We start from the raw sequence: 105,058 nt of genomic DNA, 5'->3' as shown, positions 1-105,058 counted from the left end.
TAGAAGCTGTCAGCATGCAACAGCGGCTGCACCCTGGGAATGACTTCAACTGGATGGTTAAGCCAGGTGAGGCTAGCCCATGGTTATCAAACCCTCAGAGAGGTAGGGACTTCTCCTGCATGCAAAGACAGGCTCTGGTGGACAGATTGAGTGGATGAGACCAATTGTGGGTCCAACAGGCAAGATGGCAATTTCTGCACATGCCAAAGTGAGGGGAAGATGGAGCTCATCAACCTGGGAAGGTAGCCCATCTAGGAGAAGTAAAACTCTGATCCTAAACCTCTGCTGCCTTGCAGGACATCTTCAGGAGAATAAAAGGCTAAGGAGTAAACCCTACACAAATCTGGAGTGGAGTCCCTATGATGGTTGGACGACACCTTATACACCTCCTTCCGGCAACTCCTGTAGCCAAGCTGGTTCAAAATGTATTGCTCTGCTTTCCTTTGGACCATATCAGTGAGGCTGAGGAAGAGAGTCTTGTCATCTGGGCAGCCCAGGACCTCCATGCACGCTGCCCAGGTTTGTGCCTCGAGGAGGTCACTTGGGTACTGCTAATGCAGTGGTTTGGTTTCACACCTGAAGGCGCACTCTGTTATCTCTCAAGACAAATGGATGACAACGACAAAAAGTAGGCACAGAAAGTTAAATGCCTTGGAGCACATAAACAACAATCAAATTGTAGGTGGGAGCCATTGTGATGTCCTCTGACATCTTACAGTATACATCTTTCATCCTTTGCATTGCTGAGCCGTGTAATATTTGAGGCTAAATTGGCCAGGGAATAATCCTACGTGTTGGGTGAAATTCACAACTTCAGTAACCAGTGCCTATTAAGCAAATGATATTTGAATCAATCCTAGCCACAAGTGCATTTGAATCACTTGGAGGATATGTATATTTTAAGTGTTAACCTGCCAAAAGGCGCCCAGAATTCCCCACAGACTTGAGTTTTGATTAGGACCAGAGTTCTCAGACTATGAAGCAGATATTGCTGGAAAGCAGAGGTGAAGAACAAGTGGCCCTCAAGATGTTGTTGGACTACAGTTTCCGTCACCCCTGCCCATTGGCCACACTGGCTGAGATTGACAGGAGTGGAAGCCAAACAGCATCTGGAGAGCCACAGGTTCCCCATCCTAGCGTCAACCTCCCTCCTTCCTATTCTGCCCCAATAAACTTTTAGTAAAGGGGTTGGGAAACTGGAAAATCTTGTGCTGAGGAACAAGGGGCTTAAGTGAGAGGGGGGAATTCAGTTGCGGCAGTTGGCATAACTGGGAGCATTGGACAAATGCCTGTTATCTGTGGACGGCAATTAACAACAAAAAGTAGCAATATGCCATCGGGCCCCTTACTAACTGAGGCCCATAAAGGCACAAACTGAACCAAGCGTTAACATTTAACAGCATGATACAAAACATGACTAATCCAATATGACACCTCCGCCCTGTGGATTTTCATAGTAAGGAGTTTTGGGCATTGTTTCGAGAGTCCTTACTAAGTCATTTAGTCAGGACGGAAATTGTGACAGAGCAGAACTCCACGGTTCTGTGCCCTTCCCAGTGATATGATGTGACTTCAAGCTGCAGTGGCACAATTCACCATTTTGCATTGCTGTGAGTCATCTCAGAGGCTTCTGAGGGGAAAACCAATGGTCTAGACGCAAGATTGCGTTTTGAAAATAAAATATGATAATAATAATAATGATGATGATACCCAAGGCTTCGTTGTTACAGTTTCCTACTTGCAGTGGTGAGGAATCTTGGCAGGAGAAACACATCACACCACAGAGCTCTTCTCCTTTCTTTCAAGTTGGTCAAGTTCACTCTGGGCAAAAGGAGCACACTTTTGCTTTCCCTTGTGCAGATATTTGAGTGTAACTCCTGTTTGCCTTCCCTGGCACGGCTTCCGCACAAGACATATGGAGGAAAGTGGATAGACTTTCACTCTTCTCTGCCAACACAAGCTTGTATTCTGTGGTCTGGAGGCTTTCTGAGGCTCTTTATTCTGGGTCACATTACTAGAGCGGAGAAGCGTATCTTTTGTTCTTGCTTATAAAGGGATATTTTACTCACAAGGATATATACAGCATACCATTTGCAAGTGAATGGATGGAGCAGAATGCAAAGCTGTCATATTTTGCATTTGTGATGCTTCTTTCATTTCGCTTTCATCTGAAAATTGAAAAAAAAAGGCTTCAAAACAAGGATAGCTCCGTGTTCAGAAATCCACTAGAGACATGAACTAGCTGCAGTGAGGTCACACATGGAGCAGCCCTGGTTAAAAGCAGAGTTAACACTTTGGTCTCCTAGCATGCTGAATATGCAGGCTGCCTTTGAATACTGAGATGTATCAAGAGTGATGTATATGGCAATAATAAGCGTTCAAGTCATTAAACTGGAAATGGGGAGAAAGAACATTTGCTTGCAAGCTACATTTCAAAATATTTCACATTGTGAGGTGACCTGGGCTTCGCTTTCATTTTGTAACTGCACGACAGGGTGCCCTGTCTACCACACAGAGATGTCTATAGCTCATTTGATTTCTTTAATGTTGTTTCTGTATCAGTCAGCCAGATGGTGGGGAGAAGTAATGCTCTGCACTAATCACTTAGAAACTCTCTGCAGTAGTGCTTTGAGATTTGAAGATACACACAGCACACACACACACACACACACACACACACACACACAGCCACAGACTGCAAATGCCACTGGAATATATTTCCATATGTACACATTAGCTCAAATTCTCTCCCCTTCCTTCCCAAACTAGACAACTCTTGAAAGGAAGAGGGGATTCCCCTTCTGTTTTGACCAGGAAGAAAGTCTAAATGTGCAGGAGTTCATTGCTATGATGCAATTGTTGTCCTGGATTCAATCAAACAAGTTGAACCTGAAGCGTGGCACACTGCTCCCAATTCAGGATTCAGCAGCTACTCCATTCCAGCTTCCACCCATCCACCCTCCGGGTCCTCTATCAGTCTGATTCTGTAACCACTGCGCATGCTGAATGTGTTGTTCAGCAGGTTGCTTTCCCCTTTTAGGTTATGCTTCTGAAACAACAACAACCCCTGCAAACCTCAGCATTCCTGTTATGTACTGATCTGAATCCTAGAATAATAGGATCCAGAATGCAGCAGTCCAATTGGTCCGCAGAAGCCACCCAATCCAGCTCCAGGTGGAAGTGAATCAGTGACCTGATTGGCCTGCAGGAGCAGCCAATCAGGCTTCTGAAGGAAGTGAATCTGCAACCTGATTGGCCTACAGGAGGAGCCCAAAAATAGCCAATCACACAGGGCCCATTGTGTAAATAAAGTATATATAGCTAGACATTTTGGGGAAAGTTTCTTTCATTGCTACTATGAGCTGAATAAAGAGCATGAAATTCACACTTGACTCTGAGTATATTTCAGTTTCCCTAACCCTCTTGTGTGTGGCTGGTGCTTGGCTACAAAAGCTACAGCACTCCCTACCTGAACAGCAGAGATAATGGGAATGAGTGAAACTGGCACCAACATGCTATCATGTGGCATGCTCCTGTTCAGGATACTCCATTCCTGAGCCCCCTTGCTCTTCCTGATTTGTTTTTAATGACACTTTGGATCCCCCCCCCCTTTTCTATTACCTTGTCAACATGGCTTACAGGACAGGTTGATTTAAACCACAAAGAAGAAGGCAGGGCGATAAGAGTCATTTTGTGATGATGGCGATGAGTTTCTCCATTTCCAAATGCAAGGACCCCCCCCCCCCCCACAAGTCAGCGTTCCATCTCCATCGGACGCCTTTATTAGATCACTTGGGGGTTTCCACCAGGCCCTTGATAAGGTTTCCCTTCTCTAACTTTATTTTGGCTACAGCAGGACTGGCACTCAGAGAGAACTGAGATTGCTATTAGTACAGAGAGAATTGTGATGATTTTTCGGTGTGACAGCAAAGTTGACAGATTTACAAAGAAAGTGCCTAGGGAGAGAGATGTGCATAATTAAACAGCAGTACAAAGAAGAGGACCTCTGGAGCAAAATTATCGTCTTGATGTTTTGTTGAGTGGTTGGTTTTTAATTCTCGGTGTCTTTTCAGCGCTTTCCCCACTTAATCAGATTAGTCAGATATGCTAATGGGTGTTTGTGACTTAGGAAAGCATATATACATGCTTGTTGACATGAAGGCTGCTGCACTGTAAATAGAGCCCGGTGGACTGCATGCATCCACCCCACTCCTGAATGCCATCTGTTTTCTTGCCTCGTGCATTTGTGTGTTGTCATCTTCATGCATTTCACTAGAAAAGCTGGTCCACGTATATATTCCTGCTGTATGAGTGATTTGCCTCTCTCCAGTGAAGTTAATTGGAAAGCAGTTCAGGACAAGAAAGTGCCGCCTTTATTTGTTCACATCCACCTCGTTGCATTGCATGGTGAATGGAAGGTAAAGGTAGTCTCCCACAGGGAACACGGTCCTCTTCTTGCTAAATCAACCTAGCCTGGGATATTTTATAGGGGTCAGGCCATACCAAGACCTTCTCTGGCACATTGCTATGAATTAACTTTACTGATTGATTGATTGATTGATTGATTGAGTTCTTTCCTTATGTTTCCTGGTTGGAGCTTGATAGTCCCTAGGATCTGAAATCAAGAGCCTGCTGTACCCTTAAGTCCTGACCCCATGTGCAGAAGACATCATTGGGTTGGCATTTAAGCTTGGCATTGTGAATTTCTCAATGACAGTTGTTCACTCTCCTCAGCAGATTTCATAAGAAGGCTAATGTCACAACAAAACAGCCAGGCCTGACTAGGGCTTAGTTCATGAACCTGTAAACCATGCCAGGGTTCAACATTTAATCTTTCTTTTTTTAAAAAAAAGATTATTTTTTCACTTTTCTGAGATACAAAGGTAAATGTAGTAATTCAACGGAACAAAAACAAGGGAACACAATTAAAACTAAACCATGATACCTGAGTTTGTAAATGCTACAGTTTCCTGCATACCTCACCAAACATATTTAGGAGGGAACGAGACTCTGAAAATGCAAGAGTGAATAACTGGATCGCTCTCCAAAATGACCTCTGAGCAATTGGGGCCACCCCCTATAAGGGTTAATAAATGTAATTACTTATTATTATTATTATTATTATTATTATTTCCTGCCCATCTGACTGGGTTGCCACAGCCACTCCGGGTGGCTTCCAACAGGTTAAGTACTTAATTCGTTCCGGAGGTCTGTACTTAACCTGAAACTGTTCTTAACCTGAAGCACCACTTTAGCTAATGGGGCCTCCTGCTGCCGCCGCACCGCCAGAGCCCGATTTCTGTTCTCATCCTGAAGCAAAGTTCTTAACCTGAAGCACTATTTCTGGGTTAGTGGAGTCTGTAACCTGAAGCGTATGCAACCTGAAGCGTATGTAACCCGAGGTACCACTGTAGTTGTTTCTTTCCTTGACATCTGATGGGAGGACATTCCACAGGGCAGGCACCACTACCGAGAAGGCCCTCTGCCTGGTTCCCTGTAACCTCACTTCTCACAGTGAGGGAACCGCCAAAAGGCCCTTGGGCTGTAGACGCTCCTTCAGGTATACTGGGCCTAAGCCGTGGTAACCGCTTCTAAAAAAGCATGTATGTGTGGAGTGTCATTCCTTCATTGTTTAGTGATCAGAAGTACCTGGTGATCAGAAGTACATGTCGGAGAAGGAGCAATATTTCCAGGGTGCAGCTTCTAGGCAGATTTGACCCCCACTGTCTCTCATTTTAACTACTTTACCTCATGCAGTCAGGGATATTTTTATGTCCAACCAAAACAATATTCAATATTCATGGAGAATATATTTAACCATACATCCACCCCCACCCCACCCCACCAATGCTGGAGGTCTGTAAAGAGTTCTTTTATTGCACACCAGCCCTGCCATGTAATTGAAGTGACAAATACAGCACTAATGGGTACTTAGATATGTTAAGCAGGCTAAACATGCTAATGAGTCCTATGAGTGTGGCCTTTGATTCAGCAATAATCTGTAATTAAACTATTGTGGACTGCTTTACATTTGAAACAGATGGGCAAACAATGCCTCTGCACATGCTTTCTTAGTGGCAGAGGGCTCGGTTAAATTATTTATATATTTTGTAAAAATATAAAAGGCTCAGCATCCATACATCAAAACTGACCCGTTTCAAATTATTTTATCCAATTATACAAATTGCAAGTAGGGACGCAGTTTATTTTCTGCAATCCTGTTGCTATAGTAACCAGCATTTCTAATTGTGAGATTCTAGCCCAGTCAATTAGGGACTTTTACACTTGTAACTGAACACTGCTCAACTGTGTCTGCTCTCTAGACTGACACTAAAGTCCAGGAAGAATCCTCATGATAAGTATTTAACTTCAAGTTGTGGCACAGCTTTGGGACAGGTTCTCAGAAAGATGGAGAAGGGCTTTCAGCCAGTATGTACTGCTCATGACCCAGAAATAATAATAATAATAATAATAATAATAATAATAATAATAATAATAATAATTGCTCATCTGGCTGGGTATTCTTCTTTACATTTCCAGGGGACTGCACAAAATCAGGAGCACAATTTGAAGTAATTAAAGTAATGAGAAGTGGAATCCATTGTGCAAGATTTTAATCCTTATACCACAGAAAATAAACAACATTTAATAGAAATCACAGCAATAGTAAAATAATACTGTAAATAGACCCAAACAATGTATGTAGCGTTATGGTCAAGCTTTGAGATATATTAGACTTCATCTTTTTTAAAAAAACAAAAAAGCAAGCAGATGAAATTATATAGGAGAGTCAGAACAGAGTATGGAAAATATCATTTCTCCCATTTTAATTTGTTAAACACACAGCAAGTTTCCCTGACTTAGCGAAACATATTTTACCGTTACACAATTTTGATCTCACATGAGTATAGTAGACCTCACATGATGCATACTTTGGGAACAATTAATATTAATCTACTTTCAAATAAGGAGTGAAATACAACTGATGTGTCATTAGTCTAAGTCCCTAATTTTAAGGAAGTTGTGAGAAGTAAGTTTGAAGAACACTCACGAGAAAACAGATTTCAGTGTGTTTCTGGGCTATTTGAATTAGTGTGCCATCCTAGTAAGGTCTACTTAGAATGAAGTTTCCATGAGTTCAGTGGGACTTACCCCCCAGGTAATTAGGTGTAGGATTGCAGCCTAAGAACACCCCCCCCCCCGCTCTGTTGAACCACTTACTACTCATACAATTCCCATAATTTTCTAAATGGATATGATGTTTGCTTTCCAGTATACTATATTCTTTTCATACTGAAGATGAAGAGCAACTGCTTCTTCTGAAATACGGAAATCAAGGGAGCACCCAGTGAAAGAATGGGACACACAGGTTAAATATGAGCAGACATAGGATCAAAGTGATTTGGTACAGATCAATGAGAACATCCTTTGTGCTCTTCCGTGCTGCTCACTTCAAAGTATGAGGTTAGTGGCAAAGTTAAATTAACAAGACTGGTGATAGTTGCGTATTAAATATTTTAAGGGGTTGCATTAGAGACATCAAAGGCAAATGGGCCAAGCTTTGCCAGTGGCATGAGCATACATAATAAAGATACCGGACAAAGACAGCTGTGCTTTCTTGAACAGAGCAATAAAAGAATCAATGAATCCAGGCAATTAGGACATGATTCCAACTAGTTCATTAGAGAGAAAGGGGAAAAACAAGAGAGCCAAACTTACGTGCTCATTTTACTTAATATACAGTGGTAATTGGTTCTCAAACACCTTGGTACTCAAACAACTTGAAACCCAAACACTGCAAACCCAGAAGTAAGTGTTCCGGTTTGCAAACCCTTTTTGGAAGCCAAACATGCTCCGTTTCAAGTGACACACTTCCGTTTTGAGTGTTACACTGAGGTCTGTCTGTTTTTGCTATTTGTTTTGCATTTTTGCTTCTTTTGTTTTTGTGACTGTATGGAACCCATTTCAGCTAATGACTGATTGTGTACATTGGTTATTGCTTTCATTTTATGGATCAATGGCCTTGTTAGATAACAAAATTCATGTTAAATTGCTGTTTTAGGAGTTGTTTTTAGAAGTCTGGAACGGATTAATCCGTTTTGCATTACTTTCTATGGGAAAGTGCACCTTGGTTTTGGAACGCTTTGGTTTGAGAACCAAGGTACCACTGTAGTCTCTCCTCTTATTTTATGTAGATAACTAGTTTTCATGTTTGCAGGTTTGATCAGAATACATTCAGGAAAATTAATTATTATAATTTATTAAATTTGTTAGTCACTTTATCTTGCTCAAGGCAATCCAAAACAACTGACAACCAAACCAAATTAATGACATCATACAAAGATCAGTTGGATCCTGAGCATGGCTCAAACCAAATTTCCGCCTAAGGAAATGTTTACTGGGGTCCACAACGCCCCCATTAAGTTTCCGTTTATTGTGCTAAAGGCAGCTATTGTCATAAAGTTTACAGCCAGAAACATTAAACATCTTTTTGTCAACAGTCCCCAGTTATCAAGCCTGACAGATTCGTAACACATGTATTGTAAAACTTTGCAGGCTAATCCATAGTAATGCAGGGAATCCCTTGTGAGGATTAAGTGACGTTTTGGGGATTAGGATGCAAGATCCTGGCTAGTGCAGGTGAGGTCAGGCATGACACTGCCTCAGCAGGGCTGCAACATCGCTTGCAATGTGTAAAGGATCTCAGACAAACAGCATTAAAAATACAACCAACCGAGGAGGTTTTTTACACCCTAGTCTCACCTATTTGCTCTGAGACTCCATAACGCTATTTATTATGACATCTTACTAACTTGCATAGCAAAGCGCCAAACCTGAAAACTTGAATAAAAACCACACTGGAGTCAGTGGAACTGTATTCAGGTAACCGTTTTATGGTGAATGCTAGAATTTTCCTCAGGCACCAAACTAGATGGAAGAGTGTGCAAAAGCATTGTGCAAAGCAAGACTACAATCCAAAATAGAGCAAGAATAATGGATCTCGTCAAATGATGTTTGCCCTTTCCCATCCCCCTCTAAGAGGATGCAGCCAGCAAACCTGTAAGGCTTGGTACAATATTCTTCTCTGCCCTGTCCCTGAAAACCTGAGACATATCTAGAGTCCAGTAATGCTGCTGCGACTGCCCAGAGCAGCTGCCAAGAAACAATTCCTAGAAAATCTGCAAATCCAAAGCGCCGGATAGGATGATTGTGAATGCCTTGGCCTAAGTAGCCAGCATGTCGGTTCGTAGTGGTTACATGGCCTTTGGGGTGGCATGCATCCTCTCTGTCTCTCTGGCTTGCCGCAGCTGGAACTGCAAGGCAGCCTTTTGTGAACTGCAAGCTCAACTTCCCTCTCTTGCTGAATGTTATGTTGAAGCCATCATCGCTTGGCTCACTCACCCGTTCTTAGGGCCAAGCTACATGTTACGTAATTCCTGCTTTCAAAAATGCATGCTTAAAGTGGCCTCTTTAACTCTGAAGAAAAAGCAGCTGTGAGCCCCCTGGTTTGACATATGCTCCCGGTTTTGCACTTCTCTTCTTAAAGCGAGGCGAGCTGCCTTACATATAAAATATCAGCCATCGTTCTTCACAGCAACTGACCCAGTCATTCCAGGCTGATTTAGTGAAGTTATTTAAATATGTAGCAGTGTAAGCAGACCCCTAAGCCAAGCTAATGTGCGCAACATCGATTGGGAAGCAGATAATGGTGTTAATGCAGGCACCGAAGGACAAGCAGCTTCTAAGCCTGTGCTGTACTTTCCGTCATACAAGCTGCTCAGAATAATATGTGCAGTTACAGAATCAGGAAACCTCTTTATGTGTTAGGTGTGCACACACACACACTTAGGAGGTAATCCTTTCTTTGCTTACCTGAGAGTAAGTCCCATTGAACTCAAATGGGTTCACATCTGAGTAGACATATATAGAATCATGATGTTAATGGTACTACTCTTAGCCTTCCTGACCTGTGTACATGCAGGGAAGAAATGAACATTCAAATGCTGCAAAGTATTTCCCCTAAAATAAAAGTCTGGATATGATGTGATGTGATGATGCTTCAGTGTTGGATTCCACCCCCTCCCCCATGTGTATGTGTAAATCCAAGAGTTCTTCATTTTCCCTCCACAGTTAGGGACAGAGACGGTTTTCAACAATAGCCTATACTTTGCTTCCATCCAATAATAATGGGGCTCAAAATGGAAGGGGAATTTTTTAAAAAAAGAAAATGAGAGGTTTTCCAAATAAACAACCCTTTTCAAAACAACCAGTGTTTGTGTGTGTTGTAGGACGGTGGAAAAAATGGCCGATCTGGATTCTGAACTATTACGGTAGTTGAAAAATGGCTGCAGTCCTTTACACACTTACCTGAGAGTAAATCATACTGATCTCATGACTTATTATGAAGTACATATGAAGTCATGCACAACCATTCACCATGCTTATAATGAGTAACTATTTACTCAGAGCACTTGAAGTGTCACATACCTTTGATTCTGCATTAGTTATGGTATACAGTGGTACCTCGGTTTTTGAACCGAATCCGTTCCTGAAGACGGTTTGAGTTCTGAAATGTTTGAAAACCGAGGCACAAAGGGTGGCCTGCATATTTAATTGAAAAAATTGAGAAACACTCAGTGGAAGCTGTTCTGCATAGCTGTCAACTTACAGATTTGAAAATAAGGGACCAGCAGCCTTGAAAATAAGGGACCAGAAGTCAAAATAAGGGACCTGCAGCCTCACCTGTTCCAGGCACTCCAGTCTTCCTGTCCTCCTGCAGTCTGGTCAAACTCATGCTGGTAGCTTTGAGAACACTGTCCAACCAACTTTGTAACCAGAGGTTCAACTGAATAGAATCTGAATCACATGCACCACAAGGCCTATGCAGCCTCAACTTAAGATGGCTCCCCGGCCTGGCTTTGCACTGCAAAGTTTGCAGCAGCACGTGCAACAAAATGGCGTCCAGCATTCAAAAAAAACCCTCAGCTTGCATTAAGTAGCCACACACAAGGCATCCCAGCTCCACCCCCCAGTCGTTCTTAGACTTCTTATTGGGTGAGCAACACAGCCAAGCAACACAGTTGGAGCCTCCCTCCTCCCTGGCCGGCAGGGAGGGAGGGAGAGGAGCTGCTTCATTTGAAATTTAAGGGACAACATTTAAGGGACATCCATCAATAAGGGACAGCAGTGGGACATGGCGCTGGAATAAGGGACTGTCCCTTCAAATAAGGGACACTTGACAGCTATGTGTTCTGAGGTACAAAAATGGAAGCATTTACTTCTGGATTTTCGACTTTTGAGTTCCGAAATGTTTGTCAATGGAGACGTTCAAAATCCCAGGTACCGCTGTATATAATTATATATTATATAGTCTTAGAATAATAAGAGTTAGAAGGGATCATAGTCATAGAATAATAGAGCTAGAAGGTCAACCCCTTACAAAGCAGGAATCCTTTGCCCAACATGGGGCTCGAACTCATGAACTTCAGTTTAAGAGTCTCATGCTCTACCAACTGAGCTATCTTGTTGAGTGTTATAAGTACATATAATAAGTACATACAGCTCTTATGTTAGGAAAAAAATACTTGCAGGACTGTGGTGTATTTCACACAACAATTTCAAATCATTTGCTGTAAAAAAGGTAAGAAAGCATGGTAAAAGGTATTTGTTTTTGTAAAGCAGCAACCCTAAAGCATTGGGTCTTCAAGTGGGACAACCACATATAAATATATGGTAAGAAATTAAGAAACGGGTCCCCAGATGCATGTTTGGGGTCAATTTGAGTCCTGGGTACGAAAATATTGAAACTTCAGACCTAAACCCCAACTTTCAGAATACACCCTTTCAATAAAAGCTTTGAACATTAACAGCTATCAAATTAGATAACAAAACCTTGCTGCCGTAAAGCAGCAATAAAGAACCAACAAGAATAAAAGGAGTAATAATAATAATAATAATAACAATAATAATAATTTTTATTTATACCCTGCCCTCCCCAGCCAAGGCTGGGCTCAGAGCGGCTTACAAGCAATAATAAAAACAAGTTAAATGATTACAACTTAAAAACAAAATTAAAAAATACAACATTAAAATACTGAAACATTAAAATATTAAAATGTAGCCTCATCGCAGAAGGAGAAGGAAAAGAAAAAAGAAAGAGAGGGAGGGAATCAAATTGGCTCCAAGTCAAAGGCCAGGTGGAACAACTCTGTCTTACAGGCCCTGTGGAAAGAAATCAGATCCTGCAGGGCCCTGGTCTCGTGAGGCAGAGCGTTCCACCAGACCGGAGCCAGAGTTAAAAAGGCCCTGGCTCTGGTTGAAGCCAATCTAACTTCCTTAGGGCCCGGGACCACAAGGGTGTTGCTATTTATGGACCTTGAGGCTCTCCGTGGGGCATACCGGGAGAGGCGGTCCAGTAGGTATGAGGGTCCTAGGCCGTGAAGGGCTTTCAAGGTCAAAAGCAGCACCTTAAATCTGACCCTGTACTCCACCGGGAGCCAGTGCAGCTTGAAAAGCACTGGGTGAATATGCTCCCATGGCAGGGACCCCATGAGGAGTCTCGCTGCAGCATTCTGCACCCGCTGGAGTTTCTGGGACAGCTTCAAGGGCAGCCCCGCGTAGAGCGAATTACAGTAGTCAAGCCTGGAGATGACCGTCGCATGGATCATTGTGGCCAGGTCGGGGCAGGAAAGGTAAGGGACCAACTGCTTGATGCGGTGAAGGTGGAAAAATGTCACCTTGGCTGTTGCTGTAACCTGCGCCTCCATGGAAAGGGAGGCGTCAAGGATTACACTCAAACTCTTAACGGAAGGCAATGAGTAATAGCAGTAATATCCATACAAACATTAACTAGCAATAACAATAACTCAGGAAAATAGGACTGGTTTTATGTGATGCCTAAAACTTAACAAAGCAGGCATCAAACAATTGACTTCTGGGAAACGACTCCAAAATGTGCAGGTTTTGGGGAAACCATCTTTGTTTCATCTAACCTTGCAGCAGATGGAGAGGGGGAGAGAAATCAACATCTATTGAAGATTTTAAAGAGTAGTTAAGCTAATATGGTAGCTGGAAGCTCTTCAAAATGTTCTTTGCAGGGAGCTACAGGGTTGGCAATGTGGTGCTGCAAATAGTGTAAAGTACTGTACTTTTCCGTCCATTAGACCACCCCCCCCCCCCGTTTTGGGGGACTCAATTTTAAGAAAATGAGAGGAGATGGCCCAAAGTTGTTGAGTCTCTCCCCCCATACCGCTGTGCACGGGTAATGATCCAGGGAGTGCTTCCTGCAGATCACTCCCTGCGCGCAACAGCATCTCCCCCCGCCCCATGCCACTATCCGTGTATTGGACGACTCCAGTTTTTTGACATGATTTTTGTTTCAAAAAACTTCATCCAATACAAGGAAAACTACAGTATTTCATTGTTAATTTTTATTTTGTGGTATTGTTTTATGAGCCTTGTTGACAGAACTGCTTTAAGTTGTGGTCCACCATTTTATTGCAATTTGATTTGGTGACTATTCTGGGTGTCTGTAAAAGAAAAAAAAGCAAACTCTTAAAACAGGACAAAAATGGAACTTTTCCCCCTTTTAAAATGCCTGTGATTTCCATACGCTCCCTCCAATCCTGTGGAATATTATGACGGTTAACAACTTGGACTTCAATACATGGGTAAGAATAGGATGGAATTTCTAACATCAAGATACCCTGCCATCTGTTTCTCTTTTAAGAAAAAACCCTCTCTCCACAAATCGGCTCTTTTAAGCTTTGCTGGGAGAAAGCACTGTATCATATGACCCGTTTTAAAAACCACTTACACAGGCTTTACAAGTCAAAACAGCACCTTGAACTTCTCGTGCACAATTTACTGGCATCCAACACTGCCATGAGCAACGCTTAATAGCTGCAAATGCTCATTTGTTGCTGTCATAATATAAGTACAGCTATTAATAATAATTAGCTGTGTGGAAACGGGAAGGAGTCCCATAAAGACAGTTACATTTGACCCAGGGTTGCCCAAAAGTTTTCCGAGGCCTGAGAGAAAAACGGAAGAGTAGGTTGCACGACTGAGGTAGAACTGTATATGACAACAGAGGCAAATTGTAGCTGGGAGCCATGGGAACGGCTGGGCTGGACTCCATATCAAGAAGTAATTCACCTTGCTCAGTTATAGTTGATGGGCTGTCAGCCCCAAGCTGGTGAAGCCCAGGGAGCAAGAGTACAGGTCACCATGGCCTAGCAAGAGATGTGGATGCTCAAAAGGAGACGGAGGGCCAAAATGTCTGTAATGCTAAACGTGTAGCATGCAACTGCAGCTGCATTTATTTATTTAAAAGTGGGTGTGGATTGCCAGCACACAGAGAGGGATTATGATCCAGATGAAAATCCCATCCCCCTCACCCAGCTATTGGGCTGAAAAAGAAATAAAACTCCCACTGGAACTGGAGGGAACTTCACCCCAATTCCTGATGAACCCCACAGAACAACTGGCGGACCTGGGAAAAGACACACTGAGGCTCTTGCATTCGTCTGGTAAAATAGTACTTGTCTGCTCACCCTTCATATCTCCAGCCTGTATGGTTGGTTAATGGAGGGCATCGGTTCTCTGATGCCAATGCCTATCTAAGCCCAGGCAGAGGTTGCTTGACCTAGTATAAGAAACAAAATAAGGAATCGGATCTTATGAAAGGAAAGCACACCTTTCGCTGTGTTAGCAGACAGCTTGCCCTACCAATTTTCGGAACCATTAAATAGGTTGTTGCTGGATGGAAGCTGACGGGAATTGGTAGTCCAAAACGTTGGGAGGGTACTAGGTTAGCGAAGGATAAAGCACAGATTTACAATCCAGCTGCTTAAGAACATTTAAAACAAAACCCAGAGGTATAAATATAGGGCTGTATTCAACAAAGTCTTACTCATAGTATACCTATTGAAATTAATGAATCTAAGTTAGTGATATTCATTAATTTCAGTGGGTCTATCCTCCATTTAGTTGAATATCACTGTTGGATTTTTTAAAAAATCAATTAAAAACCCAATAGTTTCAAAAAATAATAGAATTTCATAGCTCAAGGACATTTGGAATTATTATTCCCATTTTGTCCACCCTGAAAACTCAAGAACAAAGTCACACTGGATTCAAACAAAATGTGTCCAGATAACAATTTCATAGAGCTACAGCTTAAATGTTTTCTTGTGGTGTGAGTTGTGAGAAAAGAGCATTCACCAGAAACTCCCTTTACAGCTCATAAATTCCTCATTTTTGAAGCAGAAATGAGACCCGTGGAAGAGAATGGAGACAGCATTGTCATTTAAACCAACAACGCTGACAGCTAGACTGTTTACTTTTCTGCTGTGGTTCTTTTTTCCCTTTACATAAGCCAGGGGTCACAGTCGCAGCCTAGCCAAACAGCCTAAAAAACACAAGGAAAGGGAATAAAAATCGGCTATTAGATGTAGAAGGCACAGCTGAAGCCCAAGACTCTTTGCACACTGTTAAGGAGGACAGTTGGTTGAGGAAAGAGAGGGAAGAGAATTATAAAGATGCTTCCTTTTCTTTCTGGCCTTGCCTAATCCAGGAAAAACATTTTGCTTTTGTCACTATGCTTGGAAGATTTAATTGAAAGAAGGGTCCCCCAGCTCCAGTTGTTTATAACCCTACGCCAATTAAACTTGCTCAGGCTGATGCTGTTAAAAACATCAGCAGCTGCAGCAGCGCAGCGCAGCAAAGCAGCTATAAGAGGAAAAGATCAGGGTGGGACTTTTCTCCTTTCATACCTTCAAAAGTTCATGATCGCTGAAGGAGAAAGAGCTGCTTCTGCTGCTTCTGGAGACAATCAGGGCCAGAGCTGTAGAACATTCCTGCCATTTTTCCCGAGCTTCTTCAAGCTCTGGGGAAAACAGAAATGTGGAGACAAAACACATAGGCTGTGTTGACACAACCACAAGTGCAAACTGTGCCAAGTATTACTGTAGGCAGCCCATTCAGAAGCAATCACTTGACTCTTCTTCAATTCAAGACACAGTTGTGCTCAAAGTAGGATTAATGTGCAGAGCACAGCACTTGATTCAGTTTCAAGGCCAACTGTGAGAAATGACATGTAGCTTTGGAGGGTACACCATGATATCCCACCAGCCACAGGTAAGATGAAACAGAAGGTTGTTGCACTCAGGGCTCTGCTTGTGGGCTTCTCATGGCTGGTCACCACATGTGCATGTAGTCAGATCCACTAGGGCTCTTCTTATGTTCTTTTGGCACTTCTTGCGAGTAGAACTGCAGTCCTTTCTTCCCATTCTGGATCTGACATTTCCCTGGCAAACAGGGGCTGCTAATAGGTTTCTTCTGCTTTATCTCCCAGAAGACTGGAGCCCCTGTCTGGGTGATGCTCCAGAGTTTGTATCTATAGGCATCATTTGTTGATCTCCTTGGCCACTGGAGACCCTACACTCATTGGGCAATAATATGGGCTATTCCTTGGAATGCACCTGCCTCCAGCCATGAAGGCATAGCATATCCAGCATGGCTAGCAACCATTGATAGCCTAATCCTCCACTCATTTTTCCAATCCTCTTTTTTAAAGCCATCCAAGTTGGTGGTCATCACTGCCTCCTGTGGGAGCAGGTTTCATAGTTTAACTATGTGCTATGTGAATAAATACTTTATCTTCTGAATCTTCTGCATTTCCTTAAAAGGGACAGTGCTGCTCAAACAGTTCCTTTAGGCTACTGACAGTCCCCTTCAGGAACCAATAGCATGAGCATCCTATTAGCCCAGCTGTCTTTTTCCTAGGATCAGCCTGCCCATTAGTAAAATGACGACAGAACAAAATATTGCCTCAGGTGAAAAAGATAAGCTCAGTTTTCATGTTTTGCTGAGGTTATAATCTCAGAGAAGTAAATTGGCATTAAGCAGTGTGCCCTAATTTATAGTTACAGCTAAAACATTAACTCGGTTCAGCAAAGGTGTTTGCTGACAAAAAGTTTGAAAGCACATCAAAGTGCAAGTAGATAAATAGGTACTGTTCCGGCGGAAAGGTAAACGGCGTTTCCGTGCGCTGCTCTGGTTTCGCCAGAAGCGGCTTAGTCATGCTGGCCACATGACCCGGCAAAACTGTCTGCGGACAAGCGCTGGCTCCCACGGCCAGTAAAGTGAGATGAGCGCCACAACCCCAGTCGTCCGCGACTGGACTTAACGGTCAGGGTAAAGTATGGTTATATTTCATGGACTGGGTAAAGACAAAGTGAAATACAAGCAAGTTTCCATGAGGGTCAATTCTCTTGAAATTACACAGAAACATGGGGAAAGATAACCTGTTCCTGATTATCAGCCAGAGGATAAACTGTTCTTGGAGCTTCCACTGTCTGCAGTGTGAATTCTACAGCTATAAAGTGCTCTGTGACTGCAAAAGTGAAGGGAAAGCAACCTGGTGATAGTGAGTCCAGAGGACCAAGAATTGTTAAAAGCTGCATTCCTGCTTCCTAGATAGAACTTTTCTCAAGCTTTTCCTAGCTGATATCTGCTCTTTTGGACTCAGCATATCACATCCTGTTTTTAATCTCCTTTCCCTTTCCCATAACACTCATCTGATTTAGACTGTGAATTGGAAGGCTGGGGCTGTCTGAAATATCATCACCTTTGTATAGAATGTAGTGCTTAAAAACAGTTAATATTAAATTGTATTTCATTATTCCCTGACCTCCTGGTTCGGATTCTGGAGGTCACCAATGAAGCTATCCCTCCATCTTTTGGATTGATGTGAATACGTGATGACTTGCATGATGAATTTGTTTTAACCTGTGGCACCACTGAATGTTTGGGCTGCTAATGTTATATAAAACAACACTCTAATAAAGTAGAATCTTAAACATCCCCTGCTCAACCACAGCACCGCTGATTGTTTGTCCTCATCTAGGACTGGATTCCAGCCTGAAATCCTAGGCACTGCTGTTCACTCAGCAGCTCTACTAAATTTAAAGGTAAAGGTACCCCTGCCCGTACGGGCCATTCTTGACAGACTCTGGGGTTGTGCGCCCATCTCACTTAAGAGGCCAGGGGCCAGCGCTGTCCGGAGACACTTCCGGGTCACGTGGCCAGCGTGACAAAGCTGCATCTGGCGAGCCAGAGCCGCACACGGAAACGCCGTTTACCTTCCCGCTGGTAAGCGGTCCCTATTTATCTACTTGCACCCGGAGGTGCTTTCGAACTGCTAGGTTGGCAGACGCTGGGACCGAGCAGCGGGAGCACATGTATAAGATAGCAGGCTTACATAAAAGTAAGTCCAGCAAACAGACCTCAGAGAGATGTACAATAACCACAATAAAAGCAAAACACCAGAACCAAAAAGTGAACAGTAGCGATCATAAAACAATAAAAACTGCAGGTCAACAAACGGCAGCTCCTTCAAAATGCCAGGCAAGCAGGAAATCCTTAACCTGTAACATGATGGATCACATAAACGACACAAGAAGCCTTTTACTTCCATCCAAATCTCCGTCTGCGGCTTTTCTTTAATACGAAACATATTTCTAGCGCCGCTAAAAACACACTGATTTCACATGTACCAAACCAATCCCTGCCCATATCAGCGCGCACAGTTTTTCTTTTCATTTCATTTCTCTTCCTGGGCCAGCCTCGTCTATGCAACAGCGAAGGAGCGCGAAGGCGGGCCAGCTCGAAACTACAAGCCGCCTGAAGACCATTGTGGGCGTGGCTAGAAAGAGCGGGACGAAGGGAGGGTGGCTGAGCAAGAGAAACAGAGGCTGCCGATTGATGGGCAGAGCGCGAGAGGGGAGGAAAAACACAACACCCAAGAGGGAATAGGTGGGGCTGGCCGTCGTTCTGGAGCCTGCGATTGGCCGAGGGTCAAAACCGGGGGCGGGGCTGCTGGCGGAGGCCGGGACGCGGGGAGGGGGCTGGAGCCGCGCTGACGGCCTTGGCCAGGGAATTTCAATTTCGAATGAGGCTGAGGGAGGCGGTGGCGCAGCGGCCAGACGGGGAAGCGAGAGGCAGGAGGAGGAGGAAGCCCGCCGAGGAGGTAGGAAAGCCCTACAGGCGCCGCCGGCAAAGTTGGTGCGGGACGTAGCAGCGCTGGGTTGTTTTTGGCGGGCTTCGCTGTCGTAACCGAGAGTGAGTGAGGCGGCGCTGGGGAGCCGCCGCCGCTTCCCTTCCTCTCCACGGCTGCGAGCGAGCGAAAGGGACGCGGAGTGAGCCTGAGGGGGAAGTAGGCGAAGCGCAGCAGCCGCTCTCTTGACGGAGCCGGGTCCCCTTTCCCCCGTTTTCTCCTCATAGACACTCGGCCTGGCTTTTGCTCTGCCCCCCACCCCGAGCCGCCCTTCTCCCGGCCGCCGTTTGGCTTTCAGTTCCGGCGGAGTTACTCCCCGAGGGGCGGCCGGCAGGGAGGCGGCTACGACGGCCCGGGTTCCTGCTCTTCCCGCTCCGCCGCCTCCTCTCAGCCCCTGGTGATGTGGGGCTCCAGCTGGAGTCGCCTCGCGGTTGGAGTAGGTGGGGGGGATTTCTTTGGGGGGAGGGGGTTTCAAGCCTCCTCTGCCTGCAGCCCCGGTAGGGAGGAGAGGCGGCGGCGAAGACGACGACGATAGCGCGGGTGGGGGGAAGAGCAGCTCTGAGGCGAAGATGCACGTCCGCTGGGGCTGCAGCTGCCGCCTTCCTTCTCGGGAAATCCGCTGCCCTCCCTCAGCGCGAGGGGAAGGGACTGTGGCGCTGAGGAGGGAGGAGGATGCAAAAGCAAAGCAGGGAAACGGCGCTGCACCGCGTGTTCCTGCCCCTCTCCAAAGCTTGGGGTGTGTGCAGCGTGTGACATCCTGCCTAGCGGGGTTTGGGTGTGTGCGGGGCGGGAGAGGGAAGCCCTCTTTCCCTCCGCAGGTTTTTAATCCCAGCAGCGGCTTTCTCCTCCTTCCTGCCGAGGGTTCAGCTGAGCCGCCCCCCTCCCCCGGGAAGCCGTCAGTCTCCACCTTTTGTTCAAATTTCCCTCGTTTACATCCCCTCCCACGCGCGCCACGACGCGGGAATGTGATCCGCGTGGGGGCGGGAATGAGCGCCAGGCTCTGGGATGCCGATTCCTGGCCAAGAGTCCCGACGTATTCGCTGTCCTGGAAGCCCCCTGCAGGCCGCCGGGACTGTTGTGACCTGCGTCGTAACGCGATGTGTTTATGTGTAGCCTCGTCTCCCGTGTTTGCGGTGATTGGTGGGCGGGGAGCCCTGGCCCATTTAGTGGGAAGAACTAAAGCTCTTGCCGGTGGGTGATAGCTTTATCGGCACCAACTAAAAAGTCACAGCGTACTGATTTTGGTATACCGAGAAAGGTTATTCAGAGCAAATGGGATGCGAAGCGAAGTAGCGAGTGGGGTGGGGAAAGTGGACATAATGAAAAAGCTTAAAATGGACGCAGGAGGTATTATGCAGACTTGATTAGATTAGAATGTGGTAGGTTGCAAATGGGTTGCATTAAAGCAGTGGTGTCCAAACTTTTTTCAAAGAGGGCCAGATTTGATGGCCAACCAAGTGGTTGAGCTTTTATTAGGGTTGAAGTTGTTAAGTTTTTTACCCCAGGAAATAAACTGCCACAGGGGCTGGATTAAACTGACCTGCCGGCCAGATTAGGCCCCCCAAAATGATCTTTTGACATGCTTGCATTGAAGCCCGTTTACCCCTATTCCCTTTTGAAAACACCACAAACGTCATGGTTACTCAAAGCTGTTCTAAAGACAGCATGCTCTAATTTTAAGGTGTGCTGAGTATGTTCATTGATCACTTGAAGCAAAATAGGGTGGAGTTAGGGTGTATGCCCCCCTCAAGTATTATCTTTATATGGTAGAAACACTCCTCACACCTCCTTCAGTTTTAAGATTGCTGGATGGCTAAATTTGGTATTCCTCAATATACACATACACATATTGTGTTGGCCCACTATGACAAATCCAAAAGAATAGGGCTTTTACAATAGGGCTGTGACAATACTTGTTCATGTAAACAGTACCATTCCATTCAGCAATAGTAAGTTTCCATCTAATTCTAGAGGTGGAGTGGTAAAGTTTTCTCTGTTGTACATTTGAGGAAGAAGTCCACTTCATCTCCCACAAATTGGAAATGCTAAAAGGCTGTTTATAAAATACTATTAACTTCTGCTCACCATAACTCAAGTGCCCATGTGCTTTTTAGAATATGATTTGGCAACTATGGAAATAATTCATTTCCACTTGTCTTAAGTGTCTGCCTAGCATAGCATAGCCATATTCTCTTTTTAAAAAATATTGGTCATGATAAGCTAAAAAATATGGATGTGATTTTGACATTTTGTTTTGTTAGGTCTTTGAGGCTAGGATGCTCCAACATGTGAGGGGTAATTTTGGATAAAGAGTTTGAGATAAGAGTTGCATGTGGATTTGTTAAACTTGTAGCTTTGCTGGTGATCTGGATAGTATGATCTGTAAGTAAGAAGCTTTGTTTGGAGCTTGACAACGAAAGTGTGGCAGTTCTAAAGAGGCTAGTGCCACCTTCTAGAGAGGATGGTGGGAAAATGAATGTAACCTACTGGCAAGGAGTGCACTGTTACTTCTCTTTCTTGCCATCACTTGCTTATTACCTAGATCAGAAGCTGAGTGATTCCCACTGACTTATGAAGTCTACTGGGAGTAGGAGACTGCTAGTTAAAGTCTGCTGCTTGACATTTCTATTTGATCCCTCTCCTAGTTTCTCATGCAGTTTAGCCCAGTAGTGTAGCTCAAGTGGTTCAAGCAATGGTGTGTGTGTGTGTGTGTGTGTGTGTGTGTGTAACTAACAGCCTTTGGGTGTGTTTGGGAAGCAGTACAGAAATCAAATTGAGCAGTGTGTTTATTAAAAGCTGGAAGAGGAACCGTAAGTAGGTGAAATCAAAAGGAAAACACTAAATATTATTTTTGTATTTAATCCTATACTGTATTAGGAAAACCTAACATAGCAAAACTTATTCTTATGGTCAGCTTTGCCCTGGGTAACCTCTGAAGTTGGTAGGAAGGCAAGGAAGAAAGTATGTGGTCATAATATCACTTTTTATGCAATTTGATTGTGGTGATAATGATTAACAGCTAGACTAAGGAAGGAGGGACTTAGACAAGGATGCTGGAGGTGACTAACACTCATTTCCCTCTAGGAGGTGAGAAGTGGGATAGAGATGACTGCCAGAATCACAATGCTGGTGCTTTAGATATTTGACAGGCATATGAAGTCTGCTATTCCGGTCAACTCCATGGAAGGAGTTGGGCGGGCTGTGAGAGGGGACTGTAGAAAAGATGATCTTAAAGAATTTCTGTGGGCAAAGTGCACTGCAGTTAAGAGATGAAGCTTCTGCCCAGGAGGAGCGAATGGTATTTCATTTCAGAAGGTGGGCTTCTGAGAACCATGGACAGAACTAGTGTCCCACCCCTTTCCATCACAGTTTTCTACCCCACATTTATCTGCTGGTTCATGCTCTGTGGAATAGTCACTCTTGCTTATAAGTGCCTGAAGTTTCTGTTGTGGGTGCCTAGTAGAATGTTTTTTGGGTGAATATCTCTGCATATAGGCATTATGTGTTTAAAGGTGGATACCATAAATCAGGCTCTCCAAATAATTTTGTACTACAGCTTCCACCATTCCCAGCCAGCATTCCCATGCTCATGGATGAAGGGTGTTGTAAGGCACAAACCTGAAGATACAACATTGGCTTTCCCTGCCAGAAATTAAGCTACATTTTCTGATCTTGAAAAATTAAGTTCTCTTATAAATCAATATAGATAAGGTTTGATAGGAGATAGCCTGTTTCCCTAGCTTCCTAGTGTCAGCAATACCACACTTCAGTTACTGTGCCATATCATATTATTTTAGCTTTTTCATTTCATTTCATTTACACTTGTATACCACCTCCCTTCTGTCATGGAACACAAGGCACCTTACATGTTGTTCCCATCTGGTCATCCATCCAGGCATTGGCCTGGCCTAGATCTATTGATCATTAGTCACCATGCATTTCTGGGTAATAGTAGTTGTTTTGTGTCCATGTTCTTACTGCTCACACATTAAAAAAGTACAGAATAAACTATATTTGCCTTTGCTTGGTCTTGTTCATCTTTTTTTTAATAAATATTTATTAAAAATTTTAAATATAAGTGCAAAGATAATAAACAATATAACATATATCATAACATAGTTTCATAACTTCTTTGGACTCCCTCGCGTTTCCCGCTCCCACTTGCATCATTACAAACTTTTGCCAGCAATTTATCATCTTGTTTACAATCTTACTTCCCGTTCATTTGAATATAATCTAATGATTCTCCAAAAGGTTTATATTTTCCTCAGTCTCACTTATCGTCCTAATTCCATCTAATTTAGTGGTGCTCAGTTATTTATGATCTAGCATCCTTCTTAACATTCAACCAAATTACAGTATTTTTGTAGATAAATCTTGAATTTCTTCCAGTCTTCTTCAACCCTCTCTTCTCCCAGGTCTCGGATTCTGCCGGTCATCTCGGCCAGTTCCATATAGTCTATCAGTTGCATCTGCCATTCTTCCAGTGTGCGTAGATCTTGAGTTTTCCAATGCTTGGCGATGAGTATCCTTGCTGCTGTTGTTGCATACAGGAAAAAAGTTCTGTCCTTCTTTATCACCCTCTGGCCGACAATACCCAAGAGGAAGGCCTCTGGTTTCTTAGGGAAGGTATACTTAAATACCTTTTTCAACTCATTATATATCATTTCCCAGAAGGCCTTCACTCTAGGGCACGTCCACCAGAGGTGAAAGAATGTTCCTTCATTTCCTTTACATTTCCAGCATTTGTTATCAGACAAATGGTATATTTTGGCAAGTTTGACTGGGGTCATGTACCATCTATATATCATTTTCATTACATTTTCCTTCAAAGCATTACATGCAGTGAAGTTCAACCCAGTGGTCCACAACCTTTCCCAGTCCTCAAACATGATATTATACCCAATATCCTGTGCCCACTTTATCATAGCCGATTTAACCATTTCATCTTGTGTATTCCATTTTAACAGCAAGTTATACATTCTTGAAAGTACCTTAGTCTTAGGTTCTAACAGTTCTGTTTCCAATTTCGATTTCTCCACCTGGAACCCTAACTTTTTGTCATTTTTAAAGACTTCTTTAATCTGAGTGTAGTGTAACCAGTCTCGCACTTTATCCTTCATTTTCTCCAAACTCTGCAATTTCCAATTGTCTCCATCTTTTTCTAATATTTCCCAATATTTTGGCCATTTGGCCTCCATATTGGGTCTTTTTCGGGCCTTAGCTTCCAGAGGTGAAAGCCACCTTGGAGTTTTGTTTTCCAATAAGTCTTTAGATTTTGTCCAGACATTAAACACTGATTTTCTGACAATATGGTTCTTAAAGGCCTTATTGATCTTAACCTTGTCATACCATAAGTATGCATGCCAACCAAAAGCATTGTTAAAACCTTCCAGATCCAGTACATCAGTGTCGTCGAGAAGTAGCCAATCTTTTAGCCAGCAGAAAGCTGCGGCCTCATAGTACAACTTTAGGTCTGGCAGGGCAAAGCCTCCTCTTTCTTTCGCATCAGTTAATATCTTAAACTTAATTCTGGGCTTTTTGCCCTGCCAGACGAACTTAGAGATGTCTTTCTGCCACTTCCGGAAGCACTCTGTCTTGTCCACAATCTGTAGTGTTTGGAACAGAAACAACATTTTTGGCAATACATTCATCTTGATAGCAGCAATTCGGCCTAACAAAGAAAGTTTCAATTTTGTCCAACTGTCTAAGTCTCTCTTAATTTCTGACCAACATTTTTCATATGCTTGGTCTTGTTCATCTGTGTGTTTTCACTTTGCAGTTTTTGAGTTTGATCAGTGTAGGTAATATCTTCTGGAATGAATTGTTATGCACTGGAAAAAAGGTCGAAGTCTTAGCATAAACATTTCCAAAATTGCTTTGGGTGGGTCTGGAAAAGTTGTTAATTGTCAGGGGCATTATTCAGTGGGTGGTCATGACAGTCGTACCAAAATGTACACATGCATTGCAGCATTGCTGTTCACATTGCTAGGAGTTGTTTTCCCTTTTTTCAGGTATATCTTGGAGCACTGTAGAAACCTGCAAAACTAGTGTGACCAGAGAATATGTGGAATAGAAAAAGGGATGTGTAGTTCAGAGAATGACAGTTTTACAATTATGTCCCTAATTATTTTAAAAGTTATTGACTGCATTCATAAGAGTAGTACATGTGTGTGTGTGCGCCCATGTGCTAATGATAAATTGTGTGTTAATATATATCATAGAAGGGGACGCAGGTGGCGCTGTGGGTTAAAGCCTCAGCGCCTAGGACTTGCCGATCGAAAGGTCGGCGGTTCGAATCCCTGCGGCGGGGTGCGCTCCTGCTGCTCGGTCCCAGCGCCTGCCAACCTAGCAGTTTGAAAGCACCTCCGGGTGCAAGTAGATAAATAGGGACCGCTTACCAGCGGGAAGGTAAACGGCGTTTCCGTGTGCGGCTCTGGCTCGCCAGAGCAGCGATGTCACGCTGGCCACGTGACCCGGAAGTGTCTCCGGACAGCGCTGGCCCCTGGCCTCTTGAGTGAGATGGGCGCACAACCCCAGAGTCTGTCAAGACTGGCCCGTACGGGCAGGGGTACCTTTACCTTTACCTTTATATATCATAGAAAGGAAATTGAGTATCTGATTGTGACTTTGAACTAACTTCTATGGTATTAGAGTTCTATGGTAAACATCTTCAGATATGTTTAATGTAAAAATGTGGGCCAAGAAGTACGTAAATAAACAAATGGGACTGCTAGGTCACAAATGAACCACCATAAACGTTACTACTCCCCCTTTCCCCAAGTTCTGTGCTTTGTACATACCTCAAAGCATTGCTTTTTTTCTAGGGGTCCGCATACCCCTAAACATTTTGTGAATCTAAGTTTGGCCTCATTAAAGGGCAGCATTTCAATATGAGTAGGAAAATGAGAGTAGAATGGTACCTTGGGTAACATAGTCTTCAGGTAACATGCTCTTCAGGTAACAGACTCCGCTAACCCAGAAATAGTGCTTCAGGTTAAGAATTGTGCTTCAGAATGAGAACAGAAATCATGCTCTGGCAGCGCAGTGGCAGCAGGAGGCCCCATTAGCTAAAGTGGTGCTTCAGGTTAAGAACAGTTTCAGGTTAAGAACACACCTCTGGAACGAATTAAGTACTTAACCCGAGGTACCACTGTACCCCTAAACACTTTTTTTTTTTTTTAGCAAAAAAGACATTGCCTCAAAGTAGGGAGAGTGTGCATATTCACACGTGGATAACCTGGAAGAGGGGAGTCCAGAGTCACTCACTATACTTTGAGATTTAGCTTCTGTAAATTTCTGTGTCAGTCACTGAATTATTAAGATCGTTCTCTTGTTTAGCAAAACCATGAGCAAAAACAAATTTTAAAGCCAGCACATCCCAGGAAAAACTAGGAAGTTTTGTCATTTTTTTTCATAGCACAATTTTTGTTTCTCTTTTTTGAAGTTGTTCCGGTGCCCTTTTGCAAATTCAGAAACCCCCAACTACATTTACTAAAAGTGAAACAGTTTCAATGTGTTTAATGGATTATGGGTCATTGAGGGGTTTTTTTTTTTTAAAAAAGCCATTTATTAGTATGTCTAATTCTGACATACCCGTGGTTTCCATGCATAATAAAATAAATCTATTTACAGTCTTTATATTTAAGCACATTACCTAGGCAACAAGTGCCATGAAGCATCTAATTTACTATAAAATTATCCAGCTGCTGACTCTGTTTACCATAAGAGTTATTGAACATAAGACATGCTGCATACGTGGCAGTGTAGTGCTTCTGGAATGTGACCAATTGAATGTGACCTAGTGGCTCAGTTTCAGAGGCACTAAATTTCTAGCTGTAATTTAGGCTGTGATTTCTTTGAAGCCTAAAACATTAGCTTCTTGTGCATTACATGCTCAGGTGGTATTTGAACACAGAAATATCAGAACGACAATGATTTAGACTGCAGTGCGATGTAGTTCCCCCCACTCCTTAAAAAACAAAGAGACTTGAAATATCTTTCTACTTGAGGCCCACATTGTAATAAATATATTTTTTTCAGTTAAGTAGCTTTGTTGTACTTCAGTTTGTTTAAAGTGAATACTTAATCATATCTCCTGGGACAAACGTAAGGTTCTGCACTTAGGCAGGAATAATCAGATGCACAAATATAGGATAGGAGACACCTGGCTTAACACAGTACATGTGAAAAGGATCTAAGGCTCATCCTAAAGATCCCAGGCCACAGAGAGGTTAGGCTGGCCTCAACTAGAGCCAGGGCTTTCTCGGCCGCGGCTCCAATCTGGTGCAACGCTCTATCACAAGAGACTAGGGCTCTGTGGGACCTGTCATCTTTCTGCAGGGCCTGCAAGACAGAGCTGTTCCACCAGGCCTTTGGTCAGGGCGCAGCCTGACCCCCTCCTCTGGTAACCTACACAGAATTTTGCTTGATGGTTGCCATTAATTTGATTTTAATTAATTTTATAATGAATGTTTTTAGAATGTTGAACTATTTTGACTGTTGTTAGCCGCCCTGAGCCCAGCTTCGGCTGGGGAGGGCGGGATATAAATAAAATTTATTATTATAGTAGACCATAAGCCTAACATGAGGCTACAGTGTTATGCAGCAGCAAAAAAAAAAAAAAAAAAAAAAAAAAAAAAAGAAAAAAAGGAAAAAAGGAAAAAAGAAAAGAAAAGAAAAGAAAAGAGGCTAATTCAATTCTAGGATGCAGCAGCAAAAGCGCAGTGCCCATATCCAGGAAAGTAATAGTACCAATCTAATCTGCCTTGGTTGGACCCCACCTGGAGTACTGTGTCCAGCTCTGAGCACCACAGCTTAAAAAGGATATCAACAAGCTAGAATGTGTGCAGAAGAGGGCAACCAAGATGATTAAGGGTCTGGAAACCAAGTTTTATGAGGAACAGTTGAGGGAGCTGGGTGGGCTTAGCTTGGGGAAGAGAAGGTAGAGGTTATATGTTAAAGGTAAAGGACCCATGACAGTTAGGTCCAGTCGCGAACGACTCTGGGGTTGTGGTTTTCATCTCGCTTTACTGGCCGAGGGAGCCAGCGTTTGTCTGCAGACAGTTTTTCCAGGTCATGTGGCCAGCATGACTAAGCTGCTTCTGGCAAAACCAGAGCAACGCACGGAAACGCCGTTTACCTTCCCACCGGAGCGGTACCTATTTATCTACTTGCACTTTGACGTGCTTTCGAACTGCTAGGTTATCAGTCTTCAAATATCTGAAGTGCTTTCACATGTAAAATGGAGAAGGCTTGTTTTCTGCTGCTCCAGAGCGTAGCACCCAAACCAATGGATTCAAATTACAAGAAAGGAGTTTCTTACTAAACATTAGGAAACTTCTGACAGTAAGAGCTGTTTGATAGTGGAACATACTGCCTTGGAAGCGGGAAGTTTTTAAACAGCTGGATGGTCATCTCTTGGGGATTGTTTAGCTGTTATTCTTGCATTGCATTGGGTTCATTCCAACTCTGTGATTCGATGACTCTGTACCATTTGGATTACTGTTTCAAGTGAAAATGCTGCTTTGCTATTTAATTGGGAAAAACTCATGTTTCAGTGTTGAAAATACGTTATTTAATAGAAATGAGTTATTTTTTCTCTGCAGATATTTTGCGTTAGATACTGAGTAGAATGAAAGGATCCTTTGGCATTTTTTCTGTTTTGCTGCTTTGAGGAAAAAATAGTAAAACTGATTTAAATTGGTTAAAATGACTGATGAATATACAATCTGAGTCTACAGTATATAAGTTTGTTAGGAAGTCTCAAAGTGTGCATATGGAATATTAAAAAATGCTTCTCTTATAGTTAAAAAATGTGGCACACCCATTGTTTTCTGTTTTGGTACTGTGGAAATTTAGTCACAATAGGTTGTTTTACCCTTAAATAAATCCTTTTAATAAAAGCCACTTCATATTCTTGCATGACTTGGTGTTATTATTGTCTTTCTGGATATTTCTCATGAGCTTTGGGAAGAGAAAAAAGCTTCTGTGCTTGTGATTTTTTACCTTTATTGTTTTCATGTGCTCCAGGTAATGTTTAAAGTGGTTTATGTTTTGTAGACTTCAATACTGCTATCTTCCTATTTGAAAGCTTTATGCTTAGGGAGCAGTATTAAAATCACTTTGCTGTTTATGCGGGGGTAGCCTTTTTTCTTTGTGTTTTGGCTAATACAGCATTAGTAAAGTCATTACTTTTAGAGTGCCTCACACTAGCAGACTGATTTCAGTTTTTCAGGATCTACTTTGGGGGTAGATGCCCACCAATTGCAATCAATTTTAGTTAATCTGTACTAAATGGTCCTCACTTTAAGACTTCAAGTTGCTTAGCTGGATCAGACCTCCTAGTGGTGCAGGCATTAGTTGGTTTTGCTGGAAATTGGGGTATGTATAAAATTGTCCTGCAACTTACATACCATGTAAAGTTATATATGTAGCAGTTTTATATATAACTGTTTGGAATTGCTTTAATATTTTCTTTATAAATTAGTAGTGAATGAATGCTATAAGAGATTTGTGTGTACCTCCTGATATGTATAAGAAGCAGCTTGAAAGAAAAATCATTATTAAATGAATTCTCACCCAACCCTTACTTTCTCAGCACTCCTTGTCTTTTGCAGTTAAGTCAAGTGGCAGTTTAGAAGTTTTTGGTGGGGTTTTTTTTAGATTTCTAGAATAGCAAGTAGTAATGAATATTGGTATTCAGGTTCTGTGCTTTCTTGAAGTTGTTTGTAGCAGAGTAAATGTGATGTAAATGTAATAAAATAGGATTTTCCTACATAGTTTCAGTAGATTATGATAACATTTAAATCACCTTAGTACAGTAATTTTATTTAACATGTGTTCTCTTCAGAAAGGGGGGGGGGGTTCTGCTAAGAGTGTACTTGTTGTAACTTAGGCTGCAGCCCTATTCAGACTTATTCTGGAGCAAGTTCCACTGAACACTGTTTTAGGTAGCTTAAAAAAACAACCACCACCTGGTTGAGAGTGAGTAGACTAATGTCACCCAGTGTGTGTCATGTTTGTGTAGGGAACCTGAACTTTGGTCTCTCAACTCCAAATCTAGTAGGTATATATGCTATACTACAAGTTTTTGCATGATCCTTTCCCATTCTGTATGTACCATTGTGATAAATGGAGAGTGTAATTTTAATCCCTCCCCATGGCTGTGAAGCAGATAGACTCTGAATGCAAGGATAAAGCATGTTGCTTCAGGAAACAAAGCACTGGGTTTGCAATTCAACCTTTTGACTCTTCATGTGTTATCTAAACTGCAGCATCAGACAGTTGTCAGCATAGTGCTGTATGATCAGTATACTGTTCTCTTGTTTCCTGTCAATAATTTTTTCGTTTCCTTTTACTTGCGTAAGTAGTTTTTTCTCAAACACTTGAGAAATGTTGTTAATGCATCATGATTATTTTTTATTTATTTTTACTGTTCAGTAAGTGTTGGAAGTAACAATGCACGTTGGACAGTGTATGTGCAAGTCTGAGAGCATCTAAAGAAACAACTTACTGATCAGTTTGCATTTTGATATGCAAAAATAAGGATACATTGCAAGATTTTGAATTGCAGGAGTGATATATTTTCTCATAGGTTTGCAAGAGATTGTGTTCTAAATATTTGAGGAGAAAAATGCTTGATTCTTAGATGGAAACAGTTTTGGTTCATCTCATTTCAAAGGTGTAATATATTATAAAATACATGGAAAAGTCTTGAAAATGCCTAGATATTGTATTATATATGAGAGCTTTAGAGTAACTAACAATGTATGGTTTCATTTTGCGGGAGCCCAGTGTTGAAAATACTATGAATGTTAATCTGTATGGTGTGCTGAGCCTCTTCCGCCATAAAGGCAAAATGCTGGAGTTAAATCAGGAGTTAACTATTTTTACTTAAAACACCTTCACTCCTTTCAGAACTCATGGGGACATGTTCGTATTTTGTTGATGGAATTGCTAACACTATGGTCACTTTTGCTTCCCTTGGATCAAGGGTAGGAAATATGTGGCCCTCCACATGTAGCTGTGCTATGTCATTGATCAATGGCCATGCTAATAGGGGCTAATGAGAGTTGGAATCCAACAATATGATCTGAAAGGCCAAAGGCTGTTCAGTGCTGCTTTGGATAGATATCGGACAAAGAGCTATTAAAAAACAGCAGCTCAACACAGCAAAATCCAAGGACTGGAACTTTACTTGGGGAAGATGTATGAAAACATGGACATGTGGTCAAACGACCTCGTATCACCCCTTAATACTGCTTCTGAAAATACTGGAACATACTTAAGTTCATTTTAAGCTACAATTGAAACATAATTCAAACTTTTGACCTAGCCAGGGGTCGGCAAAATATGGTCCGGGGGCCGGATGTGGCCCACCTGGCTTGTAAATCCAGCCCACAGACCTTGCCGCCCACTCAGTCAGTCCCCGCGCTGAGCTAAACCAGCACAGCGGTTCCTTGAAAAGAATCTGTGGATGCCTCGCTGTGTGGAGACTGACTTTTGCGACGCTGGCACCACTTCGGATTGGCTGCAGGAAGCTCCTGCTGCCAATCCGAAGCCGCGGATGCCTCTGGGCATGTGGTGACGCTGGTGGGGCTTCAGATTGGCTGCAGGAAGTTCCTCGCCGCCCGTGCGCTGAGGTAAACCTGGCATGGCCACAGATGGAGAGGCAGGCAGGCGGCGGGTGTGGGCCGCGCCATGGGCATTGTGACAGGTGCGTTGCGGGGCTTCAGCCTGGCGCCCGGCTTGGCGCTGCTGCTGGTGGCGTGCTCGGCGGCCACCGGAGCAGTTGGAGGGCGAGCTGTGCGCCGCCTGCCCAGCGCTCTCTGTGTGCCTGCCTGCTGACCTGACCTCGAATGATGGGCCGCAGCGCATGGTGTGCGCCACCCAGGAGCTCTGCAGCGACGGGCCAATGGAGCGGCTGCTGCTCGTCAACAACGCTAGTGAGTGGGCGGTGCCGAGACGCGCTCCTGAGTGCATGCAGAGTGTGTTCCTCATCTAGGTCCGGAGGCAGCTGTTGGACCGGCTTGCATGATATTTAAATTTTTCAAAATATAGTCCGCCCCCCCACCCCAAGGTCTGAGGGACAGTGGACCGGACCCCTGATGAAAAAGTTTGCTGACCCCTGGACCACTAGCCATTGTGGCTAGTGGTCATTGATTAGTGCTATATTCTGCATCCACTGTTTGCGGTGTCATGTCTCAAATACCAGTTGCTGGGAATCGCCGGTGGAGCAGCTCCCAGTCTTTCTACAAGCATCTTGTTGGCCACTGTAAGACAGGATGCTGGACAGACCATTGGACTGATTCAGCAGGCTCATCTTAAACTCTTAGTTTTTGGTATGTTCTTATGTTCTTGATTTAAAATTTTGTAAGCGGTAGAAAGCTAGCCTTGTGTACAAAATATACTTAAAAAATCTCATGCTGTCTTCATAGAGCTCCCAAAGAAGCTTAAGAACTTAAAATGAAATCTGTCACACCATACTAGCCAAGCAGGTAATATGCTTTATATCAATAGTCTAATTGAAGAATTCTCATTTCCAGCCTGTTTCCCCATGTTTCCCTATGTTGGATTTTGTCTCCTAGCCTTTTGTTTGGATTTCACATTACTTTAGCACTGTTTTTGAGAAATATATTTGTTTGGCTCTAAAGTCTGACTCTTAGCCTTCATTTGAGGCTTTTCTGTTGATAGTGGTAACGTTAGGAAGATGCAGCCAAACTGCAAGTCAGTAAAACGGCCTTGTGGGTAGGTTTATAAAAATTACTGGCCTGCAGAATTTTTTACAATCTTTTGTCCTCCTGCTGCAGTCCTCCTGCAGCAGCCAGCTACGTTTTTCTTTTCTATCATCCTCGCACAACCAATCCACTTTAAAATTTTGACTTCTTGCAATTAGGAAAGTAACAGGGTAATGCACTGAAAAGTGTAGGGTAAACAAATGATTAGTGGAAAGATCCATCTATCTGTCATGGTTGCTTTAACTGAGATTCCTGCATTGCAGGGGGTTGGACTAGATGACCCTTGGGTCCTTTCTAACTCTATGATTATGTGATATACAAGCACCTTGTATACAAATTAGGATGAATGCTCATTGTCATATAACTGCCCCCAAACAAAACACAATGAATTTTCAGTAAAGACTGTCCATAGTTTAACCTTCATGTAAGCTTTGTGCAAGCAAGTATGGATAAGCAGGTAGTTTTGAGGATTCCCATGCTGTGTTTTTTGGGGGGAAATGGTGGGATATAATTTAATAATTGAAAAAAATATATATTAGCTCAATCTTCAGTACTTCATAGCTAAAATGCTATGCCTTCTTAAATTAACAGTTCCTATTGCAACTCTAGGTTGTCTGATTTAAAGAAATGTTACTGCTTTTGCTTGAATTCCTGTCCTGTCACACAAGCAAGGCATTACTGTTGATCAATGACTATCTAGATTCTGGATTTCATGGTATTGTGGAAGGAGAGGGACATTTTCTAAAGACTTACTCTCCTTTCTCAATATCTTGAAAGCAAAGCTTTACAATAAAGATAGTTAATAATCAGAATCTTAAGTGTAGTTTCTAACCATTCCTCATGTGATGGTTATGACTTGACATAATGTACCAAGATATCAGCAGTTTCTAAATTTAAAATTAAAGAGCAAGTCTGTAAATTGCTTGGATTCCTCATTAGTCACAAGGTCTTATTCTGAAATTCTCTGTAGGAAGAGAGCTGCTTTGTCATTGGATTCTAAGTTGTCTCGCTTATATGTACTGTAGAAAAGCAACTCCCTGACCTTTTTACAATCAAATCGTTCTTAGCTGTTCCTAGTGCCAGTAAGAGGGGAGAAGAAAGAAGGGGGAGAATTAGGAAGGGAAGCTTTACCTCCTCATCCTTGTGTACTGATGGGGGTATGGAGAGAGGAGGAAATGCGTCTGTTTGCTGTTCTTCGGGGTACAAATATTTTCCACTCCTTTTTACTGAATAATCAGAAAACTTTTCTGTAAAACTTTGACTATTTTCCTAATATTTTGGAATAACAAATGTCAAGTCCATGTACAATCATATGACGCTCTGTAGTTATTGTAAAGTTATTGTAAATGTATATAAATGTGAACTTCAGTGTATCACTCTAATGTAACAAATTATTAATTAAATAAAACTATTGATGGAGGGCAAATGGAAAAGGAGTTTTGTCAGGGCTTGAGGCTTATTTATGTAGCACTAAACTGGTTTAATGTGTCTGAATGCAACCTTTTGAATGATACCTGAAACACACCTGTATGCTCCTCTAGTTGTACCATCAGACGTCATGGCATTCCTCATCCTCATTTTTGCAGATATCTTTAAGTAGTAATAGCCAAACTGTTTCATCCTGTGTAATTTTTCCAGACGACATGCGTTAGCTTGCATCTCTTTGACTATGGAAAAGGGCAATCAATACAGTAGCAAAGTTTTGCAGGGTAGTAGCAACTTGTTTATTTTTACCTAGATCTATACATCTATTTATCTCTTTTTTTCTGAATGTTGCAATTAAATAGTTATTGCTTTGCTCCTGATCAGTTAGAGAAGAATAAACCGCTGCTCCAGTATTTTTGTAGTGTGGGTTTTTATTTGGTCTGTTCTTTCTGTTACTGTGTTTTCAGAATGGATTATCTGTTCAGATTCCATCAAGCTACAATGCTGATTATTCTTTTGAGTTCTGTAACCCTAGGATTTTAGAATGTGACTGTGATGGGTTAAGGGGCTGCTTGTGCGTAAATGGCTGAGTTCTTAACTCCTGCAATCAGTTTCTAAACTCTCCCCGTCCGCGGAGCCATGGGTGCATGGCTGCCTCAATCGCTGGCAGAATCCGTCAGTGGGCGCTTCCGGAATTTACGCCAACATAGGAGTTCCTTAACGGAAACCCTCCTTTTGGAATCTCTGCGTGACAGTTTCCTGCGCGGAGTGGGCGTCCCCAGCGGAGGTCCAGAAACCTCTCCGCTGTTCTCACTGGAAGTATCTTGGAGCCATCCCTCCGACTGAGTTTCTGTGGGAACTCTCTCTCTCCCCCTGCTGGTTCCTTCCTCAGCATCTGAGGGTCTCCTAACCTCCTTGAGCCCTTCCACCACCCGACTCTCCGATGGCAGTTCCCTGACAGTGACCATAGGTAACAGCTGTCCTGGAATTAATCTTCTGTTTAATAATATGACTTAATTCATGCTGCCTTTATATTGTGTATAATACAAGAGAACTGAGGATCTGGGTAGTAGTGTCATGCCCAAGATTAGCTTCAAATTCTTTCAACCTCAAAAACAAGAAGATGTAGTCTTCCTAAATGTGTCTCACTTCCAAGCAACCAAGGAAGTTACATGGTCACCACTCAAAGAAAGGAAGCCAGATTGCTTAATAGTTTGACTGCTTGGAGGAAATAATAATAATAATAATAATAATAATAATAATAATAATAATAATAATAATTTATACCCCGCCCATCTGGCGGGGTTTCTCCAGCCACTCTGGGCGGCTTTCAACAGAACATTAAAAACAGAGTGAAACTTCAAACATTAAAAACTTCCCTAAACAGGGCTACCTTCAGATGTCTTCTAAAAGTCGGATAGTTGTTTATTTCCTTGACATCTGATGGGAGGGCATTCCCCAGGGCGGGCACCACTACCGAGAAGGCCCTCTGCCTGTTTCCCTGTAACCTCACTTCTCACAGTGAGGGAACCACCAGAAGACCCTCGGAGCTGGACCTCAGTGTCTGGGCAGAACGATGGGGGTGGAGACACTCCTTCAGGTATACTGGGCCGAGGCAGATCCCATGCACATAAGCAATCCTTAGACTTCCTCTCATCCTTAGAGTTGGAGATCACAGGGCAGCTGTTGGTATGATTTTCATCCACCTCTGCCAATTTAAAGGTGTGAGGAAGTCTAGGTGCTGATTATACTTGCTGTGATGAATGAAAATGTAGAAGTCTGCTTTATATCCACAGATATTCCCTGAAAAGGAAATATGGGGCATTGTGGCACATTGGATCTGGAAGGATTCAAAAACTGAGTTTTTAGTTTGATGTTGGGAGCTGCAAAAGGCACTCCTGTGGCTTTTATGGGGAACTGATATAGAATCTTGCACGTTGTGATTAAAGTCCATATGAATTTAATTAGTGGGTCAGACTTGATCTTTCATTTAAGGGCAGACTTCCTAAGACTTGTTTGGCAGAAGAACTACAAGTAAATTCTTCTTTGCAATCTGTATGTGAGCAATATCTCCCCTCCCAGACCCAGTCTGCGTAAAGGAGCAGGGATTATCCTTGACTTTATACTGAGCTTTGGATCACAGGGACAGGACTCTAACTTAAGGGAATAGTGGGATCCAGGTGACCACAAACTTTTTTTTGGCTACCAAGACCAAACAAAACCTGTTGCCCCTCCACTTGTGTTATAACAGAACTTGTTTTCTATGGAGGCAGGAATTTATAGTTTACATAAGTTTGATTGAAACAGTTCTGATAGTTCTGACTATGATTGACACACTACTATTGTGGCAGTGATGGCTGTAACTTGTTTCATGCTACATGAATGAACCTAGAATGAGCTTTAGGTTTCTGCACTTGGTCCCTTCTTTCCAATTTTGTCATTGCAGTATACTCTAACTGGCAAAGTATCATTTGGGCTTGCCCTGCAAATTTTGAATTATTTGCTGCACTGATCTACAGGGCAAATGTAATTCATCATTTGCCAGTTCACGTAACAAAGCAGGGATGGAGAAAGAAGATTGCATTTCATAAGAGAAGGAGGAAATTCATGGATCTGAGATTTGTCCATGAAGCATGAAGCCGTGAGATAGTGGTGCATCTGAACAGAACAAATATGTGATGTGGGTTATTATTATTTATTATTTATAGAATTTATATACCACCCTATACCTGGGGGTCTCAGGGCAGTTCACAGGTTGTTACATCATTTAAGAAACTTAGATATGTGATTGAATGTAGTCCTTTTCAGGAATTCTGTAAACATGTAAGGGAGGCAGAAATGATGGACATACTAGATCTACCTCCATTGCTGTTCATATATGCCTATTAACATTTTTTATGCTTTAAGATAAGTGGAGAGCATACTAAATAAAAAGTCCAGTGCTGAACACATTGCAAAAAACCAGGGGTCAGCAAACATTTTCAGCAGGGGGCCGGTCCACTGTCCCTCAGACCATGTGGGGGGCCAGACTATATTTTTTGGGGGGGGGGAATGAATGAATTCCTATGCCCCACAAATAACTCAGGGATGCATTTTAAATAAAAGGACACATTCTACTCATGTAAAAACACGCTGATTCCCGGGCCGTCCGTGGGCCGGATTTAGAAGGTGATTGGTCAGAACCAGCCCCCGGGCCTTAGTTTGCCTACCCATGCATAAAAACATCTCGAACCCATTACAATATACAGAGAAGCTGTCTTTCAGCGTCACCATTCTAGTCAGTATACCCTCTTGTTTTGTATCATAAAACTCAATTTTCAATTGATGATGCAGCAGCTAAATACACAAAGCATACTTGTTGCTATAGTAAATTCAGCTGAGAAAGTAATACTCAGAATTTAACAATATTATGGAAGTCATCTGCATTTTTAACATGCAAATCCTTAAAAGAAAAGAAAAACACCATTAAACCTTGCTCACTTCATTCTTGCTTGCTTCTGTACCTTCTGTCATAGTGGATTATTTATTGTTTTTTCCATACCCTGTCCCCCACTTTACATAAAGCCCCCCCACAAGGATTAGAATCTACTACTTGTCTTGCCAACTGTGGCAAGAAAGAAATGCTTCCAGGCAACTAGGAAAAATTCACCTTGGTTAAAGGGATAAAACTGTGCATTGTGTACTCATAACCCTTTAAAAAATCCCGAGGAACTACAGTACTAAGTCATTATTGTAAAGAGCACTATGCGTTCCTTTCCAAAATGCAGAAAGCTTATTCTTTCTGCCTTTTAGACACACAGGCCAATCTGCAGTTGAAAAAAGGTACACTCACTGCTCCCAGTTTCATTGTGTTATTGAAGTTTAGCAAAGGCATACATATTTCCAATTTCAGCCCCATAGCTTCTTTCTGAAGGTACAAAGAAAAAGATGGCAGTATAGCAGGGAGGAACAGCAGAGATGGGCACCTGCTTCCAGCATTTTTGCAACAGAATGCTGTTGTCTCTTCAAACCATCTGCAAGTCTCTCTGGCCTCTGATCGCCCTTTCCAACGGCCTCTTCTCCACCCACTCTCATGAAGGCTGCTGGGATTACTGGCTGGTTTTTTCCTGCCCCCATTTCCCCTGGTTTTTTCCTGCCCCCATTTCCCCTGTGTTCACCGTTTTTGTGTCATTTTAAATTATTTTTTGGAGACGCATGTAAAGCTGCGAGTGTGTATGTTAAATAAGCATGAGATGCAAATTACCTCAAAGGGCAGTAAATTCTGGACACCATTACAACATTTACTGAGGAACATCTAAAAATTAAGTCTCATTTGTCTGTCATGACAAAACTGATTTGGAAATAACATATAGTACTTTGGAAGGTTAGCTTTGTCTCATGAAAAAACCTTGTGGAACTGAGTAGGAGGGAAATACCAAAACCAAATGGAGTCTGTTAGTCATTTCCCACTTTCTGACCTTGAACTCTCTTCAATTTGCTCTGTGTGTTCAGTTTTTCTGTCAGACACTACTTGTTGTAGTTTGGTTTAGATTTACTGCTGCATTTTCAGGGCTAAGCAGTGGATGCAGATGAATTTTAGAGTGGGGATGCAATACACATGTGCCCTTCTATTGGCATTCATAGGAAATATGCTGTTTCAGCCTACTTGTTCTGCTTTCTTGCAGTTGTGTATGATTTTGACATGACCAGGAAGAAACCATGGAGAAAGAGGGGGAAGTTATTGGACAAATCCCACATAAGAAAAATTTCACTAGGAAATAATGGAAATCATGGATTCATTATGTGAACACTTGCCTAACGAATGATTTCCAGGGAATGCATTTTGTTCATTAAATGGGACCTGGGTGTATCAACATTTTTTCTCAGTAGGAAGGAAACTACCTTGATTTCAAGGGAGTTACTTCTGGGTGTACCATACCAAAGCCAGTTAATGGTGCATTATTCTGTAAAGAAAGCGGACTTTGTTAGCAACAGTGATTAAGCTTTCTTAGCAATAGCATTGCACATTGAGTGCTGAAGCCTTAGTCTTCAAGATTTCTGTTATGACTTTCTTAAGAAATGTCCAATAGACTTTTTTTAAAAATGAAAACTAATAATGTGTGACTCTTGTTGGCACGAGGCCTGGCACATTTGTATCCCCTGTACCTCTTGTTGGTGGCCCTGTGTTAACCCATGAAGCTTTAAATGGCCAGGGTATGTGAAGGAGCACCTCATCCTACATGAATCTGGCCATTTGTGGAGGGAGTAAAATATGGCTTGGCTCCAGGTACCTCTGATGCCCACCTGTTGAAAATACTCTTCTGGCATGCTATTATGTAGGTACCAGATCTTTTTCCTTGTTTTCTGGAGGCTCTATCAGAAACTAGGGGTGCACTTCTCCATTTTGATAGATATTTATCACTGCAGTGTTAGGTGTTTATGACAGATTTTGTTCTTGTTTGTTTTGTTATTTTTGCCTTGTGTTTGAAATAATGTGAAAGCACTTAAGACCACTTTGGCAGGAAGGTGTGCCAGAAATTTTAAAGTAACATTTTTTTAGCCATGAGCATTGAGAGGCTGAGGAGATTAACAACATTTATTGTCTATAAAGGCAATTTCCCTTAAAAACTTTTTTACTCAAACCATGTTAAGATTCCTTTTCTATATAGTTTTTACCACCTCCCCCTTTGTATTTTTTTGTAGCTGTACTGATCTGTTTTGTTTGTTTTGGTGAAACTGTTCTGTTAGAGCAATCTCCCATAAAATGAACATTATCTTTTAATGGTGAAATATGGTCTCCCTGAACCCACAGCTAAGACTAACCAGCTATGTAAGTGGTATTAATACTCTGAGTTGCTCAGAACAAATTATACTACCTTCAACAATAAGTTCAAATAAAAGCCCTATCCTAAAGTGGCAGATGTCTCATGCTAACCTAGCAAAGCTTTTACAATGCATCTCTTTGTAGGAGCGATAACAGGAAAACAGAGCTGTCTCTTTGACTCATTTGCATTTTCTGGCTGCAAAAATGAAGTTAGTTGGAACCAAGTTCAACTTTTCCACTGGGCATGCCTTTCTCCAACAGAGTTGGGACTTGGGTGGGGCGAGACTTATTCATTAAGCTTCACAAAGAGCCTGTTAGATTTTTATAAGCTGGCTGCATAGCTTTGGTTTGATATGCATAACAAAAATTATATGCGTAACTTCTCTTTAGGGACGCAGGTGGCGCTGTGGGTAAAACCTCAGTGCCTAGGACTTGCCGATCGTATGGTCGGCGGTTCGAATCCCCACGGCGGGGTGAACTCCCGTCTTTCGGTCTCAGCTCCTGCCCACCTAGCAGTTTGAAAGCACCCCTAAGTGCAAGTAGATAAATAGGTACCGCTTTATAGCGGGAAGGTAAACGGCATTTCCGTGTGCTGTGCTGGCTCGCCAGAGCAGCTTCGTCACGCTGGCCACGTGACTCGGAAGTGTCTCCAGACAGCGCTGGCCCCCGGCCTCTTAAGTGAGATGGGCGCAGAACCCTAGAGTCGGACACGACTTGCCCGTACGGGCAGGGGTACCTTTACCTTTAACTTTAACTTTTTAATTGCTGTTGTAGACCTTAATTGCTCATCAATATGCAAAGTATGATATGCAAAAGCAAATGAGATTCAAGTTGCCTTAGACAAGCAAGTGAAAAGGGTGAGTTGATTTCGGTTTATTAGAAAATAAAAACAAGTACATGTGTGTGTAGAAAAATATGTGGATAGTTTGATAAACTGGTGTCAGTATATGAGTGGCACCAAGTACTAAATAACAATCACATTAGTTGGTCTGAGTGAATATTGAAGCAAGTAGTTCAGAAAATGCGACAATAAAAAGGACTTTTAACTCTGAAATGGGATGCTCTGTACTTTAATGCTGCAAGAATAACACTAGGCAATTTTGTGGGTGTATGTAGCTGCGAACATTCAAGTAGATGACATTGCTATTTTGTTGTATTGGTTGAAATGCTTTTAGGGGATTGTCTGGATCTTTTCACTGCAACACTTTTGTGGCTATATTTTTTTATCCCAATAATGGTATCTAATTTCCCTTTAAACAAGGAGTATTATTTTGTACCTGTTAGACAGTTTTTGTGGTGCTTTCATTCTGTAACTGTATTTAAACTTTTAGGAATTGTAAAGCAGTGTATGTTCTTTTGCACCTCTTCCGTAGGGTTACAAAATTTATACTACAGATATTAGTAGTGGAAAATATTTGATTTGTGTTTATAAAAATGGAAAATCTCCAGTTACAGGTGCTAATGGTGAGTGCATTTGACAAAACATTGTATCTAAAAATATGTAGATTGTTCATATAGCCATTTTATCTAATCCTGTATTAGTCTTGTACCTTTTGTAACAGTAGTTTGGTACATACTTATTTTTTTACTATACATTTCGTTGGTGTTGGTGTTGCTGCTGTGACTCTCCTTAGAGTGTTACTCACTAGTTGAATACTAATGCTCTGTAAAATACTGTCACCATCTGGATAGTGTGTTGCTACTTATTACTTTCCAAAACTAAGGCTGCAAGTCAGTGCTGAATTATTTATATCTTATCCGTTGATTTCAGTAGGCTTGAGTACATCTAATTCTGCATAAGACTGAGCTGTAAAAGTACTACACCTTAAAGAGTATTGGTTAATGTAGCATTTCTGCTTTTGAAGAATAATAGAGTTTTTGAAATGTTATTACTGATCAAAATCAGATAGCTAAATTACTAAGTAGCCTATGTACTTGTTCTGTATATTTTCTGTTGGCGGAAAGAAAAAAGTAGCATTGTTGTGGTTACAGATTTAAATGCTGAATTAAGCATAGTGTCCTTTGACATAATTTATCAGGAATTTGAAAATTTCGGGGCCCCGAATAAAGTTTAAAATATTAACTGATGCGAAAGAAAGAGGGGGATTTGCCCTGCCAGACTTGAGGTTATATTATGAATCTGCAGCCTTCTGCTGGTTGAAAGATTGGATTTTATTGGAGAACACTGACGTCCTAGATCTGGAAGGGTTTGACAATGCGTTTGGGTGGCATGCATATTTGTGGTATGACAAGGTTAAAGTGCACAAATTGTTTAAAAACCATATTGTCAGAAGAGCAATTTGGAGGGTCTGGATAAAATATAAAGACTTATTGGAGAGTAAAACTCCGAGGTGGCTCTCACCGGTGGAGGCCAAGGCACGTAAGAGATTTAACATGGAGGCCCATTGGCCTAAATATTGGGAAATAATTGAAAAAATTGGAGACAATTGGAGGTTGCTAAGCTTGGAGAAATTGAAAACTAAGGTACGAGACTGGCTGCACTATGCGCAAATTCAAGAGGTATTTAAAATAGATAAAAAAGTTGGATTCCAGGTGGAAAAATCGAAACTAGAGACTGAATTGTTAGAGCCAAAAAGTAAGCTACTTTCGAGAATGTATAACTTGCTGCTTAAGTGGAATACACAGGATGAGACAGTCAAATCCGCTATGATAAAATGGGCTCAGGATGTGGGGCATAACATTATGTTTGTAGACTGGGAAAGGTTATGGAACACCGGTTTGAAATTTACGGCATGCACTGCCTTGAAGGAAAATATTATGAAAATGGTATACCGGTGGTACATGACCCCAGTCAAGCTAGCTAAGATATATCATCTGTCTGACAACAAATGTTGGAAATGTGGAGAGGCGGAAGGGACATTCTTTCATCTCTGGTGGACCTGCCCGAAAGTGAAGGCCTTCTGGGAAATGATCCATAATGAACTAAAAAAGGTACTGAGATTTACCTTACCTAAGAAACCAGAGGCCTTCCTTCTGGGCATGGTGGACCAGAGAGTGCTTAAAAAGGACAGAACCTTTTTCATGTATGCTACCACAGCAGCAAGGATTCTGATCGCAAAATATTGGAAGACACAAGATTTACCCACGCTGGAGGAATGGCAATCGCAGTTGATGGACTATATGGAATTGGCTGAAATGACTGGCAGAATCCGAGACGTGGGGGAAGAAACAATTGAGGAGGACTGGGAAAAGTTTAAGGACTATTTGAAAAAACACTATAAGCTGTATGAATGTTAAAAAATGCACCTTTCAGGAAACTCTAGCTTCAGCAAATGTAAGTTAATGAAATGAAAATTAAGACACAAGAATTTAGAGGTAAAATAATGAAACAACTTTATTGTGTTTAATACAAAGCATATAAGAATTGGGTTACAGTAAAATTGAAATTAGGGAACATGATAAAATGGAAGTTACAATAAGTTTTGAAATAAGTTAACAAATTGCTGATGCTTTATAAGACAGGGAACGCAGGGTTCGGAGGATGTGGGGAAGTCCTATAGATTGGATGGAAAAAGAATATGGAAATTTGTTATTCTTCTACTCTATTTTCTTATAACCACTCTTTATTCTTTTTTCTGTATTTCTGTATTTCTAAAAAGCAATAAAAAATATTTTTTTAAAAAAGGAATTTGAAAATTTCGGGATGACATAACTATTCAGGTGTATTACTATTATAGCAGAATGCATCTTTAAAGAGTATTTTTTTCATGAGAGTAATCTGTATGGAAATACCCCTCTCAAAAACTTTACAACCTGACATTTAAGCATTGATTTTTTTGGGGAGTAGGGGTACTACAGTTACCACTCACACAACTAAATAGTTGTGCTAGTGGGAGCCAGTGCAACAGGCGTTTCTCTCCTCATCTCCCCCCCCCCCGCCCCATTTGCACTCTGAGCCCTCACCTGCAATTTGGCAAACTTCCAGAACACTGTATGGAGGGGCAGAGGGGAGGAGAGATTGTTCAGTCTGGCAAGCAAAACAAGCATTAATGCTTGTCATATTGACGCTACACTGTTGATTCCTATGCACTCAGTTCTAATTCTTTAGTTCATATAGACTGTTATACAAAGAAGTAATTTCCGTTACATGTAAGGTTATTGTGTGCATAGCTAGACTTTCTGTTAAAGCTGTCTTTGCAGCAGCCCCCATTCCTGAAGAGACAAACCTATACTTTGGGACTGATTGCCTCTTTGGGAGAGAAATTTTACTGAACAGTAAACATCAAAGAAAGTTATGTGCTTGAGCAATGACTACTCCAGGATTGCTATAATTTGAGAACAAACCTCTTCCACTAACACCACTTTTGAAAGAATCCCACAATGGCTGATTTAGTCTCCTTAAATTATTCTTTCCTGTTTCAAAAATAGGAATCATTAGTAAAATTTGACTTGACTTGTAGCAGCTTAAATGCTGACCTAACATAATTTAATAATTAAATATTTGCTTTAAACCATCCAATTATTTTAAGATTAAGCAAATATTTTTGTTAGTGTTTTATAGAACTTGATACATTATTGAAGCGTATCCTAATAAATTAGGATATTATTTTTATATGCTATTCCAAAATCTTATTCTGGACTCAAAACAGGGTGTTGAATTCACTATTCAATATTGAATATTGTATATCTTACAATATTATTGTAAGATATAAATTGCTATATAAATTTATTATACCTGTTCAGTAGAAACCAACCACTGAAGTCTAGTTTTATGCCACCCAAACTCTCAGACCTGAAAACAAGATGGTTAATGCAAATTGGTTTATAAGTGTCTGTCTTCCAGACTTCACTGCAGTACTGATGGAATTAGAAAGTCATTCTAGTATGTCCAATTGAAAGGATGAAGTTACTTCTTTTAATTACTCCTGAGAAAGTCTATGACCACATAGACTTAGAGAGATTTGATTAATTTGATATATTTTCTAGCTCTGTGCTGTGTTGGCTGCTTGGATTTGAAAATTTTGTTGGTCACTTTGAATAATATGTCTACAGTGTAAGTTTAGTAAGCCAAATAGTTTCAACTTCAGTTGTTGCTAAAGCATAAGACCTTGTGCTAGGAGTTAGGTAGGCCCACAAGCAGTCTAAAAAGTACATTCTAAAAGCAAATATATGTTTCTTATTTCTAGTGCATCCTGTGACCATGACGACTGAAGTTGGTTCAGACACGGAAGTAAAGGAATCGGAGAACCTGGGATCAAATACAGCAAAGGAAGATGCTGGGGATGCATCAGATAGTCAAAAAGAGCAGACATCTGAAATGAAAGAGAGTTCTCCCACTTCACAGGTGCTAGCTAGTCAAAGTAGCCCCAGTCGCTCCGGAGGAAAGGGAATTTCTCGCTTCATCCCCCCCTGGCTTAAGAAACAAAAATCATACAGCTTGGAAGAACCCAAAGATGAAACAAAGAAAAAACAGCCATCAGCAGCAGCAGAAGAAATGGGAGCAGGGGAAGGTGAATGCCATCTTCCAGAGGAGACAGCCCAGACTAAGGGAAAGCTGGAGGACATTGCTGAGATTCGGCAAGAAGCTAAAGCAGATGACAGAGAGGAAAAACATTCTGTTAGTAGTGCTGAGACACAGGTACGCTCTTGAAAGGAAGAAAAATGAAACACTTTAAAGTCCATGCATGTTAATTATCTAGCTGCGTAACACTATATCCAGCACAGAACAAAGTGTTAAATGGGCTGTTATATGTTTATAAGAAATATGCCTCCAGAGACCAGCCTAATATTTTTTCAACATTCAGACATCATCTGCTGCTTTCATAAAATGCTGTTTTTATATGTTTGCATTTTGTTACAGCAGAATTCTTCAGTGTATGGGAAATGTGTGGACCTCCAGATGCTGTTTGGCTACAGCTACTGTCAACCAGTACAACCATTGGTTAGGGATGGGGACCACTGTAGCCCAGTGAAACCTGGAGGGCCGCTACACCTACCAAAAAACAATAATCCACAATATGTTACAATTTACATAGAAAACCTTTCTTTCACACAAAAACACTACTAGACTAGCACCTGAAGCACAGCAAGGTATTCCCCCCTCTGGCTGCTCAAACTCTAGGATTAGCTGTACACAAAATTCCAGTTTCCTCCTAGCAGCAGCTTCTTCGTTTAGAAGGGCAGTTAATGTAGGGCTTTCACAGTGAGTGATTCAATCTTCTGGCAAGTAAACAACATTAAAGCAGCTAAGAGCAGATCTACTCTTGCTTCCAGTACAGTGTGAGAGAAACAAATGGAAAAATCTCATTTGTAAAATAAAGCAGGATGCTATTGGGAAATGCTGTACAAGGATTTGCCCTGTAGTAAATAATGTGCAGTTCATTTGTTTTAAAGACTATACTCCTGCTAGAGTAAATTGGAGGCTGTAGGTTAGTTTTGCTAGTTGTCTGGGGGCAATTTAGAGAAGAGAGAAAAGACAAGAAGGTGACAGATGTTTGCTTGTCTGACATTCATATATCCATTCATTTTCAGGTCTAGAAAAAGCCCACTTACTGTGAATTCATAGAAGCTACCCCTTCATTCTGTATTCATCCATTGTTAAGCCTAACCCAAAGTGCTGATTCTAACTTCTAAGGACCCCAGTGTAAGCCCACACAGGTTACCTTTCCCGTGTAAGCCTACAAAGACCCTAAGTTCGTCATCAAAGGTCCCTCTCTGTGTGCCCACTTCAGGAGAAGCTGGGAAGGTGGCAGTGAGCAACTTAGATTTTTTAGTGCAAGTTCCACCCGATTAGTTGAATGCTCTCCCCAGAGAAGTGTAGCTGTCACTAACACTGACATCTTCAAGGAGCCAAATGAATACTTTCAAAAAATTCACTGTGTTACATGGGGGGGGGGGAATGTGTCTTGGTTTATTAATTTTTATTTGTGGATTATCACTTTTTCTGTGTTACTGATTTTAAAAGTTGTATTTGTATGAGTTTTATTGTTGTAAGTCACTTTAAGACTAATATAAAGCACCTAATTAAATTAATTTCAATAACTGATGGGCAGGTCTTCTTCTCTGCTGATAATGATCCATGTAATGAGCAGATGTGCATAGAGGGCCTAGCCATCAACCCAAAGAGTCTCAAAAATATAAGCTGGATTTTGAGATATCAATTACCGACCTGTAGTAGTAGTAGAAATAATAATAATAATAATAATAATAATAATAATAATAATAATAATAATAATAATAATAATAATAATAATAAATCAACCTGCCCATCTGGCTGGGTTTCCCCAGCCACTCTGGGTGGCTGCCAACAAAATATTAAAAATACATTAAAACATCAGTCATTAAAAACTTCCCTAAACAGGGCTGCCTTCAGATGTCTTCTAAAAGTTGGATAGTTGTTTATTTCCTTGACATCTGATGAGAGGGCTAAGTGGCTTTCTACTAGATTCCTTAAATGGGTATTGATTCATAAGAATATATTGGTTTTTCTTCTAAATTTATGGGGTAGGTGATGATAATCCTTTATTGCAATATATCACATTTTATTACTTTGCATTGCATTAAAATTGCCTTGATGTTCATTAATATCCATTTTCAACTTTCTTGTGCAGCCTGCTAAAGAAGACAGTAAAGAAATTGTTTTTGAAGTAAAAGAAGACAAACAAGATTTAGAGGAAGGCCAAAGGGAGTCCAAAGAGGTGCAGACAGGTGAAATAAGAATTGAGAGAGTTCTTCCAAAAACTCCTAAGAGGACCAGAACTGTCCAATGTAAAGTGGTTCTTTTGGATGGGACAGAATACAGCTGTGACCTTGAGGTAAGCCGGTGAGCCTTAAGACCTTTTCTGTTGAAAGAAAGCAGTGAGTGCAGTATGCTTTTATTGAAATGGAAGCTAATGAACACATTTTTATGAATCTAATGTGTTCTTTATGGTATTCACATCACTATGGCTAATGGGTAGTAATGAGCCATGCCTTTAGCTTATTACAACACATCCCTAAAGTGTACTGTGAACTTTACTATAACTATCAAAACTGCAAGTGCAAATGTATTATCTTCTGTTTTAACCCTTGGTTTACATGTCATAAATAAAATTCACAATTGGAGCTATTTTATGCATGGCTTCATGAGTCTCACAATGCACCCTCTCCACTTAGTCTGATATAGGCCCCTCTCAGTAGCAGTACAACTGCATTGTGTGGAACTGATCCAATGTCCCAAGTCCCAGGTCTTTTATTCTGGTTCCTAAATCTTTTAACATTTTTAAAACTCTGCTTTAAGGGAAGCTGGGGACACTACCACCTGCAATGCTGGTGAGACCCAAGTCACCTGAATTTGCCCAGAGAAAATTACGGAAAATTTAAGATAGTGGATGGCTAGAGTTCCTCTGGTGCTCTACTTTGTGGTGCTCTCAGCTGTCCTCTAAGCAAAAATATAAAAATGGAAACTCTTCTTGCCTGTGCTTGGTAAGTTGGGGGCAGTGAGTGATGGGAGCCAGGAGGGGCAGCACAGTGATAGGAGGGAGGAGATGCTGGTGAAGCTTATTGGGTGACCATGGGTGAGTCCTCACACATCAAAGGGTTGTGAGCAGGACAAAACTGATGCATGAAAAGCATGAGCTTCTGGAGGAATGTAATAAAATGTCTCTAGGAAGTTGGGCACATGAGAATACCATTTTCCTGTTAGTCATCAATATTTGGAATTCAGAAACAAGATGCAGAGTTTTGCCGAACCAGGTATCTGGAGCAGGGTTCCCTGATGGCCATTAGGCATCTGGGCTGTTTGTATGGGAGGAGACAGTTCTTCAGTGACCCAAGACTTTAGTAAGGGTGGGTAATCACGGGCCCCATTGAGCAATAACTAAACTTCCTGGGGATCCATGTCAAAGTAGGCATGGTTAAAGTAAACGTGTGTGTGGCTGATGTTTAAGTTTTTTTGTTTTTTGTTTAAGTACAAATTTTGGAGAATTTTAGGGGGCTAATAAAAATCCTTTGCTATTACTAAATCATAGTGTAGTATCTATGGGAGCAGTCAGGAAAAAAAATTTAAAATATTAAAATGGATTGCGGGGTGGCTCAAATTTTGACATCACGGCATCACAGTGTAGGACCCATTTTGAGAGTCAATCTTTTTAAAACACTAAAAACATTGACTCTCAAAATGGGTCCCACACATTTTGGAGGGATCTATTTTGGGGGGGAGCAGATATTGCTTATAATGTGCCAGTTAGCTACCCCTGCTGTGCTCAGAAAATGTTAATACGAGTTTCAAAATGTTCTCAAGGTCAGTTCCACACACTGACCTTAATAGTCCAGCTTAGAAGCTACTTGTACACCTGTCACCAGATCATCTTTAGAAAAGACTGGGCAGCTGGTGAACCAACTAAAGTTGGAAGAAGTACTCTTGATCATAGATGCCATCTGGTGATCAAATAACAGAGCCAGGGTCAGCCTGATTTTTACATTTTTCCTAATTCAGGACATATGCCAAGGTAGCTCTCATCTGCTAGGAAATGGCAGTTTTAGGCCAGTTTTTTCACTGACTTGAGTGGATCATATCTTTTCATTTTTTCTATATTTTCTCTGCTTTAATCCTTGACACCTCCCACATTGTCTAGATATGTTTTTTGCCAGTATTGTACCTACTAGAGATAGATGGGACAGCTTTCTGCAAATAAAACAGAGAAATCTTAATGTTTAGAAGTAAATAGACTGCTGCGTTGTCCCCTTGTAGCTGTTCCTCTTCAAAATTATCCTCCAATAGCATTGTACTTGAAGAAAAAGTAGTGTTGTCTGTAATAGTGGGAAATTCATTCACACCCAATAATGATTTGCACTGACTAGTTGATGCTAACCATTGTTAACCACAGTGCTGATGCAACACTTACATTACACATAAGACTGGTGGGAAGATCATAGGAGGAATGGGGAAACTGGGAGATGAAGGGTTTGTGTTGCTCTAAGCTGGCTCCCAAGCCCTTAGCTATGACTAAGAGATTAGAAGTGATGTACTCTGGATTAAAACAGCTGTAATTATTCCCTCTCCTTTTTTTTATTACATAGATTTTAAATGGTTTAGTTATGATTTTTTTTTTTTTAAAGAACAGGGCATACTGTAACTATACTGCTTAAAATTTTGCAAAAATAGAGTAGCTGAATTTGGAGTGTGTGCTGGTTGAATACTAGGTGGACTAGCACTGTTCTCTGCCAGAGCTCAGGGACATTATTGTCAATATATACCCTTTTGCAGTGAGAAAAGCTTTTAGTGTTTCTAGGTTGAGCCAGTGCTCATCAATGAATGGTTGGTGTGTGGGAAAAAAAGGTCTGAGGAGGTGGGTTTATGAATGAATGGAAGAAAATAATACTCTGTACTACGCAACATTTTTTTCTGTTCAGCTTTGTAGTTAGATAAATTATTCTGATTACTATAATATACACTGTTCTCAAACATAGTATAGTTCTTCAAGTTATGGTTCCTTGGGGTTCTGAATATACAAGCATAGGATTGTGCTGTTTGGGTGTCAAAACATATGCTTTATAATAAGCACTGAGTAGAAGTTTGAAACCCAAGGTCTGAAGTAAAGCTGTGTATTAGCAGTTGAGTTGTTGCTTACAAAGAATATAATTCATGTTGGATGCCTTCATATGCCCCAACTGCAACAAAACATGTTACTCCTGCATCGGTCTCTACAGCCACAGTAGGTGCTGCAACCTTCCAGCAGTTTGACTTCAACCCCAAAGGCACATTCCTCCATTGTCTCCTGAATCGTACAAATGCCGACCTCATGTTGGCTGAGGAAATTTTATGGTGTCAGAGAATTAGTAGCACATCCCAATTACCTTTCTATCTAAAGGTATGATGTCTTTAGATTCAGACACAACTACTAGCTGCATGGCGCTGTGGTCTAAACCACTGAGCTTCTTGGGCTTTCTGATTGGAGCCATGGGGTGAGCTCCCACTGCTCTTTCCCAGTTTCTGCTAACCTAGCAGTTTGAAAGCATATCAGTGCAGGTAGATAAATAGGTACCGCTGTGGCGGGAAGGTAAACAGTGTTTCTGTGCACTCTGGTTTCCATCATGGTGTTCCATTGTGCCAGAAGCAGTTTAGTCATGTTGGCCACATGACCCAGATAGCTGTCTGCAGACAAACGCCGGCTCCCTTGGCCGGAAGCGAGATGGGTGCTGATTTACTGGGCTTCTGATGTCACTGTGACAATTGGAGGAAATTACAGTGGTGCCCCGCAAGACAAACGCCTTGCAAGACGGAAAACCCGCTAGACGAAAGGGTTTTCCGTTTTGGAGGCGCTTCGCAAAACGAATTTCCCTATGGGCTTGCTTCGCAAGACGAAAATGTCTTGCGAGTTCCTGCGGGTTTTTCCCCCTCCCCCCCTTTCCTAAGCCGTTAAGCCGCTTATCAGCTGATCCGCTGCTAAGCCGCTTAACAGCTGATCCGCTGCTAAGCCGCTTAACAGCTGATCGCTAAAAGCCGCTAAACCGCTAATAGCGCTAATCCGCTAAGCTGTCAGTGGGCTTGCTTCTCAAGACGAAAAAACCGCTATACGAAGAGCCTCACAGAACGGATTAATTTCGTCTTGCGAGGCACCACTGTACTATGTGCTGCCAAATATGTTAAGTGACCTATCTTGATGGTCTTCAACAGTAGCTGTTACATTGAGAGTGTACAATGTTACACACTGTATTCATTAAACAAAGCAATGGAGTCAAAAGTAATTTTACCTCAAATTTGCCAGAGACTGTGTTTATATAAAATAGCTACTATGAGAACAGAATTTGATGTACTGTATATTATGACAGGGGGACGCAGGTGGCGCTGTGGGTTAAAGCCTCAGCGCCTAGGACTTGCCGATCGAAAGGTCGGCGGTTCGAATCCCTGCGGCGGGGTGCGCTCCCGCTGCTCGGTCCCAGCGCCTGCCAACCTAGCAGTTCGAAAGCACCCCCGGGTGCAAGTAGATAAATAGGGACCGCTTACCAGCGGGAAGGTAAACGGCATTTCCGTGTGCGGCTCTGGCTCGCCAGAGCAGCGATGTCACGCTGGCCACGTGACCCGGAAGTGTCTCCGGACAGCGCTGGCCCCCAGCCTCTTGAGTGAGATGGGCGCACAACCCCAGAGTCTGTCAGGACTGGCCCGTACGGGCAGGGGTACCTTTACCTTTACCTTATATTATGACAGGACTTTGCTTGCAAAAATAACTGTTTCCCATGAAAATTAATAGGAGAAATAGCAATAGTAGAAAGTAGTTTGATGCAGTCATATAAATTATTAAACAGTTGTACCTATGTTAATGTAGCTTGATTGCAGTATGCATAAAATCTTATTTTAGAATTTGTTTAAAGACTCTAAACATTCTACTTAAAATATTGATGTTTTGAAGCTGGCTTCCTAAATCCTGTTTGGCATTGTTCTGTTTGCACAGAACGGTCAAAAGTTTGTCCATTTATGAACAGAAACATTTTACTAAATTATGTACATCAAAGGCAGATTGGGACCTACTGGTAGATCTCTCAATGAATTGCAGTAGGCTCGTAGATTTTGCTGTTTGACAATAGCAACAGCTAAAATCGCTTCATTTCAAAACCAATTTCTTTTGGCCACAGTGCAGTGGTGCCAAAGTTTGATTTTATTTATTTATTTGCATGCAGGTATTTGAACTTCACATAGTGAAGTGCATCAAGTAGTTATGTATAGTTTTAAGTCTGACCTACTGCTGTTATATAACGTCTTAAAATGCCTTTAGAATATGATACTCAGGATATCTTCTGTGAATGCTGAAAAGTGTAAGAGGGGTAATTTATGGTCACTGAACAGCTACCTAACAAAACAGGTCTTTTCTCATCCATATTCTGTAACTGAAAGCAAAGAAATAATTCATCTTGGTAGCATTTTTTATGTTTTCCGTCTTGTGTAGCGTTGCCGTCTACCAAGTTTTATTGGGTTTGAGGTGAGTACTGTCTTTCTCTTCCTCATGCCAGGGGAACCTTAAAGTACTCTCCTGCTGGTCCCCTGAGAACTATAAGAGGATGGTGCATTAGAAATGGGCAAGGATCTCATTACTGATAAGGGATTGCACAGGTGTGCTTTCTCAGTCTTGCCTTAACTTCTTATGCTGTGCCTAATGAGCCCTCTATCCACAGCTTTTTCCCACCCCCACCCCCTGAAAGCTGTCTTCCCACCAGTCTCATGGAAGGGGGAGTAAATACTATGTTAAGAGAATAAAAAAGAGTTTCACTGCTCACATTTGGATTTCAATGGAATACTAGGCATAGTCTCTCCAAATGAGTAACAATATTTTGTTGAACTACACACATATAAAGTACACATTCTGCTACTTTAATTAAAACGTCTAAGTATATGTTTCAGTTGATGTAGTTCTGGTGTAGAAAAAGAGAGAAGCTGTATTGTGAATAATTTTAACAGCTTTAATTGTTGTTTGAATACTTATCTTGTCTAAATAATGCAAATGATATAAAAAGCTGGCTTAGTACTTCCTCTTCATACAGCACAAATGAGAATTACATTGGAGGCTTTCTACGCAGGGTGCTGTTCTAATTAAACTTTTATGACAAAAGGCATTTAAAAGATGACTGCATGACCATATTTTATGCACGTCTGAACAACTGAAACATATTGAAGCTGACATAAGTTTTTAATGGTTTTGTACAGTTTGCTTAGATGAAATAGATGTGTGCACTTGCTATTAAACTTTCAAATACCACATGACCTATGATTTATTAGTGAACTCATGATATTTCTAAAATATAGGAAAGTGTGTTTTGAACCATGAACAATATTTACTTAAATCACTTGTTGTAACAAAAGCTGTGCATATTGTCCATCTTGTCTATCTGTTTCAAAGAAACACTCCAAAATTATATTAATAACAAAGATTAATGCTATGGGGGTAGGGGACAGCCTGCGGCAGTCCCAGGGTGTGGTCAGAAGGCATGTGAAGGCTTCCTAAGCAGGTCTGGTCAGTGCCTAGATGAATGACAGTCTGTGTTCCATGTATATGCTGCCTTGGGTTCCCTAATAGAAGATGAGATATAAATGTAAATAAATAAATCACCACTTTGCTACATCCTGCTGGACTTTTGCTTGCTGGGCCGGAATGTGGTGGGATGCATTCCTCCTCTTCGTTGTCCACTTTGCCCTCTCCCATTTGCTTAAAGGGAGGGAAGAGAACTATGCCAGCTCCCAGAATAGCATAAGTTTTTCCCATGTTGGGGAAATCAAAAGGCACTGGATCCTGCAAATGTTATGCTGTCCCTAGTCCACCCTGACAGTAACCCTAAGACTCCCCATTTATTTTCCCACCTCTGTCAGAGCACTAACAATGGCACTTTCCACCACCACACTGAGGAGGCATCTTGTGGTGGACCTCATAGGAAGCTGATTTACACTGAGCCAGACCACTGGCCCATCTAGCTCAGTATAGTCTACACCAGGGGTGGCCAGCTCCCAAGAGACTGCAATCTACTCACAGAGTTAAAAGCTGGCAGTGATCTACCCCCTTTTGGGGCTTCAGGTCAAAGTTATTGAGCTTTTTTAAGGAAGGAAAGTCCTGTTTTGGGAGGTGCAGGGCAAAAATGCCGAGCTTCTTTTAGGGGAGCCAAAGTTGTTGAGCTTCTTTGGGGGGAGCCAGTGATCTACCAGTAATCTACCACAGACACCCAGTGATCTACCGGTAGATCACGATCTACCTGTTAGACGTGCCTGGTCTACACTAACCGGTAGCAGCTGGCCAAGATTTCAGGCCTCCCTCTCAACTGGCAGGAAGGGAAGTCTGCAACATGAATGGCTAATGAGCCATCCTCGCAGGGAGCTTAGAATTGTTCCCTAAGCTGCATGTTTATTCTATTGATTTCTGATCAGACACTTAGATTTAGAAGCAAAACTTATTATACTAGTCTAGTTTAGACTGAGGGCCCCTGGACCCTTTCCCAAAGAAGGGCAGAAAACAAAATAAAGACACAAGCTACATGTGACATCCAGTTGCTTGTAGTTTCCCCCACTTTTACTTTTTTAACAAAATGCAGCTCTGGAGATTTGGTGTGAGTAAAAGGCATGCATGTTATCGAAGCTGATAATTCTTTCCTTCAATTTCTTAATTAAAAATCACCTCTCCACCCCACAGGGAAAGATATGGATGATTATATCTGGGCCATGATGCTGGATGGATGTAGAGGGGTATATTTGATTATAAATCATTAGCAGGCTGTTACCTTAGAAACGAAAAAAACCAGTTTGTTTTTGAAATAGTTAAAATCAATGCATTTTTTGAAAGTTTCAGTTCATCATCTTGATTCAAAATGGCATCAGATTGAATCCAAACATATACAAAAACCTGCTCCTTAATCTCAGGAATTGCCACACAAAATTAGGTTACAGTATTTTAAGTCCAAATGCATAGTGAATAGACAAACAACTTTCTAAGATACATAGTAGATAATGTAAATTACTAAAAACAAAGATTGATACTTCCCATACAGGTGTGCATGCCAACCAGTAGTACTGTGTTGGGGGATGCATTGTATGTGTATGTATGTATGTACTTTTGTCTTTTTATATTGTAAACTATGTAATTTTTGAATGAAGACTGGTATAGAAATTATACTAATACAAATAATCAGTTGGTATATGCTTTTATACAGCATGGGAGTAATGGTCATGTAGCCCATGTATACTACAGAATGACTGCTTAGAGACAAGAGGCAGGTTTTGTGACCAACATGCTAAATGAGATTACTTACTTGAAAGTAAGGCTGCAGTTGTTATCTGAATTGGATTTTAAATTATTTTTATATGTGCAGTTCTTTTATATATGTTTTTATTGTATTGTGGAATTGCTTAGAGGTGCTCCATAGGAAACAATTTATAAATGAAATAAGGTTAGAATACTGTTCATGCTTACTTGGGAGTTAGTCTGAACAGAGTGGGATTTACTTGTGAGTAAATATTTTTATTTCATTAGTTTTATAATAAAATAAAATCACAGCCTAAAAACTTCCCCAGACCCCCTCCACTATACCAAGAGTCTACTAGCACTTCTGAGTAAATATTAATAGGATTGGACAGGAATGTTTTATTAGACATCACTGTGCAAACTAGTAAACAATCAGATCTGATCAGTAAAGTCTTGCTTATTCATAATCTGAGCACTGAAGATAGAGGTTCATTCATGGACGTCACGTCATGGATGAACCTGATAGAATGCTCAATAACATCTGGGTTTATACTCTTTTTGAGAATTTACTACTCCTTAAGCCCAGTAGTAAAGCACAACAATAAGTACCATACACAATATGTGTCCTTTTATAGTACTTAACTACTGAAATGAGCTATTCCTATCCTCATGTGTCCTTTTCTTTTACATAACCTTCCTTCAACTCAGTCTGTTTGATAGATGGTCATGACTCATTCTAAAGAAATGTTAAGTATATAAAATGGAAAATTGTTTGTATTTTATTTCAATTTCATTTTAAATCAGGCTGTTTGTAAAAGGAGCTTGTTATAACTGCATTTTTTTATTCTTTGGTTAAAAGTTTTTTAAAGTTGTTTTTTAAGCTACCTTGGGCAGGAGGCAGTTAGTAAAGGCTCCCATAATATCAGCCACAAGTTAGGAAATGTGTGTGTGTGTGTGTGTGTGTTGTACCTGAATATATATTTCCCCATAATCTTGCTTATTCTCTGATGTATTTGTTGATATACGTTAACTACATATTGTTCCTTGTGTTTCAACGGATGAGATGCTGCATTGAAGGATCTAGCTAAAACTGTAAATACTGGGATCTAAATTGAGCAGTTCAGTCCTGTATGAATGTGCTTTGATTCCTTTTGAAACAAACAAACAATGTATTTATTGTGCTTGCTAGTTGCATTGCATACCTTTTCCCCCTTGTCCTTTGTATTTGTACAGTATAGCTCACAACTACTGTGTAGTGCATAGCTCACAGAGCATAGCAGGCTTGTTCAGTTTTGAGCTTTCTATCTCTGGCTGCTAGGCACAATAACTTCAGTGTCGCAAGAGCCTACACATAGGCAGTTGATGGAGTTCCTTTGGAATTGCAGTGGCGTCTAGTGAAATCTGCAGGATAAGCAATTGCAAAAATGCCTTTCAACTGCCAGGTCTCAAAAATGTCATATTATGGCTGCTTTACCAAATGCCATAAATAGCAGAGTAAGGATGTGGGACTTGCTTGAAGTATAAGGCAGCATGCTGATCCTCTCCAATTGTGCCAAAGAGAAATTGCAGTTTCTGAAAGAATTTCCAAATATCAGTGTGATGAGCCTCAGGGGCTTTTGGGTCCTTTGCTAACACCTTGCAGTTTAAGTGAGCTCCAGTCTCTACCGCCAGGCAGTGACTCCTGAGGAGACCATGTGTGGGCATTTACCTTGAGGCTCCACCTGTGCTAGAAGGAACAGGATGGAGCACTAATTCATCTGCATGATGGGAGAGAGGAGCACAGCAGAATGGCCTCAGCTGAACCAAGTGTAGTCAGTGGCAAATTGATAGGTCTGCACAGTATGCACAGAATTAGGGCCCTATGTGACAGAGGCCCCCCAAATTATTAGCATATATTGTTATCTGAGAAGATCCTTTTGAAACGTGACTACAAACTATGGATTGCCATTGCTGATGTTGTTGTTGATGATGGTGATTAGCTGTTGCTATTTCTGCTTTTCATTCCTCCTACTTCCTGATTAAAGTCAGCGGAGGCTGGTCCTTAGACCATCCAGTGCTTATCCCTACCAAGTAAAATGCAAAAATTTCCCTAAAATCTCAAAGCCATACATTCTTCCACAGTCCCAATCCATTTGAGAAACTTGGGGAGACTGATCTGTCAATCTTCCATTCTCTGGCCAGCTCTCTGCACCACACAGCCAATCTCAGTCCGAAAGTATTGCTATGGCCAGGAGGTCTTACCCATCTGTCTCCATACCGAAAAACATTGTGATGGTAAATTTGTATGTTAATGGAACTTCCAGTACTTTTAGCCCTGGTTGTACAGTTTGCCCCTCTTTTCTGTTGGCATGTTGGCAATCCAGCCACATTTGCAGGTCTGCAGTTCTGAATGACCCAGAAGCCAGTACATCTGTTCTGAGCATGCTCAGAGCTGTTTGCTTTAAGGCCACACCTACGCAGAAGCAAAGCTTAGGGCCCAACGTCCCTGATCAGCTTTGTTGTTTAATTCTAATCCCCTCCCCACCCACTATTTATGTGAGAGAGCTACACTGGACACATTGTGAGTCTCTTGTTTGTATAAAAAAGGGGGTGTTGTTTATTTATTTTACTTATACTAGTTCTTAAATTGATGGGGAAGATAGGGATGGCAAAAAAATGGGGAGCACATTTCCTGTAACAGTTCACTCTCATTAAAAGCTAATAGAATTAAGAAAATAGCATAATTATGCTAAGGGTTGAGGGAAGGGGAGGAGAAGAGAAGGAAGAGAAGAGAAGAGAAAAGGCATTATTTCTTTCATTTTCTTTCTTGACATGCTAGACCATGTATTTCCTTTGGGCCAGTAATGGTTGTTGTGTGCCTTGCAACTTCTTTTGTAAACCTGGAGTGGAACTTCCCTAGGTTCTGGTGAAGTGGAACGCATAAAACACTCTTTGGACCTTAACATTACTATGTGTTGGTGCTGGAGTCACTTGTCCCCATCCCCTGGGCCTGGCATTTTGGTAAAAGACTAACAGTGATTCTAAGTATTATGTGGCTGTCTAGCAAAGACTGGTTGCATTCAGTGCTAGTCCTACTCAGGGTAGACCCACTAAAATTAATTAATTTAAAATTAAATTTGTCATGTTAATTTATTTCAATGGATCTCCTCTGAGTAGGACTAGTAATGGACACAACCCAATGAATCTATGTTCCAGATTGACATTTCTGTTGTAGAACCATCTTACTAAATTCAAACAGATTCCTCTTTTAAAACCTATATGTTCTTGAATTAAAGGATGCAAATCTTAAATTACATTGCTTACTCTTTGATGTTTTTGTGTGACACAATGCTATTATTGGAAGACTTCAAGCTTACTATTAGGAATTTTATGTAACTTTTTGTTCTGTTTAAGAATATAATTCAATTACTTAAATACCAGGGGGGGTGGACCTCATTTCTTAACAGGGGTTTCCTATTTACCAATTGCAGGCTCAAGTACAGCTGTTGGGTTCTTTCTTCTAATAAATAAAGGAAAATAAGGAGGAACTAATATTGAACATTTTTCCTTTGTTAGTATGTTGAAGTGAGACGCCTTAAAAAGTTTTAACATTTTTATAGTTTGAAATGTTTTAATAGTCTATCCTGTTACTTGACAGTAGTGTTCTTTCTCCTTAGAAAAAGGCTAAAGGCCATGTGCTATTTGATAAGGTGTGTGGACAGCTTAACTTATTGGAAAAGGACTACTTTGGTTTACTGTTTCAAGACCATGCTGATCAGAAGGCAAGTACTAAATTTTGCATTAATAACATTTGTTTAATGTTTTCAATCTTTTCCATCCTACTTCAGAGCCTCAGACTTCAGAGAGCTCTTATGACTAGCATGTTTGGTCCTAGTTTAGTGGTAAACTTTTAACAAGTAACATATTTCAAATTAAGGAAGAATATCAGTGCCAGTAGCATTGGCTCCATTCCCTAGGTTCATTCAGATAATTCTCCTGAAGGATTTGAAATGAGCAGTGGGGAACCTCAGATTCATGTGCGGTCCTTCTCTTCTTTATTGTCCTACCATGTGAGGGGAGAAGATTAGAAGCTACTTAGCAGCAAATCATAATCTCCCCTTGAATGTGAAGGAGGTGAGAAAAGTATGATGGAACACTCATGCCTGAGGCTTGCTGTCATGGTTAGGGTGATTCTCTATGGCCAATCTCACTGTCATGGGATTCAGCACACAAGCCATGCTTACTCTTGTCCTTCCTGCTCTTCTGTTCCTAGTGGACAAATATGCATGTAAAACAATTTTCTCAACAATGCCTAAAAGTTACAAAACCTAGGAAAAATTACAACAATGGCAGGTAAAACATCAGCAGCAAGGGGATGGCTCCGTCATGATAACTAAAAAATACAACACCCATTGGTGTTTTCCCCATGATAGCCTACAACACTGCAGCAAGACTTGATTTAAAGCTGTGAGGACTTCTCCTGCATTTGGCGTTTCAGCTCAAACATTCATCACCCCGCTTTATTGTTTTCCTGTTTACTAAGGAGAGAAACAGAGCAATAATTTTTGCATTGGGGACTAATAAGGATCATCTGTTGACAAGACACAGTCTTTCTCTTTTTCTGAGGAGGGTCTTGTCTGCATTTACATGAAAGACAAAAACAAAGAGATAGGAAAGAGCAAAGCCATACCAAGCTCATGGAATATGACATGAAATCAAGAAGAATTCTGCTAACCAGGGTGTTGGCATGAGAACTCCTGGATATTTTATGTAGCCGTTTATCAGCAGCTAGGCTCTGAGGCAAAATGTCAATAATTGAACTTAATTTTGACATTATGCTCAAGACATTCAACAACAGTTTTAAAAAGCTATTTCACTAAAGAAAATGATAAATATATAAAATGACAGCTTGTAATGGTGACACAAGTGGACACAGAAATCACATTTGTTTATATTGTTTCTCTTTACCTTGCCATGTTGTTTTTTGAATCTTATAATAAGGAATACAGATTACTGAAGCCTCTCACAGATTTTATCAACTAAGTTTTGCTACTGTTACCTCTGCCATCCCTCAAATTTAAAAAGCTTAAGATGGAATAGTTCTCATCTTGGCATCCACGTAACCTAATTCATTTTTTCCTACTGTGGCCATTGCCTCCTCAGATTAAAATGCCACAAAAATTTCTGACCTACAGCCCAGTAAATGCTAAATGCTGAATGATGTGTATTTTTTTATTCTTGTACACTCATCATAGCCACCCATTTATGAGCCAGCTGTTGTACTAGACTGCAGCTGCAGAATGTAGAATCTGAATGCCCTGCTCTTTCTTCTCAGCAGAGATTTAGATGTGGTCCCTAATGAAGCTCCAAGGTACTTTGGAAAGGAAATCTAGGTAGTTGACTGTGGCATAAGTCTACACGATTTTTGACAACTTAATAATATTTACAGACAGCACAAAAATATTTTGTTGAAAAGTTTACATGCTATCATAAATGCACAAGTCATTTATTTGCACCATTCTACTCTGATTGCATTATGAGTTGTGGCAAGTAGTGCTTCTCTGATTCCAACATTAAAGCATCTAAATATTTGTGGGGAAGCACCTTACATATCCTTGTAGACAGTTTAGTCCTCTCTGTTTTGAAACATTAGACCATAGATTTTGTGAACAAAATCACACTGAGGATAAGATGTAGAATATGTTCAGCTTTCTGATTAGATTCCCTTTTTTTTGTATCATTTACAACTGCTGTCTTGTGTGGAATAAGACAAAGGTATTTTGCATATCCAGTAGCCTTTTCTTGAGTGGTAGGTAAATATATATCTTGAGTGGTAGGTAAATATATATCTGTGTATCTGAAGAAGTGTGCATGCACATGAAAGCTCATACCAAGAACTAACTTAGTTGGTCTTTAAGGTGCTACTGGAAGGAATTTTTTTTGTTTTAGGTAAATATATAGTGAGAGATATTGTAATCCATGCTGATCTTTGCCTTCTTTAAATGCAGGTGAATGAGATAGATGGCCCGGGATAGTTTTTCAAAAGCATTTATTATATTATTGTTATTATTATCTATTTTTACTAAAGTTGTCATCTTCCTGTCAGGTGCAAATATATGCAAAGAGAAGGAAGAAAATCACTATAGCTTGATCTCTGAAGTAGACTTGCTGTCAAAGAAACTGCAGGCCGATTTTGAAAGAATAGCAATAACTTACAGTTTCACAGAGCTGTATATAAAATATGTCTTTAAGTATTCCATGCTTTTCTTCCAACTGTATCAATCTTGTGCAATTCCTTATTATTCCTTTTTTTCTTTTCTTTTTTAGAATTGGCTTGATCCTTCAAAGGAAATAAAGAGGCAAATTCGCAGTAAGTATTAACAGGTTTTAAAATTATTTCACAACTGAGCACATTCTGTTGATTCTTGAGTTTCATTTAGTTAGTCTTTCAGAAACTAATTGCAATGCATTTGTCTGCATCAGACTGAAACCCAAGAAGGTTGGATACCTGTCAACTGCAGGCAGCACTATCTCCTTAGTGTCTAAGACTATGTATATCCACTTCAGAAATTTTCTCACACACTGCTGTTTTTAAGAGTAACCTTTGCCACCAAGCAGTGGTCAACTTTTATTCATTTTAAGCACCACCATCCCATTTTTCTGCTGGAAAGGCTTCCCAAAATGCACTTAGATTTCTGCCCTCACAAAACTTGCAATTTAAAATACCCAACACAAAAAGGAAAAGGATAGGATGGGAGGAGGAAATTGACAAACCTGGACAGTAGTTTTAAAGTTTCTAAGTTATTATACCAACCAGCTGGGATGGAAATAGTTCAGAGAGATGGGAAACCAAAGACAGCTAGTTTTTTGAGCATAGCAGATCAAGTAGCCTTGCTTCCCTTCTTTGGCATTTGCAAATATGCTTGTTCTTTTTGTTTGGCTTTAGTATCAGTTGCAAGAGATTTTGAACAGTGTCAGGTATGGTAAAACACATCTCTTCGTACATTTGTATGGCCAAACAGTATATAATCATTACAGAAAGGATCATTACAGTTTTTATGGCCCTGAAAGGGCATGTTTTTGTATAACACCCTTGATAGATAAGTAATCCTCTTCTCTATACTCTATTAAATGCCTCTCTCTCTCTCTCTCTCTCTCTCTCTCTCTCTCTCTCTCTCTCTCTCTTTCTTTCTTTCTTTCTACCCAACACATGGTTAAGGGCCTTGGTGAGTTAGCTTAAATAGAAGCTGGAAAAGAGTTCTACCAAGTACTTCCTCATTGTGTTCATAGGGTGTCACCTTTTCATTTTTACAGAGAAAAACAGGGAAGTGGGGCTGGAGGAGGATGAGAGAGAATGAAGTATTTCTGATGAGACATGGTCACTAAAATTGGGAAGTAGCTTCTTAGTAATTTGATACACGAGGAAATTCTCAGGCTACATTCTAAGTTTTGTGAAGTCCTTTGATTCAGTATGGTACCACAAATATCAGTACCATACAATTTTATGATTCTATGAATTTTATTCAGTAGCATTATGTTAGCTTCTGAAAATGTATTGGTGGCTTGTGTTCATGATAGCCAGAATATTCCTTCAAAGAACAGTAACGTTTGAGTCTGAAGTGCAACATTGCAGAGATTTGCACTTTACACTAAACAATTATTCATTTGACATGCAACCTACAGTCGTAAAAGGTCAGATTTGCAGCCTATACATACACAGATTCATGAATAGAAAGAAGAATGCCTATAAAAGCTACTGTGCAGCCTACAATGCTGGATTCCAGATCATAACTAAAACTAAACTTATTTTTGCAGTTATACAAGAAATCTAGTTGATTATTTTCTACCTACAATAGTACACTTTGCAAGAGCTCATCAAATGTTTCAACTATTTGTACGTTCAGGGTTACTAACACATTATCTCTCTTTTACAAGAAATCTGAAATTTACTTGGAGTTAACATGCCTGGGATTGCACTGCAATTTAGAATTAAATGAAGAAATAGTCAACCTTATTTATGGTTTCAATTGATAATTAAAAAAAAACAAAAGGTGGACTTATAGTTTTAATTTTAAAATGTAGACAGTAAGCTTAATTAAATAACACTAATTATAATGGTAAGGTTCTATGCACGTTGATTAAATCTCATATTTCTTAAAATAGATGCATGTAACTTATAAACATGTTTTGCATTTCTTTTTCTTTTTAAATCAGGCTTCTATGTCAGCATAATAGCCAAATTCTATAGTTGTACAAATTTGCATATACTTGTTGTGTATATACCTGTATTCTTGTTTCTCATGAAAGGGACAGATAGGCCAATAGGAATATTACTTGGCCGCACCACCCTTGGCTTCTGATATTTTATTAATTTCATTGTCCATACAAGCTAAAGACAATATTCACAGCTAGGGGACTAAAAGTAAGCTTTATAAAAAAGGAGATGAAGAGAATGAGCTGAGATTTCCCAGGATGCTGAGTTCTGTTCCTGCCTGCTGCCTTGCCCTTTTGTGCTGAATGCAGTGGTTTAGTTGTTCTTCGGGATGGGAGAGTAATTCAATTTGGTTCACATTTTGATGTGAGCCTACCTAATTCTCACTTCCAAAATGCAGTTACCCTTTGAAATTCACTCTTATCTGAGTTCTGCGATGCCATTCGCCAATAAAAAAAAGTTTGCATGAATGCATATATCAGAAATGTAGTGCAACATCTTCTGGAGGGTCAACCAGTTCCTCATGTATATGTTCATGGCATCTCACCTCAAATCTTTGGATGACTTGACTTTGCACAGTGGTTTCATGTAGATGTTAAATAGCACGAGGGGCAAAATAGAAATGGTTAAGATCCGAAGGAGTTACTGTGGTACCTCGGGTTAAGTATTTAATTCGTTCTGGAGGTCCATACTTAACCTGAAACTGTTCTTAACCTGAAGCACCACTTTAGCTAATGGGGCCTCCTGCTGCTGCTGTGCTGCTGGAGCACGATTTCTGTTCTCATCTTGAAGCAAAGTTCTAAACCTGAAGCACTATTTCTGGGTTAGCGGAGTCTGTAACGTGAAGCGTATGTAACCTGAAGCGTATGTAACCCGAGGTACTACTGTACAGTAGTAGCTTTGCAAGAGAGCTGAAGAATATGTAAAATATGTTCAATTTTTAAAAGTGCTTTGAAAGTATCATGGTCTAGTTTTTAGCGTACACTATTCCCCAAATGTATATGTAGTAGACTTCAGTGTACGTGCTTTTGTCTTCTTATCCTCCCACCAATACATTTCCCGGCCTTTTGGAATTTCCCAATTTAGATTTGCCCTGGCTATTTACATTTAATGTGAAGTTTTATCCCCCGGATCCCTCACAGTTAACAGAAGACATCACCAGGTATGCCATGAAGCATTACTACCTGACTTTGAATCCTGTGTTTTTCATATTTCCTTGGAATGCTATGCAAAGTTTAAGTGTAAGCTTAGGAGAACATGACCAAGATAGAAAAGACAACAAATAGTTTCTGGCTCAGAGCTCGGTAATGTCTGGAGACACCTTGCACCTGCTTGCTGCTAGCAACTTATCCTGAATCCGGATTCTGAAATATTTCTCTTGGATCTCTGATAGTGTAAAATTTAAGATAACAAGTGAAAATGTATATGGCTTATAGATTCCTTTAGATGAATTTTGGGGAGCAGGGACTGACATAACCTGAAGCTTTCTGTTGTAGAGAGAGGGCTATAGGGTATATGGGACAAGGAGACAGGACAAAATTAGCAGTGAATCAGTAAGAAATATTCAAACACCCGAGTAATTGGGTGTAAACCAATTCTTATACGAAATAAAGTTTCAGTAAGGATGTTTTGATTGTGAACTAAAATAGCTTTGCAGTGAATTTTAACTATAATCATTTGTACTAGAAATCAGAATATTGGTGCTAGGATTTCACAAGTGTGTATCTGTTAATGGATATCAATTTACACACATACATTTATTGGTGGATATATATGAAGAACAGGTTGCACTTGGAATCCTATGTCCTTTAAAAGGTATTTTTGTGGCATTTTTTTTAAGAACAAAACCAAAAACTTTGCTTTAATAAAGATATTTATCTTTTTAGTTTTCTTAACTTGTCAAAATGAATAAGAAATATTTGTCTGATGACATTTTCTCTGTTCAGGTACTTCCTATGTTTGCAGCTTCGTCAGGATATTGCTTCTGGCCGCCTACCATGTTCTTTTGTGACCCATGCTCTCCTTGGTTCATATACTCTACAAGCAGAACTAGGTGACTATGATCCAGAGGAACACAACAGTGATTACATAGGGGAATTTCAGTTTGCACCTAACCAGACAAAAGAAATGGAGGAGAAAGTAGTAGAGTTGCACAAAACACACAGGTGGGTCATTTCTGAACCTTTGAGTTCTGTTCCCTTTCCTAGTAGTGGGTAGTATTGGATTTCATGCAGAATCCTAATACCTAGAATGCCTTTGTATTTCTTTATAACCTTAATTTGGAATATCACAAGCAAGCTCAAGCTTAAGAGTTTTTTGTTCTTAAAGATTTGGAAAATCAGCCAAAGGTGTGTCCATTGACTTAGCCAGTAAAAACAGTAACAAACTCTTCTGATGGGAAAAATCAGATTGAAATTACATTTGTAAATTGAAGCCACAGTTGATGATCAGCTGTCCTCATCATGAACTTTTGCAGTTATGACTACAGCGCTTCATATCTAAGCTACTTTTGTTTTTGTTTTTCCCTTGTTCTGGAGTTAATATCCAAGTATATTTGAATAGTATGGTAACATTTTTTGAACTAATAAATCCTCAATATTCCCCAGAGATTGTGTACAAGAATGATGTAGTGGGGAGAGGTAGATTGTTTTCAGTGTAGGCTTAATCATCTAGAGAAAAACAACATCATCAGATTTTTTCACTCATAAATTACTTTTATTATTTTTCTAATCCAGGAAAAAATGTTTTGTGAGATTATATAATGCTAGAGCTGCGCCACTCAGGTGTGCGGCCCCATTCATGAGCAAGGAACTTCTGTAGTTATCTCTCCTTTTTATTACTGCTAGTATGTGGTATAATACTGTTGTGACAGGGGATAATTTCTTTATCCTCTCCCGCCACTGCACTCAGCGGCAACAGCACAGGCTTACTCTTGTGATCCATATTTTAAGGTTGCATTGTTGAACACCGGGCATCATCCAGCCAAAACCAAGCAATTTATGTTCTGAGTAGTGATGGGTAGCATACGCTTCACTTGTCATTGAAATTAGTAGGACTAAAGCATGCAATTTTAACTTGACTGTGCCCCCAGCGAAGTGTGTGATTTGCTGAACTCATTGGGTACTTCACGTAGTTAGCTTTGTGAGGAACTGAACATTTTGTATCACATGAGGGAAGAGGAAGGTTTCACAGAAGGAATCTACAAAATATAATTAGTCAGACTCATACATTTTGCAAGTAATTGGAACCTTGTGTATATGTGTTTTAAAAAGACTTCCCCGCTCTGTGATTTGTTTGCATTCAAGTTGTTTTGCTCCTCTCCCCACCCACAAACCCATGGTGATTAGAACATAAACAGATACGTTTCAATACGATCTTTAATCTCAGCAAGGAAATTTAAATCTCTTCAGTTGGCCATTTGCACTGCTAGATAGAAAAAGCCATGATTGGGCAAAATGTTACTGTTTTAGGCAACAGTGAACTACTGTGTAACAGTTGTAGCCAAAATTATTATACTGTCCTATGCCTGTAATCTCAGGGTGGTTCACAACATTAAAATTGCAATATAAAAAATATTAGATGTATTCCAGCCTTAGCGCTTATGGGTAATATACCTTTGTTCTAAAAGAAGGATAGTAACAGCTAATTTGTGACAGTTGGGGCAAGAGTTTCCTACTGTCGGCTTAACATTTAAGAATGTCACAAGCAAATGCTTATGACCTAGATTTCTTTGTTGACAGAGGCAACGATATCACTGCAATAGCAACAAGTTTAGATCAAATTTCCTGATACTCTGTTCTTCAAAGAATTTCTTATTTGTTTTCTTCTTTATTGTGTAATACTCCTGCAAGCAGTTGAGATACGCATGTGTGCAGAAGTTGCCCTTTTGTTCTGTAAGGTTCATGTTGGAAAGGAGGCTTGACAAATCTTTCAAGAAGGTTCATTCTAAGCCAAATTAAAAAAAATAAAAATCTCTTCCCACATTTAGGGGGTTCCCTGGTAAAGAGGGTGAGCGTTCAGGTTTACGCCTTCCATTAGTAGAAGGTGGGGTCTGTGAAAGGCTCTGCTGAAGTGTAGGCAGGAGCGTTGTGGAGTGAATAGTGGTCGGGCTTGAAGTATATGTTGAAGGAACTGCATTGGCCCAGACCAGCCTTTGCCAACCTTGGGTCCCAGATATTCTTGAACAACAATTCCCATCATCTCTGACTACTAGCTATGCTGGATAGGAATGATGGGAGTTGTTCTCTAGGGATTAAGGTTGATAAATGCTGGTCTAAATTATCTTGGCCCCAACCACTCCACCAGTACCTTTCAGGTAGTTCAACAGCAGCTAGTAAATTTTAGAGATGGTTGTGACCAAAGAGTATGGAGCTGCTGTCACATACTGGTGGGAGGGGGAAACCCAAAGATTCCTAAATGCCCCCCCCAATTCTCTCCAGAACAGGACACCTGTGTTAAGAAAATCCCTGGTTTCTCCCCACTAAAAATGGTTCTAAAAGCAATCTCCAACAAACCAAATCTCTTTTGCTATAACATGTTACACCTTTGCAGCCCTTTCCATAGGAGATAGATGCCAGGTGAGGATAACTCCCTGACTACTTACCCAAACATGAGAGAGTACTGTTTGAAGATTCAGATTCTGTTGCTTCCTTAACTTACTTGGAGACTTGGCAGACTCGCTAAGACCTTGGCTTGCATAGTTTGAGCTTCTGCCATTGATTTTTTTAACCAAAATGTTTATGAGAGACTTGGTGCGGTGTTGGTGTTTAAATAATATCTGCCATGCCATTTAACTAGTATCCTGTCATTTAGTTTCAGTGCTTTTCTATAGATGCGAGGGTCAGTGACTGCTAGGATTGAATGTGTAGCTGAAACAAGATGCTGTTGAGGGCCAGATGCTTGGGATAAATGGAATAACCAATCACAGTTAAACCCTCAAAAGGCTACTGCTAGAAACAGGCTGTTGTGGGTACATGGATCTGATGCAGGAAGGCTTATGTTGTTCTTGATACTCATTTTTGCTGTGAATTTTCTTCTGTCAATCATTCCAGAGGCTTGACTCCAGCACAGGCAGATTCCCAATTCTTAGAAAATGCCAAGAGACTTTCCATGTACGGAGTGGATTTACATCATGCTAAGGTATTGGCCAGCATTTCTATAGATGACATTTCATTTAGAACAGAGGAGTGTGGAACCTTATCCACAAGGGAATGCAGCATTCAGGTTGAATAACTTTCTGAGGTCACATGCCATCAGTTGATGGGACCAAAGCCAAAATTGTGCAGGACCAAAGCAGCATACACATCCCATTTATACCAGGCTATCCACACGTACTCCACCTATTCACGCCCTTTCATACATCTACATGCAAGCATGTACCATATTCAACCATTCATTTTCTTTCTGTTGCACATGCCTCACACAAAATCATCATTTGCATTGAACCAATTGCATTGCATTTTAAAAATAAGCCTTTCCCTTTTCTTTTTTTCTTTTTAAAAATCCTCTTAAGTAAACAGATGCTCCATACAGACTTTCCCCCAGCTTGTATTTTAGAAAATAGGGCTTAAACTCCTGCCGGTTTATATCTCTTTACTTTTTCTATCCCCATCTCAATCACTCTTTTCCCTCCCCTGGTCTCTGTGCATCCTCTCTTCTTTTCTGCCATGCATGTGCACATACCACTGCAACATGCTGTAGTTTTCAGACTGCAGTTTTACTTTTGCCTCCTTCTTTCTCCTGGTCATTTCTGTGTTGTCTGCATACAAACCTAATCTCTACATCTCCTCTCTTTCCTTCTGTGAATCATACTGTGCCCAGAATAATGCACTTGCATGAAGCCAGAACCAGAACTGATTCTAGAATGTGTTAAAGGCAAGCTAAGCCACAGGAGGGAAAACATGACACTCAAGAACTTCTGATTAAACATACATAGGGTTGTGCTACAACTCAAATCCTTAATGGGATTTCTGTTGACCTACTAAGCTTTCTGTTCTCTTTTGCATTTAATACTGATAGTATCCATCTAGCCTCTGTTTATTCTAGACTTTTACAACCTTTCTAAGTCCACGGCTTCCTGGAGCAACAACATTTTTTCTGCGGCACCCCTGTGGGGCTCAGAGGCCCAATTATGTCACCCCTTGCCTGCAGAACCGCCAGCCCTTTATCCCTTTTTGAACACCCTCCCTTTTGTAGTGTTCCCTCAGCCTTTTCTCCCTTCTTCTTGGGAGTACTCTAGGCAGCCACTGCTGCTACCCTGGCCTTTGAGCTGCCCCTCCTGCCCCAAAGAAAGATTCCTTCTCACACTGCCTTACAGGGGCCTGGAAGCATCCCCTAGCCAGCTGCAGAGGCACCATTTGCCTGAGAAGCTTGTAGCCAGGGTGGCTGCAACAAACAGCTATGCAAGCCTTGGGGAGGCAGACACACGAGAGGGCATCAGAGAAGGGAGGGAAGGAAAGAGGGACAGAGGCCAGTATTGCTCACTGCACCCCGATCATCATTCAAGGCACCCCATGGTGCCATGGCATACTGGTTGAAAACCACTGATTTATTCTTTAGAAAGTTTAGATTTTTCTATCACTGTTTTTTTCTTAGCTTCAATCTCTCATCACTTCCTGCTGACTCTTTAAAAGGTTACATTTTGTCTTTGCTACTCCATTAGTCTTAAGGGCTCTGTCAAAGATCACTGCCCTGTGATCTTTGGATTAAAGGCAGTATTTAAATATAACAACAACAACAATAGTCTTTGATAAACCTGCTTTTATTACATTCTTGTATCCAGCCTCTCATAAAATATTGTTATTTATGTCTATATTTCCAGAAATAAGTTATTTTTCAGCTCATAACCTCAAAATATATTAGTTCAATATTATACTTTTCTGGTTTTTAAACTTCTTTTTCTTAAGCCTTTATTTAAGACTTTTTTCTGCCTACGATACAGTGCTCCTTGATTTTCCTTTATATATCTATCTATCTATATCTATCTATCTATATCTATCTATAAATTATTGATTTTCCAATATAAAATTATAAAAAGAAAAGACATCCACTTTATCACCAACATCGTCTTTTTTAGTGCTCCTTGATTTTCCAAGTGTTATTTGGATGAGCTTAGCATACCTTCCTGCTCTTTTGTCTTCTTCTTTCCATGTTCCTTCAATATTCCAATAGTAATTACTTTTACAATTGTCTTGATAGGATTCTGAAGGCGTTGACATCATGTTAGGGGTATGCGCCAATGGGCTTCTTATTTACAAGGACAGACTCCGAATCAATCGTTTTGCCTGGCCCAAAATACTGAAGATTTCTTACAAACGCAGTAACTTCTATATTAAAGTCCGACCAACTGAGGTAAGCATGTGACTGGCATAATTTGCCACTCTGTTGTTATAACTTTCAGCTCAGAAGTTCTTTGAAAATAGGTCCAATCTTACAGCGATTTGCATTTTGAATAATGTAGGAATATGTCCATTCGGTATAGTGTTTTAGCAAATACAGTTTCATCCCTGGTAGCATAGATAATTAAGGCTTCAGTATGTCCGCAGTGTGCTTTCTGATGATTGGACACACTCCTGCCCTGTAAATTTCCTTACTGTAATGGATGGTTGCCATGTTCTCTCATCTGCCATTATGCAGATGTTTATGTGACTTGGTATCACTGGAGTGGTTTGAATTATATTTAGGGAAGCTCATGATGTGGTTTAAGAACACTCTACCATTTGAGTAGGTTTTTCCCATAACATGCAGTTCAGCTTCTGAGAGTTAACTGCTACTGATTTCAAAAACAAATGTCAGTTCCGTTTGGAACTAACATTTAGAAATGTGTAAACATTTAGTTTTTAAAATAGCATGGTAGTTTTGAGCCTGCTTGAACTATGTACAAAACTGAGAAACTCTGGACAATACTTGAAGGAAATAACAATCCTACTATCTAGTCTGATATTTAACTAGTCTTGCTGTTCATTCATTTACTCTGGTTTTTAATTAAATCTTTGTGCTAGTGCCATGCTTTTCATTAATTCCTATGTAAGCAGCATTTCATATTGCAAGTAAAACAATTCACATGTTTTGATGGAAATTTACTATAATAGACCATGATGCTAGCATGTTATATATGTACGGAGACATAGCCAAAGCACATATGCAACAATTTCTGCTGTCACAGCAAGCAAGCTTTAGTTTAGAAAGAGCTTGCCTTTTTTTGGATCTTCGAAAAATATGGCTACTACCTATAGAGTTGCTTGTGAATGTATTCATTCTCTTTTGGGGGGAAAAGTGTAGTTATTACTGTATGCAATTTATGCAGTGCTGTTATGTTAGAAATATGAAAACTCCGGAGTGTTTCTAATCTTGAGAAGGGAGATATGCTGTAGTTGAAATAACTGCACTCTTAAATTGTAAGACTAGACAACAGTTATTTCTAGAATTTGTGCTAATTTTGGTGTTTGTAATCTTTATAGTTGGAACAGTTTGAGAGTACTATTGGGTTTAAGCTGCCAAACCATCGGGCTGCGAAGAAATTATGGAAGGTTTGTGTGGAGCATCATACATTTTATAGGTAATTTTTTTAATGTTCCTTAGTTATGGGGTCACCATATCCTCTGGGGAGAATAGCAGCTTTGAGAGGGCAGTTTTGATTGAAAATGGCCTGTGGGTTGAGGACACCCTTCCCCTGCCACTGTTTCAATGAAATTTGCAATCTGTTAATAGCAAACAAACTTTAGGAAGTCCCACATTCTATTTTATTTTGCCTTGGTAATATCCTGCATCCTAATACATGAACCATCAAATTTCTAACTATCTTTGCTGAGTAAAATCAACTCTGCAAATTTTCCACTATTACTAAAAAACACAACAACTTTTAGAGTATTTCTTTCTCACTTCTGTCTTAGAATATTTGTTTTCTTGCAACAGTGTTGAGATTATATGATCTCTTTAACCATGAACCATGTTACTGCTGTAGTATTTTCAGAGAGCTCAAACTGGCATATATGAAACTACAGTATTTCAGATTGATTGTATGTACCTATGACATCTTTATATGTAGTTTGTACATGTCATCATCAGTGTTGTGCAGAACTCTTCACCTGCAAACAAGAGTAATGGATTTCCTCCGAGTGTGATGCTTAAGGGGGAAAAATTGGGATGTTGGGAAAGAAGTCATAAGAAAGTGTTTTGTGAACTAAAGGCAGGATATACGTTTTAAATAAAAATGATTCTGCAGCAGGGTCATCACTCAGATTATGGATGTATATCATAATAAGATGAAAGTATCTTCATTAATAAACATAAATAATGCATTTAATGCATGTCCAGGAAGTTGAGTGGACCAGGAGCAATACCTAGATGATAAAGGCCATTTTGTACTGATAATGGCAATTTGGTCGTTCATTTGCTTGATTTGCTTATCTTCATTTAAAAAGAGTAATTAAAACAGCAAACTTTAGCATAATTTAAAGCTTATACAGTAGAAGCAATAAAAGTAACAGTATTAAAACTCAAACTGAATAGAAAACACATAGACCAGGTTTTTACCTGGTCCATGAAGGAAAGCAACACAGTTGCCAACCCACATCGTTGAAAAGTATTCTATATTAAAATGTCACAACAAGAAGCTCTGTCTCCAGTAGTCATCCACTCAACCACCAATAGTCAGACTTATTGGGCTTATGTTCTCCATAGACTGCCAGGTTAATCCAGGTGAAAACCATTCTTCAGATGGCCTGATCAGAAGCCATTTAGGATTTTTTAGGTTATGCCAGCAGTATGAATGCTGTCCAGAAACAGACTGGAAGCCACTGTAGTTTAAACATGTATATGATTCTGGTTTTGCAGCAACTCGGTAATCTCACTGCAGTATTTTGAACTGACGTATCTGATGCTTTTAAAAGGCAGCCCCACATGCACCACATTTTAGTAATCTCAATGAATATGCTCAGAATAGGACTTACTTGTTATTCAGGAAGGGGTCCCGCTAGTGCATCAACCAAAGTTGGTGAAATGCTCTTTGGGTTTCCAAAGGCTAGATTAATGTTTTGGTCATGAATCAAAAGCCTCCAGCTACTGACTGTAGCAGAAGAGGCTCTGCAGTCCTTCAAGGTGGTGGTTCTCCTTTCATAGCTGGCAGTGGGAAGGATGATTTTGTATTCTTTCGATGGATTTTGCTGTAATCCTAAACAGATTTATTCAGGAATATATTTCCATTTTACTTCTAAATAAATGAATACAGTATGATCTGACTTTTAAAACACTCTCTAAACAGGAAAAAAAAATAATATTTGCTGACCAGTCAGCCTCTTTTTAGACCATTTCAAATTACAGATTTATTCTGTGACATTTTTGTAGAATACAATTTAATTGGATTCTATTCCAATCAGAAATAGCTGTTTGGGTAAGGAGGGAGAATGTACTGCATGTATCAAATCCTGTTCCTACTGATGGTCACCATGCAGAAAATCCGCAGATTTAAATCATCCTGATTTAAAAATAATCTGGCTTCTGTGTGTTCCAAGAAAAAGGCTATGCCAGCAAGACTTTGAAAGGCTATTCACATAAACACGAGCAATATAACTGTTGCAGCAAGTGTAATTCTAATAGTTAAAGCTGTTTTTTTAGAAAGGTCGTATTTTTACACCCATACACCCCCCCCCCCCAGATGAGGTATGGGGATAGGACAAATACTGTTCTATCACTGCCATTCAATTCACTGGAAATACTGTGCAGGGGTTCCATGCAGATCCCTTTTGAATAAGTGGATGCTCGGTAGCATCACTGTCAGGGGCTTATCTTCCCATTGCTTTTAGTTAGTCATCTCCCCATAGGCATCTAGTTAATGGCTTTGCCAGCTGACTCTAAGGAGTTGATTGACAAAAGAATGCAGCAGTTTTAGCTGCCATTGTTACCATTGTAGGAGAAGATTCAGACCAGAAGGTTCCCATAGTGGAGTAGCTTATTAGTAGTAGCAGTTGACTAACCTTCATGGGGCCAGTTAAGATTGCCTAGCCTGGGAAATCTTGGGTGGAACTGTTTCATGGAATCTACAGAACCCTGTGGTTTTCCTCCTCTACCTGGAGAAAATAGGCATGGGGTCTAACAGGGCATGTTGATGGGGAAAGCTGACGGATGCTACATTTTTCTGCTTAAGCTAGGCCTGTGGTTAGTACTTGTTTGGCTTCAGATGTTGGAGCACAGAATTTGAGGTTAGTATGTATGCACCCAACTTTTTTGTTCTTGTTTTGGGGAATGTGCTGGATGCTTGTATGCATACACCATTTTTAGGGTAAATAGCGATGATTAAATATATATTACATATCCATTTCCTTTTGCTTGCCATCTGAAGACAGGGTGTCAATAACATAGATCTAATGCAAAACTTGCATTTCAGATTTTCAGTGAGTTTGTTAGGAAGAGAAGACTAGGTTCAAATGTTCTTTCTTATATGTTATCTCCCTTTGCAGGAAGTAGTGTGACTTGGGAAACATGCAGTCTTTCATTTGTATTCTAAAACTACTGGTCTGTAACAGTTGTACTATAAGATTTTTATGAAAGTTTTAATTTACTTTTATATAGTGCTTCTTGGTGATTGTTTTTAATGTCTGAGATACCTAATATTCTGTGCGATTTGGAGAATATTTTGGAAGTTTGTACCCATACTTTTCAGTTCTTTGTATAACCAAAACAAAAAAAAATTCCTTCCAGTATACACTGAAGTGTGCATGCACACGAAAGCTCATACCAAGAACTGACTTAGTTGGTCTTTAAGGTGCTACTGGAAGGAATTTTTTTTGTTTTGACTATGGCAGACCAACACGGCTACCTATCTGTAACTTGTATAACCAAGATTGGTAAATTAAAGCATCCTTGAAAATATCCCAAATAAGGAAGTAATTAGGTTTTTCTCTTATTAAGAGATTAAAACTTTATCTCAGCAGGGTAGAGAAAAACAGAAATTATTGCTATAGCAAGAGGAGAGAAATGTCAGTAAATGAAAAATGATTCACATTTTTCCACTGTGCATGTGGCATGTAACCATGCAGTAATGAAAGAAACATTTTTTTAAAATGCTCTTCAACCCATTTTTTTAAAAAGAAAAGTGTTCTTAATTGATCTCTTTAACAGGAACAAAAGTCAAAAATCATGGACAACTTTGGTCCTTTTTTTATACTGGGATTGGCTGTTCCCACTAGCCCTATGTGGGCCTGTAAGAAGGTTAACCTCAGACGAGTGCAGGGGTGGAGGAACTCTGGCCCACTAGCCATTCTTGGCCTGTCAGGCAGTCCAGTTTGGCTCATGAGCCCATGTGTGGACACTGAGTAAAGGACTACTTTGCATATGCAATATAAGGTGCAAGGCTGCTTATTTGGCCCTGCTCCCACAATGCTCTAAGAGCAACAATGCCTGAGCAGGTATCTGACATGCTTTTGGAATATGGATCTTTTTATAGTTTTGAAATACCTTTGAATATGGTGACTTGTTTCCTTTTTCTTTTGGGGGTTATAGACTTGTATCTCCAGAGCAGCCTGCCAAGGCCAAGTTCCTGACACTAGGTTCCAAGTTCCGCTACAGTGGGCGTACTCAAGCACAGACACGGCAGGCTAGCACTCTCATAGACAGACCTGCTCCATACTTTGAACGGACCTCAAGTAAACGTGTTTCCAGGAGTCTTGATGGTGGTAAGAGTCTAACCAAAACTAGTAAACTCCTAATAGGTTCTTCAGAGAAATTAAAACTGAATATTCAGATAAACCTCTTGTTTGAACTTAGTGTATAATGGTTAGTAAGGCATTTAGGGCCAGCACTTACAGAGGGTATAAAACCATTATGTTTATGTACCAGGATGGAATTTAATATATTGAAACATTTTTGTATCGAAACACATTCATAGACCTGAGTTATTAGAATGTGTCTCATTTTTACAATACTACAGTTGCTTTGTCTTAGAGCCCCTCCTCCTGGTGGACACTAAATATTGTCAATATAGCATTAACTTTATGCGTGATCTTTTGATTTATCTCCTCATTCCTGAATGTATGAAAATTGTCCAGTGATATTGGTTTGATGTTATCATTTGCCAATATACCTTTATAGCTGACCTTTAGCACCTCACAACTTTCTATAACAAACAAACAAATCACTTTCTTCAACATTTAGTCACTATATTTTTAAATGTTCCAAAGGTTTTTTCACCCAAACTATTTACTGGCATATCATGTACCCAGTTTCTTTTTCCATTGATTTTCTGACTAAAACCAGAATACACTGGAATCTTAAAAAATAGACAGTACTTGTCTCATAAAGAGCAAGGTACTGTGGAATATTTCTCTCAAACATAGTTGAATTAACTAAACCTATTTTTTGTAGCTCCGGTGGGTATTGCAGACCAGAGCCTGCTTAAGGACTTTTCTGCTACAGCTGTGGGGCCTGCTGGTGATAGGATCTTTGACGCTTCCGGACAGTTCAAATCAAAAGATGGGGAAGGTAGAGATGAGGATGGAGGCATAAGTAAAATGCCACAATTAGGAGATGGAAAGGTAAGATTGCTGATGTTTTTCAGCTTTGTGGAAATAATTGATTTTGGAAATGGATTAAAACCAACTGCTGCACTAGTGGAGCTGCACTTCAGCTAATAATTTTGTGGCTGGGTTTTTTGCACAGGATGACCCACCTATATAGGGGCAGGTCTTAAGGCACCCATATAAATTGGTGAAAGCTGCTAAAGAGCAGTTTTTCTAGAAGGCAGTTACTCTTCCCTAGATTAGTGTACCTGGCACCAAAAAGAGAGGGACTGTGTTCATCACTTCCTAGTTGTGGAAAGAGCAGGTAAAGTCCTGCAATCTTGCCCAAGGGCATCTTATTTGGTAATAAGCTGCTCTGGAGCAGAGCTAATATATTTGCTTCAGAACTCCCTGCAACTAGCTCCATTCAGTTGTGTGAAAGTGAAATCAATTTGCATATATAATTCATTTTATGATTTATTCATACTTGTGCTACCTATAGTTACATTATGCAACCACAGCTGCCATCTTCTATGAATAACTCTGCAGAAGAAAACATAATTAAGTGTAACACACATGTTTTATACTAGCTTTTATCATTTGTGTGTTTGAAGCACAATACTAGGAAATTTATTTTATAATGTGAGGGGAATCAATGTGAGATATGGACATTTAAACTTTATTTTCATTTCCATATTGACGGGTTATAAACATACATTAATTTGAGCTTTTTCTGGCACACACAGCGTGGAATCACTTTACTAAAAATACTTTGAGATTTGATTCAATCTTTTTGGGGGGGAGGTTGTAATCCACTGAATTATCTGTGGAATATTTGTATTTTGATGGTTACACTTTTAAATTTAGCACTTTCAAAGGAAAACCTGTAGTTGGAAACATTGTCCTCATGCTGATGTCTCTCCCCTGCCCACCTTCTGTAGAAGCTTTGAATGTCTGTCTGCTTTCATCTATTGTGACTGCACTACTACAGTTCCAAACTACAGAATTCTTCACAGCCTTACAAGGTGGCAAAAATAAAAATAATTTTTTTGAGCTGATATAATCCAGGTATTTGGATTATATGTTGTTGTATTGGAATACAATTGGGGCTAATGAATGTTTGTGGCATCCATATTGTAATGGTAGTGCTGTCCCTACTTCTGAATAAACGTTCTCACTAACAAGTTTCTTCCCTCCTTCCTCTTTTGTGCATTCCTTCTGCCCTCAAATGTGCATTTATATCATGGTCTCTCATCTGCATCTGGGACTGGACTCTCCCCCTCCTCCAGTCAACATACACGCATCAGCTTTCACTTTCCAATCATTCTTATTCATTTTGTTCCCAAAACCTACCTGCTATCCCTGAAATGGACATATTTTCAGACATTTCAGAGGATGATCATCTTGGTAAACCCATGTATACACCCTCAGATACCATAGTCTGCAGCCCTGTGAAAGAAACACCAGTTCATGGTATAAATGAACAGAAGTTCCCAACTAATCACTTGGAACTTATGGATCTTTTGGTGGCTGACCATTGTCTCCCTCTTGCTATAGAGAGAGCTGCTCATAAGAATACTGATCATGAAGATTCTGTGTCTCATTTTCCAGTTAGTGCAAACAAACCTTTTCCTTTCAATTTCCCTTCTCTGCTTGATGAGAATGGTTACATTAGCTTTCCTAGCCTTCCAGAAGTTTGCATCTCGTTCCTCCCACCTTATATTCAGCATTATATTCCCATTACTTCTCCCTCATTCATTCCCTCCTTCTTCCTCATCTTTGTGCTGCTTCTCTGTACCATCCACTCTATTCCTTTCTCACTCACATTGTCCCTTCCTGTTGCTCTGTCCCTCTGCTACCTGGAGCCTAAGGCAATTTCTCTGACCACCTCTAATGACACTGCTCTAAAAGACAAAGCTGAGGAAGAGGAGGTGTGTAACTTTGTTGTCTAAATTGCCACTTGCCTGTAGATTTGTTTGGGTGTACTAAGAGAGAAGGTCAACCTTCATCCTTTCAGCATGAGGCTGCAGACTCCCTATTTTCTTTTTTTTTTTTTTGAAAAAAAGAATTCCTTCTGCAGATATTTATGCATCTATCTTCATAAAATCTAGTGTTTTTAAAAAGCATTCACAATTTTTTAGGTGCTGTATACAGTGGTACCTAGGTTCTCGAACTTAATTTGTTCCTGGAGTCCATTTGACTCCTGAAACCGTTCAAAAATCAAGGCGCGGCTTCCGATTGGCTGCAGGAGCTTCCTACACTCAAGCGGAAGCAGCATCGGATGTTCGGCTTCTGGAAAACGTTCGCAAACCAGAACAGTTATTTCTGGGTTTGTGGCATTTGGGAGCAGATTTGTTCCGCAACTAAGCCAGTGTAATATCTTTGTGAAGAGCTGTATACAATTTCACTGCAGCCATTCTGAAAAAGGGATACTGCCATCTCAAAACAGCCCTATGTACATCCCTCATATGGAGGTGCTGTTCCTTACAAAATGTCTGTCAGAACCCACTGAGTCCACACATTTCTGGATATGATCAGAGGCAATCTCAGGCTCCTTTCCCCCCATAGCAAGGAAAAGTATACATCCCCCCCCCCCCCGCTGTCCCTTGTGCCCTTGTCAGAGGAGCCTGTGTGTTTGCTTGGCCACCCAGAGCAGTGGAGGAATGGCCCAGGGAGCATGCAGATGGGCAGGCAGATTCTAAGCCTCAGCCTACACAGTTGGCATGGGCCAACATTAACCCTTAGGTACACTCCTGGATAGGTACGCTCACATGGGATCTGCCAAAAATATTAGCTAACTGTTAGACACACTGCTTTGCAGCACAGCTTAGCATTTATTGAGGGGAGGAAAATGATTTCTTAATTGCCTTCCCATAATCCATATTCTTCTACTTTTTAGTTCTTCTCTAGCACTGATAAGTACTTGAAATTCCTTGTTCAAGGAACAAGTTCAGCAACTGTTTATCATTTTGAGAATAAGTATGTGAGCCTTGAACTTGTGTGCTTGTCATTTGCTACACCCACAGAGATATTGGAAGCATTCATTTCCATTTTTGGGTAGCTACGATTAAGTGGTGGTACATCCAAACCAAGTTAGAAAACTATAGTAGAAAAGAAGCAAATGAACTTTAAACCATGGTTTGCTGGCTTATTTCCATGAACTAGTAACCCAGATGTATAATAAAACTTAACAAAATGTTTTAAGTGGTGCCTTTTCTACTCCAACCTACATTCCAATGAAGTAAAATATTCCACGGCCAAAAGTTCTGATGTAAAAAAATGTATTTCCCTGGGTCAGTTTTTTTTTCTCTTTAAATGAGATTTAATTTTTTCCCCAATGTATTAACATAAGCTGGAACAAAAAAAAGCATTTTTTTGCCCCAACGATTATTTTAAAAAAATGAAACTTTGGGGGTACTTTAATCTGCATCACCGGATCAGATTTTAATGGGAAGGGAGGAAAGTGCTCCAATATTTTAAGATTTGTGGGTGAAAAAAGTACATAGCTCAATCAGTAAACTCTTTGTGGTACCTTTTCAGTGCATACATGTACTGAAAGAAACCTGTAAATGATATAGTTGGAAAAAAATTAAGTGATTGAAATTTGGGGCCGTTGCTTACTAGTGTGTAGATTTTACTGCATAAAATCTGCAGTAGAAAAGTGCATCAGGCATGCAATTTCGGCTCCAAGGTCTGAGTTAGGGTTAATAATAGTTTAGGGTTTGGGCATAATGATAAATTGTGGTTAATTGAGAGAATAGGAAGACAAAGGCTTATATATGTTCAATAAAATCATTGTTTCTCATCACATCTGAACTTGACCATGTGTCAGTTCTGAAATTCAGTTTAGCTTTTTGGGTAGTAGGTAGAGAGGGTGGAGAGAGAAGTTTTTTTGTTTTAGTTTTTAACGAGGGTGTTGAATTTTAACCAGTACAATTTTAACATTGTCAGGTACAAAATTATCTTAATCTACCTTAGTCTAGCATACTCCTACTTGGCTAAAATTGTCAGGATTACTTTGAATGCAATTTATATATGCATGGATTTTTATAAAGCTATACTTTAATGTTAATGTTGATAAGTTAAACCTCTTGACTATGTCCATATGCTTTGACTGGGTAACACTGTCTGCATTCCATAGGGCAAATGCAATTGCAGTATTTTAAAAAAGCATACTATGAAGATTTAAAGCAGAAAATTGTAGCCTCTCAAGCAGGGAAATCCTTGCGGTGAGCTAGCTGCCTGTGGTTGATAATACCAGAATTGTAAATATATATCAGACAGAAATGATTGTACAGTTTCTGAAGAAAGACAGACAGCAAGATGGGAAACCCCAAAATAGCGTGCATAACTGCACTGAGAACCTGGAGACCTGTTGCCAACCAGACACAGGCAGGACTGGGCCAGTTAAACCAGTGGTCCAACTCTACATAGGACAGCTATATACAGCTGTGTTCAGTGCGATACTTGTATCCCTAATTTCATTGTAATCTAATATGCCAATTTGTTTATTATGGTGACTATTTGCTCATTTAATTGATTAAACACTTTTGATACTACATTGCAGCAAGAATTCCAAAAACCTCAGATAAAGGTGGGACTGGGATAAATATACCCTGATAATGTATTTGGTACACACTATACTTTCCCTTTCATATACTTACTAGTAAGAGATGTGTGTGATAAAAGTAAAATAGTTATTAAAACAATGACCTTAAACCAATAGAGGTTGGTTTAATATCTGGCAATTCATATATTGATTCATTTTTATTTTGTGGGGACATAAATACTTTGATTAAAATTGTATTTCAGATGCCTCTTGCAAGTCACTCTTAGTTAGCTAACCTATAACACCAAGCCATAATTCGATACTACATGAACAAAGCTTCTGCTCATGTACTGCATTTCCTCTTCTCATCTTATGCTTCACTTGGGTTTGTTACTTCCTCTTTAGTGCAAACCATAATTTTCTGTTGCATCCAGAGCACTGAACTATGGTTTGTGCTTTCCCTCCAAACAAGAACTAGCATTCAGCTACAAACTGTGATTTATAATCCTGATGGTTTGTAAGTAACAGCAAACTTTAGTTTGAACTAAAGAGCAAGTTATTAAACTGGGGTGTGTGGGGAGGAGAAGGGAGTGCACAAGCATTTGGCTCATTCACAGAGCCCAAAACGATGGTTTAATGTTATACCTGAAGTCTGCAATATATATTTTTATGTGATATCCCGAAAAGCATAAAACAAACCATTTCAAATAAAGCTCTTGGTATCTTTCAGCATTTAACAATACAAATGTGATTTCCCCTGTATAGTTTTTAACAGTAAGAATGTACTACAGATATATTCTGTGTTGGTATTGCAATCGCTCTTCTTCAGTGTTCAGAATTCAAGCTGATCTCTTCACCTTCAGATTAAAAAAATATATTTCAAACTCTGGAGAAAAATAAGCGAACACGATGGTTGTAGAGAGACAGACAAATCTTCCATTTTCCATTTCACCTATACCAAAAATTACTTCAGCCATTTCTACAGTGTTATAGGTGGAAGACTGCAGTGGTTTAATAACTTGAGCAGCATCCGAGGCAAAAACAATAAAGGTTTGTAAATAGAGCACATTGTTTGTAGTATTTCTAAACAAAAGACCATGTGCTACTTCAGTGTCTACACTAATGAGTGTTTTCTTTTGCTGACCTCTGGGTGGTTCCTCTACATAGGCAGAGATAGAAGAGGAGGAAATTCGCAAGGAGGTGGATATTTTCAATTACACCTGGTTGTTGCCTGCTATTATCAGTGCTTGAGGCTGCTGTCGATTATGTTTGCATAGTGGCTACCCCTGTTTTATTTTAAAAGCCCCGTTTATTGAACTTTTAAACACTTTTTTGTTGTGTTGATGATCATGGGTTGTTGTTTTTCCGTGTCTTCTTTTGTGTGTGCTTTAATTTTACAGACCTTTTCCTTGAGAATAGATGGGGAAAATATTTATGTCAGACATAGCAATTTAATGTTGGAGGTTTGTATAATCTAAGGAGTACTTTTCTGTCCTCATGGGCTGCCAGGCTGCATGAGATTGGAGGTCACTTGCAGGCTGTTCTAGGCACAGTGCATGAAATGCATGCGGGTGTTCGACTTGGACATGCATGTTGAAAACCAATCTTAGTCATTGTAAATGAATGAATTTAAGTATGCAGCTGTTAATACATATTGGAATGGCAAGTAGAACTTATAGCCCTGTTTAGATGTTAATATTTGGAGGAAATTGGTTTTTTAAAGACTTGCCAAAATGGTTGAGGATGCACCATCTAGAATTCAAATGCATGTTTCCTTTTACATTTCCTATGCATAACTGGAAATGTGAGGCAATGAATGCTATTAAAAAATGATGCAGTAAAATTAGAACCAGGAAGTTCTTTGTTCTCTTCCTGGAATCCTAGAGAATCTAATTCTATAGTAAAATAATACTTACACCGTGAAGTAATTCGTGCTTTATTTGTTGTGATACCAGGAGGCACTATATTGCCTTTGGAATGAAATTATGAATGGTAGATTCTTTTGGCAGCCATATTGAGTAAATATTGTTTATCTATTACATCCAAATAGTCCTTCAAAGTAACAAAACTCTGGATCCAGAAGTGCAAGCTTTGTCATCCAAATTGGGCTATTTGCACTGTTAGATTTAGATGATGTCAATTATTTGTATACATGCAAAAACATTACATTAAAATCTTCAGATTTACAGTAACCTTACTAATATGTTATGTTGCTTTTTGGCAGCTTCCGATAACTAAATACATACTTTGTATAATTTTACTAAAACACTGTAAAGTGTACTGCATAACGTTGCATTGAACAAATCAAAGAAATGTGCCTGGTCTCAACCCAACATTCTTTTTGAAAATACTCTATTGACTCAAACTGTGATAAATCTCTACCAATTGGTTGTTGTTGTTTTTTGTTACTTAGATTGTTACTAAAGGTACTAGTTGTACCCCTTGGAAGTTTTTGCTGCTTTTACACTTTCAAAGCTCATAGTGCCATACACATGGAAGTCTGGAGGGCAGTATTTTGGCTAATTAAATGCCAACACGAAAAACCTCCAGTTATCCTCCTCCCCCAACAGACTATGGAAAAATGTCGTTCCTCCATGCTGTCCTTGTCACTTATCTCTCTCCCCCTGCCAGTGTTTCTTCTATCCCAGAGCCTGCTTCCCAACCCAATATTCCAGACACTCTTTTTCTTCCTTCCCTCTTCTTGATATGCATGCTATCTTATTGCCCCTCTAGTACAAGGTTATATCTGAAAGCCAGCTTTCAGCATGATTGAATTATGTCATTGGGCATAATGGCATATTATTTTATGGTGCCTTCAGATGTGGTTTGAAAATTAGTTGCAGCGTGGATTCTAGCCCCAGCACACACACACACACACACACACACACACACACACACACACACACACACAGAGGGAGAGAGAGAGAGAGAGAGAGAGAGAGAGAGAGAGAGAGAGAGAGAGACCCACACCCATGTCTTAAGAATGACATACTGCTTCAAAGGAACTTCAGAGAATTGTAGCTGGAGAATTGGGAAGTGCAAGCTTTCACTATGTTTGTTTAAATAAATTATAAAGCAAGATGCCTAAATTATTTCTGGTCACGCAGCATTTCCTGTGTGTTGTACTGCTTTTCCCTACAGAGTGGGTAAGCTCATGGTTGCTGTACTTTGCGACACAGAAACAGTTGAAGCCACAATTCTTTACCTACCATCTTCTCACGTGAGAGTCACTGGTGTCCATGGTGGCGGGGAGGGGGCAAACTATGCTCTCAAAGCTAAGTGTACATTAACAGAATGCTTGATCCCCATCCTCTCACAGTAAATAGTGTCATGTACTTTTGTGGGCAAAAGATGGCGTGTTTATCCTGGATATTATTGGGGTGAAGGCAAACCCTGCTTTTCATTTTGCCCTTATAGTGAGAAAAATAAACATTTGCTCTGTGACTAAGCGTTCTACATCTCAGAAACTGCCTTGTAGCTCAATTTGATAATACTGTAAAGATTAAGAAAAGAAAAAGCACATAATATCATCGTAAGAAAAGAGAATACTTTAAATAAGTAAATTACTCAATCTGGATATCCCAGGCACTTTTCATGGTGTGTTTTTTTAAAAAATGGTTTATGTTTGTCACATGTTGTCCTACCTTTTTTACATTACACGTTGCTTAGGACCTGGATAAGACCCAGGATGAATTACTGAAGCATCAGGCTAGCATTAGTGAACTCAAGCGCAATTTTATGGAATCCACTCCTGAGCCACGCCCTAATGAATGGGAAAAGCGGCGTATCACACCTCTGTCTCTACAGACACAAGGGGTATGTCACTGAAGACCCTTGTCAGCATGCATAGCCACAAAATTAAGAAAATAGTTAAACTATACATTGTGTTTCAGTATTAACAAGGAAGATATGGGTGTTTTTTTGTTGCTAATGTGATATTTGTTTGCTGCTAACACATTAACATTGTGTGCATCTGTTGCTTTCTGTTTGCAAAAATTTCAAAGTAACCACATTACTTTTTAGGTTGATAAAGCAAGAATGAAGTAGTTATTAATAATATAATTTGAGAGTTTTAGATAAAGAGTGTGGAATGTCAGTTTACAGTGCAGCTCCAAGTATATTCACTCCAAGTCCCTAAGTCGTTTCATTGCCTCACCATTTACAGTAATTTGGAGGCGGAAGTACTTCAACAGGAGGAAAAGGGGTAAGGGAAAAACAATTCACAACCCTCCCTCCAAAAAAGGTACTACAGAAAAAGTTATTATTGAATGCACTCCAATTTAGTGGTGTTATGCCTAATGCATTTTGAGTGAACCTCTGTCAGGCAACTAAAAAGCAGATTCAGAAAATTCAACTTGGCGATTATCATAAAATGTATAATGCTAAAATGACATTCAAATGTATTTATATAGTATTGAGAATGCTAATAGGATTTAAATTCCAGTATCAGTAAGCTCCAGTCTTCTATTTACAGTTTTCAATGTGTGTGTCCTTTAAAAAAAGAAAACCAAATGCCATAGATGTGCCAATGTATGGCATGCTTTCAGAAATGAAATGCACTTTTTGTTCAGCACTTTTGAAGTTTACCTCTTAGGTTGCTTTGTGAACCATTTCCATACAAACAACACAAATTAATTACGGAAATCCAGAATGAGCCAGTAGGCCAGGTATTTACTTCAGAACATTTATTTGTGGTTTTTTATCTGTATTGAGGCAGATTCGGAAATCAGTGTCTCCAGAGTAACTCACTGACATCACTAGACTCCATCATAAAATGCTTTTGCCTTAAAAATAAAACAACTTTTGGGCTTTTCAGTATTTAATTACCCAACCATATGTGTGGTTTTTAATCTCTGTTTAGCACAAATAATACCCAGTACATAGACATGGGTCCACTGAAGAGCTGAACCTGTAGCATTTCCCATCCTTGGGGAGAGATAATTCAGAGAGTACTCCATGCATGATAGTGTATACCAGGTGTCTGTGCAGAAAGCATTGTTGATTATGCCAGTGACACAGGAATTCTCTGCCTGTTTTTATGCCAGTTGTCCTAGCATAAAAAGCACTGCGTGGATGTATTTGTTTCTTTTAGCATTCTGTCTGTCGGGTTCGCTGTTTACTGTGGCTGTTACCTCCTCTGCAGTTTATTAAATTTGTATTCTGCCTTTTCATCAAATGTACTCAGCATATCCAACATCAGTAAAATATAAAGTAAAATACAAAATGGATTAGCCAGCGAATGTGCCACACTCAGGCTATTTGAAAATGAAGACTCAACTATATTTCTCTGAATGTATATTGACATCAATTAAAACTGTTCTGCAGATCAGTAATGTCAAAGAATGGGATCCTCCTAAATAGAGCCTTCTCTTGTTCCAAAGGGTATTTAGCTGTTGATAAGGCTGTATTCCTTTTTGTGTATTAAGAAATGAGGCTTTAAATGATGCTGCCTGATACGCATATCGAGTATTATAAATTCAGGTACCAGTTCAAGGTGTACCTGTCATATACCCTATGCAGTGGCAGATTTGTGCTTTTTGAATAGAGCTTGACTTTTCTCCAAATTCAGCCTCAAAGAGGGATGTGCTGCCTCTGGTCTTACCTTCAGTTAAGTTTTCATACCACTGTTCCCTAGCACAGCATAGGGAGCCAATTTCATATTTCTTAATGTGTTGCATGTCTTTGTCCAAGGACATCTTGTCAATAATAACTAGTTAATAGAATAAGAAATACGCCACAGTTTTAAGTTTCCAATAGTTGGTACTGTATAAGCAAAATACTTGCCAAGCTGAGCAAGAAATTGATAATCTACTCGAAATTAGTGAGAATAACAGTAGTGTTATTATAGTTGCAGTGCCCTTGCCAATTTATATAATACCTGTTTACTAGAGAGTTTAAATTTTATCAGTGAAATTAGTCATTTCTTGAAAGGTTGTATTAGTTCCTTCAGATTCAGGACTATGCTACAGGTTTAAGTATGCATCACTGTCTTGCTTTTTTCCTTCTTTTCCCCATCAATTTTTTGTATGCATTCTGAACATGTTAGAGCTAGCAGCCTATTTAAGAATAGTGCTATGTTTTGACATAATAGTAGTACTAATAAATTGTTTCCTTAAGTTCTTCACTGCTGCAGGGGCAGAGTAGTAGGACACAAATGAAACATTTAGGCTGGGGAAATATTGGCCGCTATCCAAGAGACTTGCACTAGTGGAATGGAACTTTCCCATTCTCACCCCTGCAGCCCCCATGTGTCCTCAGAATCAGCTCTGGAGAGCAGAGGGACCCTATAGAGAAGATTTTGTGAGCATGCGAGGGAAGGAAACAGAGGTGCCATGGCACCAGCAGAACTTCACTAGCACTGCTTTAAATACAAGCCATTATCAGTAACTATTGTGAATATTACTCAGTGGAAGGTGCTGGATTTTAACAGCCAGAAAAGAAAATCATGGTGCCTTGTGGGATCAACTGTTATTGACTTTTGGACTGTATGAAACTCTTCATGTACATAGATTGGGGTGGGTGGCAGTTTTCTACAAAAGTAGCTTTATAGGTAGCAATTGATACTGAAAAGTGGAGGGCACTTCTCCCCTTTTCAACATTCCTGTGTGCCAAATTGGACTTAAGCATAAATTTATATTATAAAATGAGTGTTTGCCTTCACAACCATGTGCTTTGACAATCAACAATTCCTCCAAGTAAGCTTACAAAATCATTTAGCCCACATTTGGGTTATAATTTGGGTTTATTGCTCACATTTTATAGTTCAGCTTTAATTGTGCTATCTTGCCTAACCTTCCTTTCATAATTAATATCCTAGGGAAAATGGAATATTAATGAAGAAAAAAAATGGATTGCACAAAAGCCTGAAAATAAAAGTTTGAAATATAAGCTAGTTTTAATGGCCACGATACATAATAGGTTTGCACATGAGGGTACATGTAGGTTTCAACTTAATAATGGACGTTTCAGGAAGGAGCAAGATTGTGAGAACAGAGTTGTACAATTTTCTCGATGGATGGGTTAGATCCAGAGATGTCTTGTGTGAGCCAGAAAGCCCTTCCAATTATCCAAGGCAGCTCTGCTGAAATCCTCGAATTTCTTATCCTACTCTAGCCACCCCACATGCTTCATCACACACATTTTGAGAGGGTCTGTTGCACTACAGGAATGGATTTAGGAAGATGCCATGATCTGCAGTAGGGGGGGGGGGCGTGGGAAGCCAGGGAAACCCCTTGATCATCTTCAAATCCTATCCGTAATGGGTTAAAAAAAGAATATTATGAAAATAGATGGAGCTGTACCTTGTAGGGAAACACATTTGAATGTACTCTTTCTTGTGTTTGTGTGCTTTTTTTCCTTTCCTGTCCTTTTTCTTTTCTTGCCTGATGCTTTCCTTTATTTTGTAGGTCACTGCTGTTTTGTCTTCTGCTGTTTAATTCGTTACTTTCCATTTTCTAACTTGTCTAGAGCCTAGAAGAGGAGATAGCATCAATTTTATTTAGTAAAGAGGGTTTTTCCACTAGCATGAAATCTGCCTTCACTTCAGCTACCTTGTGGACAGCAGAGGGCACTGTTGTGAAAGATAATGTACCTTCTGAAAAGCTTTCTGCCTCGCCCTTCTCTCAGCTGCCTGAGGTGCTTTTCCACATTTACTTTTTCCACCATATAAAACTATATATGAAGACAGTGGGGTTTCATGTCAGATGAAATTGTGTCCCAGTGATTAAAAGATTGTAAGATGAAATTAGGATAGAGAAAAATGCAGAGCCTAAAATAAAGCTATTTGAGATGGCTGGTGTGTATGCAAAACACCTGCATGAATTGGTTTTACCAGTGACTTGCATGTAGAAGTGCCAACTCCATGCAGGAAGTGGGAACGGACAGTTATATATTGCACCATTGCGCTTTTTTAAAAGTTAGTAAAATTATTTTGAATGAAAAAATGAAAGGCAAGCGCAAAGCTTAAAAGTTAAAAGTAAAATTATTTTGAATGAAAAAATGAAAGGCAAGCACAAGCTAAAAGCTTATCATGCCCATTCTAAATGTTTTGTAGACATAGATCTTCAAAAGAAATAGTACTATATATTGTTTTTCTGTTCCATTTATATTTGAAATTATCTGGCAGCCATAGATAAATCTAGTCTTAAACTTTAATTTGAAACCAAAATTAAATCACAGCTGCTGTCATAGGATTAATTATTATAGTAATGGTACTGTTACATTTTTCCTTTCACTTTTTTGTACTGTCCCTTGTGTGTATGTGTATGTGTGTCATCTCTTAGCTTTTAAGATCTACACACGTCAGTTTGTCCTGACTCTAGGTCATAACAAGTGGCCCAGTACTATTTCCTTGAGGATCATATGACAGCATGGGCTTTTAACATGCTGTTCCTTACATGCTTATATGCCAAACACACTTCTCCATTTGAGATATTACATATGTACAGGCAAATTTCATATATCCTCAAAGGTGCCCAGCTAATCAAGGGTCTAAAACAAGGAAATGTATGTGAGTTCAGATATTTAATATCTGTGAAATAGGAACATCTGGCAGGACTTGTAGCAGCCCTTTCAAGGGTGTCAATATTCACTGATATACATTAGGTTTGTTAGAAAAATCTGCATGTACATGAACATAGCTGGCCAGTTAATGTTAGCCTTGTTTGGCACTTCATAACATTGTTTTACAAATATAATGATGATGATAGTTATTAAAGTAGAATATTTATTTCAGAGTTTAACCTGTCCCAAGCCAAGAGAGTGCAAGTTTCAAATAGAGATGTATCCTGTTCAGATAAATCAAGTGAAATAAAAACCCCTAAAGAATCCAGATTTACCAAATGCCAACTTTGGAGCTTTCATAAGTAGAAAGTTTTACAGCACTCTGGACTAAAAAATATTGCATATTTTCAGTGTGCTTATTGCTGTGCACTTGATCTGTGCTAATTTAACAAATTGTGCTGTACATGTGTGAGCGTGCAATCAGTCCCTCTGTGCTGTTTGTGAAATGATAAAATCAGATGTTTGTGTCAAGAGATGTTGAAACTTGTATTTATGTTTGTCTTCTGGTTGCTTCTTGTTTCACAGAAATTTACTCCCCAAACAGAAGAGCCTTCCATTGGAGCCAGCAGGACGATTAAGGTTCTACTATTTTGCCATAGTCCATTGAGCTTTGACATTTCAGAATCTTCATTCTTCCTTCCTTCCTTTTTTCATTTAACCATTACAGTCATCTTTGTTCTTCATGTGACCTGAACCACCCATCACATAGTTTTATGTTCACTATTTTATTTATTCATGTTTTCTACTTTTTGTTTTTCCTCATCCATTTGTTTTGTGCAGAGTTCGCATGAGACTCTGAACGTAGTGGAGAAGAAGCAGGCAGAGGTTGGGATAGAAGAGACAGTAGTCACTGCCGATACCAACAGAGGCAAAACACAACTTGTCTCTGGTGGTGGGCAAACTCAGAAGATGGAGCACCTATCAAAGAAAGATTCTTCATCACTGTCATCAAGTAGCAGCAGTAGTGAGAGTGAAGATGAAGTAGGAGAATATCAGCCACACCAACGGATGACTCAGGGTGCCATAAAAGAAGAAATAGAAGAAAATGAAGTTATCATAGAGGCGGGAGAACACAATGCACAGGCAACAGTGTGTGCAGAAATTTCACAAGCCAGTCCAGTTCAAGTAACAGTTACGCACATACCAGTGACAGAAACACTGGTCCAGGCGAATGAAGTATCCACCAAGACACCCGGAGAGGGACACCTGGCAAAACTGGATAAGCAAGCCCTGAAAGAAGAGAGGGTGGAAGAGCAGCTCAAAGTAAATGGAGAGGCATCGCATAGTGACATTGATGTTTCACAGCAAATAATTTGTTGCTCCGAGGTAAATGGTAGAAGAGTAAGGGATCCTTTATCAGGCACATCATCCTAGGGTTCAATATCTCTGCCTTTCTTCTTCTCTGTCCTCTTCAGGTTTTCATAAAGATTCAGATCTGGAAAGTGGAAAATGGATGTGCAGTCAAATTCTGCCTTTGGTTAAGGCTTCTGAATTTTTTACTAGTTTGGTTACCCAGAAGAGCGAACTTGCCTGGGATTATGCCATCTTTTTACTTTCTCATGTTCTGTTTGTTTTGCATGTGTTAATTTGTTTGAGTCTTGTCCTGTCTAGTTTGATTTTTATTATCCTTCAATAAGTTTTAATTGGAATTGTGATGTTACCTTTCTTGGGCATGAGATGAAAACGCATTTTATGCATTTGATGTAATAGTCTTAAAACCCAAGTATTTTTTTAATTGAAAAACCCTACCTATTTTATGAAACCTCCTATCTAATTACTAAAACACAAATAGCCAGAATTTGCAGGAACGCACAGTTGGTGCATTCTATAAATCACCATGAGACACACATACCATATTTACTACTCTTAACCAAAGTCCTTTGCAGATCCAGTTATTATTTTATGCTAGCCACTTGTAGTCCTCGAGAGGCATGAACTTACTCAGTAGATGCTAAATCAAATTTATTTTCTCTAAGAACGTGCAGCATAATGAAGAGCCTGAGAGATGGTAAATGAAGCACAGGTTAAAGGTTCCAATCTGTGTGTGTGTGTGTGTGTGTGTGTGTGTGTGTGTGTTCCTGGCAAACAGCAACTTGGGAGCACAGCAACTGTGTTAATCAGCTGATATTTCTGGAGGGAAAGACTAAACCCATTCCGCCTCCATCCATCCATCCCCCCCCAAGCTGATCTGTGCTGCTGCTGCTGTTGTCGTTGTTGTGTGTGTGTTTCAAAAAGACCAGAATGGTGCACATAGCAGCTGGACTGGAGGAGGATTCCCAGAGCCACTTGCATGTGCAATTCCTCATCCAGCTAGAGAAATGTGTGTGGAGCACCATAGTTATACTGGAGTGGCTGAGGGCATTTCCACCCCCAAGGTTATTAAATATGGAAACAGAAGATTTGTAATGATGGTCAGGGCCATCTAGGTCAATCTTGTCCCCATTGGCAGGATTTGTCAAGTTTTAAACTGTCTCAAAATGCATTTATGCATTTTATTAAACATTGCCATATAAGGAGTTGTAGCAAGTTTGTGACACTCGGGAAGTAGTGTATGGAGTTGGTTTGGGGGTGACATCTATTGGCTCTATAAGGGTAGGTCATACCAACGAGATCATTGAAGATATATTGACAAGCTTAATAAATAATGATTCAAACTGTTTCAGAAGAATTTTATGATGTACTTGCTCAAACCATAAAGTTTGAAGTAGTTACATATCTTGTTAACATGGTGTACAAGACAGAAACACATAAATGCTGTGGCCATTTGTGGCTCACCTACAGTGAGTATATATTATGTGCATGAAGTTTTAAAAAGCCAGCTTTTAAATCAGATGTAAGCTAAGGGTTCAAACAATGGAAAGCTGTGATTGGCCATGGGCTCACCACTGTATAGATCGCTTGTATACCCTGATATTTTAAAAGCTTTAAATCTTACCAATCTGATTGTATGTTAATTTATTAACCATTTTTATATATGCTACTGATTTAAATTTATATTCCTATTTAGCATAGGAACTATACCATGGTGATTTTCAAGTGCTTTCTTATATTTAGTAGACAGAACACTTAACATTTCTTGTGTGTTCATGATTTTCAGACTTGGGTTTAGAAGTTCTTCTAAGGAATGTTTAAAAAGTGAATCTGGGATCTTGTTGCCTGAAGCCAGTTCATAGACTGCTGTATATCATGTACTTCAAAATTCATACTCTTCTGTGTCTTTCTAAACACTAGCCTCCAGTGGTTAAAACTGAGATGGTGACCATTTCAGATGCTTCACAGAGAACTGAAATATCCACCAAGGAAGTACCAATTGTTCAGACAGAAACTAAAACGATCACATATGAATCTCCCCAGGTACAGGTGTTGTATAATTTAGAATGCCTTTTTGGGATACAATATTGTAAGCTTGTTGGGAGAGGAAAAGTTGCCGTATCTCCTTGTGGAAATAATATCTATATACATACACTTCTTATACTAGGACAATAAACTAATGGACTTCTTTATCTGAGAACATCATTGAGATGCCATCTTGACCTCACCTGCCTGAGAAGGGGTTAATAATGACTGAATCATGTTAAATGACATTTAGTACATTGTGTGTTCCAGAATTGTCTACTGCACTTGAGTGGCATGAAAAACATAATCTAGACATCTTCATTTCTAAAACAGGCAACTTTTGTTTAAAAGAAGGCTGCTAGTTTGGCTTCCCTGTTTTGTCAAAATTGACTATTGCTCTTTCTTTTTGATGATGCAGTTTGATGGCAGTGGTGATGCTGGTGTGCTGTTGAGTGCACAGACGATCACTTCAGAATCTCTTTCTACAACCACAACCACACACATCACAAAGGTAAAAGTGAGGTTTGCTGTTCTCACCTGTTTTAACAAAACAGGACAGAAGTAGACTGCTCTTAATCAAAATCGGCTGTGAAATGTTAAATTATTCCAAGTTTCTGGGCACATTATATATGTACTACTGAAACATTCAGAATTCAAGATTTTGTGACTCGCTTATTTTCTGGAACCTTGAACTTTCATTATATTTAACCTAGGATGATTTATTTTAAGTATATTTAGAGCAGTTATGACTATCCTAAATGAAGGCATGGACACAGTTACCATTTAGTACTGTCTGATCAACCTTCTCCCCCCTTGTCTTTCGATGCTACTCTAGGTTGCAGTGCATAGTGGATTTATGCTGCTGATTATTTTGTGCTGGTGGGGCTTTTATATATTCTTTCAGTATTGTTGATCGTATTTGTATTTTAATGAGTTTAAATTGTGACCCACATTTGATTGAGTGGTACTGGAATTTCCAGATAATGAAGAAGAACGTTGAGTTTTGTGCTGCAGGTTTGGTTTTTCTGTTACACATTTGAATAATGAAAGTATAGAAATAAGTCTTAAGGCCTTAATGTGCTGTGTTTTTTTATCTTAAGAATTGTTACTAAACTGTAAACATTAGAAGAACTAGAAAAAGGTTTTCTGCCTTTCCTGTGTTCAGTTACAAGCTGCTACTTACATTGGAGGATTAAGTAAAACATTTCTTGTTCTTGAAATCTTTAGACAGTAAAAGGTGGTGTGTCAGAAACCAGAATTGAAAAGCGGATTGTTATCACTGGCGATGCGGACCTTGACCACGACCAGGTGAGAGACAGAACACATCATATTCTGCTTTCCAATATTTTGCCCCTCATGAGGCAGTTGAGGTTTTTCCCCTGTCAAAAATGTTCTATTATAAGAACACGAACAATATTTTTAAAACTCAGCCACCTCATGATGCAAATCGCTAACCATCACTGAATTACTGTAATTATAATCTGCCGTTTTTACTATGTGGTGCTGCACTGATTCTTAATTGATGGTAGGTTCACAATTTAACAGAACAGGGATTTAATTTTCATTTCTTAATTGTAATGTACCAAGGACTCTGAGTAAATTTAATTTCAGATTTTGATGTGCCTGTAGCAAGTGGCTTGTGACAAGTTCAATCTCTCCTTGAAGCCTGAAATTAAATGACAGAGCTGTTTAGCATTAGGCATGAGGGATGTCTGTCCCAGCACATGCTAAAATAAAAAACAAAAAACATACAGCTGGGGAATCTGGAAAGGTCAGACAACAGAATTGCTTTAATAAAATTCATATCTCAGTATACTCCACTTAGGATAAATATTATAAAGCCTTAAAGTAAACTTTTTAGAGATAGATTGTATGCTTCTGTTTGTAACACAAGATCTTGTTCAGCTTTTCAAATGTCTGAGTTTTTAATTTATGTAAAACATGTGCTTGTATTCAGATGTAAATTCCAGCATTATTTCAGTAAAATTAGGATTTGTAGTAACCCTTTAAAATGGAAAATACACTTGATAAGAATAAAATACTTTTATTTTTCATATTTGAACCCCTGAATTCTTCAATTTGAACAACGCTGATATGTCATTCTTCATTATATAATCTAAATGATGTTCAATACAGCTTAGAAATAAAGTATTTGTCAAAGCTGAAACCGTATATAGGAACCTTGAAAGCATTATTCCTTAAAACCATTTTTTTCTTGCCTATCCAGTCTTGTTTTCAATTTTATTTCTCTGTATTCTGAAGAATAACTCTTCCATGCTCAAGTACTAAATAAAGTATAGGCAAAGCAAAATAGTGTATGCATTTACTTAGCCATTTATTGTTAAGCCCTGAAGGTTATATATTTAAAAACGGATCGCTATTTATTTTGGTTCATGTCTTGAGTTTCCAGTGTGCATCTGTCAAGGCAAAATCACCACTCATTTTGTTTACCTCTGAACTGTGTTTTGAAAAGATCTTTAGGGAAAAGTTGCTAATTGCCCAGTGCTTACACTTTCCACATCCCACATCAACAAGGTGTGGAAGGAAGCTGACAGGTGCCTCCTGGCAGAACTATCCATTACCTTGCGAAACATATATTCCCAATCCTACAATTGCTGTAGCAACTGTGGTAGTGGTGGGGGTGAGAATCAGTTGTCAAGGAGACTTGATGGGGAATCTGGTGCCCACTGATTGTTTTCTCCATCCTTGGTCATTTTCGCTTGGTTTGGGTTTCTTTTCTGGGTCCAGCTGGTTTTCTGTGGGAAAGGGGGGATTTTAAAAGCCAGTTAGGGCATTTGATAGCAGAATTGATGAATGAGGGAAACATTAAGCACCATCCTCTCTAGGCTTTTTATTTGGCTGTCTCAGTAATGGAGGAGCAGCATTCTTCCTCTGTTCAGTTGTCACTTCTGAACAAAATCAGTCCAGGAAGTGTAGTCATTACTGGCCAAACTACCTCATAATTTTTATTTAATGGGTCCTTTTTAATACTTACGTAGGCATTGGCACAAGCCATTAAAGAAGCCAAAGAACAGCATCCTGACATGTCTGTAACAAGAGTTGTGGTGCATAAGGAAACAGATCTTCCGGAAGGAGGAGAATAAGGTAAGAGCCTGAGACAAGACCTGATACAAAACTATTATCCTCCCAGGTTAATAATAATAATAAATTTTATTTATATCCCACCCTCCCCGGCCAAGACTGGGCTCAGGGTGGCTAACATCAAATATATAATACATTAAAACATAAGATCAAACAATCGGTTGAAATACAGCTTAAAATCAGATTACAATCTGAATAAAATCAGATGGCAACCCACAAATTAAAACAATAACTATGGGGTTGGGAACATTAAGTGTTCACCAGGCCCAGCTATTTGTGCTGATCATATGAGCCAGTGAGAAGGGTTAGAGGGGCCCTTTACATGCAAGGTCTTGTAAAAAAGGTCCCAGACTGGATCTGGGCCAAAGACCGGGTGGAACAGCTCCATCTTTCAGGCCCTGCAGAAAGATGTCAAATCCCGCAGGGCCCTGGTCCCTTGCGGCAGAGCGTTCCACTAGACTGGGGCAGGGCCGAAAACGCCCTTGCCCTGGTCGAGGCAGGCCTAACCTCCTTGAGGCCTGGGACTGCCAAGGTGTTGTGGACCATAAGGTCCTCCACAGGACATACCAGGAGAGGCGGTCCTGTAGGTACGAGGGTCCTAGGCCGTATAGGGCTTTAAAGGTTAAAACCGGCACCTTAAACCTGGCCCTATAGTCCACCGGGAGCCAGTACAGCTGGTGTAGCACTGGATGAATGTGATCCCATGGCGAGGACCCCGTAAGGAGCCTCGCCGTGGCATTCTGCACCCGCTGGAGTTTCTGGGCCAGCCTGCATAAAGTGAATTACAATAATTGAGCTTGGAGGTAATCATCACATGGCTCACAGTGGCAAGATCAGGGCAGGAAAGGTAAGGGACCAACTGCTTGGCACGGCGGAGATGGAAAAATGCCGCTTTTGCTGTAGCTGCGACCTGTGCCTCCATGGAGAGGGAGGCATCGAAGATTACGCTCAGACTCTTGACTGAAGGTGCTGGTACTAATTGTGCCCCTGCAAGGGATGGGAGTTGGCGTTCCAACCCCATGTCGTCCCAACCCAACCAGAGGACCTCTGTCTTCGAAGGATTTAACTTCAACTGGCTCCAACGCAGCCATCCAGCCACCACATCCAAACATCTGGTCAGTGTGTCTGGGGCTGAGTCAGAATGGCCACCCATCAGCAGATAAAGTTGGGTGTCGTCAGCGTATTGATGGCAGCCCAGCCCGAAGCTCTGAACAAGTTGGGCAAGCGGATACAGAGAGATATTAAAAAGCATCGGGGAGAGGATTGTACCCTGTTGCACTCCACAGACCCAAGGGGTTCCGCGATGACAATTCCTCCCCTAGCGCCACCCTCTGTCCCCGACCTGAAAGGAAAGAGCACAGCCATTGTAAGACTGCCCTGGCTGCTGCTACCAAACACCTGGAAGCCCTATTTGAATGTTCTTTACCACAAATAAATGCATCTTTTGTGATTATGTCTGGAATCAGATCTAGGGTATAATGTTTTGGACCTTCCAGTTTGGAGTTTTGTTCGGAAGAAGAGCACAAAGGGAAAGCAGAAAGGCATGGCTGAGACTGTAGGCCTTTTGAATGCTAATGGTGATGCATTAGGAGCTATTTGCATTATGAGAGAGAGAGAGTGTTCCTTAGCTACCTCCTTGAAAAATGAAGGAAAACTGCTCTTCTGAAGAGGGAGGTCTGATGCCACTTAAAATAAGAAAAATGTAGCATGTGACTGACTTGAAAAAGGAACATTACTCGAAGAAAGCTGTAATATGGTTGAGAGTGTTTTTAATAGTATTCAAAATCTGTGACTAAATGTAAAGAATGACATTAAACTGCTTGCCTTTCTTTAGAATTCTGAAGACTGATTTGTGACCGAAGAACTTTGATCATTCAAGTCGGTGTCCCCACCGCTACTTCACTGACTTCACCAAGCCTGGTGACAATGACCAGACATTTCCAGAACAAACTGCCGACACCAAAACTTATCTTCTCTGGTCCTTTACCATATATGTCTTTTATTTTTATAACCACTTCTTAACATTCTTGGCTTTTTATGAGGTTTAGAGATTTATTATTTTTTCCACGTTTCCCTGACATTTTATATAACTGATTTCTTGATTGCATGAAAGTGAACAAAAATATTTAGTAAGCACTTTTCACTTTAGCAAGTGCAGGAAGGAAAGAATCTTTCACTAAATCTTTTCAAAATGTTTCCAAATAAAGCCTCTTAATGGGATAACAGCTTTTTTCAGATTATTCAGGTAAATAAAACATCAAATAATATAAGAAATACATTATCTTGTATTAAAAGAAAACACAAAGCTTTCCTATGACCTGGTGGGGAAAATAAATTAAGATTTGTATGGATGTTGTACAAACTCCTTATAGTGTGTTCTGAGGATCTCCCACTTTCTGAAGGGAACTGGTGCTGGTATACTATAGAAGAGATAGTTATAAGGATGTTTCTACTGACTGAGCACTGTTTTAGTAACTTCTCTGCACTTCAGTGCCATTGTTCAATTTCTTCGTGGACACTTTGGTCTGCAACATTCCAGACAGGATAGGAAGGACTTTGCTCTCTTCCCTTCTGGCAAAGATAATCCAGGCAGCTTAAAACCTTAGTGCTTTTCTCTTAACATGTTAAATGTCAAACACTTTGATTATATGAATACATGTGCAGGATGCTTGCATTACATAACTCATTGTCTACCTGTTATAACTGACACGTCTGTTGAGCAGTTGTCTTTAAGTAGTTCGCCTGATGTACTTGTACAGGTTTTCAGGACATTGAGGGACGGGGGGGCAGCCAAGGACCCATTGTAAGTAGTATGGGAACCAACTGCTGAGTGAGGCTGCTAGTCACTGAGGAGGTCTATATGAAAACCTGCTTAACTGTCTCTTTCCCACATACTTCACTGTTCACCTTGTGTATAGTTAAGATGCCATATTAAATTTATAGCAGCTTGAAGTTGTATTAAGTGATATTTTGCTTTCTGTAATACTGTTATAAAATAAAGTTTGTTTATTCTCTAAATGTTTCAGCACATTTGTATTTTGACACCTCAAAAAATAAATAAATCAGTTTTGAGCCTCTTTCTCAACATGGTTGAAAGCATTTCAGGAGGGTGGGATGTCTTTAAAACAAAACTTGATTTTATGTAACCTAATAACATTCCTATAGCAAGAGGCACCCTGGTTTTGTTCCCCCTGCCTATCCAGCCCAGTGGGGAAGAGTCATGCTGTTAACTGAATGTCCTCCTAGAGGTCAAGTTGCCCAACTCCCCAACTGCTCCCTGAAACTCCACTACTACAGCGTCCCCAACAGAGAATCGTAGAACAATCTTGCTACTGTAATGCCATTAGCAAGTGTTCTTCAATGCAGCAATGCCATAATCACATCATAGACAAAATCTCAGTAGCAAGAAGAACTGTCTTTCGCCAGCAAATTTCAATTCATTTCGAATACAAGGTTCCTACCAAACCTCTTTGCTTTAGTTGAAAGTGTTGCAAATCTGCAATTTCCAAAACAAACACAAAACCCTATACAAGCCCTAAGAAATGCATTAGGTCTAAATAATGTCATCAGGTACAAGCAGTATTATACTCTCTTGTACAAGAACAACATTTCACTGTATTTCCAACATTTGTGACTGCAGAGAGATTTTTTTAAGTGGTAGAGAAATGGAAGAAAAGTCCAGTTTTCCATTTTGTGCACAATTATTTTTGCATGAAAACATTTTCTGCTGTTAATTATTTTGATTCCTAATATAAAGTTAAAATCCAATTTTTAGATAACAAGCCCATTCATTTATACCTTTTTAAAAGAACAAATTGTTTCAACTTCCTTCGCACATCTACCCCCAGTTTTTGCATAACATTAAACAGCTATTAAACTTCTGGAGCAAATAGCCAATGTTAAACTATGTATCTGGAAGTTACCAATTTCTTAGGATGATCTTGGTTTCCTTTTACCGTTTCCCCGTTTGTAGTATTTGACATAGGCTTCAATGGCAGCAGCATCAGGGGGATTATGCATTATGTAGAGCTCCTGGTCCACTGAAAAGGATAAGCACACTCTGTTAGTTTGCAGCAGCTACTGAAAGGCGACCAGCAAGATAAAATTTTCCTCTCGGCAGTAGAGCTTCATGCTTGTGTTCATTTTTTTATACACAAATGAAAAATAAATTTCATACTATTATAAATTTATTTATACCCCGCCCTCTGGCGTTCTCATGGAGGAGGCACACAAAGAAGGGCCTGAGATAATAACCGCAGGGGTCTCGGTCAGTTAATACGCTAGTTCTTGAGGTACTGTGGTCCTGAGCACCAGCACTTTGAATTGGGCCCGGAAACTAATTGGCAGCCAGTGCACTTTGGCCAGGATTGGTGTTATATGCATGGATGTAGCCGGGGGGCAGTAAAACAATAGAAATACTTAGCCAACTAGTCACATTGGTCCTGCCCCCCCCCCCAAATCCTGCCTACCCCCATGGTAGGTTTGAGCCCCCATGGCTCAAACAGTCTTGGCTGGTGAGCAACCAGCCTGCCAAATTCTACAGCAGCTGAAGTTTCTGAACTGTCTTCAGAGGCAACCCTATGTATAATGTGTTGCAGTAAGCCAACGGCAGTGATGCCATTTGAACCAACAGAAGCTGCTTTTTAACTTCATCAGTGGCCTGGAGTTAAGGGTGAGCAGTGAAGTAACCAAGCTTGCTGATGACACACAATTTATCAGAATGGCAGAAACAAAAGGGAATTGTAAGGAGCTCTTGCAAGAGATCTTTCCATGCTGGGTGACTAGATACTAAAACGGCAAATGAAATTCAATCTCAGCAAGCGTCAAGTGATAAGAAATCAGGGCATATAAATAAATAAATCCCAACTTTGCAAACTCACAGGATTCACTGCCTAGGACAAAGACCTTGATCACTGTGCTCTAAGGAGAAACTCTCACCATCCAGCTCCCAGACTGCCCCTCCCCCAACTGCCACCCCCAAGGTCCATCTTGCGCTGAGAGAACAAGAGTAACAGGTTTGTCTAAGCAAGCTGCCTTTTACATTCTTCTGTAACTTAAAAAATCGGATGCTTATCATAACCTTCGGGGAACCACTTTGTGGGGGCCTCCTGAGGAGCAATATGTAAGTAGAAGAAAGAAAGAAATAGCCATATCTAAATGCAACAGTGAAATTGGGCAAGAGCCGGATAGCTTTTGGTGCTGCTTAATGGACTTTTCCCAAAGCAATTTCATTTCAAATGCATCGATAAAATTGTTTGCCAAACTTGAAATAGAGCTGGACAAAATCAAGCCAGGCTGAGTGGGAGACTCAAGACATAGAAATCCTCTACCTTGCTTAAACACACACACTCACGCACACAGAGCTATTACTTGCCACTGTCTTACTGCTCGATGCTCAGATCTGTTCAGCTCTATTTGAAGCAGTGCTGTATCCCACCCACCATACTGGCAATCTACACCATACATTATCAGTAGGAAATCAAATATATTTACTGGCCTTTGCCTGGGGAAGTGCGCTGAGGATAATATCAGTTTCGTACAGTACAGCAGGAGATTAGGTGTTGTTTCGAAGGAACAACTAGTTCTAATTACTGTATAGGTTAAATTCAGAGCGTTCTGCTTCATTATTAGTTCTGCCTACCTGCCCACCTTTCAGAGCCCTGTAGTGGCTGACTCACCCTGTCGTAGCATAACCCTCAGGTAGGAAATGAGCAGGAGCAGGAGCAGAATCACTGGCAGGAAAATTCCCATGAATAGAAGCCATCCAGGCAGCTCCCTGACAAAAGCTGTCAGGGTGTACACCACAGCCTGGCCCATCGCAAGTAGGCTTTGTGTAGCTGTGTACCTTGTTCTCTGTATTTTGTTGCTGCTGCTGCATGGCCTTTGCTCGGCCCATATTAACTTCTTTCCCTTCTGGACTTTGCTTTGTTTGCACAAGCCTGTGATTTCTAATGTGAGGGCCACCACGTTAGCAGAGCTAACTCGGCTGCAAAGTTTAGAAGGGCAGATTGAAATGGCACATAACGGCCTTGACTGCAGCTAAACTGAGAATAAAAGGGGCTTTTATAATTTCTCTAGTCAACTGTTTATTTGAAATACCTGCATGCCAGGAGGCTAAGAGATGATATATAAAGCATTTCAGGCATTTCTGTTTTATTCTTCCGCACTTGCGTTGTGTTAAATTTGCTTTGCATGATGCACAGGAAAGTGGGGAGAGTACTGATGTCTGTCTCTCCCATGGTTCCAGAAGTGTGGGGATCTTGCAGCCCTAGAATATTATCAAGGATGTGAGTTTAAGGTTTGGTGCTGGTCTCCAGCCAATGGTTAGGGAGTTGGAGTCCAGCAACAACAGGATAAAATCTCTTGTGTCCCATCCTCTAAATTCCTCTAGTCTCCTTGAAGGCTCTTTGCCAATGAGAAATGATGCAAGCGGGTGTCTGTATTTTGTAAAGTGCATTTTCTCCACTGATCAACTATTAAAAATCATCACATCAATCCTGCTCCTACTTACTAAGCTGAGATCAATTCTTTGCCAATTCTCAAACTGTAGAATACAAAACAATCTGGCCATGTCAGGAACAATGCCCTTGCTGATCACACAAATGAATGTATAGAAGACTTAGAAGTGATAGATTTGATGCATTGGACCTGAATTCTCATGTGTATGAATGTTGCTGGCAAGCTACTCCTCTATACACAAAATCCCCTTTCCTGAACACTCCTGAATCCTCCTTTATTCAAAGCATTTCTCAAAACCTGCTTTCTGTGATACTCAAGCCTCACCTGCAACCTAAATGAAGCCTGAGGATACACCACTTTATTTATTCATGTTCATCTTGTTATCCCTCTCTCTGCTGCTGCTGCTGCATTTGTCTCTTTCTTCCTACCCTTGCAGTCAACTCTGTCTAGACTTTGCCTCTGGCTAACAGAAGGGCTCCTTCCATCTGCAGATGGCTCTGATCCAGCTGTGAAAACCTGCAGACAGAAGCAATAACCCACACCCACCCAAAAAAGAAAAATCTCTGGCAGGTTGGGGAAGCCCTGGAACAACACAGAAGGTGGCACTGGAAGCTGCAGAGGGAATATATATACAGTGATCTACGTATAACTTACGCTTTCTGAGTGAGCAGCACCCTGCTTTCTTAAATTACTCTGTAAAGTACTCTGTGGATAATAGTCTATCTGGCTTCTTCTGTTGTTGTTTCTTGGACTCCATGATCACTGCAGATGGTGACAGCAACCACGAGGTTAAAAGACACCTGCTTCTTGGGAGAAAAGCAGTGACAAACCTAGACAGCATCTTAAAAAGCAGAGACCTCACCTTGCCAACAACGGTCCGTATAGTTAAAGCTATGGTTTTCCCAGTAGTGATGTATGGAAGTGAGAGCTGGACCATAAAGAAGGCTGATTGCCGAAGAATTGATGCTTTTGAATTATGGTGCTGGAGGAGACTCTTGAGAGTCCCATGGACTGCAAGAAGAACAAACCTATCCATTCTTAAGGAAATCAGCCCTGAGTGCTCACTGGAAGGACAGATCGTGAAGCTGAGGCTCCAATACTTTGGCCACCTCATGAGAAGAGAAGACTCCCTGGAAACGACCCTGATGTTGGGAAAGATTGAGGGCACAAGGAGAAGGGGACGACAGAGGACGAGATGGTTGGACAGTGTCCTCGAAGCTACAAACATGAGTCTGACCAAACTGCGGGGGGCAGTGGAAGACAGAAGTGCCTGGCGTGCTCTGGTCCATGGGGTCACGAAGAGTCGGACACAACTAAACGACTAAACAACAACAACATTGTTTTTGCATCCTCAACTGAGTGAACAATGCTCAGAAGTATGTAGCAAAGGTGTTGGATCATGAAAATGGTGGTGGCAGAGGAGACAAGGCCATAATAAATGAGTGTCATCAAATGACAACATGGGCGCAAGGAACAATACTAACAGCGAACAGGAAAGATTAACAAACTGCGGGGAAGCATTTGTCCTTCCTTTTTATGAGATTTTAATAAGAAAGTTGGGATATTGTGGGTGGTATCCAACACTGCAGCTTGGCTGTCACAATGGACTTCTGCACCCACAACAGAACTGCTTCTCCCCTTCCAGCCCCATGAATGCTTCCAAAATCAGCTCTGGAGGAT

General features: G+C 40.3%; 2 protein-coding genes and 2 long non-coding RNA genes across 25 annotated transcripts; 2 read left to right on the top strand and 2 right to left on the bottom strand.

Moving 5' to 3' along the window:
- Nucleotides 1-13,442: 13,442 nt before the first annotated feature.
- LOC310841062 lies at nt 13,443-17,913 on the bottom strand. Its single transcript, XR_014562312.1, has 4 exons — nt 17,696-17,913; nt 15,777-15,889; nt 14,556-14,647; nt 13,443-13,529 (listed from the first exon to the last, which is right to left on the bottom strand). It is a non-coding gene; the product is annotated as an uncharacterized lncRNA (long non-coding RNA).
- A 799-nt stretch (nt 17,914-18,712) lies between these two features.
- Nucleotides 18,713-99,937, top strand: EPB41L2 (erythrocyte membrane protein band 4.1 like 2). Of its 20 annotated transcripts, XM_083731104.1 has the most exons (22): nt 18,925-19,033; nt 40,802-40,884; nt 45,175-45,626; nt 47,599-47,802; nt 59,343-59,447; nt 61,993-62,035; nt 64,964-65,039; nt 65,824-66,042; nt 68,929-69,016; nt 71,075-71,227; nt 72,337-72,434; nt 76,376-76,548; nt 77,237-77,406; nt 83,320-83,382; nt 85,589-85,735; nt 91,007-91,060; nt 91,262-91,807; nt 93,713-93,835; nt 94,236-94,328; nt 95,045-95,125; nt 96,817-96,922; nt 98,754-99,937. In XM_083731104.1, the coding sequence occupies exons 3-21, from the start codon at nt 45,189-45,191 to the stop codon at nt 96,919-96,921; spliced, it is 2,979 nt and encodes a 992-aa protein (XP_083587230.1). In that variant the 5' UTR covers nt 18,925-19,033; nt 40,802-40,884; nt 45,175-45,188; the 3' UTR covers nt 96,922; nt 98,754-99,937. The 20 variants fall into 20 exon arrangements, with proteins under 20 accessions (XP_083587231.1, XP_083587233.1, XP_083587236.1 ...); XM_083731105.1 differs by lacking the exons at nt 18,925-19,033; nt 40,802-40,884 and adding an exon at nt 18,713-18,819; XM_083731107.1 differs by lacking the exons at nt 18,925-19,033; nt 40,802-40,884; nt 83,320-83,382 and adding exons at nt 18,713-18,819; nt 83,087-83,119.
- LOC310841019 (uncharacterized protein) lies at nt 78,552-79,418 on the top strand (the record flags this gene model as incomplete). The annotated part of the gene is made up of 1 exon (XM_083731553.1): nt 78,552-79,418. A coding segment is annotated over one exon (771 nt), but the record flags the coding sequence as incomplete, so codon positions are not given.
- LOC310841026 lies at nt 88,790-102,819 on the bottom strand. Of its 3 annotated transcripts, XR_014562265.1 has the most exons (5): nt 102,598-102,800; nt 100,843-100,959; nt 96,400-96,573; nt 95,001-95,196; nt 91,808-91,916 (listed from the first exon to the last, which is right to left on the bottom strand). It is a non-coding gene; the product is annotated as an uncharacterized lncRNA (long non-coding RNA). The 3 variants fall into 3 exon arrangements; XR_014562266.1 differs by lacking the exon at nt 95,001-95,196 and having other exon boundaries at nt 88,790-91,916; nt 102,598-102,791; XR_014562264.1 differs by lacking the exons at nt 91,808-91,916; nt 95,001-95,196 and having other exon boundaries at nt 95,586-96,573; nt 102,598-102,819.
- Nucleotides 102,820-105,058: the final 2,239 nt, after the last annotated feature.

This window comes from Podarcis gaigeae, assembly GCF_964106915.1.
Source record: "Podarcis gaigeae genome assembly, chromosome: 3".
Taxonomy (NCBI): Eukaryota; Metazoa; Chordata; class Lepidosauria; order Squamata; family Lacertidae; genus Podarcis; species Podarcis gaigeae.
The sequence above is the reverse complement of the archived record's forward strand: the minus strand, read 5'-3'. Positions and strand labels throughout refer to the sequence as shown.

Bases quoted from the DNA above. Each gene is read 5' to 3' on its own strand.
- EPB41L2 (XM_083731091.1), top strand. The intron at 91,061-91,261 runs GTTCTACTATTT...TGTTTTGTGCAG, and splicing joins GAGCCAGCAGGACGATTAAG to AGTTCGCATGAGACTCTGAA. The intron at 91,808-93,712 runs GTAAATGGTAGA...TCTAAACACTAG, and splicing joins AAATAATTTGTTGCTCCGAG to CCTCCAGTGGTTAAAACTGA.